The sequence below is a fragment of the Grus americana genome, chromosome 2 (genome assembly GCF_028858705.1).
Source record: "Grus americana isolate bGruAme1 chromosome 2, bGruAme1.mat, whole genome shotgun sequence".
Lineage (NCBI taxonomy): Eukaryota > Metazoa > Chordata > Aves > Gruiformes > Gruidae > Grus > Grus americana.
Window position 1 is genome coordinate 52,195,705 of NC_072853.1, and position 121,896 is coordinate 52,317,600.

Genomic DNA, 121,896 nt, shown 5'->3' on the forward strand with positions numbered 1-121,896 from the left:
ATACCATCCTACGAGGGACGAAGGCCTTTCAGGAACCAGATAGGATGAAGAAGCCGCATTATTTTCTCAGGAGATTTATGTTGCTTGTGGGATGTTGCCTAATAGGTCTTTCTGTCCCTCTTCCTCGGTCCTAAAACAATGCTTCTGACAGAACAGAAAGACGGAAAACTGCAATTGGTTTATGATTTGTTCTTTTATACATACAGATGTTTCACAAACATTTAAAATAACAATCCACCATGGGAATGTAGCGGGTGAGAGACGCAACACGGTCGAGGACTTCTGGGTCCTATTCCTGGACCATCAGTTGTCGGCTGTGTCATCTCACCCGAGTCACCGCAGAGTTACTTCATGCCTCTGCCTCCTGCCCCTTTTTCTGCTGCGTTTCTTTAGATGGTGAGCACGTCGCAGGGCAGGAACTGTTTCTTTTAAAATGTTTGCGCAGTGCCCAAAATAATGAGAACCCTGTGTGTGCCTGTCTTGCAAATGAGATGCACTGTATTTTACTATCGACGTAGTCTTTTAGGCAGCCCTAAAGCTGATACTGAATGGAAGCTGATGGACTCAGATGTACTTAAAGCAAAAACAAACAAACAAACAAACAAAGAGCTAAGCCATAGTGTAATATTAACCATATGCCCCATATGGGATTGACAGAGATTTTGCACTTATTCCTGAAGGTCTGTGCTGGGCTAAAGGTTACCATATGCTCTAGGAACTCTCTGCAAACACCAACGAGTGGCCATGAAAGTTGAAAACTTGAAGTTACTATACAGTCAAATGTGGTTAATTGCAGCTTCGACAACCTGTTTGCCCAGGTATCCAAAGCATTCAACTGCTTGATTACAAGGGATATTAGCTGTTATCCTCACACATGACTGACTAATTTTCTACATACCATTTGAAAGAAAACACAAATAAAAGTGGTTTTCAAACAGAACAGGATTTCTTCTCCAGCATGGCTTCTACAAACCTTTATGAGTCCAACAGCGACTGATCAGGAAGAAAAGATCAAGAGCCATAGCCAAGTGGCTTAGAAAGGAAATGGAATGGAGCTTTAAGCAGGAAAGGCAAACTCTGATATTGCCAGGAACTGTTTTCTGGTTATGCTGTAAGGTCTCCATCTATTTCGCAAGCAGTTAACTCCTTCCGCACACCTCATGCGTCAGGCAACTTCCCTTGGCCTCTGATGTGCACAAAGGCATGTGATAAAGATGGCATTTTCTGTTAAGTGCTCAACTCTTTAAAGTGCTATGGACATTTCATCCTAACTAAAGAGCAAGAATACAGATGGACATTAAGGAACATGGAACCACAGAGGCTACATTTATACTGACAAATGGTGACTGTTGTTCTTCAAGGACTGTGAAAGCAGGAACAAGAAAAGCAGGGCGGGTAAGCACATCAGAGGCATGAATGGGATTTGGTTTATATCACCATATTGTGGGACCCAACTATAATCAACAGAAATGGAAAGAAAATAGCTGTATTGGTCTGCCAATATCATCTGGATGGACCTGTGTTCGAAATGAGTGATAGGTGCCCTTCTCCCAGGCATGCCTCAAGCTGTGGGGAAAGACATTCCTCCATGGAAAAGTGCTGCCTCATTCACAGAAACTGAACGAAGGAACAGGCTGAGATGAGAAATATGAAGTTAAACTTAATAGGAAAGTGCTGTTAAGGCACATATGGGACTTCCTCTGCCACTGCAAAGTATGAACTCAAAACCCCACAAATTATAGAATAAACATAGATGCAAAAACCACTGGAAATCAATCTGATGTGGGGTTGGAAGGCAAAGTGGGAATCAGGACTTCTGACAGTATTATCCTGCCATTCTCCTATGGGCTTGGTTCAAATGTTCAAAAGAGGATGGTGATTTAGGTTCTTAATTGCACCAGAGTCCATTGAGACACCTCTGTCCCTACCATCTAAGCAGCTGAATAATCTGTCGCAAAATGCCTGCCCTGGCATCTCAGCAAAGAGCTTCATCAAATCACTGGCTTCTGTGGAAACATTTGTCCCCATCCACACTTTATTCCTTCTTCACAAACAAATAAAAAACAACAGGAAAAGAAAAAATGGCAAAACCATTCCCACCTGGTAGAAGATGTGAGAGACATCGCTAGTAAAGTGACTTGAGGAGGAAAATATGTCAAAAGTTATTTCATTAATCCAGACAGATAGGAGAAGACAAGGTGCAGGATTCTGATGCTAAGCTTTGCCCTAAAGGTATGAGAAGGATAGGCTGTAACGAGCAAAAGGGAAAACAGAAGAAACCCTAAATACTGAAGCCTGGAAGAAAAGCGTTGCTCACCGTGCTCAGTTGCAGACTAGACCCCTGCAGCTGGATTCCCACTTCCCACTTTCAGGAAAAATGCTCCAAAAAGACAAAACAGCAAGCTTAGTCCTTACTAGGAAGCAGGTCTGGTTAACATTATGAAAGGAACTAAATTTCCCTTCCCCCAGCCTCTTCAACGGCCAGAGATTTGCGTGCAAAATAGCTTGAGTTTTTCCCCGTGGTCAAAGACTGGTGTTTTATTTATTTGCGGTCAGTAACGTTGGACTTCTGTCATATTTTGCTGTGGTACTCTATTATTTAATAAAGTCCCATGGACACTGGCCAATGCCTCTGCTTGACAGGGACTACTTTCTGATATTGCACCTGGCCAACTGGATCATTTTTTTATTGAGAAAGTAGGGGAATTAAAGGTACAACAAGAAATTGGTTTATAGCTCGAAGAAAAGGGAGTTGTCAACCCTCGCAGCAGGTTTTTTTTTCCTTAACGCGTTAGATGAATACAGCTGCTTATACCACAGAGCACGTGTGTGTATATATCAAGCTGTATTTAAATCCTTCTGAATAGCGCACACCTCGGTGATTTCCCCTTGCAACCAAAGCAATAATGTGCCCGTCCACTGCTTAAGAAAACGCTGGGTTTATCCTTTCTAAAAGTCTGGAGCGAGATGCCTTGAACAGCTCCTTATTCCCCTGTCCCAGGGAGGTAACCCAGCTCTTGCAGTCTCCCGTAGTCAGATTTTATAACCTTCCCTCAAGGTGAGGACCCTTACTGCTGCTCACCGCCAGCCCGGAGCCTTTGTTCCCATCCTGCAGACCTGAATCTTGAACATTGTTGGACTTTTAGGATGGAGGTGTAACGCGGCGACACCGTAATACCAGTCCTGCTATTGCAAGGACAAAGAGAGTGAAAACAGGGACCTCTCTGCCTTTTTAGTGAGAACGTTTCAAGACGGCAGCTACTAGGCCTGGGAAAATAAACCAGGGGACTTAGACAAGAGAAAATTATAAACTGTTGAATTTCTGGAGTACTTCCAGGTATTCAAACAGGTAATAGATTTGTTTAAATAAGTGGAAATAGTTTCAAAATGTCAACTTTGCCACATTGTCTAGCTTCTCCTTTCTGGTCCAGCTCCAGTCCGGGAGGTTTCTTCAACACATGAGCTCAGAGAAAAGCACCTATTGCAGAAATATAGCAAAACCCCACAGCATTTCAGCGGGGAATATTCAGCTGGCACATGTCTAACACTTTCATGATTTCCTGTAGGGCAGATAGCTTTGGAGAAACACTTATATGACCTACTGCATCAAGGGAACTATCCAGAGAACTAAATAAGCAACTTGGATAAATGCAATGCTTGTTACCCTCCTTAAGGCTGTTGAGATCTTGATGACTCAAGCACAAATTTTGGCCAAAACTTTACAGCCAGTTTGAATTATTTAGGTGGCACAAAAGAGCAGTGGCCCTACTGACTCCCAAAGCCCACCAATAAAAATCAACAGGCACATCAGAAATAAAAACACATAATGGTATTTCATCTAGGATGCAGCACGTTAAGTATATTTGCTTCTCACAGGACTGACGGCATTTTGAATCTATGTGGATAACCCATTAAACTCCACACACAGTTTATTTTAACGTCTTTATACCTTCTCAATAGCCAGCATTAATTTGGGATATAGATCGCTATTTGAGTCTTTCAAAAACTGTCCTTTTTCTCTGCAGCCCTGGCTAGGACAATAATAATATACTCATGAAGTACAAATGTCAACCTAGAAATATTTTATAAATATGAATGCACTATAACTTTAGCACCTCTGAGGTTCTGTAGATATTGTCCTTGACCGGAGGTATGGGAAACCAAGGCAGATAGTGATTATTGGCTACTCACAAGAACTGTTGCTGGTTGGGAGATGACACATTTCTCCCATTTCTCATCAATGTTCACAGACTTCAAGACAATCCCCCTTATTTATGTTGATGATCACAAATCGGCTGCAAGATTTATACCATTTTGTATTTAGCTCAGCATCCTATGGAACTGAAACTTGGGCAAACCAAATTTGACAAGCTGAACTCAAAGTTAGCCAGTTCTACAAAGCTTGAGAAAAATATATAGCTGCATAAAAGGGAAGAGCAAGGGGGAGAGGAGGGTAGAGAGCAAAAGAGAGAGACCAGAGCGAGCCGTGTGCCTCACTCATGGAACAGCTGAAGCTCAGAGAATCCACTCTGGCGAAAGCTGATGAAAATCTGACTCAGTTCACTCCGTTGCTCAGCGAGTAACTTGTTCCTCCATATGCTCCATAACAAAAGCACTCCTGATGTCAGTAACATGTGGAGAGACCAAATATTTCTCAATTGCAAATGATTCATTGACTCAATAAGCATCTGGCCTAAACATCTGATATATATTTAAAATTCGATATATTTCCTAAAAAATATTCCTTATTTTTTGAGCGATCAAAACCAAATGACAACAGTAAAAAAGGTAACAAGACAGTCTTTTTTTGATGCCATTTGTGACCAGAGGCAGAAGCTGTTTACCACTGGTGTGGACCAGATTGGAAGCAATTCTTTGCTAAAGCCCTTTGGCTGCTCCGTTCTCAAGCAGAAGAAACTGAACACATGCACATAACTCCAGGCAGTTAGCCACCAGCCACGCTGCTACTGGGGTCTGCCGGGTAAGGGGAACAATTCCTCAGGGGAGGTGCTGATAACATTCCTGTGCAGAGGGCTATTCCCAAAGGCAATTAGTGACTCAGGCTGCCACGCACACACCCACCCCAGGAGGACGTGGCTCCGGCTCCAAGTCACACCCTTCACCACTGGTCTCTATCAGATGACTTTTGCCACACACGGGAACCGGCATAAGTAACAGATCAATTTATCACTTTGGAGCTGGATCAAACACCAGCCCTCCAGGTCACCACAGCTCCAGCCATACGTGAATCAACATTTAATATGGCATTAAAAGTCTCTTGCAATTCCTTTCAACTTCTGCACAGTGTGTGCTTAGGGTTGCAGAGTGGGGGTTTTCCTGTGCAGCCAAACGACCACATTTTGTAGGCCAGCTTCAGCTGTGCGTCCGGAGTTACATTCCTCCTCTCCTGGATGATCCAGAGCGAGACACTTCAGCTCCCTGCACCCATTTCCCCCCTCTTCTCTGTCTAGAAACAAAGCAGCCTGGTCACAGGCACTGCTGCACACAGCATCCCTCTGTGGCGTGCAGCACGGTTGGGACGTGAAGGAGCATGACACAAGAGCAAATTGTTATCATTCACTCCTCCAGCATTTTAACTTCTTTTCTTTTTCTTCCCCCATTTTTGCTGGATTAAACTTTTCTAACATAACAGGGCTCACTCTGGGTGTCAGGGCTAGATTTAAAGTTCAATGAGGTTCTTTATTTTCCAGGAAACACTCTTCCTTCCTCTCCTTCCGTGATTGTTCCCACAGGTTTTAGAGTTTCTCGTTGTTGTTTTTTTTTTTTCACCGTTTCTGGGTTTGATCTTTGATCAGTTGCTCTTTTAGCAAGAGTCTCGTGGGTCTCACAGAAGGTTTCAACACAGTTGTGCTCCCAGTCCTAAAGGGGACTTAGCTGGGCAGACTGCAAGTCCGAGAGCTTCAAGCTCAACCAGTGCTTGGTTCTCACCTTACTCCACGTGGAGATTTACACCTCCCAACAGACTGCACAAGGGCTGTTGCTCTCACCAACTCAAGAGTTCATTCCTGCCCCTGCCTACTGCAAGCAAGGATGGCTACAAGAAAGGCAAGGTGTTTTCCCTTTGCTTTGCAAAATTTAAGGCAGCATTTCTGGGAACTGAAGTCCCCTATTGAAGCAGGTATACCTTCCTTGTCTAGACATATCAAGGCTTTTCATGAAACCTGTGTGTGTGTGTGTAAAATAATATAGAAATAAAATCTGCCACCTTCTTCCATCACTTCCCACAAGTGTCCACTGCCAGGTAAGTACTTACCATCTAGCAAATGTGACTACATTTATTCTGAGCTGCCTAATACCACTCTCCTGGCAGAGAAGACAAGACCTCAGACAAGTGTTATCTGACCTAAAGTCTCCACATCTTTTCCATCCTTCCTTCCAGCGTAGTTCATTTGGCTCATGACTGCCCCTGCCCTTCTTTCCTAAGGATCCCTCAAACACAGGCCAGCGTTAAAATGAATATTGCCCTGACTGCTGCCAGCTTGATCACCTGCTGTATTTGCCAATCTGATAATACATGTACTAAACACTTAAACTGTTCATCAGGTTGCCTAGGTTGCTCATCTTGGAAGGCTCATCCAGAACTGACTGCTCAAATGTTAGGAATTTCCTCTTACGTCTGCAGCCTATACTCTTACATCTACAGCTCATGGTTCTCTATACTAGTTCATACTCATGTATAGTCACTTATACTAATTTTTCTTATACTCACTGTCCTTCAGTTCCAGTTGCTTTTCTTTGTACCTTTCCCCTTCTGTAGTTACTGAGTGTGAGTGAAGCTTGTTTAGCCTCCTACAAGACAGTTTTTCCAGCCTCCCGGTTATTCTGCTAGCCCTACGCTGCACCCACTTTCAGCACGGACTGTTTCTTTTATTTTAATTCTTCTTATGAAGGGAGCTGCCCAGAGCCGTACGCAGCATTTCACACGAAGTACCCCTCACCAGCCGCTGGCTCAGCAGTACGACTACACTGCACCCCTCTCCCCTGGAAAGGGTTGCACCCATACCGCATCCAACTCAAACTTCCTGTGACTCACTGCAGCACCCCAGCTTTCACCTCCTTTGAACCCTTCAGCTTCAGTTCATTGCCAAAATGTTTATTATTTCTCCCTAAATGCTGCAAGACCTTATCTTCTGCAGTATTACATTTCACGTCACTTCAGCTACTGCGATTACTTCGTTCTCCTTGTGGAAATCCAAATCCCGCTCTTTACAGATAATGTTTCCCAACTCCAGGTCATCAGCATACTCCTACAATGATGCTTGTTGAAAATATTAATGCAACTTGGTAGCCAGATTTATTTTTATGAAACTCTGCCAAGAAAACTCCCTCAAATCTATTGTTTCTTTTCCTCACATAAGTCACTGCTGTTGCCTTATTAGCCAGTTCCTTACCCATGTTAAATAATGATTTTAGCAGAATCCAAACATTATTAGAATAGAAATTAAAATATTAGAAATGCTTAATAAAGTTGTGAAAGATGAAAAAACTGTGTATTTTCTGTCTATAAAAAAGGAAACAACCCTTCTAGTCTGTCACAAGCAGGTTTTGCTCTTTTTTTTTTTTCTTGGCCATTTGCCTGCATGTGTTTGATAATTGTTTCCCTCAAAATCTGTCCTGAATTTTTTTTAGGGTTTGAGGCTGAATTGGCAAGGGGATAAGGTATTAAAATCCCATAACAGTGCCTTCTTGAATATAGGTACTTAGATTTGCTGTTGATTAACCACACATTGAATTCTCAAATTCAATAGTTTGATTCAAAGTTCTAATAAAAATCATGACTAATAATTTCATGTGTGAGTTTTTCTTAGTTTTGTGAAACAGAAATGGAGATGAAACAGTTTCTTTCTATATCTCTTCTATTGGTGTTACATATGCCAGCTCTGCCTTCATTTGCCAAAGCAAAAGGAATATGCGCTCTTAATTTGAGTTAGTTCAGGTAAAAATCTGTGTTTAAAAAATAATCAAACTTCTAGGTCTTTATGAGCTAGCAAGTTTTAAGTTCTAATAACCCATTTCTCTCAGTCTTTAATTCAATCTGCTAACAACAGATACAGAAACTATAATGTCCTCTACTTGGCTAGACTTTACTTTGAGCTGATGCTGCATTAACACCCCTCTCCTGGTAGCGAGGAGAAGATCTCAGACCAGCAATGTCTTCCCAAGACCCTCCAAGTCTTTCACACAGTCTTTCTGGCACGTTTGGCCCATGAATGCTCCTGCCTCCCTTTCCAAAGAATCCCTTAAATACAAGCTGTATGAATTTCTTTGCCAGATACCAGTTGCAGTTTCTCCTGGGAAACGCACAGGTTGATGTTAATCTCCCATGACATTGGGAGATTACAAATATAATCCCTCTAGGGGATGAAAAAAATAGAAAATATCCTGATTTTCCTCTTCTATCCTGATATAAAGCCGGTTACATGGAAGAGAGCACCCCATAGGTCTATTGAAAGAGATGCTTTCAATACTCCTTCTGCATCAAATTGCTCTAAATTTGTAACTCTACAGCTATGGATTCTCCATATTTCCGTCATTCCCAAACAGGCTCATGGGTTTGGAGATGTCTTACTGTGTTCAGCTTTGGGACCCCCAACATAAGAAGGACATGGAGCTGTTGGAGCAAGTCCAGAGGAGGGCCACAACGATGACCAGAGGGCTGGAGCACCTCTCCTATGAGGACAGGCTGAGAGAGGTGGGGTTGTTCAGCCTGGAGACGAGAAGGCTCCAGGAAGATCTAATTGCAGCCTTCCAGTACCTAAAGGGGGCCTACAGGAAAGCTGGAGAGGGACTGTTTACAAGGGCATGGAGTGAGAGGACAAGGGGTAATGGCTTTAAGCTGAGAGAGGGTAGATCTAGATTAGATATTAGGAAGAAATTCTTCACTGTGAGGGTGGTGAGACACTGGAACAGGTTGCTCAGAGAGGTTGTAGATGCCCCCTCCCTGGAAGTGTTGAAGGCCAGGTGGGATAGGGGTTTGGGCAACATGGTCTAGTGGAGGGTGTCCCTGCCCATGTCAAGGAAGTTGGAACTAGATAACCTTTGAGGTCCTTTCCAACCCAAACCATTCTATGATTCTATAGTTCTATGACCAAACACAGCAAGAAAAAAAATCTTATTTGCATCTCTGGATCGGATCTAATGCTGGAGACTGAATTAAAAGAAAAAAACCCAAAAAACCAAAACGCAGAAAAAAAAACCCCCAACAACCAGATAGGAAAGAAAGAGAAGCTGTAGCAGCTGAGGACGAAACTCCAAGCAAGACTTACCCAATATTACCACAAGCAATTCTGCTAAACTAATAAAACCTGCATGAATGCTAGGCAAGGCAAAGACTCGCACAAACTATCAATCAACTTATTGGCACCAATCCACCTTTCTGGTAACCCACCACACAGCCTCTGCTTCAAGCTCCCAGTCCCCTATTAGGGCAACATGGTGGACAAGGGTGGTCAGACCCTTCTCCATCCCTGCTGATTTTCAATGATATCTTCGTCACCCAGGACCAAGCTGTTAAAGACAGGCACACGCATTCTCTGCTGCTAACATTCATTAGCAAGGACTCAACACGCTGGCAAAGCAAGGAAAACCGGGGTTGCTGAAAGTCAGCAAGCTCAGCACCCTTTCTTGGGGGTGCCCAGTGCCTCTGAAGATCAGGCCCTCGGGTACTCGCTATGTGAAGACATGAATAGACCTTTCTCTCTGCTCTTACCGGAGACACTGGCAGCATTGTTAAAGCACAGCCGAGTCTAACGTGGCTGAAAATTTGGCAACGCCACGCTGGCCTTTTTGCTTCAGTGTGATCAAATGGCAGCATTGCTCACAGAGTGTGCAGGGCATGAAAGGATTAGCCGCCCCCTCCCCGCCCCAAGCAGGTGAGCCGAAACCCTTTCCAATTCACTACATGTCAGTTTACAAGTAAAACATAAGGTATAAATGCAGCTATTGTTAAGGTGAAGCAGCCATCCTGGCTGGGGAGTTAGATTAGCAATTTACCCTTTGTAAAAGGATTAGCAGAGCCCTATTGTTTCAGTGTTTATTTATCAATTTGCATTTTTAAAAGGGGGCATATATCTGACAAGGGCCCATGTTCTCCATGTACTCTGGGCCACACCGTTTTCTTCCAACTTCCCGTTGCCAGAACCTACCAGAGCATTTTATAGATCAGAAATCGAGGAGAAACCAAATCTTTAGCACCGCTACTGCTCACACAACAACATTTCATTGGGCTGGCTGGCATTCGGGAGTCTTTCGGCAATTGCTGGGTGGTTGCTAGCCATGTAGATCAAACACCAGAGCTGTTTTCCCACTTTTCCTCAGATAGCTGAGCTGAATGCACAGATATTTACAACCCATTCACTGCAGTTTCCAAGCACATGGGCTGCAGCTCCCAGCCTGTGGCAGGTCGCTCCCTTACAGGGATCACAGGCACCAAAGCAAAGAAACCTTAGGAAGAAGCATCTCCGTAATTAGCACCGATTCCACGCTTGTAGTCTTCAAAGCCCCTCAAATAATTCATACAGCTTTCACTGGGCTCACAAAAGCCTGTTTTTTTTCACTGAGGAGGGTGGTGGTGAAGAAATTACTTGGCCCATTAAGCAGAGGTTAGCACCAGCTCGGCAGTTCTTGGCATCCCAACTTCTCCAATGGGTCCTCACCTTAGGTTGTGTTGGGTGCTTACACGGTCTTTGGGTGTCTTGTAAACCAGTATTTATTGCTGTAAGGACTAGTTCGGTCTCCACCCGCCACAGGGACTCCTCACCAGAGTTCAAGTTGAGGGAAGAGGTTTCACACAGAGCTGTTCGCAGCCCGGGAGAGGGGGAGCTCCGCTCGCCCCGGCGAACTCCGCCAGGAGCGCAGGCTGGCCATTTGGCAGACAACAGCTGCTCGCTCAGATTAGGTAAAAATTCCTTCTTTAGAGGGAACGGGGATGTTTTGGAAGTTAAGTGGGAGAGCAGATTTTTTAATTAAAGTGACGCCAGTGCATTTGCACTCTGGTGCAGCCTCACACCCCGCTTTTTCATAAGACGGCGATTTAGGAAGCTATTCTTTTAAACCGTAAAAACAGTTTAGAAGACGAACAAGAATCCAGCTGTGCTAAATTACTTTCCTACTCCCCCAGGACCCAGCAGCAACCTAGAGCATGTATTTTACAGGCATATGATTTATTTACATGGAGTAACATACAAGTATTGGTTTTGACCCGTGAAACCCGTCTATGGCCAGGGGCCTCCATACCCAAAACCTTCTCCCAGTCCGGACTCCACCACCACAGCTGTGCCGGAGCAGGATCTCCATTCATGGGAGGGGGAGAAGCAACTGCAGGGTGTTCTCTGTCTTTTTGTAACTCCCTCCACCCACACCTTTCTTTTTCCCAAACAATTCTAGTTTGTTGATCATCAGGCATCTCGCACAGGCAATTCATTTTTCCTGGTCATGGGGGGAATGAGGAGAGCTCTGGTGGGACATGCTATGAAGATCTTAAAATATGTTCTGTGCTGCTGGCTTATTGCAGATCCTCTGATTCATGGCTGAAAAGGGAGGCCACAAGTGATCTCAATTAAGGACGTGAATTTAGGAATCATCATGGCAAGCGATAGGCATTCTGGTCTGAGGGTTCTGCGCAAACATTTAATAAAATAAACCCCACACAAAAAGGAAGGGAGAGTGGTGTTTCAAATGCAAGGGACAGACCCTGTCCCACAGAGCTTACAATTTACATTTAGATGAGCACAAGTAGCAGTAACATTGCAGGGAAGGTGGATAAGGGTTACAACAACAAAACTAATTAGAAAAAATGAAATGTTTCTAGTTCGTAAATCAGTGCTATTGACATTTCCATAAATTTGAAGGAGGTACACAAGTACTTGTGGGATAAACTCTGATTGGATTTAGCCAGTATACTCTCTAGAGTAATGGTTTTCAATCAACAGTCCTTGAGGTCTGCTTTAAAGATATGTGAAAGGTATCTTAAGAACAAGCAAGCCTATTCCCTAAACTTACATTCACTGTATATCCCTGAATATTTCTCGTGGGCAGGAAAGAACAAATCATGTAATATTGTAAGCAATTCCTCTAGAATGACAGATGGGGAGAAGATTTTTTTCCTCTTCTTTCTCAACTCAGAACGCTGATTACAAGGGCTGGCAAACTCCCAGTGCGCGGAACTACTAACCCCTCTATAGGAGCTGGACTAACCAGGCTGGCCGTTGGCAAGCCTTCAAGTGCCTGTAAACACCAACCTACGTATGGATGCCACAAACTTGCGAGCAAGTCTTCTCAACAGCTCTGCAGGGGCCTCAGTCATCTTTTAGACTGGACTAGCGTGGCTATTACCAATAAATATCTAATCATACCTCAACGTAGCAACAGCCCACACACATTCATCTATTGCCAGGTGCCATGGCTACAACAAAACACACCGCAGCAAAGCAACGGCACCACCACCACGCTTTTATCGGTGTGGTACGCACCTCCCTTCACGAGGCAGCAGCATGCTCTGGGAAGGCGGTGGTGTTGGCACACGCGATTATTCTCAGCTCTTCCCATAACAGGGCCCCTCTTCCTTCTCGTTTGTCAAGGTTCCTCTCTCGGTATGGAAGGGGAGAAGTGATTGCAACCCTCCGATACCTCTTGGCACTCCTCCAAAGGATGGCAATAGGAGCCTAAGATCCCTCTGTGAAGACAACTGCCAACGCCAAAAGCTGTAGTGAAGTGTAGTTTCAGTCCAGCTCAACGTTCAAGGTTTGATACTGTCGGTGGAACAGCTGTAAGGCACAGCTGAAATGAGAGCTCTGTGAACACCACTGAATATATTGCCTGATCCAAAGAAGAATAGAAGGAAAAAGTCAATTACTCAGCATTGAGAATGCCTTCCCATTCTGTTAGCTTGGAAACAGACCGGGCATCTCCTCACATTGTTAATATTTGAGCCAGTTTATTTTTCTATACTGGATTATCATCAGATTTTTCAGCCTAATCAATTCTCTGCTCTCATAAGCTTTCTGGATTTAAGTGAGGAAATAGAAATCAATACACATTATTCAAAGCCAGATGAGCTTTTAGATGGCAACCACATCCTGGCAATTTAGCAGAATTTGTGTAGGCACATGTTTCTGGGATGGGACTTCTGCACAGAAACTCGAAGCGGCTCCAAAGGTACCTTTCATTGCCATACTTCACATTCCCTTTCCACACCCTGCCAACATTGCTCACCAAGTGAATGAGTCTTCTTGAACTCAGCATTTGGCCGGAATCAAGGTACTTTCTATTTTAACTCCAAAAATATCAAAAGGCAAATCAATTATGGTTTTAGAATGCTCACAGTCCACTGCTTGAAGAAAAACAAGAGACTGAGAACCACTTCTTTTTGTTTAGTTTTAAGGCAAGCAGAGGGAAGAGACATTGTTAGAAGAAAAAACAAAACCACAACAAAAAATCACTGAAAAAAAGATAGAAAATCTTAAATATGAATAAAGGTTTCTTAGAGATATCCAAATCAGAAGATGGACATGTCCAGATATGTTTTCTTCAGAAAAGGCAGGTACTAATCAATTGAGATTAAGCATGTATGTGTAGGGTCTTTTGAAAAATGGGAAAAAACTGAAAGGCAGGTAAATGGCATTGCTGTGTACAGTCTTCAGCAAAACCCGTATTTTTGTTATTTGCCTGCACAATACCTTAGTAAAGTGGACTCAATCTCCTTCCGGAGCCCACAGATGTTCTGCAGCAATAATGAAGAAGAGAGCATAGAAAGCACAGTGCTGTGGTCGTGAAGCACTAAGGTGCAAGACCTAAGGGACATGCTGGACTCCACTCTGCTGTATTCCAGGGATCCTATCAACAGAAAATAGCAACTCTGCTTCAAAAACCACTGTACTACCGGATGACCAGAGAGTATTTCATGGTCAAGGCTAAATGGACACTGGTGCACCAGGTAAAATAGCTTCATCCCAGGCAAATATTCCGGAGAGTACCATGACTACTGTTTAAAGGCAGAGAGAGTGAATTGATAAGCCAGGGGTCAGCAATTGGTTCCGATATAAACTATTTCACAAAAAGCAGCCCAGATCGTGCTACAGCAGCTTTTATTGCAGAGATGGGTAGGCCAGCCCAGCTATTCGTAAGTATTATATATACAAGTGCCTCATGCTTAGGCCAGCCAGCCCAGAGCTAAAAGGGAAGCATATAACAAATTAGTGTTAATAAGCAAACAATCGTTAGAAGTGTTAACAAGTGACGGTGGAGAGCCTCTGTTTTTCATTTTATTACTGATCTCTAGTAAGTGTTATTATCCTCATAGAATAACATTTTATTATGAAATGCCCATGCACAGCATTAGAGCCTTTGATAGCCCAATGCTTGCCAGCAGCGGCAAAATTGTAAACAAAGTGAAAGAATCATTTCTGAAATGCTGACAGCCATTAGTATTCACAAATTTTATAGTATATGGAGAGGGCCAATATGCTGCAGTGTAAATAAGAGGAATTTACTATGACCTGGGGATCTAAGGAATCAATTGAGTATTCAGTTTTTTCCCATTTTTCAAAAGACCCTACACATACATGCTTAATCTCAATTGATTAGTACCTGAACTAGGATCTTGAGTCTGTTAGATATTTTCAATTCTTTTTAGCCAATAGATTCCTTCGACATTTCCCTCTTTTATAATACAGCAAACAGCTGCAACTCATCATTTTTCATTATGGTTTTGTGTATCTATTTTGTTTTACAACAGATCTAACTTAAACAACAAAAATGCAACTGAGCAACTTCTGCTCACTCTAGAAATAAGATTTTTCTGAAGATTGGTGAAATCGGACACAGTATCAGATACAACTAGGACAACATGTTTATTTTAAACTATAGCTAGGAAAAGGACATGGGTTGAGAAAAAACCAACAACTTTGAAACGAAGGAGCTTACAGGACAAGACAAAGAAAAGCCTAGTCTTTGCCTAGTTTCTGTTCAACAGAACCAGATAACCTGAATTTTTTTGATGCATTTTATATGACTACCTATTTATTTATTGCAATAATTTCCTCACCTTTGACATACAACCAAACCAAGAAATCAACAAAGCTTACACTTCTGCATTGCAAATATGCATTCTCCATCTCGCAGGACGAACGGCAGTGGGACCTCAATCTACAGCATCCTGCCTGGTGACCGAGTAGCACCAAGCCCCTCCTGAGCTGCCTTCAGCAGCAGCACAACACGGCAGATAAAGTGCACACAAGTCACTTTACTGCCATGTGTAAGCTAAACCTAGGAAAGTTTACTGAATTATTAAATAAGCAATTATGATAACATAAGATATTAAATACAGATAGGGTTGTGTCAACTCGGCTATTAATTTTGGTTGGGTTTTTAAAAAATTCTTATTTAGTAGAAATACTAAAGTAAGCATGACGCCTTCCCTTCCTACACGTACCCCTCTCTCCAGAAGATAACTAAAAATCAGCGAAGAAAGAAAAAAAAAAAACCCAGAACATAATACAGCAAAGTCCTACTGGGGAATAGGGTTTTAATGAACACACAAAGCAACTAGGTGACATCTTTATCAGCCCTCATAAACCTTGATTGAATACACAGCGATAAGGCCTGTTTAAACTGTCATCCTCACGATAACATAGGCAGAGACAACGCGGGCCTTAGCAACGACCTGTGTAAGAGAGGCTCTTCCAAAAGTGCAGGCACCGTTAGGTGACGTATATCACGTAAACGGTTCGAAGCTTGCGCGGCTGGTTTGTTTGTGCGCCGGTGGGAGGTGGAGGGCTGGCCAAGAGGGTATATGCACATCATCTCGCTGCACCGGCTGGAAAGGGCGCTTGCTTCAGAGGCAGTCTGGTTTTGGGGATGGCGAGCTGTCTGGGGAAGATGGGCGCTTCGAGTCAGAGTGACCTCTAGCACTTAGATCTGCAAACACCAAGAATTTCAATATAAGTGGTTTTAAAGGATTTAAGGAAAGCCTGCTCTGGGTTTTTTCTTTTATTTTTTTTAAAAACCAACGTCATCCATGAGGTGCATAACACTCAGCACTAGGGAGCAAGCAGGCATTTGGGGCCAGCGTGGCTATGGAAGTCAGCAGTGACATGACTTCTTATAGCAGAGGATCTGGTCCCCACCACCTGGGATACTTACTTTAAAAATTTTAAGCATTTCAAACTCTTTTTAAGCATCTCCAAGAAACATCTTGGAAACTTCACAGTTAGTAAGCAAAGATTTAATTTAGCTATTTTTATGTATTTATTTCCAGCTTAAAAAAACCCCCAAAACAACAACTTACACTTGAACTTTTATTCTTTCTCCCCGAATTTTTTTTCCCTCACTTCAATGCTTGCAGTGACACCCACTGGCTGCAGCAGGTCGAGTTTCAGAGTCATTACAAAAATGCTTCAGTGCACTGATAACATCCCGGAGAGACAAACTCAGAAAAACATCGCCACCAAAAAGCTGGCTTTTTGTCAGCTCGCTTAATAATCCAACTGAGTAACTCTATTCAGTACAGCTTTCTTCCATTAAAAGCTTTAACATGTAAAATGGTCAATGGTTAAGTATAATAAAAGACAGATTTGTATATCATTACTAGTTAATTAATAATTCCTACTGCTTGGGCAGTAGAAGTTAGTAGTTAATTTTATGCCTGTTTGGTCTTTGGCAAGGCTGTGAAGTAGCACTACTACTAGGTTTTAGGTTTTCATTAGGAAATTCACTAGGAAATTTAGGTACACCACCGCGTGCCTGGCCGGCAGGGGAGGCATTTTAACTTCTTAGAAACACACTTATGCTTTTATAGGCTTCTTTGCACACACCAGCAGATTTCTCCCAGTACCTTCAAGTAGTATTTTTCTCATTTCACACATAGGAAACAGGGGAAACACGGAACTAAGCGATTTGAGTAAAGAGTCACAGGAAACCCATGGAAGCCAAATCTAACAAATCCCAGTCTAATGGCCTCAATTAGAAGACGACTTGTTTCTTCAACTTTATTAAAGCACTTTCTTTGTAACACATGTAGGTTCTTAATGTTTGAACAAAATTATCCGAGTTTAAGCTGGAACGCAAGCAAATAGCTCCTGTTATACAAAGTGTTCACCAAAAGAAAAGGCTAAGTTTTAATTTAACTGCAGCCTGATGGCTTGGAAAGGTTCAAGGGAAACTTCAGAAATACTTGGAATAAAAAAATAGGAAAAAAAGAAAAAAAAGGAGGGGGAACTAATTTTTGCTTGCTCTATGGCATGAGCCAAGAGCAAATGGCTCCTGGCTGTGAGCATGCAAGGTGTTTGCTGACTTACTCAGATTAAAAGCATTTTAGTCAACTTTATGCTATTTCCCGCATCTACGGCCACTACCATTCTCTCCAGAAGAGGGTCAGAAGCAGAACTATTATATTCATGGAAAACACATTTATACAGGACTTCCTGCAGAGCTTTAAAAAAAAAAAAAAATGTTATCCGATGCCTTCCCAGCCAAACTTCCTCCTGAGGTGAAAAATCCTTCCCTTTGATAAGAAAGTTGTGTCAGACCACATTTCTGTCCCTGACAAAAAAACCGCTCTCCCTTGGCTTGCTCCAGTTTTGGCAGCTGTGCTCAGCAGAACCACGCTGCTCCTCCCAGATAGTCCCCACACTTCACAGAGCCACCAGCTTATCTTTGACCTGAGCAATGAAATAAATATTAACTATGCACAAGCAAGCAGTTACTGTGGGTAACACTACCCACCTCAGCTCCGAGGCAGGCAGTTCTCTTCTGGGTTAGGAATTCCATCAATAACCTAACATGTCATTAAAGATCTCTTTCTCCTCCCTCCTCTCCCTCTTTTTTTTGCCTGTCCAGACTCACAGATATCCACAGTGGTCTCCAATGCTGCATATACACACACTTCACAGCAAAATAAGCTAGGCTTGTTAGCTTCCCTTCTTCCCTCAGATGTTCTTTCTGTATCAGGAGGAAATAAAAGCGTGGGGAGGGACACTTTCACTCAAACACTGAAAGTCGGTGCCTGTTAGATACCCTTGTTTCTAATCCGCTGATGACTCCAAGGATACACACAGCTGCTCAGCAACCTTATTCGAGAGTTTTGGGGCAAATCTACCAAGCCTTCAGGTTCCCCGTGTTTACACTGACAACCTCCTCGGAAAGAAAAAGATCAGACCAAATCAACATAAGAGAATAAAATCCTTTCCTTGTCCTGGATAGTTACAGAGGATAACACTACGTCTCCTATAACCCCACAAGCGCACTCTCACACCCTGTGGAAGGACGTTCTTGGGAGAGGTAGGGGGGTGGTGGTGGGGAACAGATGGGACAGGCATGTGCAGTATATGTTTGATTTCAGTCAATCCAGAGACTAAGCAGCAATTACCACAGCATTTTTGGCTAAATGAAAATTGGCAAAAGAAATTAAAACTAGGCAGAGTTTCCATCTAGAAGAGGGGGAAAAAAACGACCAAAAACCACCCAAAAAAACCCTACTTCCCTTGCTAAATCCTCCTGTCTAGATGCTTTTTTTCTGAAGACTATTTGACTACCTCCTCAAAGTTGAGAAACTCCTGCAAAAACAAAACTATGAAATCAGCCAGTGAATAACTTTTCCTGGAGTGCTCAACAACAGCTTGCCAAATCTCGGTGTCACCATTTGATTCAGCATAGCAGATAAAGCCTAAAATTAAATGTCTGGTATCCCAACCTTGCCAATGAAGATATGCTTTTCATATCTAATTCATTTCCATGCTACTTGTCCTAAGCTGACATTGCTTCATGGGTAAATAGATGCCCAGAGGGCTTGGCCCACTCAACCCTACTTGGCTGCAACGCTTTAAAGGTGTAAGTGGCCTCCAACTAGTGCCTGCTGCAGGGCCAGCACCTCACACAGCTAACTACTGACCAGTTGATCTGCAGTAGCTTTTTACACCGCTGCCTGTCTGCAGGCACACACAGTAAATCCAAGTCAAGATCACTTACCCCTTTAACACCTTTTTGTGTGTGTCATGGGAAGAGAGTTGTATTAGGCCAGAAGAGCAGATCCGTAACGTCTGCATCAGGGACTGGCTTGTAACTCCCACACCTTCCTTCTCCACATGTGGAATAGTTCCAGTTTAACTCCAGGACATTACTCCAGGGAGATGTGGTGTGGAGGGAACTACCCGCAGGGGTGGGACATGCAAGGCAAAGGAGATGGCAGGGTTGCAGCAGGACTCCACATATCCATGACACGAGTTCTCAGGAGAGGGAAAAGAAGAATTTAAAACTCTCTTCAAGAAACCACTCTGCTCACAGTCCAGTTTGCCATCTGAGTCTGTCACCTCACAAAATTCCCAAGAATCAGGCCTATGCCTGCAGTTTAGTTTTAGTTTTCCCTGTGCCCTTATTCTAATACTTTTCTATCCCAACAAGAAGGTGTGAAGTGCCTCCAGCCTGTACATGAACTGGTGGGAGAATACAGTTTCTGAGGACAACAGCTACATGAAGACTCCCTCAGCCTTAAATGTAATCAGAATGACGTGACTGAAACGCAAGAATAATATGAATTAAGTGCTTTAAGTGTCCTATCCTATAGATCAGACAAACACAGTCAAAAAGCTTGGGCTTGATGCTTTGAATTGTAAGGCTATCCTAGAAACACCTTAACTAAGCCCTTTGTGTTAGGAAAAGCAGCCTTGCCTACATAGATCTGAAGCAGTCTTTATTTTACAGGTCTCATCACAAAGAAGGAAGAAGAGAGGAAGAATGACAGCATTGTGTTTCAAAGCTGACAAACCATATAACATGCCCACTGGAAAATAAATGCTGTATAATTGCTATTTATTTTATACAGCTTTCATACAGAATATCACAAGACACCGTATGATCATATAAACAGTACGGATTACGAAATCTTAGTAGGGACAGTATTATTTGGAACGTGGTTTCAGATTTACTTTATTCAAAGAGGCAGAACTTTTTCATACTTCTCTATGGAGGCAGCAAGAAGCCCAACAACAGAAACTTTCTCTTTGCAAACAACCCATGCTCTTGCAAGCAATCCTACTGAACTGAACAGACTTCCTCCGGGCAACTTAAGTCGGCAAGATTCACACAACTAGGAGACAGTAACTGCCATTCAGAGTGAGTTTCTCCAGGAAATACCTTTTCACCAAAAATGGAATCCGGGATATGGTAACAACAGAAATTTCAGGCAGCCTATAAGGAAAAAAAAAAAAACAAACCAACCACCAAAACCCAAAAACCAACAAAACCAAACCCACCCCAAAAACATTCGTTCCCAGTTTTCCTCACATGGTCGAGAACAGTTGCAACTAGACCAAAAGCAGCACCCCTACCCTACCACTACCCACCTAGGTGGTAACCACAAACTTTCTTATACTGCCAATATAGAGAAATAAGTGTTGTTCATAAATTAATGTGAAATTTTGCTAAGACTGACTTCAGGACTTCCTCCTGTCAGTATACGCAATCAAGAGTGGAGTCAGACACAAGGACAGGGCCCCACTCTGCCCATGCAAAGGCACTGTGCCAACTGTGTGTAATGGAGATTAATTTTAATGAGTGAAGGAAAGCACTACGTTGAGAAAGGACAGAGTTTTATCAAAAAAAGATAGAATTGAAATGGAGGACTTAAGTAGTGAGGGACAGAAGCACTGAAAACATGAAACACGAAAACTCTAACAAATGCAAAAGGGAATGACAAGAGTTGCAAACATGAAGGTAAGGAAGGCCTCTTGTTAATTCAGCAAGCGTAAGTCTGTGCCAACCTGAATGAGATTGACCATACTTAAATTCGTACTTGTGAAATATGACTTTGGTACAAGGGTTGGAAATTTTTGTGTAGGGAATAGCTGTCTGGTCTGTTCAGTCTCTTGGTAGAAAGATAATGAGTTACTTCAAACTTCTGTCTCCAAGTAACTTGCATACTCGGGGAAGCCTTGAGAAGCTGGACATTCCTTCCACTGAGCAGACTGATAGGGTTCAAAGCATATTTCACTACAAGCTGTGTTACTATAGGGTGGAAAATATTAATCAGCTCTAGCCATCTAGGGAGACTGTGGTTATCATTAAGAAGATGTGGGACACTCATACAAGAATTCTTTTCCCCCGCCCACTGGACAAGCTCTCTCATATAGTTTTATCTGCTCCAACTGCATGCTTTTGAAAAAAAAAAAAGCTAGACTAAATGAATACTTTCAACTAGAGCTAAAGGTAAACACTCCACTGGAACTTTGCCCTAATCAATAGTAGCAATGTTCATGTCACATGAGAGTCAGAGGATAGAATATGGTGCTTACTGAAGTCAGCAAATAAGCTAATTATACTTAGCCTGCTTGAAGAAGGGGACAAGTGAGGTCTGGTCCACCCACGTATTAATGCAATCATCATTATCCTTATCCCTTGTTTGCTTTGTGCTTATGGTACAAAAAAACTTGTCACAAACGGAGGGCGCTACTGACCCCTTGTGGAAAATTTACTCATACGTTTTGGGATGCACAAGTGTCACTGGGGAAATCAGCTCAGATTTAAGTTTGTCTACTTACCTCCCTCAGATTTATTTTTAAAGAAAATTCAGTGAAATGGTGTTGCGAGGCATCAGTATATTCTCACAAGTGTATTCTCCTGATTTTAGGCAATTTTGCAGAAATTAAGTTTTTCATTATCTTCTTTAGGGCAGTCAAGTCCCAACAAATCCTAACTATAGTAGATTTTACACTTCTTACAACTTAAAGTTTTGCACTGTAACAGAATAAAACTTTTACATTATCAGCTTGCATAATTCTTGATTTCTAATGTAATTTGAACTAATTTCAATCCATCATACCATTACACTCTAAAAACTGCTTTTTTAAAATAAAAAAAAAAGTATCTTCTAATAGCATGGACATATTACTCTCATCACTGCAAAGGGAACAAAGTATTTAAATCCCTAAAGTAACTTTCATCCAAAATCTTATTCGTAAGTATCAAGAACAGCATTGATAGGCTTCATTCTTAAAGTAAAAGCTTTCCTAAACATGCTACTTTGTTGACTTGAATCTGGCTGCACAAAGCCCAAGAACAGGATCTTCGATGATATTGTTTCTAACTGAAATTGCCTTCCATATTGTGGAAAATCAAGTCTGAAAAAGGAAGGCTATTGCTTTTTTATTCAAATACTACTGCTATTTTTTTCTTCCCTAAACAAAACAGAGTACATCCATGAAGAACCATCCTCTGCATATGATTAAATGTCAAATCCAAAGGAAATCTCCATGGAGTTTCATCATTCCTGTCATAAACTTATGGCTGCATACTGGATACAGCTGGAATTAGTTAGAACACAAAGTACATTATACAGAGATTAATTATATTATACAGTATTTATATTATAAAGTATATTAATTATATTGTACAGTATGAAGCTGCCTTCTCAAAACCTAAAAACATCAGCAAAAGCAGCAGCTTCCATTGTGACCAACATTTGGGGGCGAAACCCTGGAGACCACAGAGACTGAGTCTTAAGCCTATGCCAACGCTGTTCCCACCACTTCCAGTGAACAGCTATGAAGTATGCGAATGGCTTGTAAGTCCCAAAGCAAAGAACAAGTGGCTATTTGAAATGTATTTTGACAATTTGCATCAATTGTTTTCAAGCAAAAAGTTTAAAAAAGGTATCTGAAAATATTATGTTTTCATATAGACCTGTCGTATAAACTGAAGTTGAAGAAATCTTGAACAATGAAAAGAAACTGAGAAAGAGAGCGACAAACTTTATTCTGTCAATTCATTTTTCACCTGTACACTATGATAAATTAAAACACTAAGCCATTAAAGTCTGGTTGGTTTTGTTGCCCTTCATTACATACATACATATTTTTGAATGCATCCATTAAATTGAATCCTAAAAGTATAAACGATGATGCAGCAACTGTTGTCTCAGAATACGGGAGTTACCTTATCTGGCTGGAGATTTTTAAATGATCACATTCACGTAGCCAGATCTGTAAAGGCTATTCAATTATAAGTAAACCCAGAGCCTAACATAAACTTAACAGCAGCTCTAATCAGTATTATGAACTGCACATTTACAGAAAAATTTGCACATATGTGATAGATAAAAATTTCAAATCAACCTTTTTGTTGTTACAACATAATCCACTGTTTGTACTTCTACTGTGCTGCTCAAACTGTATTTCAGTATCTGGGAGATTCAAAGGCACATAACATTTCTGATGTTACTAATAAACTCACTCTTCAGGGATACATTATAGAGACCCAGAATTTTTTGAAGTTTGGATTGCAAACTTTCTCAATAAATAAAGTCTGGTGCACTTTTAAACATTGTATGTCAACAACTAACAGAGTTACCAAACATTCATTCAGGTATACCATTTTCTAATTCCGTGGTGACATCTAACATCATTACAATTAAGGAGGAGGAAGTCAAATGAGCCACCACTCCTTTCCCAGTGATGTGTGTGCACGTATCAGTACTACTTCAGTCCAATTACACTTTTAAATCAAAGCTTCTGAAAAAGTCAGTATACATCTTATATAATGTTTTATTAACCATACAGTACATAGCATTTCCTTTGAAAAGCTTAGACCTTGCTAAGCAGTTTTAATGAAAACAATTATATAATGCTATCCGCATACAGAAATCCACTACGTTCACACAGACAACCTTAAATTTCTCCAATAAACAGTCATGTTAAAATCTACAATTTACTGAAATTACAAAGTTGGTTTTAACAAAAACTAAAATGTTCCTGTGGTTCAGTAAAACCTGTTTTCCAATACGAACAGTTTACATTCATAAAGACACTAAGCTTGGGACAAAGAAAATATTTCCTAGAAGCTCAAGATGAGACTTAAATTTTTGTAACTATAAAATGGCATGCAAACATACAGATTTGTTGCTGATTATTTTTCTCTCTCTTACAAAAGACTTAGCGGGCCAGAGCGAAGCAGTTATTTTTACACGTTTGTTTATACAATGACCTCTCCCCCTCACACTAAAAATGTCACATACAGAACATTTTATCAGCTGTCTTTGCCACAAATGCTGCTTCTGTAAATTTGAATGCTATGCCCTTCAGACCCCCATGACTGATGCAACAATCAAACAGCTTTTGGAAAGTTTAACAATACCTAAATTTGCTGATTTTCCTTTACAGAAAGTCTATACAAGTTTATAAATCCATGGCAGGGGTATTACAATTATATTAAAATCAACTCATAACTAGATTCAAAAGATACCTGCATTCTGTAAGGACTCTATGGCTGCTGCCCATTCAATAGTTCTATCAAGGCACTGTACTGTCATTAAATCTCTATTATTCTCCAAGATGTGCTGAAGAATATTGTGAATGTGTTTAAGCTGTTAAAAAGCCCTGAGTCAGAACTTTCTTATTCACCACAGGCTTAGCTATAAAAATGGCACGTACTAAAACTTCTGTGGCTAACAGTTTTGCTTTGTCAACACAAACAAGTTATGAAATGCATCAAAAGACAATAGTACGAATTCCAGCAACTTACGCAAGAATAATATCCAATGCACATTATGGCAAATCACACACTTTTATTGTGCCAATAAAAGAAACCAACCTTCGCAATGCATTCAGACATCAAAGCTGATGAAGCAAACCAAAACTGCTATGTTCCCCATCCCTTCCCAAAGACAAAGAACAACTAGAGAAGCATTCAATACTTTGACAGAAAGGAGGTAGCACTGCTAAAAGTTAGGCTGTAGTGTTGTTGGGGTTTTTTAAAGTGAAAACTTGACCCATGCAGCACAAAGACCAGGACAGTTTCTTCGGTTCACCAGTTGCTATTGGATGAGTAAAATTAAGTTTCTGACATTTAATTTTGTAGAGGAAGCTTAGATCAGTAGCTCAAAGAAGCTTCTTCAAACAATTTAGTGTTTATACAAACTGCAATTTTGCAATTAATACTGCTAAAAATAATTAGGCATACATAAAACTTCATCTCTAGAAAATATCTACACAATAAGGACTTAAATCAGATTATTTTTAAAGACCATTTCATGTCTTTAAAGAAGCTAAAACACCGATTGTAAGACTATGCTAACAAGGCACAAGTACTTGTGCAAAGCTGCTATATCCTCACCCAGTCCAAGTTAAGAACACCACCTCCTAATCAAACTTTCACATTTACAAAGTAACTTGTTTATTCTCTTGCCAGACTAATTTTCAGTATCAACTTCAGCAAAAAAGGATTTCTCCAAACCCCAATGTAGAAGTGCACAGTATTTCAACAAATGGAAAGTAGGTAATAACCACCCAAATTTTGAGAAGTGCCATATGAGCTTGGGGTATAGTTACAGTAAGCAATAGTGGGCTTGGGGAAAAAAAAGTCATAGTTATACAAAAGTTAACAAGCTACAACTATTTAGCATATTCTGTTAGCCTCTTAGGTTGTCTTCGTACTTTAAATCACTGTGTACTGATGTGACCATTTGTGTATTTTACTAAATTGAAAAAATGAAAAGTGTTTAACTTAAACATCTGAGCATACCTCACATCTGAACAACATATATTAGTAGGTGTCATCTTGATTGTTCCAAGAAACAAACTGAGGTATTTCATCCAATTTAATTTCAAAACTGCTATTAAATACTGGGGGCTAATCATACTAAACAAAGTTTGCAAATCTTACATTTTACGATATTACAGTATATTAAACACCTTACTGATTTTTCTTTCGTTTTCACTTTGCTCCCTAATAATAGTGATGATAATGAGATTTACACTTTCATCTTTTGCTGAAGACAGAGGCACAATGACATATCCTCAACTCTCCTACTTGTTATGATCCTCTCTGGCTTCCAACTGAGCTTCTGGTTTTCATCCTTTGATTATTTAAGTGTTATCCAAAGAAACATTTGCACTCTGCGAACGCTGCACAGATGATACCAGGCTAAATTGAGTGAATGAACTCACTAGCTTCCTCAGCAACACTAGTTCACCTTCTACATCAGAACCCATCAGAATTATACTGGATTTGCAACCATTTTTCCTCAAGTTTTTTGAAAGGCAAGCACTGTGTAGCCTTCCCAGTAAGACACAGCTCTTTCCCCTGTTAATAAGAGGCCTGGATTAATATTTTAAGTATGTCAGCTTGCCTAGTTTCTCTAATTCAGCTGTTTCTCGTGGCACCACGATAGCATCAAGTTGAATCCCCAACATTGGCATACTTTAATTTCAACTGGCACACATTGCCCAATGAGTCCAATCACAAACTCGTATGCAGTCACATACATCTGGTGTGGCTACAGTATAGAAGACTACAGCTGCTCCTATAGCAATGCCTTCAAGTCATTATCTCTACTTCCACAGAACCATGATAGCATCCAAGTATTAAGAGTGTTATAAAGTAACTTACAGCTTCTCTGTTGACAAGTACAAGCCTAACAGAGCACTTACCTATCTATGCTACAATCTGTGCCTCCTGCACACAAGGACTATTTGATATTCAACTCCAGTTTCCCACCCAGGATGCTTTAGATCTGTTCTTACTCAGCTGAATTATTCAACTGATGCAGAGCTGAAATACTTTCAAGTAATTCTGGCTTGTTCCAGTGAAAAATAATTAGGAAAATGCCAACTGCTATATTGAGGTTTCAGTTTGGAGCTGCATTATCAAGGAGAAATCCACCCTGCCTTTGTGCTGACAACAGTTTATAGAGGTCCCCTTGAAGAAGAAATAGGACACAACATCCAAAATATGTCTACCAGAGCCAGAGGAAACTGAGGTACAGATCTGATGCACTGCAGGATAAAACTCAGAATGGATTTTATAAAATTATTTTTAGAGGAAGACTGACAGGAAACTGAAGCCTACTGAAGAAAGGTCAACTGTCAACCATGCTACACACACACACAAAAAAAAAATCAGACTTAGTGACATGCATATTGGCCAAATAAAAATTGCAGCAAACACTCAGGTGCACTCAGAGCTTAAGTGGAGACAGTAAAATGCTGAAGCAAAAAAAACCCAAACCCAGCCTTATATCAAAAACTTTCCAAAGCCTCTAGAAATCTTGCTATTTTAGAATACGGACCCAAGAAGTAAGAAAAGGGAGGGCTATTTCATTTGGCCAAAAAGACAGATACAGATTATCTGAGAACAGATGACTACTAGTATACAAAAGAAAACAGACTACTGTATTGACTCCAGATTGAGATTGTGTCCAGTGAAAAATTACTAAAAAGAATGATGAACATTTGCAATTTTGTATTAGGATTAAAGATGGCTCTAGAAGGGCTGTGTATTACATCCTTTTGCTATGTTGAAAGCCACTCTACGTATATTTTTCCAATATATCACTGTAAAACTTACTGGTTAAAAGTTCACCTATCTTTACAGTTTACTAACAACATTCTTCTGAGGCTTTTGCCAATGTTTGCACAATTCAGGCACGTCAACATAAGCTTCAAAAGACTAAGATTGATTTTCTGAAAGGATCACAATTTTATGTCTTTACCCTTACTTGGATCTTCCCCTCAACTATCCCTTTTGCCACATTTTGACATACACAATGATAATTAAATGAGAAATTAATCTTAGCTGCAAGTAAGGCACCTAAGCGACTCCAGCATGGATTTCATTATTGTTCTGCAAGAGCACAAATGAAGTCTTCAGAATGGCAAAGGGCTACATAAACTGCACTCAGAAAACTGTTGAATAACTTAGGAGTAAGCACACATTCCTTTTAGCTACAAGCGATATTTAAATCAGCATACTTTCTTCCATCGAAAAAGATGGAAGGATGTACTTGTTATCAAAACATTAAAAGTTTGCAGTTCCTGACAGTAGCGCTTTCAGGGTCAGGAACACCTCTTTATGTCACAAGTGACAGCTACCTCTCTTCAGCCAACTTCAACTCATCTAGGCATAGCTCACAGAATTCACTGCTATGTCAGCAATATCTTCATTTGCAGTATTACCTGTTAATGTTCATAGATAAGTTCTGGTGTTAACATCCAGCTTAGATGAATAAGTAATATTAAATCTTCTCATTTGCTGTTGACAATGTTTGCCTGGAGACAATAAAACTAATTTAAGAGAGGAAATCTTACAAAATCTCTATTTTTTTCAATTCATAGACCCAGAATTTTAAATGGCCCCATATGTGTGTGTATAAATATATGTTCCTCTACAACTGATCAAATTCTTTCATCTGAAATGGGTAACTGACCCACTGCACCAATGTCTTCCCTTCCAGTCAAGTTAAAAGCAATTGCATACAAAATCGTGTGGCTAGCAGAACTAAGAAGTTCACTATTTAAGTTAGCTTGAACCTGTTAGATTAAAGTGCAGTTTTGGGAACATAATATTTCTAAACCAGATTTGTCTTTTTACTGTTTCCTTCCCAACCCATCCTCAGCAACAAAGGGCACAATAAAGTTAGATTTACCTTAACATTGTATTTTGAGGCCTGATCTTGTAGGAACAGTATATTTATTTCTACTGTGCATACACTTCGTATTGATTTTGCATTATTGTATATTTCAAGACAGAAATTACTGTGAATCATAACTGTCACAGGAAATTTGACCATTCTCCAGAAAAGCATAAAACAAAAAAATCCTAAATATTTATATTTAATATTAACTGACATTATAAAAAAACCCCCTTACATCACTTGACACTTGATACATACATTAAAAAACATGAATGAAACCAAAATAAGATTGTCCCTTTACACTTTAAGGGGAAGAAGACAACAGAAAGAAAGTGAAAAAAGACTGCTTTAAATTAGCTTCAGGCTTAAATGTTTTTTAAGAGTAACACTAAAAGCTGACTGTTCAAATACTGTTCTCTTATTTGGTGTGTTCACAGTCTTTAAACAATTACCATATAATGAACCTGTGCTACAGTATTAGAAATGTTTTCATCAGAACCCTTTACTGCCTTTCAAACTTAGAGATTTAAATCATCAAAATGTCCTTACTATATCATAAGCTAATAAAAAGACACTGGTTCCACTACTTAATACAAAAGGATCCTTCGTTCAATTGCCTTGCGGCATATGGGGCATTCACTCATTCGGTCTCCACAAAGTTGACATGTTCCATGGCCACAGAGAAAGATCATGTTCTTCAGACGGTCCAAACAGACAGGACACATAGTCTGTAAAAGATTTTGACAGGTTACATAGTCAATGGCAGTAGTGATACAGTATTGAGTATGCAATACATAAGTTACTGAAATTCAACAATAAACAGGCCATCTTAAGCACAGCAGATTATTGCCATAGCATAACCCAGCCACTAAGCTGAAGACTATTTTTTTTTAAAAAAAATCACATTTTTATTTCCCGTTGACTTAAAATATTTGGGCTTTTCCCATCATGACACAAAAACAATGTAGCTTTTTTTCCAAATATGATCCCTTTAAAGTAAGGCTATCCAGTAAGAGGCTGATATCACATTTTCATTATCATTACCCAAGTTTGCAACATTAAGACATTCTTCAGCAACATTGCCCTTTATGTCATGTAGTCTTCCAAGGAACAAACACAACACTAACAGCTTCACACGTGCAATGCTCAAGTAATGATTTACCAATTTCTTCCCAGGCTACCTAGCCATTCATATACTTACTTTTAAACACCAAGCACAGAATACATGCAGAAGTAATAAATCAATGCATAATCAATATTATATGTAAAGATTCAATACTAGTAATTCCAGCTGTTGTTCATGGAAGTTACCTAGATTTTTCAACCACAAGAACATCTCGAGTTTCAAATGAAGAACAATTTAATAAATCTGTGACCTTCAGTCATAACAGTAGCACAGCAAACTTTTAAAATCAGTTTTAATTGCTGAACATTAAAGTGTCAGCCAATGCCCAAAAAAGATCTCCTAAAGCTCTTCAACAGCAAAGTTCATTTGTACCAAGCCACTAAGGAACAACGTCCTTCACATTTTGTCACATACAGAAATTGAAGTTTTGGTAAAGCATGTTCCTTCACCATAAACATATTGCAGCCATATTAGGATTTAATTTATAACAGTTTATCGAAGGTTAGTAAATGAATAGATGTTATAACAGATGATAATTAAGACCATTCTATAATCTAACAAATCAAATCTAAGATGTCCTCACATGTGAGACACACTACTCATATCCAACACTTGTAAATGTTGAGCTTATATATAATATGAAATACGGACAGGGCTCGTATTTCAAATGCAAATTCATTTTATCACCACCTTGCACCTGTGACTTGTTTCCATACTTATCATTGTGGTTTTACTTGAGTTTGTTCATCTCATGAGAGAGAAAATCCATAGCAGGAACCCTACTCAATATAACTTTAAAGCATACTTTCTATGGGATCAATAGGTATTACTTCCTAGGGTACACAGCTTAGTTGAAGACCAAAAAAATTCACCATCAGTCTGCTTATACAGAGTTTAAATTGGCATAGAATCTGGCCAAATGCCTATTTTAATCTCCAGGATACCAGTACAATGGGCTGGCAGGAATGCAAAACTTCCAGATAAAATCAATTTATGTTTAAAAAATCTCCCTTCACTCTTCCCAAAAATGCTGAGCTCCAGCTTTGTCAGAATTTTCACAATACTGTAACAAAACACACTCAAACTGAAAATTTGCAAAAGACCAACTATCTGTCAGTCAGTCCTGCTTATTTTTCCATTCACATCAAGTCATCACCTACACATGCCAATGGGGCAATTAAAGCGTTCTTCCTCCAGTAACCTACAGTCTTCAAATATCAACGAAAAAGCTATTACCAATGAATATAGACAAATATCTGTAACCTGACAGCACTGACACGATGTCGTTTGATAAAGGACTGACAAAGCAAATCTTAACTCTGGAGAAAAAATTTGTAGCTTTTATTCTACGTTTTTAGCTTAATTATTTGCTTTTGTGCCTACGTATGTCAGAATTACTGAAGTTAGAAGGGTCTGTTCTCTCCAAATGCCACACCATCATTTGAAAATGAAAACACCCATCAAGGGACTCAAAAACAATAAAAATTAAAATCTGTTCAAACACCATTACTTTTGATTATTTCATTCAGCGAAGCACAGAAATCCTAACATTTTCTTTTTAAAGATCTTTTCTGCAATTGCATGCAGTATTACCAAATTGCCCAATTTCTTCTGCTTAGTAGAAATGCAGAGTATTTAAAATGCATTAGCTGTTTAATTTCTTAATATGATACTATTTTAAGTTACTGCATACAGTAGGAGAATACAGCTGGCAGGAACCAAACCTCCTGTCTGCTAGGCAATTCTATTCTGACAAGGATTTTCTCAATTAGTTCAGCAGTTTCCCAGTGGGATACAAGCCGAAATAACCGAGTTATATCCAACTTTCAAGGAGCATTCATTACTTGATCACCAGCTTATATACACTTTTACAGTGGAAGAAAGTTCACTGCATGCCTTATACCCAATTTGTGCCACAACAGCAGGAGATAAGCATTATCTGTTTCTATTGTACTATTAGAACATTCTCTGCGTGAAACCACACTCTACTTTTATTTTTATCTGCGTGAATCATTTGACTCTCATCTTTCAAAGGAAAACAAATGGTATAAAAAGGCACTATACCTGTTCTATGTGAGAATTATCTTATCCAAAGAAAAAGTAAAAGTAGTCTGAAAATGTGCTCATTGTACCTTTAAGTATAACAGGGTTTGCAATTCAAATCAATTTTTACCACTAACAAGGTGTTTTAAACTGCTTGAAATATCAATTCCTCATTAACAAAAATAGTCTTTCCAACAATATACAGGTGCACAGTGACAAAATAAATTTATTTTTAAGGAGAAAAAAAAGTGATGTAAGTATGGTGAAGGAACATACATAAGATATTAGACAGATGATGGTGATTATGTATGAAATGGAGTGAAGGTATTGCAATTACAGTCAAAAGGGTTCACATTCAGGGAATCCCTGAAGAATGGTGTGGTCATCAGATGTGGGAGATTCTGTTGACATCAGCATCACTTCTGCTTGGCACCAGAAATGGTTTTAAAAGCTTGCTGCACTAACATATTAGATTATCATTGAAGGTATGAGTTGAAACATAGGATTATACCTGCTGAAAGAGAACAAATTAATTTTAAGTACAAAAATATCAATGCAATATGAAGACTGAACTGTTAAAGCACAAATAAAAAAAATACACAATTACAGTGGAATGCTGTGCGTCATTTCAAGCACAAATTTAAAAGATTAGATGACTAATTTTAATCAAATCCAACTTGCTACTGCCAAGTGTGATACACAACTTGCCTTGTCACAAGACAAAGTAGAAAAATACACTAAGGAAAACATGAAAGACTCTCAAGCCAAGATGCATGCAAGAATGACCAGAACCACCTCTTTCTAGTCAGAGGCATTGAACAATCTTCAGTTTTATACTGATTTAAAATAAATTATTGGACAAAAGGGCATTTCAAAGCAAGAGAGTGCACTTAAATTTCTCAAAGCATTCCAGTAGTAGACCTTTCTTACTACTGCAAACATGAAAAGCAGAAAATACAAGTAGAAAATGGCATGTATGAAGTAATTATTCTCTCTTCCCTAAGACAGCATAACTTTCTGATATTAGAAAGCTTCTGGCTAGGAAATCCCAAAGGTAAGGCAAAATTGTTAAGAATAAAAGAGCACCTTAGGAAAACTGAAAAAAACCCCTGAGATCACATCTAATAAAGAAGAAAAACTGTAACAAAGTAGTTTTCCTTTCACGTTCCTATATATGAGTATTAGTATATCCAAATAGAACTCCAATCTTTTATAAACTCCTAAAATAAAGTAACCAGAAAAGAAAAAAAATACGTCTGAAGAAAATAGATTACTTGTATTTAAGCATTCATCTGCATGTTTTGCATATATCATTTTAAATGCCAAAGCAGTAACCTTATTCTTTTCATTCAATATTAAAAAGTAAAACAGAAGCTAAACAGTAGATCTAAGACATCAGAGATACCTAGAAACTCCAGATGTTACCATCAAGACAGACATGCACTTTTCAAATGACAATTTTTAATCTGCATGTTCTTTTGCAGACAAAAACTACGAAGAATCTGTTTTGAATTGGATATTTGAATTTCTGTTACTGGGGTGTTGGCCAAGTCTCCATATGACAGAAACAGCTCTTCATAGACATGCCACTGAGGTTAAAACTCGACAGTATATCAGCCCCCAAATTTAAGGCATTTAGAGATATGGGGCCTACAACCAGCAACCGAAACACTTCAGCCTTAGCTTTCATGCACGTTAACAGCCGACAGCAACAACTACCAGGGCTAGATGTGATGCTGCCATCCCTGATGTATTACTGACTGCTCTAAGTCTACAAGAGGAAAAGGCAAGTAATACATTAAGAACATTTCTCTGTTTCCTGTATCCATGAAAAGTTTCTTTCAATTGTATTATACATAGGGAAGACAAAAATCACTTTATGAGTGTTCTAAGAGAGTAAGTTCATACAATAGACAGATACCCCAGGTCCTTTACTGCTGAAAGATCTCAAAATCAAGTTTTCCTTTGTTCAGGTGGAAAAGCAAGGAAACAATTTAGTAATTTAACCCAGGAAAGTTCTGCATGTGGACAACTACTTGAGCACTTCTAATGGAACTAGACTTAGAGATGTTACAAATTTAAATAGGTAACTCAGTTCTCTGAAACATTAATTTGTTTTCATTAGGTTTCCAAATTGCATGTAACTTAACCAATGAATAATCAATACAATCTACAGTCAATTTGTATAAATTTATACAAATATAAATTGTATAAATGCATCATTACAAAAGACAAACCTTGTAATTTGAATATTTGGAATGTAAGTTATATGTACAGTACTTTCAAAGGTTTTAATTTTACAACCACACAATTTTCTGAAGAGTACATAAACTACAGCCTTCATACGACAGGAAACTACCAGCCATTGTTCAAAGGCAATTCATGAACAGACAAGTAAAGATTCAGGTAGACAGAGAATAGTGAAGAAAATCTACGTATATTACTGTTCTGTGAAAACAGCTTCTGTTGTACCTATAGACTCAGGTTAGCTAAACAGGCAGAGAACATACTGACTGGGCAAGTCATCCTTTTTTACTCACATCAACACAGATGCTCTAATAGATGGATTATCAAACATAGCCACTGGATTTTTTAATTTTTTTTTTAAACCTGTACATAGAAGACATACAAGCCACATCACACCCCAAAAATATTGGTTATTTAACTAAAATTTAAGAACTGAAGCATTTCAACATGACATTTTGTTTTAAATAAAAGATGCCTTGGCTTTTTCAATTATTTTAGTGGTCCCTAAAATTTTTATCCAGCACTTTTACCTGTTCCTTGATGTCTTGTAACTGTTGCTGCAGCTTCTGTACATCCGCATTGACATTGGTGTTGTCTTTGTCTTTCTGCAAAACTGGAATGTTTCCACTTGCTGTAATTTAGAGAAAATAAATATATGTGATTATGCACCAATCTAATGAAACAGGAATAATTATTTCCAGTGTACTAACTACAATTTTTCAATTGTCTGAAATAATGTTAGTCAAACATATTTGATAATCTAATTAAAATTTACTACATCACTGCAGCTCAATTCATAAAGAACTTGTCTGAGTTCAGTGGCAACACTTCTTTGACAAATATTTCCTCAATAATGATGCTCAAAATGCCTGTGGCCCCTTAATGTTCTCAGAGTTCTTTGTCAGTGAGTTTCCTGAGTAAGTTTTTTTGCACATGTAAAAAATAAAGCCAAATCCTTTCACACTGAAAAGGCTTTTTATCTACACAGCCAATTCTATCTGGCACTCAAAACTTTACAAGTGTTTTCGAAGTAGTTTCCTCAAAATTTGAACAAACTCAGATTCATATTGCTGAATTTGACTGATACAGGAAGCAATGTTACTATAAGAAACAGAAAAATTGAGAAATATTGCAAAATGACAAATTTTAAATTTCCAATATGAGTATTAAAAACCTGATTATAAGGATTCTTCTTATATTTATCTGTTTAGGAACAGTATAACAAGAATGACCTAATATTATGATTCACATAAACTCAATTCGAACACTGCATACCACACATACACACACAGAGTAAATACAAATGATTCATAGAAATTATTCAGAGAAGTCACAAGAGGTTTAGAAAACTAGTCAAAGCAGGAGATGGAACAGGTTGCCCAGAGAGGTTGTGGGAGCCACATCCCTGGCAGTGTTCAAGGCCAGGTTGGATGAGGCTTTGGGCAATCTGGTCTAGTGGAGGGTGTCCCTGCCCATGGCAGGGGGGTTGGAACTAGATGGTCTTTGAGGTCCCTTCCAACCCAAACCATTCTGTGATTCTATGTAAAACTGAACTATCTGTCATGAAAGTTGCTTGTACCTAGATGCAAAATATTTACCATTGCTTGATCAGTCAGTTCCAGAAGTAAAAAAACAAAACAAAACAACAAACCACACACACACGTTTATTTGCTTATTTGCACAATTACAGACAATTTTCAGCTCTTGCTTCATAGGATATTAATAAGTGGCCAAGTAGTCATACATGTTTCAGCTTCTACTCAGGATGCTGGAAGCAATCCTTTAGTGTAATGACTGGTGTTACCACCACATCTGCTTCTACCAGTGTAGAAAGTAGTGCAAACAGCAAATGAAATCCTGGCTTAACACTGGTTGTATTAAACTTTTCTTTAAAAAGGAAAGATTTACTTTGTTTTAAAGAATGAGAATAAGAAGTTGATGGTGGAATGTGAAAGAGTATGGTTTTGGAGTCACTCACAAATATCATCAGTGGTATCTTCTGTACCTTTCCCTCCGCAGCACATTATGAAAGGCACTCTTCGCTCAACAACTGCCCGACACTGTACACATTTCTTCATCAAGCTTGCACAATCTGATAGGACAGAGAAATAAATCAACTCTGAATTGTGCCATTTCATTTTTATTCCTTCCTATCCATAAGTTTGTTTATTCACAGTAACTATATAGCAATGCCATAATAGATGCTTATAATACAAATAACTACTTGTGTTCATCTTCACATAATTTTCTGCAAATCACATCTATAAACATCTTGATTGGGATTCAAAGCAAACCTATTATTTTCTTTTAACATATTTCAAGCAAGCAGGTTCATCTTTCTCCAAATGGACGTCTATTCCACAAGAATTACAGAAGTTAAAAAAGTAAAAACCACATACATTTGAGATCAGAACTTCCAAGAATGTCTTGACTACCTGCTTCTTCCCTTAGGACAAAGGATGTCACTTACTGTCCTTATGCTCCAGGGGCAAACAGGTGTGGGTCCTTACCCTTAACAGAGTAAACCTGTATCTTTCAATGTAATCCTAGAAAGGAGGCTGCAATTCTTCTACAAAAGGCAAATGATTATGTCTCATAAATGCTGAAGGTTACCATGAATCAATAGAGTGCATCCTATAAACTACACAAATTTGAAGACTTGAGTAAGATGTCCAGAAAATAATCTGGAAAGAAATCATCTACATCTGTTAAACCTTTTGCTATCTGTGTTAAAGCTTAGACTTGATGTGCATTTCACTGCTCAAATCATTCACCACAGCAATCAATCTTTTTGCTGTCCTCTTCCTGGGAAACTAATAAAAAAAAAACTTCTCTCATCATCTTTCAACTGCAGACAATGAAAGAGGCCAGACCAGGATAACTATAAAGTCAGTGATTCAATGTCAGATCTCTCAGCCAGAACAGAGGAAGAAACCAGACTTCTTTAGTGAGACCAAGTAAGCAGTTACTTAGGGATATTATTACCTTCCCTCTTATGTAGATGCTCAGGAACAAACACTGCTCTTCTCTAGGCAAATGACCCTTCAACAAAGCCCTGAAATGTCTGGTGACAAGGTGATGGCTGCATTCTCATCCATGTATTCTCAAAACAAAAAAAAATTTCTGGAGATCTCCTATGTCTTTTTTAGCTACACAAGGTAAATCAGAGCGAAGAAGAACTGGCGCTCTTTGCAAAGATATATGATGGATCTTTTAGGGAAAAACACAGCCCTTGTGCAAATCTGTAGATCAGTAATGAAGCATATTAAATATTTATTTACAATATTCTTTTAAAGCACCACTTGCACATCTGAATGCCCCAAAAAAGCTGCAACAAAGCAATAAAATTAATTCTAATTACTTCAGAAGTTTTAACAATATATAGCAGGTTTCTATAATCCGAGCAAGCCTACTCACAATTAAATAATTCAGATGGAAGAGCACCTCCTTTCTAAATTTTTGAAAATTTCGTTTGTTCTCCAATTGTTTCATTACCAACATGCCAAATAATGCCAAAATTCTGACTATCACACCAGACTATCAAGTAAATTGGACTTGAAGTCAGATTACTAATGAGCTTTTAGCAATCTGATATAAAACGTTCCGTTTCAAGATTACTTCAGAAAGAACTTCCTGTCAAGTTTACTTACTCTCACAAGCACACATATGACCACAAGGCTGGAAAAGCACTGCTGCCTTTTTGTCTGAACATACGACGCATTCTTCAATCTGTAAAAAACAATAAACACACATATGAGAAAAGTTTATTTCCTGCTCTCTACATTAATTTGCTTTCACCCTCTCTTTTGCAAGGCATGTGGACTTTAAGAAGCACCATCTAGTGTTATTTTAGCTAATTCAGCACCTCAAAATGCAATTTAAATGAGTTATCACACTGACTTCTAAGAATAGATATTTGCTGGCAATATTTATATTCCCAGTACACTGACAGGCATAGAGAAGCAGCTAAGACAGCATATGTTTCTTTTTCTTTATTCTTTTCTCCTTCTTTGTTCCACCATATACACTTAAATTCACTTATAAGAGACTTTTACAGTAATCTGTTTTAATATTCTGGGTTAGGGTTTCTCAAGCCCTTTAATGTGATGAACTGTATGTATAGTGTGACCACAGACACCACAGACCACTCCATTCATACTGGCCTGGACTACCTCTTCCAGTTCACAGAACTGTTGTCCATGTTCATTCATTTCTTAGCCTTACAGATATTACCGTAAGTTTTTATCTAGAAGATTATAAGAGATGTATTGAACAGATATTTCACACTCTCAATCTAATTTAGCAAAAGAAATCAAAGGAAGGTTATCCACAAAGGTAACCTTTCACCTGGAAAAGCTGATTTCCATAGATCAGCTTCTTTAGATAGATGAGTGGAAGCAGAAGCCTTACTTTGCTGCTCTGAATCACCCAGTGGCAGAACCTTTTCACTGACTATAAAGAAATTCTAGAGAAAAGGAGCTCACACTTTAACATTTGGCCTTTGAAAATATGCACGGCAGAATAATGAATGGTATAAGTAATAAAAATAAGAGAGTGAACAGTAAAACCAGTACAAATTCATATTTACAATTCCTATATTCACTCTAAGGCAGAGAAAAAAGATACCACAGAAGCGGACTAGTCAAATCTGTTTGGAAAAATATATAAAGAATAGAGTGGGTTTTCTACAGATCAGAAAACCTGTGTGTGGATCATGAAATTTTTTGGGTTTTAAACAGCCAAAAAGCAACAGAAGGACAAAAATCAGTGATTATGGGGAATAAAAGAATAGTCAAAGAGAAAAGCAATAGGGATGCACCAGATAGTCACAAATACTTGGGAGCAACCATTTGAGAAACCTGAGGACCTTACTGGGATTAGGTCCCCAAAACAGGGCACAAAACATTGATACTCTGAAGGAGAAAGACAGCATAATGAAAGTCATGATTCCAAAGAAAGAGAAGGTGAAAGGTGAAAGCTGAAAGCAATTATTGACTTCAAAACCAAGTATGTACTAACTCAGTTTACAGAAAAATCATCTTTCCAAGCAGTCTTAAGGAATAAAAGAATTCAGAAGAAGTGAAGGAAATTATACTTCAGGAAAAGCAGTAATTTATCTTAACATGGAAAAAAAATACCATAGGCGGAAAAAATAAATCTATCTAAATAAAGCATCCTCAGGTGACTGTATTAGGAACTCTGAGGACCTGAACAATAAAGACATTGCAAGGTGGGGAAAGAATGAGGGGCAGGTAGGACATGAGTACAGGCAAACAGAAAAGAGTGACATACAATCTTGGGACAAGATATCATTATGATGCAAAATTAATTTCACCCAGTGAGACACCTGTAAGGCAAAATACTGTTTAAAATATACTACACTTTTCCTTGACCTCTTTTTTTTTTTTTACTTTTTCATTAAAACAAAGTGAACCAGTAAACTTTGAAAGTTTTTACCTTTGTCCTAGACTGAACTTGTTCTTTACAGATGAGGCATTTTTTCACCCGCGGTGAGCACAGAGAACACGTGGCAATGTGTCCACATGGCCCAAACAGAGTATCTCTCTTCATGTCTGAACACACCATACATTCTTCTAAGGTTTCAGAATCATTGTTGATCATAGATGGACTTCGGGAACCAACCTGACCACTACAAAGAAACCTTGCAGTCAAACTTATTTTTAAGAATTTTTAGAATTATTAATTTAAAATACACATCAATCAGCTGTTTATCTATATACTCCCATGCATTCAGGCATCAGCGTACCATCATAAAGCAATCTGAACCGCATTTTCCCAAATGTACAGCTGACATCAGAGTGCAAGGTCTCACACTCTGATAAGACATTGCACAGAAACAGGCCACACAAGTTAGAATAGCATCTTGCAAACATAAAAAATCCTTCCCTCCCCTCCTAAGAGTTTACTTTATTAATAGAAATATCCCCTGTAGATTCAGAACTGCACATCTTAACACCTTCATCTGGAATATACTTCCGATACTTAGCAAATGGCAGGCTTGTACAAGAAGCCCCAACTCTCATAGAGAATTCACCTCGGATCTTTGTCCTATGCTGCTGCTGACCCAGCAGAGGGAGCGCAGGTTGAACATAACCAGCTCCTTCCTCCAGCCCTCACCAGCCCATAAAAGGGGGTGAGAAAGAACAGCCACAGGGATAAGGCAGAGACAGACACAGATAGAAAGACTCTGAAGAAAATAAGCACCTTACACACCAGGACAGCATCAACAAAAACAGTCTCTCTTATTGACATTTTGAAAGTACATTTTTGATTTCCACACAGGAATTAAGGATGAGAATCATGTAAGCCAATGGTGGGAACACAACTAAGACAAGTAGCAAGCTGAAACGTCTCATACTGCATGCACTTGATAACATGACATTTCACTGAAATGACAATTCCTAGAGAAGTACTTCTGGGACATCAGACCTACTCCCTCCTCCTTCATATTCAGGTTGACATGTACTCAGGGGGTCACCCACTTAAAGCAGAGTCAACACCGAATTCACACCAGGTTATACTGGCCTTTGCCCATGGACGGACAGAGATTTCACAGCCTCCCTGGATAACCTATCCCAATGCTTAGTTATTCTTTCAGTGATCCTGCCCCACTTCTGGGATGGTCTGAAGTTCTACCAGCCTCCACTGCACATTGCCACCTTCCCATTCTCCTCTCTCCCACATTAACATGTATGAAAGTCCTGTAGACTTGTGTTAAGTTTCAACTAATGTCTTTGTAAATAGCATTCAATGTACCATAGAACGTAAGGAATTAATCGGAAGTAAAGAAAAATCTTGTAAGTTTTAACACTATTGCTAATAAAGGCACAATGTTTTAAATACACCAGTTAATCTATGGAAAGCAGAGATTTGGAAACTGCATATTTTATGAATATACAAACCTGACTTTTTCTTTGTGACATTTGGCCAACGCTTTGCAGAGACTAGGATCAGGGCAGAGGTCAAGAGGAGACTGACCCTTCTTATTACGAATGCTGAGGTCAGCTCCGTTGGCTGCCAGGAAGCAGGCAATAGATGCTGCACTCTTCTTCTCTGCTCCCTGAGTGCCGAGTCCCATTATTAACTGAAAGAAAACAAATACATAAACAACTTAAGACTCTCTAAACAGTTAGGAATAGTCCGGCTAAAGGAAAACTACTTGACATGTACACATGCACATACACACACACAGAGATGTATAAATCTGGAAGCCCAAGGAAGCATCTCTAGAACTAAAATCAAAACAATTGTATGTTTGCTTAATTTTCAGTCAGCTATACTCAACTTTAAGGAACAAAAATTCAGCAAGGAATAGTTCAGCTATTGAAGCATTCAATCTTCGGCACATCTATACTCACTTGTGAAATGGCTGTCATCCTATGTAAGCACTGTAAAGGGCCAAGTCCCGGTAGGTATATTCAGAATACACTCGAAGTATACTAAAATTGCTGAGTTCAGACAAAATACTACCACCACCATACCTGGACTGAAAACATAGTTGGGCAGTGTGGTGAATGCACATTTACTTTTAGTCTAGTGCATAAAGCACCTGCCCAAGACAGACTTGATTTTAGTTGCTGCCTCAGCCTGGAGGGATTTAAACTCACATACCTTTCATGCTGTCCTAATCATGTAATACTCCTTCACCCTTTTATAACTATTACTGTATTTCTGGATTAGTGTATCTATTAGGCACAATTCACAGGGCCAGCTAGAAAAATAGAGAAGACTAACTACCACAGCCCAGCAAGGAAAGGATTCATCTACTCTGGAGCATTCTGGGCCTGCTCCAACATAATTTTGTATTAAAGCTTGATCAGACAAAATGCATAAGTATAATGCAGACTACATACAACACAAAACTGCTGGCACCACTAAGAATCCCTCAGCAAACTACACTAGACTATATTCAAAGGAATAGCTTTGGCACAGCTGGGACAGCTCCAATTCAAGGAGTTTTAAGTGCTGAATTCCAGAATTATAAAGGCTTCAACACTAGGATGGAGGCAGGACTTTGTATGGACCTCTTTCCCATTAACTGGTTTAAACGCCCAACTTGACTGATGTACATCTTTCTACGTCACTTTCAGTTTGTACAGTGTATTCCTGCAGCTGGTCTTCTAAAAGCTGAGTGTCAAGTATCACCACCCAAAATTAAGTAATTTTGGTGGAATTAACAACCATTTCCTATTTAAAGAACTAGATGTGCTATTTTAGACACAACAGAATACAGGAATAAATTTAAAATACCAGATACGTGTCACTGTAGCCCTAAAGGTTGCGTATCTTGAAGTCTGAACAACGAAGAAAAGAGTTTTCAAAACCCCTCTAGTTATTTCCCCCAGCCCTCAAAGGTGACTTGTGAAGAAAAAGGCTTGGTTTGGGTCCATGTCATGCAGCACGTGAAGTATGTATTAAAAGACTTTACCTTGCCTTGATAACTGCAAGATTATCCTTCTCATCATACAGTCACCCAGTTTCCTAGGAAAGCCTTTTTTTTTAAACCCCAGTCTATATGTTTTTTCCTAGTTAGGAGTTCTTATATCAATAAGTATTACTGAGGTGTTATGAGACTCTTGAAGGTCACTTCATGAATTCACAGCTACTCATGGTCCTGCATTCTTCCCTATAATCAGGTAAAAATAGCACAGCTTGAAAGATCTCATACCAGGAAAACCAGTAAGTTATGGGGAGAAATTGTTTTGTGGTGTTCAGATCACAGAACATTTTTGTTTATGAATTCTGACCATTTTTCTGCATCTCGATTAAAGCATTGGCTGAAACAAAGCAGAGATTTTATCTAGCTTCAGTCCTAGTACCTTGGACCATGTCAGTAATCCAGCCAAGGTAGCACAACGCCCAGCGAGAGCTGATTTGCTCCGAGGTTGGCAGAGTAGACATTTAAGGCATGCCTACACCAAACAATTTGCTGTAGGCCTTTCTTACTTGCTGGGACAAGAGTTCTCTTACCATCCACACTTGCACCACATGGGCTCTGAGCTGTTCCTGAATGAAACAGCTATTGTGTCTCCAAGAGGAAAAATCAAACACAGCTAACAGGATAGTTTGCTTCACTTGCTGTGAATATACACTATGCCAAGACTGGCTCTTCCACCTGGAACAGTCATCAACATTATTGAGTTCTAAAACGCTTCTGTGTGCTATGTGCTTTAAAAACACCAATATTGCATCCCATGAGACTTCTCTGGTAGTCTGCAACATTTCAGGCACGCAGAATGAAAAAACTCCACAAAAATCCGTGCACAAAAATAAACATTATGTCCTAGTGCCTAGCACAGCTGCAACAAGCTTCCTCTGGAGTGTGCTAGCCTTAAGATGCATCAACACAAGCCAGTCCCAGCCAATTCACCTGTGAGGGAGAACACTGTGTAATCCACACAAATGGTATAAATATCATCTAAATAACTGTAATTACTGAGCTATCTTTGAAGCTGCAAACACCTAACTGACTTCCATTTAGAGTTTCTTTAGCTTAAGTTAGGATTTAGGTGGTAGCATCATTTGAATCTTAAAAGCATTTTAAGGGTATGAAAGATACCTATATTAAAATAAATTACACTAAATTAGCCTGGGGAATAATATAGTTATTTAGAATAAAAAGTACCCTAGACCAAGGAACACTGCATCTGTAATACAGCAATTGAAATTACTTTTTTTTTGGGGGGGGGGGGGGGCTGTACTATCAGAAAATTTCTCCTCCTCCCAGCTGTACAATCATCGCAATGTGCTGGATGAAAAACCTCAAAATTATTTAAAGAAATGAGGTTCACCGCTTATAGCACTTGAACACAGTAATGTTTTTCAGATTGATACCTAAAATGTGTAGGGCTTTGTGTACTATCAAGATTGTTCACTACATGCATTTTCAATAGTCTATCAAGAAACAGCTAAAGAAAACTGACAAAAATTGTTTTAGTTATTACAACAGCTTAACGTTGGCGTTCAGAATTTCACCATATCAGTAAAAAGTTTGTTTCATGTTTTAAACCATTCTCAAAGCATAAAGTAACAAATGGTAAAATTTCAATGAAGTTGCTGTCCAACCAACTTTATCAAATATGAAAAACATCTAAAATCCTGCAAGTGAAATTTTTGTTCTTTTCAGTTTATACAACTGGAAAAAAAAAAATCATTATTTGTTGAAGTACTATACTACAAAGACATACCCTACGGGCCTTAGTAGGTTGGTATCTTCAGGACAGCAGTCCAAAGTTAATTAAAATGTAGCGAAGCAAAAATGAGCACTAAAATACCGAAGATTTATGCATCACCTTTACTTTCACAGACTAAAGGAATGTGATGTTTTCCCAGTCTTTAAAGGAATTAATATAAATTAATCAAAAAAAATACAGATTCCATCAATTTAACTCAAGTCGTCATATTCACAAAAACAAAGCCTTACGGTTTCCCAGACTAAGTTATTAACCCTATGTATCCTCTATTATCCATCACTTGTAATTGCAATTCTACCCAAGACAAATTACAAATGTGTCCTTGGATAGTTTTAAAGGTCCAGATGCCTGCGCATATTTTAGCAGCCTAGATCCTGTCCTTTTTTGCAATACGATTTTGGGCCAAAGGTGGCTTACTTCTCAAGCTGTTTACTGATAAAATCTAGTTTATAGGATTTTTACATTACCATTATTTAAATAAAGGTAGGTAGGTACAAGTATTGTTCTCATTATTTTCCACAAAATAACATTTTCAAGATAGTTTGATCTGCTGATCATTTTAAAGAGTTTTCAGGTATATTTTAACCAGGCTTGACTCCATCTTTTACATTTCAGCCACATCTTATGTTGCTGCCACATAAAATTAAAATAAGCAAGTTTTCACCTCTTCTCTGAGGGTACATATATTTTCCACACCACTTAAGCCTCCTAAATCTGTTAGTTAGGCAACAATTTTCTCTGCAGCTAAACAAAGTGTAAAAAAATGACCAATAATTTGATGAAACTAAAATAGGAGGTACTGGTTGATCATGGTATTTTTTAAACATTAGAACATTTTTAGGTGATCAGAGATACAATCATGCAGGGATTTATTTTTTATTGCTTGTTTGTTATGGTGTCTTCCCCCTCCCCATTTATTTTTTTTAAATTATTATTATTAATAGAAATGAAGCAGAAGTGTATTTTTTTTTAAACCAAGGATACAGCTCAAACGAACTAGAAGAAAAACTTACTCTTAAAACATAAAATCCCTCAAAACTAAAATTTAAAAAGGGGGTAGGAAAAAACCTCCCACACTTCTTGTGTTAAAAACCTCAAAACACAACAACTCTAGTTTCATTGCGGATGCCACTAATAAGATGGCCAGAGAAACCTATTTATGAAACGCTGAATTGGAGAAAAAGTATTTATCTCCCCTTCATTCATTTCACAACTAAATATATGCACACCAAGTATTTTGGCTGTCTCTCACAGAGTTCATTTCAGATCATGGAAACAACTGCGCTGTAATTGCTTTCTTCCTCTCACTTAAAAGGACGCAAGCATTTTCTTACATATGCCAGTCATATTTTAAATCTGTTTTCAAAGCTTATTCCAGTGTATTTCAGTGAGATTAAGTAACCAGTTTGACAAACATTTGTTGTACAGTGGTATTACTGTTTTGAACAAAAGCTTTTTAATAAAGTTGGTGGGGCTTTTTTGAATGAAATGCAAAACTTATCACCCACAGTTAAAATTAGAAAAAATATGATGACACTGGTAAGTAATGATTCAGCAAATCTGATCCACTATTGTGTGTCTTTAATATTTAAAGAAAAAAATTGTTGCTTGCATATCTCAATACCAATCACTCCAGAATTTTATTTCTCCTTTGCCTATCAGCAAAACTAGAAACTTTATCTTTACATATGGTGTTCACACGGCTTTTTAGGCGTGAGCATTTCTTTTTTCAATAAAACATTCTGACCTTTATTACCTGGAGTTTCTTCGACTATTTCCTTACTACAGCACAATTTCTGAAAATAAGTCTGTTAGAAAGGTACATAACAACAAACATGCAAAGATTAATAATGCCTTGTTCTAAGAGAATAAACTTTCAGAAGGTTACAGAAGCAGCTAAACAATTAAAGCTACAAAGACACACAAGATGTTGAATCACAAAAAGCAATTTTAGTCTTATTCTGTACTGTAATACTGTTTATTTCTCTTCTCTGAAAAGTTACTTTTGATTTTTTGGAAGCCATATATGTTCACTATGGAAGACAGACTTGTAGAAATAGTTTGAACTAAATAATCCATATTTCATTTTAACAAAGACAATGACATGTGAAAAGCCACAAATAACAATATGATTTCTGCCTACATTGCAGCCTAATGCAGAATGTTTATGCAAACTATGCTAAAAAGCAGTTCAACAGTACAGAACTAGACGAACTAGACAAATAAAGAGACAAACATACAGGAAAAAAAAAGGAATAAATAAATGCATTTTATTTACTGTGTTCTTTGATGGCTCCCAAGCAGTATCTACCTTGCCCACATCTTGCATGTCTTGAAGTTGGCGAAGCTGTGACAGGGTGTGGTGTCTCAGGGCTTCATGCAGGGGAGTATCCCCATCTTTATCCTGAATATCCAGCTTAGCACCTGCACGAACTAAGAGCTGAAAAGAGAAAGAATTAAATTTATAACTCAAAAATAGCTATTTATTCTTTTTAAAACTACTATCAGCAAAACTATGGGTTAGGAATGTCTAGGGGGTCCAAAAGGGTAGCAATAGCCTTTAAATTGCTACAATTCAGAGTTAAGTTTGTTTAAATTTATTTTCCATACTTGGAGCTCAGTCCTCTTCTCTTTCAAATATCAAGCTTATTTCAGCAGAAGCCTAATGCTTGCCTGTGCTCTGAGGGAGCACTACAAGAGATGCGATTTTAGAGTTCTTTCTACTGTCCAAAACCTTTAATTCTTACAAGACAGCCTACAAACAATGTAACATATTATAGCAATATATCAGAAACAGAACAAGTGAGCAATACTTTAGATATGAATATATTCTTTACTATTCTGTTTCAATAACCTAAACCTCCACCACTTTCACACCATGCCAAACTTTACAACTTAATTTACAGTATCCTCCCATTAGCAAAGTAGTTAAGCATGTACTTAGGTTTATTCTTACTCAGCAGAAGACATAAAAACCACTGACCCTATTAAATACTATCTCAGAACACTTTGGAAAGTAATGAACTGTAAGACTCATCTTTAAGGCTAATTTTAGACACACGTTCCAGCTCACACGACATGAAAGCAAGCATAAGACTGCACAGGCCCTCCAGTTCATCCTGCCTTTGCATATGGCCATAATTTGATGCACCAGAACTTTTTTAAATATGCTGTTAAACAAAAAAAAAAAATCAACATATGCTGACCAATAATGATTGCCCCTAAAAATTAGACCCTGTCATTGTTGCTATTCAGAACTGTGCAAATAACAGCTGAGGTTTTAACTTTAGTTTTGAGCCTTTGCTACTCTGCAAAATCCGGATTAGCAGCAGAGATAAAAGGCAGAACCTAGAAACAGGAATACACAAAGGGAGATCTCCCTCTTGCAGAAAGCCAACCGTGTCCTGGGCTGCATCAAGAGAGGCGTGACCAGCAGGTTGAGGGAGGTGATCCTGCCCCTCTACTCCGCTCTTGTGAGACCCCACCTGGAGTACTGCATCCAGCTCTGGGGGCCCCAGTACAGGAGAGACATCGAGCTGTTGGAGCAAGTCCAGAGGAGGGCCACAAAGATGATGAGAGGGCTGGAGCACCTCTCCTGTGAGGACAGGCTGAGAGAGTTGGGATTGTTCAGCCTGGAGAAAAGGCGGCTCTGGGGAGATCTAATTGTGGCTTTCGAGTACCTGAAGGGGCCTACAGGAAAGATGGTGAGGGACTGTTTATCAGGGAGTGTAGTGACAGGACAAGGGGTAATGGGTTTAAGCTGAAGGAGGGTCGATTTAGATTAGATGTTAGAAAGAAATTCTTTACTGTTAGAGTGGTGAGGCACTGGAAGAGGTTGCCCAGAGAGGTTGTGGATGCCCCCTCCCTGGAAGTGTTTAAGACCAGGTTGGATGGGGCTTTGGGCAACGTGGTCTAGTGGAGGATGTCCCTGCCCATAGCAGGGGGGTTGGAACTAGATGATCTTTAAGGTCCCTTCCAACTCAAACCATTCTGTGATTCTACGATTCTATGATTCTTCAGAACCCACATGCCTGCAAGGAATCAAAGAATCTCAAACTCTAGAAAAAGACTAAAAAGAAAAATTCCTTAAAAGGAATTCAGAACTTAATTTTCAAGGAAATACCTGCCTGTAATTGACTGCATCTTACCACGTTCCCCAATCTTTTCTTCCACAAATGAAACCAAGAAAACCAGCTAATAGTTGCAACAGTCTTCTCCCAACTTCTTACACTCTCTAAATGGACTTACCCTGGCCCAATTTTTCTCTCTCATATTTATATCTTGTGCCTGCCACTAGCTATTTACTGCTTAAGAGTTTCTCCTGGAAGAAAATCTCTAAGAGAACTCTTTTCAGAGCAACCTGGAATCCTTGGCTACCATGGAAATTCAAAGCCTTTGTAGAAGTTCAAAAAAAAGAAAAGTTAAAAAAAAAAAAAAGGCAAACCACCAGCCTTTGTCATGGCAGCAGGATTTTTAAAAGAACCCTGTTACCTTTGACCACTATTCCACAGATGCCTGAGGGTACAACCCAGCCCTGGAAGGTACCCAATAGGAATTAATTTTGAAATACAGAGCCAACATGTTCTTTGCATGGCTGCATGAGTTATTTTAGGCCTTCTCAAAGTTAATCCAACTCTGAAGTATGGATACTCTACAGGGTCATTCACTTAAACATTCTCAGATATAAGCACGTCAGTCCAATACACATACTAGTCCTTCTACATGCCTACCTTCCTGCTCATCTGCTACATAAGTATTGTATTCTCAGGTACTGTGTCAGTTCCAGAAGGCCACAAGAGCTCACCAAATATAGCTGCCGAATAGCTTGCAGGATGCAAGTGACACTGACTCTAGGAAACCATTCTTTTGGTAGCAAGCAGTTCCAGATATAGGGTCATATCACATGTTTCACTGTAACGGGATCACATCCATCAACCCTTGCAGACAGAGAAACCTTACGGTAAAAATAATGCTAAAAAGAACCGCAGATATAGGGCTGCATAGGAGGGACAATTCTCTGTAGGTCTGAACAAGAGACAGTTTTTAATATAAGATGACTCTCACTCTACAAAGAGAAATTTAAAAAATGTACACGTAGGGCTAAGGCCAGGTTGATGTATTCACTCATAGGAAACATCTCCTACAGCAGTGAGTGCTCCCTTGGAGCCTCAACAGCCCACACTAGCAATCCAAACACTAAGTCACAGAGGTCCCGTATGGACAGTGCACACAGGCCAGAATGGGCAAGCTATGCCAGACACTCGTTTCCTGTGCCAGTAACAAAGTTTTGTTAAATTGAAGTATTAACTTCTGCAACCGTGCGAACAAAAAACCAGAAATAGCATTACTTTCACCAGTAAGATACTTCTGTTACTGCTTATGGCTCTCGCAAGCTAAGAACAGGGAAAGTTATGCACTCAGAAGACTGAAAAGTAGTTAAACTTGTAAAAAGATGTTTCACTTAGGTACAATTTGCAAAACCTATGAGCAAGAATAATTACTCATACAGCAAGAGACATCAAAAATGCTATTTGAAGTTCCCATTACAGGACCACAAGACTCAGACAAATATCAGAGGAACACATTCTCCCTTACTCAACAAGGAAGGATGCTGGAATTGGCAACTGCATAGAGGAAACCATAATGTACATGTACAAAAATTCAGCATTCCTGAAATGTCCTTCATATTGCTGATTGACCTTCTATGCAAGTTGGCAGGTTTCTGAATTGATCAAAATTAATCATACAAACATTCAATGGCTACATGTTGTTAAATCATTTTTTAAATATTCATGAAGTACCCACTTCTTAACAGCTACAATCAGCTTGAGTCTAATACCATTAACCATATGGCTTACTGCAAATAAGATACTTACCCTAACAATTTGTGTATGCTGTCGTTCAACGGCAAGGTGCAGAGCAGTTTGCTGGTTAACATTCTGGATATCCAGGTTAGCATTGCCCTGAAAGATATTCAAAGCATTAGAGCATTATCATCCCAGCAATCCATCTAGAGGCAAGGCAGTCCATTAGGGCACTGAATATGACCCTGAATATCATTCCTAGCTTGGAGATTTGAGAGCAGAAGTGATTACATACTTTAATTATTCACTGTACAGATGCTCATCTGTTGAATCAAACTAGGTATCAATTTTTTCAGTCCCTCTGCACCGTTAGGCCACTGTAATGATCTCAAAGGCAAGTTTGACCTTTAGAGCTCACCACGTGTCCTCCCTGCTCCACTGCTTCTGCATTGCGATTGCAGGCGTAAAGCAGCAAACTATTTTCACATCAGATGGTTAACTGAAGTGTGACATTTAAATCCTCCTGAGAAAAGAGTCCTACCTGATGCACCAAAAGTTCAGCCACTTCCACATGATTATTGAGAGCTGCCAGATGCAAGGCAGTGTAACCATCATCTTTTTTCTCGTCAACAATCCACGGTCGTGGTAACTTAGACAACAATACACGCATTGCACTGAAATAAACATGCAGAGATGGTATAAATGCATGTATAATGTATTTGTTGAATGACAACAGGACAACAGTAAAACAATATTCATTCTCAGAACTACAAAGCAGTAGTAGCTAAAATAACATTAGTATTTTTTCCAAGCAGAGAAAGTGGGTGAAAAACTATATTGACTGTTCCAAAGCATAGTAATTTCCATGTTCAGTTCCTTCTAATTCAAGCATGCAAACAAACCACACAATATCCAAAACAGAGTGCAGGAATCAGATTTTTTCAGAAGAATGGTATCTAGCAGTAAAAATTACCTTAAAAAAAAGTATTCACACAAATTCTGAAACACAGATGACCGTATAGTTCTCCTTCAAAATCTTTATAGTATCCTTTACTTAATTATTTAATGAGCTAGTTCCACTACATTAGATTTCTTTAAAATCATCGCTTTGTAAACTGATGTCACAGAATAACAGTTAAGACTTTCAATTTCTGAGATAAAACTAGAGTAAGATCTCTTAGGCACAGATAAAATAAATGCTGAAACTGTAAAGTGAGTATTAGTGGAATATTTTTGTAACAGATAGTGGCTGAGTATAACATACCATGGCAGTGTCTAGTACTCCACCCCACTTCTGTATGTGCTTACCAAGATGCCTACTCAAGGAAGGGGGTTGTTATCTTACACCTCAAATTAAAGGGTAGGGAAAAGCAACTCGACTACTAGAGTGTTAAAGCAGACTAAAATCCATGAAGTCCAAAGACTGCAGTGTTAAGGGTATTAATAAGACAACGCTAGATAAACAAATTGCTCGATCTTGTATTCTCTCAGAAATACACTTTTCTTAAGTGAAGACACGCAAGCTTAGCTTTTGCAATAGGTAGGTAACCAAACAATTCCCTTTTTGTCTTATCTTTATAAACAGCACATGCAGCTCCCTTACGACAGTTCAGAGACAAACAGAAAACCAGAAACTGCTATAGACTTGTGCCAGGAAACCTCTTCTGTCATCCAATCTTTCCCTACCGCTGGAGCAACATGCTATTTAGAGGAGAAACAAAATTCAAACTTTAAAATCCAAGTAATAGCAGCTAATGCAAGTGGAATCACTCAGTCACAGAATGTCTTGCAAGGCAGATACTATAATTGAATCAAACAGTTCTTCATTAGCCACCTGATACTGAAAACGTGGGATCTCAACAAGCCTCAGAAATATTCTCATAAAATAAGCCTCTTGGCTTTTACTTAAAAATATTCTCAACAGATAGCAATAAGGTGGCTGCACTGTCAAGTCATAACTGAGCTCCTAATTAAATCAAATAATGTTACCTTGAACATCCACACTGCGTAAGTGCTACTCATTCCTAAGCTCTCTTTTAGAGTAAGCCAACAAGTTTCCCATAAAACAAAGAAAAAGCTACGGTTCTGGGGATAGCCCACTTCAGTGAGCCCTCCTGAAAAGCTGAAGTAAGAGTCCACGAGGTAGACTACCGTACCAGTAGGAAGTACGCTCCTTCCTACACACTGCTTGGACATGATCCTAACAGACCCTGACTTCTTAAGCATCTCCGTGTTATCCTGAGTACGCAACATAAATCCTGTTTCACACTCTGAGTACAGCATCCTGGCAGTTGCAGGGTAACAGTCACCTTCCCCCCCCCCCCCCCCGCCCCCGATTCAGAGTGTCTGAAGGAACCACAACTAAGTAGCTGCACCTTCAGGCTGCAGGATCACACAGGCCCACGGGAGACCCATGACCAATTGCTATGCAGAGCATTGACAGCCAGGCTGCTCTGGAGGTTCGTCCTCCACAGAGCGGACACAAGCGCTTGGCCAGGAACCAAATGCATTTCGCAGTCTGTAGGTTATCTCAGTCTTTTTAGATTCCATCATAATCACAGCTTTCTTGAGGTAAGCAAATAAAGCCGGTCTACTTTCTACACTGGCTTCTTACAGGGTATCATGTCATGTAAGCTCTTTATCTTCACCTGCCAGGCTCAGTGCTTCTAAAGACCCCATAAAGCTCTGAAGTATCTACTGTGGATCATCTAAAAAGCACAACAAAAATTACCTGAAACTTCCTTATGACTGACAGCAGTACGACCACTGTGAGTGACTAGTAAAAGGTGGGGCAACAATGACCTAAGAAAAACCCCCAGATCAAGACTTTTTTTTTGCAACTACAACTTGAGGAACACTATGGGAAGGTACCAACACTCAAATGTGCGTTTCTCTAAATATAGTCAGTTTGTCTCCAAAGTACCTCTAGTCACTAAACAAGGAGTCATCCTGACCAACTCAGATGATATTTTATATCCTTTTCTTCAGTAAGGAAATAAACTGCCAACTCCATAGATACATAAAATAAAATTTAAGGTACATTTACACACTTTAACAGATGCATCGAGAAGTGAATATACTTCACAAACGTTGTTGCCATCTCTTTAACCTCTCATCTTTGAAAGAAAAGAAATTAATTGAATTAATATTTTGTATGCTATGAAATAATTCACTCATCCTAATATTTGCTAGTGTGCTAGCCTTACCAGATCCTCTTTCAAATCTTCTCATGTTTAGTTTGTTGTCAAATACCAGGAAGATTTTAATCTGAGGTTCAAACGTAAAATATTTGGGTGCTAAGACCGCATCTTGCTTTCATATAAATGAGATGCCTGCTACATTTTTAGATGATTTTAAAATGCATTGGTCCTACTGAAAAAAACCAAACCAGAAGGACCAACAATACAAACAAATAGTTTCTATTTGTAATAGATTTTTATCTTAATTTTCACAGCAAAGTATCAGAGGGCCAGTAACTATTCCTCAGTTGCTTTTGGCTATGCAAGTTAGAGACCTTCTCTCTCTCTCTCCCAGACTGTGCTAAATTACTGGGCAGCACAATGGAAAGACAGTTTTGTGGACATGACACTTTAAAATTCTGGAAGATATTAATATGCTACAAATGGCAAATTCTTTTAAGACGCTCAGTGGCTGCATCCTCCTTCTCATTGGCTGAGAAGTAGTTTCTTTCAGTGCATAAGATCCTGTTCCTTCACACTGCAGCTTTCCTTCCTACAGCTATTCTGTTTTACAGGGTTTTCTAGAGCTGCTGCCAAAATTTTGACAACTCAGCTAAGTGGCTACCATTCAGAACAGTACTCACTGGAACAGTCATATTAGTGAGTTAATGTCACACACCAATTACACAGTAATTCTTGATTCACTTTTCCACACAAAGTATTAAAGAAGAAGCCGAGTTGTACTGCTCCATTTTCAGGACCACAATACAGATGCGGTGCTGAAAACTTGCTTTCGTCTTGTATACGTTAAAACCGACCACAGACTACTTTCTCTGCAACTGTATAGAAAAGAGTAAGAAATCAGCATATCTAACAGTAACCACGACCATGAAATCGGCTGAAGAAAACTCTTCAGACCATCATCTTCAGTGTATTCAACTGTACAGATTACAGGGCTAATTGAGTACCTTCAAATATTATTGATAAAATGCTTAAAAGCCTTATGAAAACACTGAAATTATGTCATCACTATGCTATTTAAAGATTATTACTAAAGCATTATTAATGAAAAAAATTTGTAACAAGTAAGCTTTGGGATTCGTTGGTCTGCAGTGTTTTCTGATTAGCAGGAAGCTGATAAAGATTTTTGGCCTTTTTCAGTTGGATGATCTTTTGCAAGTTCTTTAGCCTTACATTTTCTAGATGGGACAACAAAAGAAAAACTTCGGTGAAAATGTTTGAGGAAATTATCTGTAAAGCTTTGAGGGGGCGAGAAAACTAGGTTCATATTTCATAGGAACTAAACACCTGCTCAGTGAAAAAGGTAACAAGAAAACACATGTGCATACAGGGGGCTAAGATCAAGGTATCTGTTGCTTTCCCAGGCCCAGCTGTTGGGGCTACAGTGATTTATAAAGCCCACCATAATTCACATAATTCATCCCCATAAAACGACAGTCCAGGCTCTAAAAGTGATTTGGTAGAACACACATTTATACTGTGTTACATTTAATTTCATATCGAGAAGAATAACAGCAAATGCTACTGCTGAATGCACCTTTAATTTTACCTTGCCACACATGTTTTTTGGGGTTTTTTTAATTCAGGTTTTTAGAGAGTCTGGAACCATGGCTGAACACATATGATGTATTTAAATTATAAGTAATACCAGAATGCAAACTCAACAGCATGAATTTTATATTTGCAATAGAAAATGCATCACAGATCCGAACAATACATTATTTTGTTTTTAACTACATAGAGCAGTTGTTTCAACACCAGTTACCAACATCAGACAAAACACATAATCATTGTTATGACCAAAAATTTTAACATATGGTCTATTATTATCAACCTACATATAAAATCTCCTTCCTTATGCAGTATTTTACTCATAGAACTTTTACAGATGCTCATCAGCATTACCTAAGAATGCCGCATACAATAATGGATTGATTTGAAAAATCTACAAGTACTTGTAGCAAGATGAAACTAGCACCTCATTGTATAGAAAAGATTCCAGATTTAGTATTCTTAACTGCAAAGGCATCCTTCCACCCTATTTAAAAATATGTATCAAGAAAAACTAGAGAAGGTTCTCTGCTACCAACTGCAATTTGACTGCAGAATGATTTAAATGGGGAAGGTTGAGGGTTTGTGGGATGGTGGTTTTATTTGTTTGGCCTTTTGGAGTTTATTGGGATTTTTTTTAAAGAACAGATACTTAGGCATACCAAAAAAAAAACCAATAGAGAGGATTTTCACAATCAGCATAAGCACATTTAACTTCAATGGCTACTGAAATACACAATCCCACTTCTCCTGCATTATGTTGGCTCTACAGACATGTCATTGCCTAGTGAGTGAAGAAACCTGCCAGACTCTCGATTTGGCAAGTTTTGCTTTCAGAGAGATCAATGAGATTATTCAACTTACCCTGTGACTTCATGATCACTAGAAGCAATAGGAATAAGGGAATGATGAAGCTAGAGTTGCAGGGAGGGCAGACTGCCCTGTCTAGAAGCAAAGTCTTAGATCAGCATAAACTTATCAGGAATCATATCTCTAGGGGTTGAAATGATTCAGTGTACTTTGTACTACAAGTTTCTCTACTACTCTGCCACTCTCCTCCCTCAGGTCAGCTTTCCACTGTCTCAGTGTGACATGGTTTCATAATATAAGATATTTTACAGCAATCCTGGCTTAAAGTATTCCCCCAACACACACACAGCCTCTTCTCCACTTATTCCCACCCCTTGTTCAGCTAAACCTGTTCATCCCTTTCCTGTTACATCCTCCAACAGTTGAAGGAACAGATCAGATTTAAAGACAGTTCCCAGTGCAAAGTTTTCTTTTAAGGCTATGTAGTCTGACGTGCATTTTACAATCCATAGAAGCAAGACTACTTTTTACTAATCCCATTCTTGTCCTCTGACTACCACCTCTGCTCAAAAAAAAAAAAACCCCAAAAAAGTGCTCCCAACAGCGCATCTAAAAAGTCACCCCTTTTTGCAGGATTATTTCTCATCCAGAATAGTACTCTGAGCCTGTGAAGCCAAAGAAATATTTGTACCAACATAGTGCAAGAAGTAACACAGGAGCAGGACAGTGCTATTTTTGGCAACGATAGGATCTTAAGTGCACGTCAGCACACAACTTCAAGCCAAATCAGTTCCCTGATCTGGTTCACACCACACTCACTGTGCAGCACAGGGAGTTACACTGCAAGAACGAAGAAGGAAGCATCCCTCAGGAACAAGTAACAAAGAACAGATTAATACCTTAGACTGGTATTACGGAGCACTCTATATCATAAAATCAGTTTAATATTTCATAACTGATAGATGGCTCACCATAAGTTTAAGCAAGCAGGCTGTTTCCTTCTTTTTGCCTTTCTGTATTTTCAAGTATCTCTTGGTATATGAAAAGTTGATTTCACTATACATGAAACTAAACAAACAGCGAGGTATATAACTTTACAGAGAATTCACAAAAATGTATTCTGTATCAGCCTCGATCTTATAACAATTTTGTCTTCAGTATATGATTATAAAATTGAAGAGAAATGAAAAAATGTGACTTTTACCAGAAAACTACACTGCAACAGAAGTCAATGGGGTAAGCAGCTACCAAGCACAGGACAAAGTCAGCACAGAAAGAAAAAGCAAGGAAAGTATAAATCCAAGCTGGTTGTCCATTTAGGACTTTGCAATTCACTCTCTACCCTACAGTACTAACTTTAATATATTAGTAACTACTAATTACATCACTATTCATTGAGATATTTTCAATTAATAAGTTTGTTTAATTTTAGACTGAGAGATTTTCAGCTTTTTCACTCTTCTTGCTTCTAAGCAATATAAAGAATTTTGTCTGGAAAAGTATAGAGGAAGTCTTTAAGTATTTGGGTTCCTGACCGTTGCATTTAAATGGCTAAATTTCAGTTACTTTATTCTTTTCTGAAGAAAACATTGCATAGACTCCCTATGAAAATCCCTCTTTTCATATTTTGAATGTGTCATTATTGGTCTTGTTATAGGCCAATATTGTACACATGAAAGTCAGATTAATGGACTGAGCTGTTCACTTGGTTTTTTTTTATTCTTTTCTTCTACAACATTTGAGTTTTTTCAAAGAACAGTAGCACTTAATTTACACAGGCATTTATTTTTTAAAAGTAATTTTATACCTAAGCATTATAAGCAATACACTATGGAATTATTAAACATGCTAATATAGAATTATATGAATTTACTAATGAATCTGTTTTTCAAATAATTGAATGATTTGAATATGTAAATGTGGGGCCACAAATCAATACCAACTTCTTTTTTATAAAATAACAGTATGATTTGCAGTTGAAAACTTGAAAGTAGATGTACACAAGGCCGCTTAGACCTCAGGTTAAACAGCATGTTGTTACTCATGGCATTTTTCACTGACCAAGAAAACCAGGTTACACAATCTGCTGTGGCAGCACAGGATATTTATTGTTCTGTATCTGCATGAAGTCCTTGCCTTGCTACTAGCAGGGTTGCCTTTTCCTTTTTTCCCTTCTCTCTCCTTCCCCCCTCCCTCCCCTCCCAACGTTTCTAAGTATAGTGACAACCTCATCAGGGTTTACTAGTAGCGGCGCAAGCTCAGTGAAAACCTGGGAAATCTAACTGGAAACACAAGAGAGTGCTTTATTTGGCAGTGCTAAAAAAACCTGGGGACAAATGGCTCAGGGGCGGTGGAAGTGCAGGCTGCACAATCAATAGGCAGAGCACGGGATAGAAGCTCCCTTCGCTGCCGGATCGACAATCGACAGCTGAGAGACTATTTTTTGCAATGGTTGACTAAATATGGTCAGGGAAGAGAGAGGCACAAGAGAGCCTGTTTGCCTGGGAGTGCATGTTTCAAATGCTTAGCTGCCTATAAAGCCGTAACAGTTTTGCTCGTGCCCTCTGAGTGGGAAATACGGTTAGTGTCTTCTGTAGTGTGCGTGCGGGAGCCCTGACCTCGCTAGCAGACTTGACCTCTGAAGATGGAAAGTAGCTTCAACACAGACCTGCCTACAGTTAAGCCTGGAAACATAACCTCAAGCAAGAAAAGATGCAGTGCAATATCTAAGGAACTAGAAGAAACCAATATTTGCCGGGGGAGGGGGGAGATGATCGCGCTTTTTTTGTGTGCTTTTTTTTTTTGGGAAGCGACTCCAACTTTTGGGGGATCGGTTTGTTTTTTTGTTGGGTGTTTTTTTTTTTCTTTTTGCCTGTGATGATTTTCATCTGACAGTGGGCTAAGTTCACCTTCCCTTGGCTTCCTAGCATCTATCCTTGGAGTCTTAACTCTCAGTCCAGCAGACATAAGGTATAATTTCTATACAACATCATCCATATTTTAGCATTCCAAGAAAGGCAGCAGGTGCCAATTAGGCACTGGTCTTCATGCTTTTTTTTTTTTTCTTTTTAAGTTTTATCTATTTAAGGTGGTGAGGTACTGTATGCACCGACATTCGCCCCCCCTTGCCTCCCCCTCCCATGTAATGAAGAGCTGATTCAGCGAATAGAGTGAGAGCACTCAGGATGAGATGGCTGCTGCTGATGTGTCTCTAGGTCATTACCTCTCTTCCAACTGCAAATGCTGCATGATACTAAGCTTACAGGTAATAGAACATCAGGAGACCTGCATTATTCTGCACGTTTAAAGGATGCCTATGACTTTCTGCATGTGTAACTTATTTACTAGAATGTTTTTTTTTATTGTTGTATTTATCCCTCTACTCTGGGAACAGCTTAATTTTGAGTGTGTTAAAGTACCAAACATTTGTAGTGTAAAGAGCAGGTTGAAAGCAAACAACATTAGTCCAAATTTCATAGCAAAAAAAACCAAAAACCCAAGTTGCTTGGTAGGCAGAATTCTTTTTAAAGAAGATAAACTCAAAAATTGCAATGCCATTAACTGATTGTTCATTTCAGTGAAATATATTCTCATCTTCCTATGCATAACTAAAAAAAATTACCAACTTTAAAAAGAAAATCTAATAAACAGTGTGGTAGTGCAATGCTGAGTTCTCAAGTACGTCTAAGAAAAAATTTCAAGGTGCTTTATCTCAGATGTACATGAAAACAACCTACTTAAAAACTAGAATGTGACTGCTGTGATTCTAATGCTGCATTGCCGTTTCTCCTTGTAGTACTGTGCTAGCTAGTGCTACACTCTGATTTGCTCTCTATCAGCTGCACTAGGTTTTTGTCATGAGCTGCAGAAATTCTTACTTCCTCTACTCTCAGCTTTCCTTGCAACTATTATATTTACTAATTGTTAAGCTTATTTCAAATTTACCTTATAATACTGTAAAGATAAAGATTACTGTAACCTCAAATCAACTCCTGAAATGCAAATTAAGTGACCATAAGCTATATCTGTCAGCCCCTCAGAAGTCAAGCCCATACTGTACATCAAATATTTAACTACTATTCCAAACCAAGGTGCACAGAGTCTGAGGAAACAGGGTTAAACTTGGGATTTGTTTCTTTAAGGGTTTGTTGGGATTTTTTTAGTTGTCAAACGTTTCAGGTGTGGACAAGATTTTGACTGAAGCAGGTGAGTGTCAACTTTAAAAAATGAGAAAAGCTGCTTGCAGAAGTGTCAAATAGGTATTAGCTTTCACATGTGACCTTTGGCCTAACAATCCAAATCCTGTCACAGCAGTAAGAGGTTGTTTTCTTAATTCAATATAATCTTTACAATAAGCAGGATCGCCTGTGGCATGTGCTGTTTTTTAAATTTTTTTAAACCATTCTGATCTACAGCAGAAATAAGTATAATCCTGCAAAGAGTTTGCAGAATACTGCATGGGATACAAAAAGCATGGAAGTGGGACAGGGGAGGGTAGGAAAAAAAGTTTATAAGTGCTGTATTAGACAAGTCTATACTTCCCTTCAGGACACTAGATGCAAACTGTATACCAGCGTGGAAATCTGCTAGAAGACCTGGAGGAAGCTGAAGTTTTTACAGTGGAATACAACTACGAATTCCAGAAAACACATTGGAAAGTTACCAGCAATACAACTCTCCACTCAAATGTGGTCACTCAGAATGAACAGCAAGAGGCTGCAAAAGTCTGGAAAAGCACTTCTAATGTCCATGCCATTCCAGCACAATGAACTATAACCGGCTTTAAGCCACTGTGCAGGTAAATTGCATTGCAAAGTTCAGTTAGAATAATATGCTTATTTTCTACCATCAGTTAATCATAATACTGTTCTTCCAAGGAATTGTCAGCCTGAGTTTTACCTAATGACAGCAATGGAAAGCAGCAAAATACTTTGCAGGTTCATCTGACAGGTAGTCGGGCAACTCTATGTGTACCTGCTCAGAGTACATACTTCTTTATGTACCCATATGAACATACAATGCTATGGAATGTAAAGAAGTATGTATTTTTGGCAGGCACAGAACGACCAGTAAGAGGAAACTAAACAGCTGTTGGAAGAAACAGGTTTCCCTCTTGTTTGAATGACATTCATGTGACAAATTAACTTGCTAAGGGTCAGCTGGTATTGCCAAAATAACCCGTACTTGTTAGTAACAAATCACAAAACATTAAATTAAATGACTATAAAAGTGGGCAGAAAAAATTGTTCACAGCTGATAAGCAGAACATTAGTTGTAAATAAAGAATTCAAAACAAGGCTGGAAATGAACCCTTGAAATGCACTGATTAAGATTGCAGCGTAGCTGCAAAATTTATCATCACCAGTACCCCTCACTCAATAGATCCTAAACTAATCTTAAAAGCCCGATTATCAAAAGGTATCTCATTAAAAACAAGCCATCATTTTATTAATCACAGCCAGTTCCGTGTACTTCAGATGGCAGTATTTAAATTTACAGCTACCATAGAATTTAACCTACAGGTTGCAACTAGGACACAAGTAGAAACAGCTAAAAAATTAAGACTGATTTAGAGAAAAGGATAGCCAAATAATTGAGTATATAATTTCTGTAATTTAATATATGAGACTTAAATTAGAATTTTCTCCAAATCAGCACTTACTATGCTCACTGAGCTCTTCGATACAAAGTGCAGTGTCAGGTTTATGAGTAGAAAGTGACAATACAGAGATTTCTAGGCCACAGTCGCTAGTCAGCAGATTAAAGCTATTGACAGATTCCTAAATGAAAACACAAATGACCACTACAACCTAGAAGGTAAGTTATCTTAAATACTATTTTCAAATAAGCTGAATTTATTTTAAATCCAAATTTAAGAAAATTGGCCATGAAAATATGACTTTGTAGCATCCAGAAAAATTCTAAGAACTACACCAGAAATAGTCCTGCAATGGTTTTAAGTCTTAAAAGTGGTATTAATTAAAATATACCAGCGCATACCATCCTTCAGTAAAGATGCTTAACATCAAATTCAGGAATAAGGAAAAATATGAGGAAAGACCTCCTGGCTCATTAATCCAGCCATTCCTATTCATGACAGCAGCCTTCTAAAAGCAGTTATTAAACAGGATACATCCATGATAAGTAGGCACATTTCGTCCAGATTAAAGATTCTAACTCTACCCTTGTGACTTATTAAAATGTCTGGGAGAAAAAAAAAAAAAAAAAAAGGGGCAATGCACCATTTTCAGATGGAGAATCTTATTTTTAAATACTCACATAATTCTCAAATAGCTAATACTATACATAGCCTGCTATTTCTATTACCCGAAACTACAGAATAACATATATACAAGAAGAAACTTTATCTTATCAACATCATTTTCTTAAGTAAAATATTAGTATTTGTTTTAAAGCTATTTCTCTTACAAGCAGATATTTTGGCACAAAGACGGCAGTATCTTAACATCTAAATTAAACCCTGCTTTTTAGTGGGAAACAAATAAAATTGCAGTAGCTTTTCTAAATGGAGCAATGCTACTGAACTTCATCATGCTCACAAAAGCAATTCGGTATTACCAACAGCTTTGCAGAGGGCTTAATTGTGAAGCATTTAATTCTTTTCCCAAAGAGTTACTGTCCTCACCACCAATTGATTTGGCTTCCACTATATTATCAGACCAACTTTTTAACAGCTTAAATTTATTTTGAAAGGTTTTTGGTAACAATTCATCATGTTGTGTTATTTCTTCTCTTCTTTGTATAACATTGCAATGCTATTCCGAAACAAAATGACAGTGCAGAGTGATACAAAAGTTAAAATTACATGTTGACATTGCTTCCTGCTAGTTCATGTTAGCCTATCTCTAAGAATACATATCCAGTCACTCTAAAATGTCACATCCATCACTTAGATCAGCTGTTCAATTTTAACTGAGCACACGTTGAACTTTGGGCATCTGCTGACACAGTTGTAACTCAAACATTTCAACTGTGTGACTGACAGGGATAACAGATGCTGACATTATCAAATGCTACACGGCTTTTTTTCCACGGCCGTTTTTTGTCCCGATATGGCCACTACATGAAACTGTATTGCCATCCAAAAGCGTACTTGAGCAGCTGTATCTGTAAAACAGTTCCTGTATAACCGGTAAAAATAGAAACTAATTTTATAGCCATCTTTAATGCTTAAGTCCAAGTGACACACCTGCTATGTTTCTATCAGGATACATGGTGTTGGGAATATATTTACATAAATCTCACTAGTATCAGACTATGCAACAAACAGATGTAGACTATACTTGACATACTCATTACTAGTGTATGGCTTGAACCAAGGTTGCCCCCTATTTCCCACCACAGTCAAAGTTCAAAAAGAATTCAGTGTACAGCAGAAAAAAAGCTACATGAGCATGCACAAATGCATTAAGGACCTTAATTTAGAAGAAATCAGATGCAACCACAGATAATTCTTTAAAAGCTCTATGTTTCTGGCATTAACCGTTTTTACATATACGATCACGGTAAAAAAAAATAAATCTATCCTGCTATGTTATATAATCATTCCTAAAAAGTTAATACTAACCAGAGATATAGTACTGGAATTGAAAGCACTTGACATTTATATTTGTGCTAACCAACTACAGCATTAAAGCAGCTGCATAAGGGAACCTGCCAGAAAATGAATGGGGGGGGAGGGCAGGGAGGAAACCGAAACCTTCTTCCCCAGTAAAGTTTAACACAAAGAGCCAAGGGAGCTCTACATGAGCAGAAATTGTAAGACTACAGTTTCTGGTCACTACTTCAGAATTTCAATATTACAGACCAGAAAAAAAGTTAAAACTGTAACTATAATTTGATTTGAGACTCATCCAAAGAGCCTCTAGGAAATACTCAAGGAAGGAGCAAACCTGGATACTGTACAGGCTTTTTTGGTACACAGCTTGCCATTTTGCCATCTCCAAATTAGTAATTTACATTTGCATTGACTAGAAACAAAATCTGCAACACAGAAGCAAGCCACATGCTCTTTGTGAACCGTTCATGTACTTAAAAGCATGTTACTGAATTATAACCTCCCTGCACTCCAATGCTTTGCTAAAGCTGGTAAAATGGAACCAAATCACCTCTTCAATGGATTTGGTCCCCTTCAACCAGCTGTAGCTATGCATTGATCACTACAGGATTTCTCATATTTTAAAAACTGGACACTAAGACTGCTCAGAGTAACTACGCAGTTGAATTCAAATATTCTAGGCAGCTTGAAGATGGGAGGTAAGGAGTGTAGCAAACTCTGTATTCAAAAATTTCAAGGTTGTATTTGTAACTAAATAGCTACTCGTGTTTAATATTCTGTCCGTATTCAGTGAAAATTGATCTCTTACAACATTTATAAAGAAGATAGGAAAGCACTGAAATAAAGACATTTTCCAATGATTTATTGTGTTTTGTATTTTTCCTCAAGTCTGTTGCCCTTTGTAGCAGAAATGACCAAAAATGATCAAAAGGAAGCAATCGTGAACAGTATTAGTAATGTAGGGCAGGTCTACTTTCTGGCCACCCCTCTCTCCCTTACACCCCTCCTTTTTTTTTTTTTTTTTTTTTTTTTTTAATTGCACAAGGGAGGAAACTCCACAGGGTAGGAACTGTATTTGCCATCTTGTACATGCTGGGCATATTATTTACTATTTAAAGGTAATAAATTTGTCACTGACCTCAACAACTACAGGCTAATCTGCCATCTAATTATAGGTCTGCTCATGGCGATTATATTCTTTCTCCAAACCAACATGAACGAAAGTATTCTTTCAAAGCTTTTTATGACATAATACTTCAATAAGAGGTTTTTAGGAACACACTTTTTCTGCACCCAGCTTCAACCTGCACTTACTGTCAGAACTGCAAATACGAGAGCAAAAAATCACTTTTACTGGTTTAGGAAATAATTGCCCAACTCTTCAATTACCTCACAACTTGTCTCTTTGAGAACCTCCATGACAACACAGCACATAAGTCCCTGAGACACTACGTAGAGGTGAGAAAACTCACCTCTCAAATAAACAGCTAGTTAAAAATTCCACTGCCAATCAGTTCAAATCATGTAGGAGATGGTTCAAGGAGAGATCTACTAAATAAGAAGACAATCACGAGGAAAAATTACAATTCCGTTTTAAACCACAATCTCCTACTTACAAGCTTATGAACATAAAACCAACATACTCCTTGCTATTGGACAGCAGTACATGAAATCTACATCTTACTCCAAGATTTTAATCATAGATTCACAGAATGGGTTGGGTTGGAAGGGACCTCAAAAATCACCTAGTTCCAACCCCCCTGCCATGGGCAGGGACACCCTCCACTAGACCACGTTGCCCAAAGCCCCATCCAACCTGGCCTTAAACACTTCCAGGGAGAGGGCATCTGCAGCTTCTCTGGGCAACCTGTTCCTGTGCCTCACCATCCTCACAGTGACAAATTTTTTTCCTTACATCTAATCTAAATCTCCCCTCCTTCAGCTTAAAGCCATTACCTCTCGTCCTCTCACTCCACACCCCTGTAAACAGTCCCTCACCAGATTTCCTGTAGGAACCTTCAGGTACTGTAAGGCTGCTATAAGGTCTCCCCAGAGCCTTCTCTTCTCCAGGCTGAACAATCCCAACTCTCTCAGCCTGTCTTCATAGGAGAAGTGCTCCAGCCCTCTCATCATCTTTGTGGCCCTCCTCTGGACCCACTCCAACAGGGCCCTGTCTTGTACTGGGGCCCCCAGAGCTGGATGCAGTACTCCAGGTGGGGTCTCATGAGAGAGAGCAGATTAGAGGGGCAGGATCACCTCCCTCAACCTGCTGGTCATGCTGCTTTTGATGCAGCCCAGGATACGGTTGGCTTTCTGGGCTGTAAGCACACATTACCAGGTCATAATTTTTTGATTTAAAGTCCAACAGAATTTATTTCTCTGAAGAACTAGTCATACACATGTGCAAAGTCAGGTCAGCTCTAAAAGCAGCCTCTATTTCAGATGCTAGCTGCAGTGTGAATAAAGCTCTCTTCACAAGATACAATGCAAATCTAGAACTAACTGGGACAACGGATATAAAATACGCCTACACCTCACAGTCATGTCTTCAGCTCAAAAATCTGAAGTCACAGGTATCTGAGTAGATCAAAGACAACCAAGAGTTGATAACATTGCAAAAATAACCAATCTGTACAGTATTTTCAAATTCTACCCTCCTTTTTTCTGTCTGAAAAATCTCATTAACACTGAAGAGGCGAAGTCTGCCAAGCTTTGAGGTTCACAGTACTTTGAAAAAAAGTCCAAAATAAATGCACTTTTAATACGATTAATCAGTTAAAAATCATGAACAAGAAACTATGTATTAAATAAAATCTTAACTTCCCCACACTTCATTTAAAATTTCTTCTTAGCTCCATCTCCTATGCACAAGTCCAAAGCTACCTACTGCATAAACTGAGTAACATCCACTCTACATTTCTACATTATACATCAGCACAAAAACCAGAAGTTCTGTTTCTGTACCAATTCACAAGATACGAAGAGAAGCAAATTATTAAAAGTAGAAATATTCCACCAACAATAGTATGCTCTCCAAAACACACTATACCTTCACTTCTGGAAAACACTGCCAAACTGCCGTGGAAGATTAAGTGCTCAGAAAAATGTAAGCTATTTGACATCAATCACTGTCTTATAATATTTATCTAATATTCAAATGTTTGAAATAGAATATATTTATTTTCATATGAAAAATAAAACACTTTCAAGTGTTCTTCTCAGCACAGTTTGTGAGATTTTTTTCTTGGAGATCTAACTCCCTACTATTAGTAAAGGTCAGAACTCAAGCAAGAAGCAGAATAGTTTTTGCACTGAAAATGAAATTGGTTCCAAATACCTATTTGGAAAATAGGTTAAAAATTCTGTAAAAAATTCTATAGAAATCTAGTTCACTTTATTGTGGTATCCACACACTTAAAACATGTATTTATTTTATTATCATTAACAAGGAAGGTGGATGTGGACTTTATCAATACTTAAATACATAGTATTTTATTTTTATAAGTATAGATATGTATACACGCTTTTTTATATACATGTTTAACTCTTATAAAATAATAATTATAAAATGACATAGTATCTTTATGTATATGACATTTAGGGGAATTTTGTGCTCTGTATTCCATATAAGGCACCACAGCCCGAGGCCACAAAAATACCAGTTTAGGTGGAGCAGGAAAGCTTAGATTAGGAAAGATAGGTCCTTAAGTAAGGTTTCAAGGAGAATATATTATGTACTGCTTGTGACCCATATCAGCTACAAGCTGAAGTTCAGGAGGTTATTTTTAACAGTGTTTTAAATAGCTTGTGCTTAGTGCATTTAACAGATTAGTAATATCCATTGTTCTGTATCAGATTAGAAAAACAAAGTGGCAAATATAAAACCTTTAGTTTCATTCAGAAACAGGCCAGTAGTAGAACTACAGAATCAACAATGAAATAAATTATTATCACTGAAGTCTTAAAGAAAATAAAAAACTTAACTCCTAAATGAGTCAAACTATTATGATTTTCTTGGCTGGGGGGGGGGGAAGATTTTTAAATATAGTTTTATTTTGGTTTCATTTTCATGAGTTTCTTCCCAGGCTGATGTGTAAAATACTAATGCTGTGAACAAATGAACTACTACTACTGTGATGGAGACAACATTCTCTCTTTTTACATGCTTCAGAAGTGCTTAGATGCAAATGCAACCAAAAAAGTAGATACCCAACAGCTTCAGGTATCTGTTTTAGATGCAAGTGAAACCCCACGTATGGGGGAACCTACACAGGGTTCCAATCACTAATACTGGAAATATTTTCCTATTCTTCCAATAAAAGCTTCTGTAAAGGAAAGAGGATTCTGAGAAAAACTGCATTATGCCTCACATTCTACCAACCAAACTGACCCAGTCTGAACTACAATTTGGTGCTCTCCATCAAAGAAAAAGCCTGCCACTCCTAAAACATTCACTCACAGAAAAATCTTCAGCATCCCTATGAAGAGCTTTTCTCCCCCATGCACTTTCCCTGCGTCTCATACTGAGACCACAATCACACAAACCAACTATCACAAGAGCCTAAGGAAAGCATTGCAGAACAAAAAAAACTAACAAAAAACACCCCACCTAGGTAACTGGACACAGGAGACAGTACTCCTGACTCATGCTGTTATGTAAACATGGAGAATTCACATTAAGTGAAGTTACCATGTCAGACTCGAAAGAATTGTCTTCTGAATGCCAAAAATAAGCTCCCTTCACTAGGTTCTTGACATGTTCTTTTACAGACCTTTTATGAGCACTGCAGAAAATGGTAAACACATTTATCGTTCCTATCAACACTTCCAACCGCTACTTTCAATTTGTGAAGTGATTCCATTCCCTATACATATATAAATATTTATGTTTACTTTTTAACTATCAGTCTTGATAGCTATGTTCTAAGAGACTAACCCAGATTTTATTCCCATATATTAATATACAGCCTTATTTGCCCAACTTTACTACTAAATTCTACTTTTCAGTTGAGTGGAGTTGGACAAGTAAACATACACATTTCTTATTCTGTGTAAACTACACTGAATTCTCCACCATACACTAAAATATTATTGAAGTCTTGCTAGAATGACAGCTCTGAACAATACTGTTTATCCATAATGTAATGAACAACTAGCAACGCAGCATGTTTTCCATTAAGTTCTATTTATGCAATAGTTTTTGAAAGCTATCTTAACTGAAGTTCGAATGTGGATGTATAGTATGCAGCTTAGCATAAAATTATGCCTTAAAACTAACTTTTTCAGATGAGCTGCTATATAAAAGCTGAAATAAGAAATTCCTTCTATACATACTTCTAAGAAAACAACATTAAATATTTCTTATACTGACATATATAAATTAACACAACAATCCTAAGAACACTTCATAACTGCATGGTATATTTAATAATTATTCAGAAATAAGCATTCCTTAAAAACTCAAATCCCCTTCCCAATTCCAATATTCAAGAAGGGAAACATTTTTACAAATCCTATCTTAAGATCCCATCTTAAGAACTTAACTTACTTATCAAAACCTTTATCGGTGAAATTTTACAGCCACCACAGGAAATTTCCCAGGGATTTGGAGTTACCCAAATACAGCATTAAACTGAGCAGACTAGTAGCTTCATTCTAATAATGGCTTCCCAAGTATTAAAAAGATGCTTATCTAAGCAACATCAAGATTTAAGAAATATTACATGCAGGTTTAAGGATCTTTTGAAAGAATACCATAATTCTACCCTCCTATGCACTTGTTTTTTCTTTTACAAATGATAAAATAATCTTTAAAACAAATCTTTACCTAGGGTTTCCTCTTAGTGCAGCGTGGTGAAGAGCATTAAACCCATTGTTGTTGGTGATAGTAACATCTGCTCCAGCTTCTAACAATACAGCAAGGATGTCATCACGCTTTTTACTTATTGCATCATGGAGTGGAGTGTCACCTTCAGAATCCTAAAATGAGAAACAGTTCACATCAATTTTGGCATGCATCCACATTAAAGAAAAAAAGATGCTTAAATATCACTAGGAAAACTGACCACACAAATGCAAAACAGTTCTTCAGACCTAAAAGTGTTGCTATGCTGCAGAGTTCAGAGCACTGCTTCTGATCTTGCTCTGGCTTTGCAAATGGTTCAGTGGGTAATCCCACAGGGCTCCAGTACTCTACGATTACACTACTACCAGAACTCAAACCCAGAGCTCAAGTACCCCTTGCATCTGATAGTACTGAGGACACCGGTGTAGACATTAGCTTCTCCATGCCTCGTATCCGGATGGAGTTGATACCCAAGTTACAATTCATGAGTAACAGGACAGCAACAAAAACTAACACAACAGAGAGCAGACTAGTCAGGCAGAAGGAAGCAGAGAATTTGGAGTAATGAATGCTAAGATTGAGCCAATTAACCACGTAAAAGACAATACCAAAAAGACAGTGTGAAATAAAAGCATAAGCAAATCAAAATAAAATGCAGTCCAAGTAATGAACTTAGGTATATTCGGTGTTTTAACTGAAGCAGATCAACTTCCATGAAGCAAAGGCCAATGTCATAAGCAGTATCAAGCTTTTAAACTTGTTACAGCTAATACCAGATTACATTACATAAGGTACATAAAAATATCATAGAATCATAGAATACCCTGAATTGGAAGGGACCCATAAGGATCATCAACCAACTCCTGATTTCAGTGCATAATTGAAAAGGCAAAGAATTTATATTTTTAGCTTGACGCTTTATTTTTCAAATATCCCAAATAAGGGAAAAATACTTTTTATTCCTAGAAGCATTTTGTACATTACTTATTCAAGGACCCAAATGGTTGGACTGAAGAGGAATGCCCTAGACTAACAGTGAGAAAACACATCCATTTAAGCTTATTTGCTGCTGTATAGGCAAACTCTCTAGATTTATGCTTCCAGTAAAATTTTAACACCATATAAGTCAGGAAGTCTTTTGTCACTGACACTGACTCAACTGCACACTGACTAACACAGGAACTGAACATTTTAGCAATACACTAATACGAAAACAAATCTTAACAGTGAAAACCAAAAACTGCCAAACAAAAAGTGCCAGAGTATAGGAAACACCTGAACCAGTATGAAGCAGTTTGCCAAAACTAAACTATGTAGCTTCTATTTGGTTTAATTGATCATATTTCCCGAATTTACCGTTTACAGACCAAGACACATTTCTGTTCACACAGTGAATTGGCTTGAGTAGTGGAGTGCTGGCCAGTTAAATTGTAGTCATGCCTCAGTCTGACTCCCCTGTGCTCTCATCCACCAAATCAACTACCTACTGCACATCAGAGTTCCTCAGCACACATGCAGGATCTGAAAGTTCATTATTTTCAACGACAATTATATTTTCCAGATGGAGTTTCATAGCACCATTCTACTGAATTTTTCAATTGAAACAGACTTCTATAATTTAGTCAGGCACATCCACTTTGGCTACCCATATATCATACATCATTATATGATATACAGTCACCCTTTATTGAGCTCAACACAGTAGACTCCTCATTATATCTACTTTTCAACATACTAAATAGGGTCTGGATGGGCACTAGCTGGCCAACAGCTGAACCTCAGCAAGATCAAGACAGTACCTACAAAGCCAGGTGGAAGCAGATAAATAATCACTATATTCACTAATTTCAAGAAAGTTTGCTCATCTTTATGTGGATATACAGCATAAAAAAAAAATCATTGATTATTGACATGGGAAAACAAGGAGGTAAATGTGTTATTACTGTGTATCTTGATTTGCCCAGAACATTACAGCTTTTTATTTCTGTTGCAAATCTCTTCAAATTTACCCATTCTGATTTGTTTCACTAATGTCCTGCATGTTGCTGCATTCAGCTCATGCAGAATGTGGATGCCTGCTTATTTGACAGCAGGTTTCTACTCTACCTCCTCAACAGGACATTGCAGTCATATGTTACAGCTTCCGCCACATTCATCACAGATAAAACTGCCTGTGAAATGATGGTACTTGAGGCCCTATGCATGAGAGTTTTTTAGGTAAAAGGATGAACATTTAAAAGAGAGTCTGGCTAAATAGTTCTATCAATGACAGGTCAATTCTGAAAAAAATATTTAACAAAACATTCCACAGTATTATCAGCCAAAAAATGCAAAGCTGTCGCTTGCAGGAGCAAACAGCTGTGGATTCGACAGAGGAGGAATTAATCTGGAGGGAAAGCTAACAATTACAGATAACTACAGTCTGTGAAAATACCAATTAACATCAACTGGCTAGAATAAATCAGGTGCCTATCTAGCTGCCACAAAACCAAATAGATTTAATAGCATTTTTATTACAGCTGATCACATGCTGGGGTAGAGGCTGGAACAGATAACTTCACAGGATCCATTCGTTTCAATCCCATTTTCCACAATTATTCTATCACCTACACACAGCAAATCATAAAATTCAGTGGCTAAAAAGTGAATCTACATTGATATTTACTTTACCTGGAGACTAGGATGGCAGCCAAAGTCCAGTAAAGTCTTCACAACTTGCAGATGACCTTTGTTGACAGCAATATGAAGGGGAGTCTGCCTGCGTTTGTTACGAGCGTTCAAATCTGCACTGCCTCGGTGCAAGACTTCTATCACAGCACCCTCATCACCGAAGGCTGCATGATGGACAGCCCTGTCTCCATCTTTGTCCTAAAGTAGAAACATTAATTTGACCAAGTACATTCCACATTTCCTTTGCATTTAAACAAGAAGATTAATTTAAACTGAACAATTGTGCATATTTGATTTCTTTAAAGAAAAATTAGACAAGCCTGATACCATTTAAATACCTAATTAAAATAATTGCTCAAACCACAGCAGAGGATGAAGAGTCTGTTCGTATATAAACATACATATTCTATGACATACAATATTCTATACCATATACAACTATTGCCCTGTGTCTTTGAGTGATGTGTTCATTAGAAACATGAATGGATTTGTTTGGGTTTCTACTACAAAACAACCGCTATCAAAAAACCCACTAACAAAATCCAACCCCCCAAACCCAAAAAACATTACACTCAGTAACCCAGGATAACCCTTCCTGTAACCCAGGAAGAGTTACAGATTCCAAATCATGGGATAAGACAAAAGAATTGCCTTGTTCATACAATTAAGCTAATATTTATTAGGGTTTATTAGATGTGTCTTAGTTTTCAGTTAATAAACCTCTTCCAAAGGAAATTTGGGATTGATGCTGAAATTAATTATAAGGTCTGATTCTATGATGATTCACAATATTAAAGCTCCAATTAAATTCAGTTTGTTTCAGTTTCATCCAAACTGAGAATTAAAGTATTAAAGTCAAATTTGTCAGTTTGGGTTATTTTAACATCCGTAAGAGTGGACTGTACTACATGAAATATTTTGAAATATTAATCCAGTGACTTCAACATTAATGACAGTATGCAAAAGCTAAAAGTAAAATGGAAGGTAATAACAGGTTTCAATGAAATAATAACTTCCATAAGCTAGTTTCTAAATAAATTTTTGTGCACAGTGGAATATTGCACTGTATTTGTAGGATTTAATTTTGACGATGGAGAAATACCAAAAATTGTAAGGAAAAGATAAAATCATGACTGATCAAAGGCACATTGGATGCCTCTCTTGGGTAAGCTTAGTTTCTCTTATCAATTTGCTTCTCCTTCAACAAGGTCTTTCAAAAGTCATTTTTATTATGTGTAACGCATTTCTAATATATTTTGCATCAATGCAAAAATTAATCATTCTTAGCATAAACTGTATTTGCACAATTGCAAGGTAACAATGAGACTAGTTACAGCATTTAAAAAATTATATAAGGAGACTTATCTGCTAATTATCAAATATATCTTTTGGGAAAGATGAATACGGTTTTCAAGATTGTCAGGGCACTAAACAGCTGCTTTAATAGCTCTTGAAAGCAAGATATTTTTATGCCTTCCAAATCAACTCATGCTATGAAATTGTCTTCTAAGATAGCAGGATTTTTTCTCAGGGTAATTTAACAAACGAGCAGTCAAAAGAAGCCAAAGCTTGCCCATTTGGAAGGGGAAAAGATCAGAAAGAGGAACTTCTCCGCACTTCTCATCTGGTTACAAAGATCATCATGAGGTAAAACTTATCAAGAGCATGACAGTAGTGTTAAACTGTCATAACATTTATATTTACATAGCACTTTGTTTCACCGATATGTGGTAATTTGTCAGTGAAGTAAATGGACTAAATTTTTGCACTCTGCTTAATGGGATGGCTCTGCTGCATCTTTACATTGCTAATTTATAGACAACTGACATTTTTTTAAAGCTTGAAACATATAAACATTAATCTAATCATATTGTGTTATATAATTAAGTAGGAATATCATCACTTAATTAACTCAGTTACATGAAAAAGGCTTGAAAATTCAAATAAAAACCCTGAAAATACTTTTAGTGGTGGTGTTACAATACTTCTGAAGCCTGAGCAAACATGAACTCTGAACAATTCCAATGCTAGCTGATTACCAGGTGTATTATCTTGAAGCTGTGTAAGCAGTGCTTCTACTTCCCTCTCTAATGCTTCTAACCCTTCCCTATACTAGAGAAGAAAGTATCAGTCCACCACTTGATTAACACAGCAACTTTGATCCCACAGTACAGTAGTACTACATACTATAGTATATGCTATATACTATAGTGAAAGTACTACTTCTAAAATGAAGCTACTTCACAGAAATCAAGCCACAGCACGTATGTACTACATCAAATCTAAGCCATCTGTACCATTTAGCAGAAAACCTTTATAAAGTAATGGTGTATCTGTGAATATAAAAATAATTTTAGTTCCAAGGGTTACATTATTGCTTCATTAATGTATTAACATATTATAACTTCTGTATATCAAACAAAATATAAAGCTAAATGCACAAGTATATAAAGTTATCTGTTATGCAAACAATGACTGGGCATGCTATTAACTTCTAAGCATTCTATTAGGCTTTAATTTATATTCTTAAGAGAAATTTGAGAGATCCTTCTTGCGCTTCACAAAATGAGCAAAGGCTTCAATATCAGTGTGTTCTGTGTAAGTAACAAGGCAAAATCAACTCAAAATGCAAATATCACTGTATGCCGACAGATAATTTTCTCACAAAGAATAATTCTTAAAAACCCAAACTAAAGAAATACTTCCATTTTGGGTGAAGCTAAAAAAAACCCAACCAACCCTGAAAAACTGGAAGCAGAGTTGGCAGTTGCTACCCAAAGATACTGTTATTCCTTTCTGCTCAAACTTGCTTTAGTTAAGACTGGAAAACTTTCTCCTAAGTGAACACTGTATGTAAGAAGCACAGCAGGCATCTGAAGTTTGAGATGGCAGCTTCCGACACCTTTTTCCCTGAATGCCACAGGCAGTGTGCTAGCCTATTGCATTCTACTGCTGAAATTAGATAAAGGAAATAAAGAAGGGGCTTCATCCACTACAACCACATACTAGGTTACACAGCTCTAATATATTAGCCTTATATTGCACTTAATTAGAGGTGCTAAAGAACTGGATATTGACCCTTTGTAATATTGTGAGTAGGAGGCTAATTTGGGAACATAATCACAGTAAGAAAAGCAGTTTTTCACTCTCTCTGACATTTAAAGAGAAGGCAACTCCAGCAGAACCGTTATTTCTCTATGTAGCAAAGTTTAAAACTTAAGGAGACACAAAGCATATTTTGAAATATTTAGGTTACCTCTGCTTCTACATCCACATTCTGTTTCAGAAGCAACTTCAAAATGTCAACATGGCCATTCTGACTAGCAGCTTGCATAGCTGTGTGTCCAGCACATTGTCCATTCACCTAGAAGCATATCAGTACTTTGAGGTAAGTTGCAGGATACACACACACCCCTATGAGACACTTGTATACTGCTAAAGCAACAACAGGCATATCATAGAATCATAGAATGGTTTGGGTTGGAAGGGACCTCAAAGATCACCTAGTTCCAACCCCCCTGCTATGGGCAGGGACACCCTCCACTAGAACACGTTGCCCAAAGCCTCATCCAACCTGGTCTTGAACACTTCCATGGATGGGGCCTCCACAACCTCTCTAGGCAAAAGTATGATATGAAAGTATCAAATCTATCAAATGAACAGTTTTTTAGACAGCTGCATTCCTGGCACAGATAATCTCCTAGGTCTTCTCTACTTCATTTCTATAGCATTAGCTAGATTGAAGGAAAGAAGAAGAAATGGATTTATCTCAAACATTAAGACCTTAACTCTAGTTGGATTAAAAACTTTCATCTTCGGGCTACCGTAAAGGCAAGAGTTTGAGAACAGGTCTTGGAATAATACCAGTCCTCTGCTCTACAGTATATTTAACTTTATTGTCTAATTTATGGCAACAACAAGAGTCAGTATGAACAAAATACCATGTTTTGTATAATCTTGAGCTACAAATCAATCCTCAGAACTGATGGAGTTTAGTCTCTTATCTGCAAGAATTACTACTGCTATAATGAGAAAAACATCTGATTGTGATTTTAAAACATGTTCCCTGAATCAAGTCCTATAATTCTTAAGCATTTTATTTTAGACTTTTCACTACTAAGTGATTACACAAGTTGGTAAAAGGAATCTGACAGGGAGCAGATTAGATGATCTACCTTGAGAGTTAAAAAAACAAAACCAGAACACAACACACAACAGCAAAAAATCCCCCAAAATCTACCCTCCTTCCTTCTACTCCCTCAAAACAAAAGAACTTGAGGACCCTTCACTAATTGTGAGTGTTTGGTTCTCTGCCCTGACTCTGACAGAGGCTGGAAGGTATTTTAATTCATGGCAGACAATAGAACACAAAATCTGTCCAGTGAAAAAGGGTGTAAAGCACTATTCACACACACTCCAACACATTGCATAGGACAACAAATGGGAGAAGAGACACTGGAACCAGCTGTACTACTTCTATGCAGACACACTAGTGACTGGCAAGGAGCATGTAGGACAGCTTCACTTCCTTTAGTATTACAGGTCCCCAGAACAGCATACAGGTCCTCCCAAACCAGAACACTCACATCGACATCTGGTCTCTTTAGCAGGTCTTCCACTTTAGCAACATCTCCATTGGCAGCAGCTTTAACTAATTCTTCATTGAGATCTCCGGATTCTTGGGTTTCAAATAATTTCTTCAACAGCTGGGACAATCTCTCTATAATTATTAAACAAAGAACAATTGAAATTACAATTCTAATCACACGAGAACAGAAAAGTAACAGCTAAATTTGCCATGTTTCTGAAGGCATGTACATAGTAATAAACAAAACACCATAAAATGGCTGCTGTAAATTATTATTCAGTTCTAAGTGCTGCACCCTAATACCCTTTAGATACTTGAGACTGTCACATAAGGCACTTCAAAACAAAGTTGACTGAACCACAATAGCTTGTCTACCACAAAATACAGGTGGGTAGGGAGGAGGTAAAAACATGAATTTACATATTGATATAACAGGCTTTTTAGTCTTCTAGCTTAACTTAGGGTATACCCTGTCCCCTGTAATTTGAAACGCTAACTCATATTACTCTTCTAGCTAGTTTTATGCCCCCTGTGGCTTTATCTTTCCTGCAGAAAACTCACTGTATCTATGCCTCCCTAGGAAAAATTCTACAAAACTATGTAGAAAGGTTTCTTGGCATTAAAGCAAAGATGCGAAGAGGAAAAAACCAACTAGCTATGACCAAAAAGAGGAAAAACATTCTAGTTTAATTGATCTGTGAAACAGCTAACAGAACATAAAACACATTGGATAGTCTTTCTGCCTCATTATTAGATGAACGGGAGCAGGTTCAACAGAACTGAAATGTGCTTACATAGACACATACCAAAAAAATCCCACTGTAATTAGTCAAAGGATGTCTGAATAAATTTTAAGACAGAAATTTTAAGGAAATAATATTATCCTGAGTAACTGCTTGCAACACATCCCTCGCTTATGCTTGCTATCCCACACCACCTATTAAACAAGGAGTCTGCTTGCTACAGCCAGTGACACTCGTCGTGCCTTAGTCCCTGTCACAACCTAATGTTCCTTCCAATCATTCACATTTTAAAGTCCTTAGAGCAGACCTCCACAGACACATCTGCACTGTGGTCAAACAGAAAACGAAATTCTATTTGGAGTTTTTGTGCCTTATCAATACAATACAATAACAATAACCAACATCTCCATATTGACTATAAGCTTTTTCTTGTATCTTTTGCTAAGGTATAACATCAATTAGCCAAAACTCAAGTCTGAGTATTATTAACCTTGCATACAAACTATGTACCAGTACTTATTAATTTTTAATTAACATAAATACTCGCCATACATACATTACTGGTATTCTTCAAACTTACCACCAGATGCATTACTTATGGCAGATCCTGCTGATGCCACCTTCGAGACAGCTGCTGGATTATATGTCCAAGATGTCCCACAAACCTCTACCTTTAAGTCGCTGTCTGAATAGATCTGCTGGACCCGACCAACTTTACCTAAAGTCTGCATTAAAGAAAACATCAAATGCAAATAAATATAAAATATTTAGAAATCTGAATGTTATAAGAAGTCACAAATTTTATGAAGTCAGTTATTTAATAGTACAGTCACTATTACCTTTAGCTAAGTTTCATCAGGCTAAGCAGATTACCACATCTGAGCATGCATTACACCATGTTTAATGAAATGCACTTCCTCTAACTTAGAAGAAAAATCACTGACTCCCACAACCTCCAGGTATTATTATCAATCATAACTGGAAATATTATACAAGTTTTACCATTCCATGAATCCAAACATACAACTACTTACCGGAAGCATTGCTTCAGCCCACTCTCCATGACCTCTCTGAAGAAGCTTGATTCGCTCCAAGTCATAACATACTTGAACAAGGTCACCCACTTGAAATTGAGAGGTACCTCCTTCTGCACCTTGAGCAGCATCTCCACTTCGGACAACATTGGCTTTGGTGAGAACAGCTGGATTAAACGTCCACCTAAGAAATGAATCATTTATAGTAGATTTTAGACATGTGAAGTGAAATACATGTTTAAAAATTATCTGTTGGACAAGATTCTGATTGTATGTCATCAAACTTTCTGCAAGTGGATACTATGGCATATTTGTTGTTAACCAATTTTTGCCCATGAACTTGCCTGTAGCTCATTAGTTGAATATTTCCAGGGTAATCTTCAGAGTTGTACATTTGTAAAGCAATGAAGAAGCACCTGCCTAAGGGTAAGCAAGCCGACAACAATATAGTAGTTCTGAAAGTAGCTATACTGTTTGCTTATATTTCCAGTGAGAGGAGGAGATGACTCTGGTTGAAAAGGGGAAGATCCAAGCTCTCTCACAAGGGACTAGACTGTCAGGAAACAATATGGGAAGAACATAGGATTTTGCCCCCTCTCTCCAAAGTCAAAAGCTGCAAAATTCAGTTATAAAAATACTCTTCAATCAAATGGATGTCGTAGATACACCTCAATTTTAACCTAATTTGTACTATAAATCTTACTGGTTTAGAGGCATTTAGCTGTTTTTATGCTGAGTTATCTTCTAATACATAATATGGCTATCTCTCTTTTACATGCCCATTTGGTCTGGGGTTGACTTTTATTCAGCTACGTGATCTAGTTGAGAAGCATCAGATAATCTCTATAAAGGACAAAATCAGGGAGGAAACCACAAGATAGAGCAGCTGCACTCACTGGCTCTGCAGCCATGACTGTCAGAAGAAAAGCCACTTGCATCCCTTCTGCTGGCTAACACAAGCTGGAGAGCATTGTTTTGCATGACTTTACAATATTAACAAATATCTTGAGGGAATGCCTGAATGAATAATGCACTGTTAATCCTTTCTGGACAAAATGAACAGGTCAGTCTCCAGATACAACTGAAATTGTATTATAGTAATTAGCTGCTTTTTAAAGATAAGCCAAATACTTGAGAGCAAGCCAACACGAACCCATGTGGACTTATCAGCTCAGATCCAGCTGTAGAGCTGAGTTTAAATCCTGTTAGCACGGATGCAGCTCAAACTTCAAACCTAAACTGCTTGCAGGGAGTGGTTTTGGCGATAGTTTCCCCAACACTGCCCATTCTTCGTCCATATTTGCATAAACTAACATCTCTTTGAATAAGAAAATGCTAGATATAGATCAAGCCAAGGTCACTCTATATCAGACAAGATCCCCAACATACAAAGTTTGTCACCTGTCTTTTTAACCGATTTTCCCCAAAACCCACAATGCATTGCTATTACCATTCCCCTTGAAAACATGGGATATTTTGTAATTAAAAAAAAGAAATTAGTGCTTAAAACACTACATTTTGGAAATAACATAGTTCAGAACATCATTCATTATTCTGGACTCAAATTTTCACCATGAGAGGCAACAAACTTCCTCTGCCCGCTAAAGCATCTTTAAAGGTTAAGCCCTTATTACACATTGCAGAAGGAATACAAAATTCTCAAGGAAATCTTAATAGACACAAAAGGAGAACAGAAAGCTTCTGGCACCAAGTTATCACAAGTGCTGAAACCAAATGAAGTTTATGACAATCAATGATGAAGGCTTTATAACAAACCTGTTGCCACTTGGGTATTGTACTACAATGTCATGATCCTCATCAATACCACAAACTGTTCCAGTTGTTGTTAAGGTTTCAAACATGCCATCAGTCCATCCTCCGTGACCATGCTGCAAAGACTGTACAATTTCCAAATCAAGGTCAATGTTTACAAGGTCACCAATTTGCAGCCCACCAGGGTTTCTGTTACCATTTTGTTCACCTGAAATTGAATAAGAAGAAAATGTTCATGTGATCACATTAATTTTCGAAGTAATCTGAAGAACAGAAATTAATTTCTGAGACATAACTCTCGGTATGTCTGAAACTATAGGGGCCAATAACTAAAAGGGAGCGAACAGGTGAAAAAGAACTCTGAACCTCAGGCTATGGAATTGTGTGTTTCTTAATGGGTTTTCAAGGCAAATAACAATGACACTGGTAAATACTAACTACTTGTGACAGGCTCCACTATGGCCTCTAACTAGGATGGTAACAGCTATCGTATGGTGCTAGACATCTAGAAATATACAAAAGCTCTGATAATTGAGAGAGTCATACACAGAGTGCCATCTATCCACACACAGGCTGAAAGATAAGCAGAATGCCCACAGAAGGTAGTGTTGAATGGGGTCAGTCCCTGAATGTGGAGAAAGCACTGGCCAAAGACTATCTCCAAAATAAGTAATGATAAAAGTCTTTAACCTCGTACAAGGGGAGATGACTACAAAAAACCTGCCATTTTTTGTGCAAAAAACCTTCTCCCTTCCAAAAGACGTCTCATAGCAAAAAATCTTAAGCTATAGGGAAATGGCATACATCCACACACATCAAGGTGTGTTAAGAGATGAGAGAAGACATTTGTGGACCTGCTCACTGCCAGAAGCAGAGGATGGTATCTGGTGCTGCCCACAGAACAGTGAAGAGAGCAACAACTGCAGAACTCGTACACTTGAGTTCAACAGCAACATCAGTAGCAAAGGACAAGGTGAGCAGAGTTCCTTTAGTAACACTGCTGTCTCTAAGGGGGGGTAGGTGTGGGAGGTCTGGTGTTCTCTTCCAAAAAAGAGTCAATAATGGAGAAAGGGTCCTTGCATTGCAACAACAAGGAAGTACAAAAACACCCTGATAAATGGACACAAAAACATTACTTGGAGGGAGACTGATTGCAGAGCCTGAAATCCACACTGGATGTTGGCAGCACTAGTTGCAGCACTAAAAGTCTTCAGAAGACAGCATGGTGAAGAAGAGACTCTGGCACTACTGAAGAAGAAACATGTCCCGGAATGGATGCTCATGTTCAATGGACTTTGACTTCTATGACCATCGACTGACTTGTTTCTGTCCTAGTCTCAGTTTAAAGGACCTATAGATGGATCACTGTTTTCAGTCTGCACCCTTCGCCTCTGCCACAAAATACACATAACATGGAAAATTCTTCTCTATGGTGCCCAGTGACAGGACAAGGGGCAATGGGCACAAACTGGAACACAGGAAGTTCCATTTGAACATGAGGAAAAACTTCTTCACTGTGAGGGTGACCGAGCACTGGAACAGGCTGCCCAGAGCGGTTGTGGAGTCTCCTTCTCTGGAGATATTCAAAACCTGCCTGGATGCGATTCTGAGCAACCTGCTCTAGGTGATCCTGCTTTAGCAGGGGGGTTGGACTAGATGATCTCCAGAGGTCCCTTCCAACCCCTACCAATCTGTGATTCTGTGAAAATAGGCGCTTCTATGGAGGAGAAAAAAAGTAATTCATCAGGAAAGCTACTGATATGGAACTCACTAGATACAAAACTTATAGACAGCAAACATCCCAGAGACAGCCCTAGTGAGACAGGGAAGTCTAAGGAAGAGATATAAACCAGCAAAAAATTAGAGAAGCATTAGTTGGCGGAAAAGACCTCTGGAGGTCATCTGGTCTGATATCCCACACAAAGCTGAACTAACAAACAGCTAAGGTCAGCTGTGGCTTTGTCTGTCTGAGTCCTGAAAGCCCCCAAGGACTGAAGTTCCACAACCTCTCTAAGTAACTTTTTCCAGTGCTACAATATTGAGCTGTAGGTGTAAAGTTTCTTTAGTTTCTGATCCTAACCTCTCGAGTCACACCTTAAGGTCGCTAGCATTTGTTGTTATGCCATTTGTCACTACTGAAATTTTGGTGCTATCATTTTCAATTACCATTCAAGTGTTTGTAGGTGGCTAGCAGATCACCTCTTAACCTCCTTCTTGCCAGACTAAACAAGCCCACCTCCTCCTCCTTGCAAATCATGGCTCTTTACTTTAGCAGGCCACCATCAGATCACCATTGAGAAGAGTGGGACAATTTTTCCTATTCTGTTACCTACCATCCTCCTAATATAGCCAACTATGAAATCTGCCTTACTTGCAATGATGGCACACTGCTGTCTCATTCAATTTGGTATTCACTGCAACACTCCAGTCTTCCTCAGGAAGGCTCCTTACTCAGCCATTCACAATTCCCAGTCTGGGAATTCCTGGTACATGGGCTTACTCCAACCAGACTGCAAAATTCACCAAATTCTTCACTTCCTCAAGGCTCTTCTGAATAAAGCTTTACTTTCAACCACACCCCTCTGCCAACGTGCTATCACTGTCTGGGATTGTCTGGCTCATCATCAAGGTCACCGATGCAGTATTGAACAAAATGAGCCCCAGTATTTCAGCCCAACTACATACTACTATTAATTAGGCCCCTGCTGGAGTATTATTTGCACTCTACTTCAAATATTGCAAAGCTTCAAAATAACTTTCCAGTTTTTAATGCAAGCATACATTTAAATTCACAGCATGAACGTATCTGTGAACTACATTCAGAAGACAAATAAAAGGCACAGATGTTCTAACAAAGAGTAAGACTGAGAAGATAGAGGATAATGTTGTAAGAATGATGAACTGAGTTCATCCTCATCCATTAAGAGCAACTTAATATAGTGGAAAGGGAAGAATTTAACAAAGAATAGTCTCCTACTATCTTTAGTCATTAATATTCATGTATTCAAATATGGTATCACCCTAAAAGTAAACGACATGCAGAAAACAGACCTGTACTTTTAAAGCAAGAACCAAAACGAATAAAGGGCATCCAAAAGAACCTATGTTTACCTGTGTAATAAAGAACCAGTAAGATCCTATTACTACTTTTCTATTTTCATTCATGTTAGACTAAAATGACAAAATTAATTTTAAGTACAGAAGCAACACACAAAGATCAGAGTGCCTTGGCTTTTTACTTTCATTCAATTCATCTACTTGACAGTATATAAGTGACTTCTTGGACAACTGGTTGTTTTTTGTTGGTTTGTTTTTTTTAAAAAAAACCAAAACAGACCTTTACTGTTTTGACCTTTTCACCAATGCTGTCAATAAGAGAATTGTGCTTGCAGGTCATACTTCAACTACTTGTGCAAGGAATTAGATTAAGAGTAGTAAATAGAGAATTCTCATCACTTTAGGAAGGCCACTATTATCAGCTAAGTTTTTTGTGCATTGAAGTATAGTAAGAAACTCGAGAATAAGAGTAAAATTTTCTGTAGCATCCAGTTTTATGACCAGGTGTTTTGCCAAGGAAATATACATCAATTATTAAGAAATTTGTGTCCAATAACCTATAAAATTTATCCTAACTTGCCCATATTTCAAAAACCAAAACAACGAGCAATTATTTTGTATGATACACTCTGCACATCTACAACCCAGCCAAGACACTAGAGGAATAAGTCAGTGCAATAGCTGATATGGAAAACCTCAACCGAGGTTTCACAACATATACTAGTATTAGTATGAAATAACAGGTCAAGTTATATGTTTGAATGACTCCTGTTTATAGCCATGTACATGCTACTTCATTGAACATTTCTGAATATTTAAGATAGTCTTATACGAATGTATAACTATGTTTGGCTCTAGAAAAATAGTGCACAAGGCACATGACTCAATTTATTCCTTAGTCAACACTTAACAGCTCCCTTGACATCCCCTTGGCACACTGATACCAAATACAGTTAGAAAGGCATTACAATTTATTATTAATGCATAGAAATGCTACCACTTACATTTCACTAGTAAGGACAGTCCTTTTAGCTGACATTTAAAAAGGAAAGAGAAATCCAGACTACATATAATTAACACACATCAAGATAAATTTACTTTATCTTCAACTCACCTAACACAGGACAATGGTCCCTGTAGAAAGAGCCTCCTTTTGCATCTTGGACACATTTCAGGTCAGACTATGGAGAGAGATTGAGACAGCTTTAGTCCTCACTGACTGAGTCTCCAGGTTAACATAAGTCAGTGAAACTAGAACCAAAATACACTCAATTAAAAAAGAAAATCATGTGTACAAAAACATGCTCCATGAATTTGTTATTGATGCATATAACCTCAAATACTTTCCAATCTATCAGCCTTGACATTCTCAAGATTTTAATAACCTTCACCAATATAAAAGGCTATAAAGGATAAGACAGTTTTAATTTAAAGAAATGTATTAAAACAACACAAAGCTCCTTTGCATTGTTCTATAAAGTTATCCTCCCTTTTAAAAACACAAGCAAAGAAAAAGAAATATCTGCAAACAGTGTGTGAGGTCACAGTCTTTTCTGTACCAATCATTTAATGCCTGCCAGTGCTGCTCCCTCCTCCCAACTCTTTTTAACATATACATTTAACTTAGAGAAGAAAACCTGGCACCCAAATTCTACAAAATTAAGAATTTCCAATTAAGAATATACAAAACACAAGGATATTACTTTAAAACAAAAAAAACAAAACCAACAAAAAACCCAGTATGCTGAGCTAAACATGATCTTTTTAAAGAGAAAAGTTCTAAAGCCCATCCTCCAGAAAGACCTTGCTTAATATTATCTGAGAAACAGAGGTTTTAAGTATGATAACCAACTCCTATTCATAAAGTCAGTGGAGTTCCCACAATTCTCCCTTCCTCTAGTTCTTCCTCTGTGTGACCCTTAAAACGAAGTGGCTACCATCTGCCACTGCTCCTTATGGAACAATTCACACTAAACAAAGGGCATTTTGTGTGCACGATGAGTTGGGAAGGAGATAGGAAACTGTTTGCAAAATGTGCCAGAATATTGCATGGGATGGGGGAGGAAATAGAGGACAGGTGGTGATTATGATATAATTAACCAGAACTAAACAAATACTGTAACAATTATTTTTCCCACACCCAAGATTTATTGACAGACTGTGCTCCTGCAGAAGGATTAAAATGAAAACTCTCGAGTCTTCCAAATCATCAAGGTACTGACGAACACAATACTACCCTCAGTGACCTGTAACTGCTAAGTAGCCAGAAACAATATAAAATTCAGCGTCTATCCTGATCTACGAAGCACATGCCACCACTTTTTCAAAAAGTGATGAAAGCAGCCTGATGAAAATAATGAGATTTAGCCGCTCTTCAAATCCCACAAGAAACTGGAGAAAGCGAGTTGGTTTGGCCCAGCAGCAGCAGACCTGCGGCAAAATGCTGCACCCGTTGGGCAGGTGCTGGGTTTAACTAGGCCGAAGACAAAGGACTGTGCTGACCATCCCAGATGGCAAGTGGTTCATTCCCCCAGACCAACAGAGATTTAATGCGCCCAGGAGCACTTGGTCTCACCCACTGAATGCAAACTCTTCATGTCATGCAACAACCAGCTGTCTGCACAGGACACACAAGTGCTGTTTTCACGTTCTTCAAAGCTTTAAGAACAGAGCACGGGAGGGTCCTAAATGGTTCTCCTCCCAGCCAGGCAAAAGCTGGGTGAAAGATTGCTTGTGTTACAACAAGTGTTAACGTACAGAGCAAGCTGGTGGCTAAAAGCTAGCAGAAGAAATAAAATATTCAGTAAAAGGCTAATTACTCTCTTGCAGCAGGAACTGTTAGGAAGCACGGTAAGATACCTTAAATTTTACAGCGGAAAAAAAAAAGCTACCAGAAATCTACAAATCTGCTTTCTTTTTTTACCCTGCCTGTACTGTGTCCTATGCATAGTTTATTTCTGGAGTATAATGATATACTTGGTTGTAAAACTAAGTGGTAGCCTGATGTTGAACCTCAGCTTCACATCTGTCTTCCTTTCACTTACATGGTGAAGTCTATGTTAGATCACTAAGGAGTAAAACAAGAGTCTGATCTAAGTATCACAGAAAAGCAAGGTAACATGTTTGGGGTTTTTTTTACATAAGCCTTCACCAAAAAATCGAGGGCTCAACATGCACAGAAAGATGAGGCACTGACAGAAATTAACGCAGTACAAAACTAACTCATATATACTGTATATACAGCAAAGAGTTTCTTCAGAAACTTTGCAAACAGCACTACTAAGAAAAGTAACATGAACATGATAAAGGCCTGCAAATGTCTTAAAAAACACAGCCAAAACCAAAAAAGATCCTGGAGTTTTAAGACAGGAAACTGCACTTAGTTGTACTTCAGGACCACGAAAGGTGGGTATGCAACTATAATTCTACTTCTAGCACTCAGCTACTACTATTTATTAGAAAAGGAAAACAAGCTTTCTTCTGCCCAAGTAGTTTAAGTAAAAAAATCAGGGGTGGTGTTAAGCTCCTGGTCACCCTCCCCTGGGAACTGCATGGCAAGAGGCCCCCCCTAGTGAGGATGGAGCACAAACACGCCTAAAGCCCGGGCACACCAGCCTGCCAGCGCATCCCTGCTGCCAGCTCTGCTATACCGCATTTTGGAGAACCCCACCAGGATTTTTACAAGTTTTATGAGTCTCCCTGAGTCTTGTAAAGGGATTCAAACAGCAGATTGTTTGAAGATGAGACGTACAAGTGCAAAAGGGACTGTACCAAAATACAAGGGATGTTAAAACACAAGTTTTAGACTCAGTGACACTGCACACAGAAAAAGAAGTAACAACTGTGAGGCTGAGTGTAAATATGTGGTGGAGACAAACGTGCAAAGATGAAAACAAAACATAAGCTTTTATACACTAACTTAATAAAGAAATTATTCAACGAACCTTGAATAGGATTCCTTCAAGAAACAGAAAAACAAGCTATAGATTTTGTGGAATTTGTGTACAGTTAGAGAAGAGATGGAAGCCCAAGTTAAGCAGGAAATCATTATAACGAAATTCAAGGAACAGCACGAGCACAAAACATTGCACAGCACGACTTTCAGATCAGTAGTAACAGCCAATGCACATAAGCAGTGGGTAATAATGGTTTTTGCCTACAGCAGAGAACTTTGGTCTTCTGGCACCTACCTCCTGACTTGCTGAAAAACTCATTGTATTCCATCTGTATGTGACTGGATTACATAAAAATCACAATTGCTCAGCCAAATGGGAAATACAGAGTTTACTTTGACTTACTATCCAATTATACCATTGAAAAAACCAGCAGCAATTTCATCATCAGAACTTCAGAGAATGAAAAACCGCACACTACAGCAATGTAAGCAGTGTTGGCAAATACTGTAAAAACATCATCATTCCTGACCTCACAGAGCAAAACAACACTGAAGGAGCAGCTGCGTACTGGACTAACTATTAAGTTATTCCAATCAATATGGAACGCCATCCGTCAAAACCAGGGAGGGGAGTCTACAGACTTGATAAGAAAACTAGGTGTGCTGCTAAGAAAAAGAAGAATGTTTGATCCAGATGCAGTGAAACAGCATCCTACATGAGCAGCAAACACCGGAAGAGAAATTAATACTGATCTTACAGATATACCAGCAGGAATGGTACCACAGCTGCAGGTGTTTGAGGTAGCAATGAATACACCCCTTAAAGGTCATTTTAAGTCTTTAAACTCATAACAGTTTTCAGTAAGGAAATAAGCCCTTACAGAGCAAACGGAGAAAGCCCACTGCATGCTGCTTTGTCATCTGATTAAGACAACAAGGGACTGGATAAATCCCTAAGTTTTAGCTAAAGGTTTATAAGAAATGCTGTATTTCAAATTTAATGAACTCAAATTATTTTCAGTTTCAAGAAGCTGAGGAAAGTGAAAGCAATAAAAGGAGAAAGTAGAAGATGGTAGAGAAAGTGACTGGAATGACAAAGATGTGTGAGGTATAAAAACAATAGCAACAGCTTCTTAGAGACCTCAGGCAAATCCTGAGTGAACGGTTTATAACCTTACTGTCTATTGATTACAGGAACTTATAAAAACTTTCCATGTGTAATTCTTTTTAAGGAGGATCATTTTAAAGTCTTCCTTGTGGGTTAATACTGTAAATAACAAAATTGGAAAAGAATCAGTTAGTACATTCCTGCTTAACAGAAGTATGTTTCTAGAGCAACTCAGTCACAGAGAAATTAAAAACTTGGCTTGGTTGAAACTACAGGCAAAACCTAGAGAAAAAAGACTACGTAAACAATAAGTGAAACAAAGTCTGCTAACAAATGTCAATAAATGCACAATTTATACATAAATCTCTCCTTCCTCTCTGGATTCCAAAACAACTAACCACCTAACTTTGGCTACACTGTAAGTAACGTGATAAAAAACCACCTGCTGCATGTGCAAAGATGGCCAAAATTCATGTTTCTTTGCTTTAAATCAGTTTTGATCAGCACCTGGAAGCAACAGAAGGACACTAAACTAACAAAATAATGAAAGTTCCTGTTGCTCCTTCCTAAAGCCTTTATTTTGAATGTACTGAGGACAAGATGAAGGACTAGAGAGCTGAAGATCTGACTTACATGACAGATCTGGAAGTTGGAACTGCAGCAGAAAGCACGTTTCTATATATTTTATAACACTCACCTGCAATGCCTAGTATGCCAAGACATTTACCTTGTTCTTATTTAGAAAAAAAAAAAAGTGTTTATAAGTCATTCTTAAAATCCTCTAGAGTAATTTCAAGGATTATCTTTAAGGGTAACCCAAATAAATGTTGATGAACAGACATTAGGTATCAATCAGGGTAAGAAAGTTTAAAGTAAAAAACACGAGGGCGAAGAATCTTCTCAATTTCCCTTATGCACTCAACTATTCAGAATTTGTGGAAAAAAGTACACAAACACAGATGGCTTACAGATGACTGTGACAATGATGGATGATAACCACAGCTATTCTTTCAGAGGCTACACAGATGAAAGCAAGAGCCTCCATAATGAAAAACAAGAAAAGAAGGTTAATCACAGCAAAAAAGGCAAGTGGTACAGAGAAAAGAAATTTGGTGGCACAAAATCGATTCCAAAATAATGAAATAGATTTAGGGTACTGCTGCTGATGGAACTATTTTCTTAAGTTTTTATAGCAAAATCATTCCATTAATAAGTAGTAGTACATAATGCTTATTGAAAATCAACGGAAGCTACCAGCTTTACATCCTCAGCTGTATGATATGAAGAAATAAAAACTAGAAACAAGTCCAAAAAGCTAAATTACAATCTTCTCATTAACTCTCTAATTCCATGTAGTGTATCCTTCTATTGCAAAAGGCTACGTTAACCACATTACCTGCTTTAGAAATGTGCAAACAGCTTGGTCTGGCTCTAGAATCCGAATACATATTGATATGAAATGCAAGCAGTGTCAATAACTGCATTACCCCAAAAATATGTTATTCCTACTATGGATGTAGCAAGCATGTTATTCAACCTAACAGCATCATAAAAACAGATTTCAGCTTGGGAATTTGTGGCCTATGGCAGCAGAAACTCACAGATTTAAATGCCAGGCTTCACAAAGAAAGGCAAGATGCACCTCTCTCAACCACTTCATATGTAAACACAGCAACAGCAAACTCAAATAAAAACTCTAAGGATCTGGACAGAAATAAATGCAAGTTTTCAGCCAGCACCTGCTGCCCCACCAGCCAATCCTCATCTCTCCCAAGGAAAAGCTGGCAGGCCAGATAGATTAATTTTGAGGACCAGATGCAGCCTGTCAGCTATCAGACAAGCAACCCTGACTTACAACAATAAGCTGTGTTTCTTTAATCACTCCATTTGCATCCGAGTCAAGTGTTACTCATTTGCAAGTAGGGGTCTCTTCCCAGCTGTATTTACATGGGCACACACGCTGAGTATTGTCGATTCCACATTCTCTGAACATTCTTAACCAATTTCTAAGTCCCAAGACAAGTTTGCCTTGACTTCATATGAACTTTCTGGCAGTCTATTTAGTCAGCTTTATATTACGGTACATAAATAGTGGCAAATAATCATAGTGAATTGTACACTTAGCAATTCATCAGTTATAAAATTTAGCATTCCATTCACATGGTATTTGTCACATATCCAAGAATCCATTCTGTCTGAAATGAAAATTGCATTTGATAAAAGTATCTGACAAAGATAAAATTATTGTAGGAATGGATTACAATCAGTAAGCACTACAAATACAGCCTCAAATTATCCTTTTTATACATATATTATTTATATATTATCCTATATACAAAACATATGTAGCTTCACATACGTTTTAACAGTTTTTTGTTCTTAATTTAATGACTAACTAAATATTTCTATTTGTACAAATCTTGTGGGAAGGGTCACCCTTATCCATTAAAATTTACAGTTGCAGTAGTTAATCAAGTATTCTAGAAACATATAGCACTTCCTTATGTGGCAATAGTTTGGCAACAGAAAATAGTTGATTTAATAATAAAAATATATTTATTTTTTGTAAGGGAATAACTATTTCAGAGCAGAATGTAACTTATCTTAAATGGATTTTTTCTGAGGCCAGAACTCCTACTACGCAGTCCACAAATTCTAACATAACTGAAATTGCAATAACAAAAAATAATCTGTTGATCTGTATCTCATTGTATCTAGATTCTGTAACTGTGTTCCTTTTCCTCAAACATAAGGGGGAAGATAACAACCATTGGTTTAATAATAGTATATCACAAAATACTACATATAACTAACTTTCCCTTTTGCCAGTATATAAGGAATTTTCTTTAGAACTGGGGGGGACCATAAAGCACATAATTCAACACTGACTTATATTTTATCTTTAGCATCTTCATGCACCAGAAAAACTGACCTGCATTAAAGATGTTTACTCTTTTTAAACATGACACTAAAATATATACTTACTGCAAAAGTGGTATTTAGTATTTATTTTTTATTATAAAAATAAACTTTATTTAAGTGAGGCTATAAGACAAAATTATTACTTTCAAAAAAAGTAGTCATTGTTTAACATTTTGTACTGATACACATCTGACAAAATGACATTTCAATGTTAACAAGGTTTTCCTCCGCAGTATCAAATGAAAATCATGCAAAGAAAATGCTAATTAAGATATCATAAGCAGCTGATAATCAAAGTAACCTCTCCCTGACCCACATTAGGATAAGAAAATCCAGCAACAGAAGGCACTTAGACTACAGTCTGACCCATTTTCTCTCTAAAGCTGTAGAAGTAGCAGTAGAAGCTGGGAAGTGAAAAAGAAAAATTTAGTGCTAAAGCAAATTAAGGTTGTAACTTAATTCAACACCCTTCCATTGACAAAAAACCCACCAATTGCTCTCAAAAGGATTCTGAGTGTTGCCAGTAATTTAGGAACTGCAAATCTTGCAGTACTCACACCAAAATTTAAAGTGAACTGAGGAGTTCAGGAGTTAAAGAAATACAGGTTTTAAAGAGTTCCTAACTAAGCTTCTTTTTCTTTTCTGAATCTTAATTAAGTACAATAGTAGCACAGTAAGATAATCATGTATGCGATGTAAACGCTTCCTATAGTCTGGCAGAAACCAGCCCTTAGCTTTAAGTTATTCACATGTTTTAGAAATTCCCAGATCAGACTTTCTTCCTAATGCATATGCATGATCCATACAGCTGTATTCACAATGACCTGACTAAGAGCATGCAAACTGACAGAGGATATTACAAAAGCAGGATAATAAAGCACAACAAGTTATTCTTACTACCCTTCCCCCACCATGCATTTTACTCTTTGTGTTCTTTTATACTTACCATGCCCTCAAAGCCAACTCTGTAAAGGTTTTTAGCACCATTGTCCCAAAGAACATATGCTGCGCTATGGGGACTTGACGCACTCCAATCTTGGATTTCAGTTACCTATTCGGTTTTAAAAATAAGAAAAATGTTTCTCCAACAAAGACTTTAGAAGCACAGTTTGAACTCAAAACCTTATTCGTCTCTTCAGAATAATTAAGGATACAGCAGTTTTACTGAATTTAATAAAATTTATTCTGACACTGTTTTCTGTTTGATACAAATGTTCCCTAGGTGCCTCAATAAGATGGCAGCCTGAATAAATACTTTATAGGCCTCTTTTTCTTTTGTCTGTTCAGTAGGTAATCTAGCTACATAAAGTAGAGAACAAAATCTGAACAAATTTATTTTATGATGCTTTGACATGTTCTTACTAGAAACAGCATTTAACTAAGAAAAACAGGATGAAAGTTATTTTAATTGCTTCAATTTGTCTGGTTCAACCTGCATTAGCCTGGTGGCAGTGCAGTATGTTAGGAGACAATGTTTTATTTCCAGAGCTGATCTGTTTAACAACAGTACAACAGCAGAGTGAAAAGGACTTTCCCTGACATTTTTGAAATCATGAGGCCATGGACCAAATTCTGAACACACTTCCATTATTCAAAAAAATAAATTTCCAGAATTTGTCTTCATTCTTATTTGTATATATTTAAAAGCTGTTTCTGCTATCTACCATCTGTGTTTCCTCATTAAAAACATTTATATGCATTTATACATATTTTCAGCTTGCAAATAATCCCACTAATTCAAGTTTAGTACATAAAGCAGACAATGCAGGATGAGACTTATTTTGCTGAGTTTCAGAGATTTCAAAATATCTTGCCAAATTCACAGCAAGGGGTAAATAATTAAAATGAAAAAGCTACATCTGAATATCCCTTGCTTTAAGAGATTTAAATTTATTCTTTCCTCTCAGTAAAATTCAAAATGAAATCCCCTAAAGCTTCCATTTATTCAGGAACTTTTCACTTTTTTTTAAATGCTGCTTAAATGTACTAAAAATAAATCCAACAAAACCCACCAGTTCACCAAGACATAAGGGCATCCAATTCTCCTAGAACATGTCATATTTGGTGATAAAAGTCATAGTTTATTTTACACTCCCTACTGTATGTTCACACTTACAACAAATCTTCATTAGTTCTCAAGGTAAATGTAAGTTTTAAACAGAAAATTTGCAAAAGTTATCATTAGCAACATACCATTCCATTCAATTGTCAATAAATCCAAATATTTTTATTATGTAACTATATCAAAAACACTCTCATAATGTCCTAAATCAGTAATATAATAGCCATATTCAAACACCTGTAAAGTTTTTAATTTTAAACTGGAAAAGTCCCTATAATTATTAGATGAAAAACAAAAATCCAGGGTGCAAGCACTGAAAACCAAGAGCAAGAGATAAACATATTTGCTGACCCACAATTAATAAGACAACAGAATGCAGTGAGGACCAGAAAGGGCTAATCCTGAGAGGTCTGTTTTTACATCAGCTATCTAGTAATGCTGAAATATGCCTGAGATCTTAATGTTGTTACAAGCCAGTTTTAAACAGAAGAACCAAGACAAAAATTTAGTACCTTTAAAAATTTTGTGCTGGTATTGTAAAAATGTAAATTTAAATTAAAAAAACAAAACAAACAAAAAAACCCCACAAAAATGGTCATAGTATACATGCCCTCCTCCTTCTAAATACTTGAGCATTACCGAATAAGATTCAGAAATGTCCAGCAGATTAAAATAGTAACTTCTATGATTATATTTTTACTCTACGATTAGAAAGGTCACTGAAGCCATTACATGAGTACGCAGAGATGCATCTTCTTATTTAAACCAGTTTTATTTTTACCTTTCCTCTACGCCCATTGCCACCATCTTGATCTTCCCATTGCCAGTCAACTCCCCGCACCACCCTGGCACCTGCAAAGATTCCTCTTGCTGTAATTTTCTTTGATTTACGGCGAGACTCCAACAATACCCTGAAGTTATTAAAAAAAGAACCCACACATGTCAAGATAATAAAGAAAGTCCAAAACAAATCTTTGGGGATAGGAAGGAAGGAGAGCATCTTGAAACAAAAATAACCCCACAAATGCAGATTTCGGTGCATAAACAACATCCATTCAATTCTCAACTCTAACAGCAGCCCACAAGATAAAAAACCCATGATCTTCCTATATCTGTTTTATTGTATATTTATAATTAGTTTTTAATTCTAATGATAATTTCTTCTCCAAACTTCCTACTACCAGCAATAATCTTATAACCACTTACATATAGATCTGTATTCATTATTAAAATCATTAAAGAAACATAGAGAGTCCTACAAACAACACATTTCTGTTACTCTTCGATGCACCCTAGGCCGATATTAGTCCTGCCATTTTTATTCAGAATTATGCTATTAAGAGCTATATCTCCTTCCCCTCCATGTGTCAGTTTACTTTCTACATACTTTTTATAGCATATCTTGGCAAATTTAATTCAATATATCGGCATTCATTTTTTCAGACACAGTATGTTATTTTTCTAAAGCAAACCTCTTCCTTCCCTCTGACTTCAACAGAATTGAAGTAGATAAGTCCAAACAGAACAGTTCCTGAGTACTAAACTTACAAATAGACACAGAGAAACAAACATTTTCCTGTCTTTTCAGTCATCTCAAAAGCTACCAGTTTGCATGCAACCAGATTTCTTACTTCATGCCAAGAAAATTTTGCCAGACAAAAGTATTTTTCAGCTGAAATGCTGAATGTTTCCTGACCTCTTCAGGAAGTGTATCACCCTGCTGCTAAACTTTTAACATCCAGCAGATGGCAGACAAGGAAAAAGTTAAACTGTTAGAATCAAGGCACAGAGCACATGAAAACATTAGCCATTTTTATCTAAGTAATATAAGAAAGTGATAGAAAACAAAGATATGTTGTTTATAGCAGCATTTTAGAAAGTTCTGAACACCTACAAAACTGAAACAAAGTCCAGCATACATTACTTCGGTATGCTGCCCATATATCCTGGAGTCAAGAATAGGTACAGCTTATGCTTTCCTTCATCCAAACGTCCTTAGATGCCTCTTACCATTTTTCCTATGAGATATCCCTCAAATTCAATAGCACTGCTTTGCTTTTTCCTCCTTCAAACAGTTAACTTTAATCAATTTTTCTCAGCTATGCTTGATGTAATAGAAATAGCTCCCTTGGCAGATGGAGCTGCCTTCTAGGTAAGTCACAAAACAGAATTCAATGGGAGTAAACAAAGACAGGGAAAAAGGGACAAGATGCAAAAGACTTCCTGCAATACTATACATTGTGTACAATCTATCTCCAAAACTAAAACTTATGTTTTATACACCATAACAGACCACTTAAAACTACAAAGGAAGCTTCAGCTGAAAAAAAATATATATAGGAGAAAAAATGGCAAGCATTTGCAAAAACAACGAGATTTTAAAAAAAGAAATAGAAAATAGAAAATTTCTCTATTAATTACACTAATGTCTATTAATCACACTAAGCCAGCTCTTTCTACTCTTGGACCCAACTTCTAAGTCTTGCTCTGCATTAGACATTATAATTGAGACAGTACACTTATAATATCTGTTTCGTACCTAGATCTGCTGGCATGAATCTCAAAAAAACAGAAGTTACTTTTTTGATTAAGCCACTGAGCTGGCCATCTGAGACATAGTTAAATGTCAAGACAAACAGTTGAAAAAATAAACACAGTCCCTAGAAGACATGATACGAGAACTCAGTTTGTATGCTCCAACTGCTTCCCTTAACTGTAAAAGCACTGATAAAAGCACATCACTGAATTACAACATATTAAACCTTACTTCTCCAAGAAGAGGAAACAAATATTGTCTTACACATGTCTCATTTAACTGAATATCATATCTAACAAAAAAGCTTCCAATGATTTAATGAAAGGACATTCTGGAGAGTTATCACAGAGGTGATACTAGAGCACGTAGCCTTTACACAATGCTTTACCATAGCTCTCCAAGTATTTAGTAACAGGCAAGTATCACTGTTCTCACTTAACTGATAGATAAATCATGAGAGAGGGGCTTTGGATTCAGAGAAGTTATTTAAAGTCAAGAACACAAGAACAGCGATGCATGAACACACTAAATGTCAATTTTGTTCAGAGTTCTTCGCTGGGAGACAATAATAGATGCTTAAGAAAAGAACATGAAAACCAAGGCAAGGGTAGAACAACCCTTCACAGCATCTTTTCTCTGCTTTCTGTAGTGAGCAGTTTAAGCAGTTCAAGTCAAAGGTTTTGTCTCCATTCTGTTTTTCATAGCACACAAGGAGGGTATTTTCCCCTCAATCTTTCTACACCATTTTTGAGCCTAATTAAACTTTCATGTTCAGGAATTCATTGACAAATCATTTTGTGATTATACATTGTGTAAAGATAATTGCCTTTGTTTAAAAGCTGCTATGTGATAACACAAGAACTAGGAAGACTGCAATGAGGTTAAAAGAAACTGAATAATCATATCCTAGCTTTTTTCTCTACTCCATACTTTCTAAAATTTCCATGTTTTCCAACCTCCAAAGGTCCTAGCTACCCTCCCTCAGAAAAAGGCAGAACCAGTAACAGAATCTTGATCCAAGTTTCAGCAACCAAATCTGCAGTTTAACAGTTAACTACAATTAACTGTTCCTATTTAATTTAATAGGGAAAAAATTACATTTTACCTTTCACTTCCTGGTGTGGTAATTCTGTAAAAACGATGCCTCAGGTGATGTTTGTCTCCATGATAGCAAACTGTGCACAAGTCATAATTTGTGCATTCAGCACATTTCCATCGGATGCCAATAATGGGTTGCTGTCGACATGTATCACACATAGTTCCATCATGCTTGATACCTGTGGGGAGAAAAAAAGAGAACACTAACAACTGTGCTACATCACTACACAGATTTCTGTTGCGCACCATTATAATTTGAAGCCATATACTAAAAAGTTAACAATAAAGAAAGGCTGCTAGTGATACCCTATCAGCCTATATGATTGAGGGGAAAAGATCACGGACTTTGCCTCATCTCACCAGTTGTCAGTCTGTTCATGAAACATTTTATCTTTTCTCAGCTCAAAAAGCTGAGAAAGCTATGTTTGGTTTTTTCCACCTATACAAATCAGAGAAAGAAAATGAGAAATCCTTTAAGTACAAGTTAAAGGGTTAGAAATGCATATATCAAAATATACGGGCAATCTGGAATTTTATCTCTGGATTAAGACTATCAACATATAACACAAAGGCTACCATGTTCAACTGTGTGTGACAGTTTGAAAATCACTGGTTTAGTTTACACGTTTTATACAGTGGAAAAGATAAGTGCTTATGTCTATTTTTTTCTTTTTTAATATGGGAAAAAAATTAAGCTCTCTTGGATAGATACCATTAGCTTCATGAAAATCTGTTACCATTTTTGAAGTGGTTTACTGCTTTACATGTCAGTTTTCTTGAGAAGAATGTGCCAAAGACAGACCAAATGTAACCCACCAGCACGTAGTCTGCCCAGTCTTCCACAAAAACTGAGTTTTCATGACTATTTACTCCTACAGCTTTGCCAAGCTACAGCAGAGTAAAAGTGATCAGTCACAGTTTCCATCCATGCGTTCTGAATACAGTGAACAGCCACAAGTTTATTTAAAAATAAAAAATAAAATAAAATTCTGCTGCTGTTTGGAAAATATTGAGCAATAGTAGAGAGCAGCACTGGAAATCAGTCTGTAGCACAAGATAAAAATGAGCACTAAAAGGCTGGAGTAACACAGAATTTTCCCAGTCACTCACCCTTAAAAAAAAAAACCAGCCAAAAAACTAGATCACTCTGAAATAAGTGAGGAAAAAGGAATATTTTTTTTGTCCCCTTCAGAAGGGATGCTTTTGGAAATGACTGCCAAATTCACTATAAACCTATTAGTCACTTGTGTCCAACAGCTGAGCCACCTGCAATGAAGAAAAAATCAACAGCTGGAGAGGCAAAACTGAAGGAAATGCCTTCTTGTCTGATCATTTCACACAATCACGTAATAGCTGAGGTTAGAAGTAACCTCTGGAAATCGTCTACTCCAACCACCACTGCTCAAAGCACAGTAAACTAAAGCCAGCCACCCAGGACTGTATCCAGTCAGGTTTTGAGCACCTCCGAGAACGCAGACTCCACAACGCAGCCTGTTCAGTCACCCCTACAGCAAAAATGTTTCTTCTTATGCTTCAGTGGAAATTCCTGTATTTCAATTTGTGCCCACTGCCTCTCGTCCTGTCACTTGACACCACGGAAAAGAGCCTGGCTCCATCCTCTTTAAAACCTCCATCAGGTATTTATATACACTCTTGAGATCCCCGAGCATTCTCTTCTTCAAGCTAAACATCATCAGATACCTCAGCCTCACCTCATACCAGATGGTTTAAGATCCCCCACGTTTGCAGCCCTTTGGTTGACACATTCAGTACGGCCATGTCTCTCTCATACTGGGGAGCCCAGAACTGGATCCAGCACTCTAGGTGTGGCCTCACCAGTTCTGAGTAGAGGGGAAGGATCACCTCCCTTGACCTGCTGGCAACACTCCTCCTAATGTAGCCCAGGATACCACTGGCCTTTATTGCCACAAGGGCACATTGCTGGCTCACGTTCACTTGGTTGTCCACCGAGACTCCCAGGTCTTTTCCTGCAAAACTGCTTTCCAGCCAGTTGTCCCCAGCTTGTACTGGTGCAGGGGTTACTCCTCCCCAGGTGCAGTACTCAGCCTTTCCCTTTGTTGAATTACACGAGATCCCTGCTGGCCCATTTCTCCAGCCTGTCAAGGTCCTTCTGAATGACAGTGAAATCATCTTGTGTATCATTTCTCCTAACCAAGACAGGTTCTCACTCCACCCTCTTCCAGCCTTGATTATAAACATATTTAGGAAGATTTCTGGCCTCATGATTAAAAATTTTCCTGATGCATGAACACCAGAATAAATATTTAGTTAAGGCTGGAAAAGGAAACACATTTGGAGCAAAGACTGCACATAGCACTGCAGAGATCTGAGGAGCTCTTCAAGGCAAAGATAGCTTTCAGAGACAACAAAAACTCAAACTGCTGACGTTATACTAAATGATCACTGTAATTCCTGGAGCAGTTCATGGCTAAGCCAGCATCCATATCTTGGCCAAAGTCTGTGCTGAAATTGTGAAGGTCTGGCGCAGACAAGTCCTATAACCCATAACATAATTTGCCAACTCCAACTGCCAGACAATGCACGTCATATACCATAATCATTCTTTTTAACTAACCTTCTACATTTAAAAAGTATTTGCTGCCTGGTGGCAACAACTAAAAATGCTATTTTTCTACAAAACAAGAACTTGGAAGTCACCCATATATTTTCCACTCCCCCACAACTCCATCAATGACTTTGTTCCCACCGTGGAAGGATAACATCAAGGAAAAAGCTATCTTTCTTCTTATGTACACCAGGACTTTCATGTCTAGTGTCTGTTGACTATCTGTAACACTCAAAGAGATAGTATTGACTATGACCTCATGGTGGCTGCCTCACTGCTACGAATTGTATTGAAACATTTTACTACTTTTTTGGTAGTCTTCAAGAGCAGGTACATTAAAAGGACTCAGATAACCTGTTACTGTTTTGTTGCCTTACTTAAAAAGTCTAACTAGTTATGGTGCTGGGGATTGAGGGGTGATATTTGGTTTTGGGTTTTTATAAATTGATTGCTAAATTAGTATTTCACATAGAAACAAAGAAGTTATGCATTTTGGGATTTTTTTTTTTAACAGTTGCTGAACTTCGGGGAAGACAGTTTGCCAAGGATCACATTTATTCTGGATATAAAAGGACCAAGGAATTGAGTGCTACAGGATTTTTCAACTTGTCCAAGCAGCAGGAAAGAGGGCAAAAGAGAGGGATAATCAGGAGTCATGGAATACAAAACTAGGTCATCTCACAGTAAACTTAAATAAAAGCTAAACATTTCTAGCCAGTAAAGCAAAAGCTACTGTGGAAAAACTCAGAAAAACTTCCTTAGGAAAGATCAAGAGAAAAAACCAAAACAACAAAACAAAGACGTTTGACTCAAAAGTAATTTTACTGACTGGGCTTAAAAGAGAACAGTGCATGTCCGTATTTGGAGTCTCCAATCAAGAGAGTCGCATCTCTATCTCACAGATCCCTAAACATCACCCTGATAGACAACGTAGCCCTTCTTCATCCATTCCCTGACACAATTCCAGCAGCAACACCCATTTCCATGCATGCCTCACCTGACCATGCTGCTCCATTCTTTCCATTATGCCCGCAAAAGGTTTTTGCAGAGTTGAGCTATAAACTGGATCAAGAAACATACCCAGCTGAAAAACAGCCAGGAGGAAAAATATTCAGCTGAATTGGTTTCCCAATCCTGCTCTTTGCGGTGCTGCAAAACACTGCTGGCATGACAAACAAAGCATTGCAGGGCAGGAGCAGGCAAGTAATCCTGTTACAGAATGTTTAACCACTGCACTAGAGATCTGGAGAGAAAAGTAGATTTGTATGTCTCTGGTGACAGCGGACTAAGAGTTTTAACTTCATCTGCTAAAAAAACATGCTAAAACAAGGCGCTACTACTGGATCACAAAATGTGACCGCTAAACTCTTATTCATGTTCATAATACAAACAAAATGAACTATTTAAATCAATAGTATGTTTTAAAGAAGGTTGAAAGAATAATTTATTTTTTTTTAAGTTGAACTAGATATTCTAGGTACACAAGTGTGGTGGGCTGACCTTGGCCAGCTGCCAGCTGCCCGGCCAGCCACTCTCTAGCTCCCCCTCCTCAACAGGACGGGGAGTGAAAATAAACTTAAAAAGCTTGTAGGTTGAGATAAAAGTGAGATCATTTACCAATTAACATCACAGACAAAGCAGACTTCACTTGGGCAAAATTATATTTAATGCCAATTAAAAAAAAAAAAAAAGAGAGGATTGGAGAAAGACAAAAACTAAAACACCTTCCCCCTACACTTCCCCTTCTTTCCATACTCAACTTTGTTCCTTCATTCCCATCTCCTCTATCTCCCTGCTTCTCCCTAGGGGAGATATAATCATAGAATTATTTCAGTTGGAGAAGACCATTATGATCATCAGGTCCAACCATTAACCTAACACTACCAAGTCCACCACTAAACCATGTCCCTAAGCACTATGTCTATGTGTCTTTTACAATACCTGCAGGAATGGGGACTCAGCCACTTCCCTGGGCAACTTGTTCCAATTCCTGACAATCCTTTTGGTGAAGAAATTTCAGTGAAGATGGGGAAAGGGGGTTATGGTCAGTCCCTAACAGCTCCTCACACTCTTCCCCTGCCCCAGCATGGGTCCTTTCCATGGGCTGCAGTTCTCCAGGAAAACACTGCTCAAGTGTGGGCTCTCCATGGGCTGCAGCTTCTTTCAGGGCATGTCCACCTGTTCCAGCATGAGGTCCCCCATGAGCTGCAGTGTGGATACCTGCTCCACTATGGCCCTCCATGGGCGGCAAAGGGACAACCTGCATCACCGTAGTCTCCATCTGCTCATCACCATCTGCTCACCAAAATTCAGTACTAGGGACTTGATGTTGGCACTACACACGTTTGGGGGGAAGGGAAGGAGACATTACTTCTAATGTTTCAGACTAGCTCTGCTCTAGGCCAGTAGACTGAATGCTCATCAGCACTGAGATATCTTTCAATTTATTTTCACCAAAAAGTAAACCAGTTTGTGTGCTCCAAAACCACCCCATGATGTAAATCGAAGCACAGTATACAGGAACAACCACGAGACTAGGTTAAGTGTAGGCTCTGGAGCCAAACTGAAATCCTGACCCGAATGCAACCTGTATCTGTCACATAAACCGCTTCCGCTCTTTGAAAGGAACACTGTTTAAGAAAGGTCAAACTTTACGAAGTTTGTATTAGGAAAGAAAGCCTTAAACAAACTACTGGAATACACTAAAGTGCCGTGAAAACTTCAGAATTTAAACATCAGCCCTGCAGCTGGTGAGATGTGAACCAGACGAGCACTTTAGCTCTCCAAAATTAGATAATGCTGTCCTGTTTTTTGGCTGGGATAGAGTTAATTTTCACAAGAAGCTCGGAGAGGACACAGCCAGGACAGTTGACCCAAACTAGCCAATGGGATATTCCATACTGTATGACATCATGCTCAGTATATAAGGGGGGAGAGCTACCTGGGAAGGGGGAATCACTGCTCAGGGATGGGCTGGGAATCAGGTTCCGGGCGGTGAGCAAATTGCATTGTGTATCACACACTTTGTATATTCTTTTATTAGCATTGTTGTTATTTTCCCCTTCTTTTACTGTCCTAGTAAGCTGTGCTTATCCCAATCCATGAGTTTTAACTTTTTCTTCTGATTCTCCTCCCTGTCCCACCAGGGATAATGAGGAGTGAGTGAGCAGCCATGTGGTGCTCAGCTGCTGGCAGTCCTGTTTGGCACCCAATGTGGGGCAAAATGGGTTGAGATAATGACAGCTCTGACCAGAGCATGTTAAAAAAAAATTGTTATACACATTTATTGTATTAGTCAAATAGTCACTGGTCACAATGTGTTTAGTTTGGTCACATGGTTGTGCCATGTAAATCCTTACTTGCTGCATGTATTCCCCATGGCACTGCTTATCACCTCTGGGAGAGGGGTCAGGATTCTCATTTTGCTGTACTGTGTAATATCAACTTAGGACATGATATCATCACTGGTGTTGACATTAGGCTGGTATTTGTATGTGGCATTGCTGTCATGACCGTACCTCAGACAACATTTTTTGGAATTTTTAACAATTGCACCCAATCTATGGGAAAGATGGGGGGGGGGGGGGGTACTTTCTCCCACTCTTTCACCTCCCCTTTTTCCTTCAGGCTGGTTACAACAGCTTTTGAGAATTTTGAGTACCCCTGGGATGTCCAAGCCAGCATGCTCCTATTGCTATGTCTCCTGAATGTGTTTCAGATCTAGTTTAGGGTTATAAAAATTTGTTTTAAGAATACTACCCAGAGATCTGCCCCAAGGCTGGATAGTCATCAATGGCATGGCATGTGGGAGAATATGGGCAGGCGTCTAGAGAACTTCTCACCTCCAGTGGTTTGGAACTTCACTCCCGAACAACTACAGGACCCTGATGCAGTGATACAATATGTGAAAAGTAAATGCTGTGGCTATTGTAAAGAGGCACAACTTACTGCACTGTGTTGGGCCCTGGCCAGTATCTACCAAACACTGCTCAATACTAGGCAGTGCCCTCAGGAGGAAGAGAAGGCAAACAGAGCAACAGGCATGGCGGCTACTCAAACCCTGGCAACAGGCCCTGTGGCTGAACTTAAACCAACACAAACCAGACTGCTATCAGTCACCTCTATGCACAAGAAGAAATACATTTAAAAAAAATCAGTTCACTTAGTAAGGGATGATGATGATGAACCAGGACCATCATGAGAACAGAAGGAAGTGGCAGAACCAGAGGTAATCATCCAATCCCTGTCCCTGAGCGAGCTGCGACATATGTGAAAAGATTTCAGCTGCCTTCCAGGTGAGCACATTGTCACCTGGCTGCTCCGATGCTGGGGAGCTATGGGGCCCATAGCTTGGGATTACAGGGTAGGGAAGTCAGGCAGCTAGGATCCCTGTCTAAGGAAGGGCTATTGACAAAGCGACTGGAAAAAAGAAACAAGCCCTCAGCCTCTGGAAGCGACTTCTGTCAGGCATGAGGGAAAGGTATCCCTTCAATGAAGATGTATGTCATTCAGGCAATTGGACCACCATGGAGCGAGATGTCCAGTACCTGAGAGAATTAGCCATGTGGGAGATGGTTTATTATGACTCAGACAACACGCAGTTACCCACAGACCCTGATGAAGTTCAGTGCACACGATCCATGTGGTGGAAGTTTGTATGGAGCACGCCAACTCATTGGCAGTAATGGACTGGAAAGGCAAAGAGGCACCAACAGTGGATGAAGTGGCTGGCTGACTCTGGCAATACAAAGAAAGTCTCTCTTCCTCCCTCATCTCGGCTATGGAGAAACCGTCCAGGAAGGTCCAGCAACTCAGAGTATGCCCTGTTCCCCACCTGTATGGGCCACTATCTCAGCTATTAGGAGTAAGCATTCCTCTGCTCAAGAGAGAGGATATAGAGGGAACACACCACAAGGCACCCTGTGGTCTTACCTGCGTGAGCACAGAGAGGACATGAGAAAGTGGGATGGAAAACCTACCTCAACCCTAGAGGCCCAAGTACATCAGTTGCAAGAAAAAACAATTACGAAAGGGGATTCTTCCAGGAAAAATGCTGCTCCAGTTTCCAGCGGGCAGTTCCCCAGAGCAAGTGGAAGGCCTGATCATACTTATGATCCTTTTGAAGGAACTTCTAAGTCATTTTTGCAAGAAGTGAGTAGTGAACATGATGAGCAGGATTAGAGGCACCCTGCCTCCAGCCAGATGGAGGAAAGGGACAATCGGGTTTATCAGACTGCGTAGATCTGATGGCCTGGCACGTCAGACCCACAGGAGTATAAGGCTCTAGTGGACACCGGTGCACAGTGTACCCTAATGCCATCAAGCCATGAAGGGACAGAATCCATCTGTATTTCTGGAGTGACAGGTGGATCCCAACAGCTAACTGTACTGGAGGCTGAAGTGAGTCTAACTGGGAATGAGTGGCACAAGCACCTCATTGTGACTGGTCCAGAGGCTCCGTGTATTCTTGGCAGTGGCTACCTCCAGAGAGGGTATTTCAAGGACCCAAAACGGTACTGGTGGGCTTTTGGCATAGTGGCCTTGGAGATGGATGAAACTGAACAGCTGTCTACTTTGCCCAGTCTCTTGGAGGACCCTTCTGTTGTGGGGCTGGTGAGGACTGAAGAACAACATATGCCAATCACTACCACAACAGTGCACCGGCGGCAACATTGCACCAACCGAGACTCCCTGACTCCTATCCATAAGCTAATTTGTCAACTGGAGAGCTAAGGAGTGACCAGCAGAACTCGCTCACCCTTTAACAGTCCCATATGGCCAGTGCGAAAGTCTAATGGAGAGTGGAGACTTGACAACAGACGATCATGTCCTGAATGAAGTCACGCTGCCACTGAGTGTTGCCTCACTGGACACGCTGAAACTTCAATATGAACTGGAGTCAAAGGCAGCCAAGTGGTATGCCACAACTGATACCACAAATGCAGTTTTTTTCAATCCCTTTTGCAGCAGACTACAGGCCACAGTTTGCTTTCACTTGGAGGGGCGTCCAGTACACCTGGAATCAACTGCCCCAGGGGTGAAAACACAGCCCCACCATTTGCCATGGGCTGATCCAGACTGCACTGGAACAGGGTGAGGCTCCAGAGCATCTGCAATACATTGATGACATCATTGTATGGGGCAACACAGCAGAAGTTTCCGAGAAAGGGAAGAAAATAGTTCAAATCCTTATAAAAGCTAGTTTCACCATAAAACAAAGGTCAAGGGACCTGCACAGGAGATCCAGATTTTAAGAATAAAATGGCAAGATGGACGTCATCAGATCCCAATGGATGCGATCAACAACACAGCTATGTCTCCACCAACTAATGAAAAGGAAATACAAGCTTTCTTAGGCACCGTGGGTTTTTGAAGAATACATATTCCAAATTACAGTCTGATTGTAAGCCCTCTTTACCAGGCAACCCGGAAGAACAACAATTTCAAAAGGGGCCCTGAGCCTTTGAACAAATTAAACAGGAAATAGTTCATGCAGTAGCCCTTGGGCCAGTCCAGGCAGGACAAGATGTAACAGACTTGGTCTACACCACAGCCAGGGAGAATGGCCCTACCTGGAGTCTCTGGCAGAAAGCACCAGGGGAGACTTGAGGTCAACCCCCAGGATTTTGGAGTTGGGGATACAGAGGATCCAAGGCCCACTACACTCCAATTGAACAAGAGATACTGGCAGCATATGAAGAAGTTTGAACTGCTTCAGAGGTGGCTGGTACTGAAGCACAGCTCCTCCTGGCACCCCGACTGCCAGTGCTGGGCTGGATGTTCAGAGGGTCCCCTCTACACACCACGCAACTCATGCTATGTGGAGTAAGTGGGTCGCACTGATCACACAGTGGGCTCAAATAGGAAACCCCAATCACCCAGCAATTCTGGAAGTGATTACGGACTGGCCAGAAGGCAAAGATTTCTGAGTATTGCCAGAGGTGACGTGCTGAAGAGGTCCCACTGTATAATAAACTGTCAGAAAATGAGAAGTAATATGCCCCATCGCATTGTGGGAAAGCATCAAAGGTAGAAGGCTGCTATATGGAGCCCTATACGACAAGTCGCAGGAACTGCTGAAGGAGATGAATCAAGTCAGCTTGTAGAGATGAAAGCCATCCAGCTGGCTTTAGGCGTTGCTGAATGAGAAAAGTGGCTGATACTCTACCTCCATACTGACTCATGGATGGTGGCAAATGCCCTGTGGGGGTGGTTACAGCAATGGAAGCAGACCAACTGGCAGCGCAGAGGCAAACCCATCTGGGCTGCCCCACCGTGACAAGATATTGCTGCCCGGCTAGAGAAGCTGGTTGTAAAAGTACATCATGTAGATGCCCACGTACCCAAGAGTCGGGCCACTGAAGAACATCAGAACAACCAGCAGGTGGATCAGGCTGCTAAGATTGAAGTAGCTCATGTGGATTTGAACTGGCAATGTAAAGGTGAATTATTTATAGCTCGGTGGGCTCATGACACCTCAGGCCATCAAGGAAGAGATGTACCACATAGATGGGCTTGTGATTGAGGGGTGGACTTGACCACGGACACTATCGCACAGGTCATCCACGAATGTGAAACATGCACTGCATTCAAACAAGCCAAGCGGTTAAAGCCTCTGTGTTATGGAGGACGATGGCTGAAATATAAATATGGGGAGGCCTGGCAGATTGATCATATCACACTCCCACAAACCCACCAAGGCAAGTACTATGTACTTACAACGGTGGAAGCAACCACCGGATGGCTGGAAACATATCCCGTGCTCCGTGCCACTGCCCGGAACACTATCCTGGGCCCTGAAAAGCAAGTCTTGTGGTGACATAGTAACCCCAAAAGAACTGAGTCAGACAACGGGACTCATTTCCAAAACAACCTTATAGACAGCTGGGCCAAACAGCATGGCATTGAGTGGGTGTATCACATCCCCTATCGTGCACCAGCCTCTGGGAAAAACGAACAATACAATGGACTGCTAAAGACTACACTGAGAGCAATGGGTGGTGGGGCCTTCTAACACTAGGATACACATTTAGCAAAAGCCAACTGGTTAGTCAACACTAGGGAGTCTACCAATCAGGCTGGCCCTGCCCAATCAATCAAAACTTCCACGTACTGTAGAAGGGGATAAAGTCCCCATAGTGAATATGAAGAATACGCTGGGGAGCACAGTCTGGGTTAGCCCTGCTTCAGGCAAAGGCAAACCCATCCATGGGATTGCTTTTACTCAAGGACCTGGGTGCACGTGGTGGGTGATGCACAAGGATGGGGAAGCCCAATGTGTACCTCAAGGGGATTTGATTTTGGGTGAGAATAGCCAATAACTAAATTGTATGATGCTAACTGCTAACATTGTATGTCATCACTACTACAATTGGTATCACAGTAAGAATCACCCAAATTAATGAAGGATGAACTTTCATGAAACCGAGCAAAGTGCAGAGGCGATAAAACCAGAACTGGCTTCAGCACCAAGCACCCAGCAACTTCCTCAGTATTGACATCTTCAACCCGCAGATCATGAGCACGGACCACACCAGATACACCAGCTGTGAGCTCTGGATGCAGCACGCCACAATCCAACAGCACACACCATCTCTCCTGCCCTGGAACACTGTTATGACAGATGGAGCCCAAAGTCATGGATTAAATTAACGGACATTTTAAAGGGATGGCCTATTGACTAATGGAACGGTATCTGCACATGTATATATACACATATATGTATAGTCTTTTATAAGTATTTTTGTTGTTATTTTCCTCTTCCTTTGCTGTCATAGTAAATTGTCCTTATCCTAACCCATGAGTTTTACCTTTTTCTTCCAATTCTCCTCTCCATCGCACTGGGGGTAGAGAGGAGCGAGTGAGCGGCCACATGGTGCTTAGCTGCCAGCTGGGGCTATACCACAACAAATACAAAAACTAAACCTCTAAATATTCTTCAAAATTTCCTAGGAGCAGGCTATTTCAAAATGAAACAGGTTTTGAATCATCCTCCATACTGCACTAAAAAAAACCAAAAGAAACCAGGTAATGAGAAGGGTACTTTCACCATGCTTAATTACTTTTAAATAGCTGCCATTTCTTAATGTCCCTCCAACCTTAGTACACCATAAAAATTCAGTATTCCCGAGCTCCACTTGTCATTAATGTTTTTACTATTTGCATTTCATATTTGTTTCCTACCTTTCTGTCCCTGCCACAGTTATTTTCACTTTTGTAATCTTTTCCCAAATCTTCCCTGGATTACTGAGCCCATCATTCCTCTGTCATCATTCATTTATATTCAATTTTACAGCTTTTGCCTACAAGTTTTTAAAACTCACGCTCACTCTTAAAGCTGTGAAAGGAAATAGAAATAGTTTTGCTCAAATTACTATTTGAATTTGTTACTAATATCTCTTTTGTATTAAAGATAATTTTCAAAGGTGGGAATATACAACTGTCCAATAAAAGCACATTTTAACAGTAAAATAAGACGTATAAGGGGCATTCATACCACTCCCTGTTAAGCACTGAAGTCAACAGTGATTTCAATTACTTCTCAGAACCAACAAAAACTGGTTTCCAATGGACTCGCTATTCTCTACAAATAAGCCAAAATCCTTCCATATCATAATGACAATACTACCATCAGGGAAGGGATATCAAACTACTTAGAAAACAGATTCATTTACACTCCAATTTAAAAAGCAATAGCAATGTTTTGTTCATCCCACTCTTCTACTCCAGATAATTTACACTATGGCCAGACTCCAGGCAAGCTGAAAACAAAGAATTCTTAGAGATTAACCAGATTCCAACAAATTGTGTGAAAACTCAAATCAATGTCCCCACAAACATAACTCATTTGTTAATTACCCTTTTTGGCAGCAGCCAGATGACCAATTATTATACACAAGAGATGCCGGACTTGCCAAAGCATGTGTCTTATCTGGTAAGGGTATCACAAGATACATGAGAGGATTATTGTGTAAGAGACATGGGGGAAGGGTAGGAAGAACAAATGATGCATTTATTAAAAAAAACCAAAACCACAAGCACCACTGCTCATGAAGCCATTAGATTTTTTTACTTGTGAGGGATTCTGTAAGTATTTACAAATAGCCACTAAAAAATCTTGACTAAGACAATTTGCCTTAAATTACACTGGATGTACTAAAAGCAACAACAAATAAACAAATACATAGGATAAATCATCTGCGATGGTCTACCCTTTAAAATGTTCTGACATGTATGACTTCATGATGACTCTTCAGGTTACAGGAAAATATCAGTACAAGTACAAAAAGCCACTCAGGTCTTCAACAGGTAATACCTCAATTTTCAATATTAGCAGAATACAGCACATAGAGCTTTCCATGCCACACAGATGCTCACTCTAGCTGTGGGATAACTGCACAGCAAGATTCCGCTTCCTGGCCCCAGCCCCTCCACCACCTTCCCTTATTCGAACACAATTGGGTAAATATTTTAAGGAGGGAAATAACATTGTTACTTTGAACCAACCATATAAAAGAGGAAACAGATGACAAAATTTTTTTGCCTAAGCTTTGTAGAAAGCAAATCTTCAGAAAGAGAATAAACACAGAAAGTTTCTGTAATGATCCTGAGCATCACGTGAACATAGTCAGGAGCGCTCCCTACAAACATGCTACTGTACTACTTTTTCCTTTGGCAAAAGGCTGCCTTCCATTCTAAATACGAACTTGGGTTTATACGCTTTTAGCTTCTGTTCAGCAACTCAGAAACCTATTCCTGTTTCTTTTCCACAACAGCACCAGAAAAAAAAGGGGATTCTCAAGACTCCTAGATCCTCGCAAAAGGTTATTTTACAGAAGGACCAGGATTTATTTGCAAGTAATGGGGCAACCACACTGGACTGCTAATGTACCGCATCCCACCACCTACTCCATTTAGGAGCCCACTATACAGGACTTAACTGAAGTTTCCTTTCTTCTCACTGAAATTTCATTTCTTTTCAGATTCTTAGTTTACTAATCCCTCTCATTTTCTCTGTTTTGCTTAAAGAAATGCTGCCCAATGTAAATATGATCACCAAGGGGCAGCTAATACAGCTGGCTTGGTAGACATAACTGAAAAACAAAACAAAACTTCATATCACATATCATTCATTACCCAGTTGACTACATCTGGAGCAAAGAGCTTACAAGAAATATGTCATGTAAATCATCAATGAGCTTTTATTTTAAAGAAGATCATCCTAAAATCTTAGTACTAAGGCTTTTTAAGTTTTATAAAAAGATAACATAGTCTCGCAATACTGGTAATAGACTACAACCATTAAAATATAAGAACAGTACATCATTAAGTCTATGAAACATTATTCTGGCATCAAAGGCATATACATATATAGGCACATACATGTATCAAACTTGGGGGTTTGGGTGGGTTTTTTGTTTGTTTGGTTTGGTTTTTTTAATAGAATGAGCTTCAAACATTACTTCTATAACACAATGGGTCCCTGATGCATCACTACTGTTTCTGGTTGCACAGGTCTCAAACTCATCAAAGCAGCAACTCTGACTGCAAGCACCACTTTTAAGAACTTATAATCAAGTCTGGTTTTGAATGCCTAATGAAAAGAACTTCCAGCAATAAATAATTTAATTTTGCTTTCTATTGCTGTATTTTTACATTTATTCTCACTATCAACTTACAATCATGTTGTGACTGCAAATTTATGAACCATTTTAAACTATAAAAGCCATGATTTAACACTGCGCTAAGTATCATCAAACCAAAACCCACCTCATATTTTATAACATTTCCTTGCTCAGCAGCATCATTATTAATACCACAGTTAGAAATTCCTGCCACCTAATCCCACTTTTCCTGTAACTATATCAAAATTATCTAAATGCCCCTAGAGGTAGTATCAAACTATCATCCAAACTCATAGTCCCTTATTTTAAACAATGGATAGTCACCACCGTGGAGAAAAACAAATAATTACAAAAGGGTGGAAAACTGAAAGGAAGTGATTTGCCCAAGAATACAAAGCAAATCAATATTAAAATCAGGATTTCAGTCCAAACAGACAGCATCCTAATTCCATTAACTTTGCCCATTTGCTGCTACTACTATACAGATTTTTACTCTTCCTATCTCCAGGGAGTCATGACCTTAAAAGTAACTCCCTCTAGCAAAAAGCAATCCTAGGTAGCTTCACGCAGCAGTTCCATGAGGATGATGCACACGTTGGCCAAAAACCTCAGGAAGATAAATACCATTTTGCAAAGCCTGAAAACAGCAACATTACTAAGTTTTTTCCCATAGCAATGAACATAGTCCTAGCTGAAGCAGAAATTAAAATTCTAATACAAAAGTATAAACATAACTGAAAATTAGAAGGAATAAAGCAGCAAAAAAAAAATCAATGAAAACAAATACCAGGGACTTATATTAAGTGTAGGCTTTTGCGTGCAGTTAACAGGATACTGCCAGCTTGCAAATACATTAAGAAGAGCTAGAATAATGAGCATTCAAGGTTCATATTCAACATTTATGCATACACTTCAGTTTTAAGCAGAAGTAGTCCCACTGGTTTCTACATGACATCAAATGCAGGTAAAGTTTCAAAGCATAAACATCTGCAAGACAAGGATCGACAACCTGAAAGACTACTCTCAACTTCTTGTTCCAAGGTCCATTTCAAAAAGATTGTCAATTCATTTTAATAGCATCTACCCTCCAAAACACCAAAAGCCAACCACGAAGCCAGGGGAGTGGAAGGTATCCAGACATAGAAAAATTAAATCCATCTCAAAGGCTCACCAAGCAATGTGTGGTGTGGGCTTTGTTTTTTTTCTGAGCAACATTTTTGTAATTAATTAGAATGAATTCCATGATGCTGTCTCTTCAAAAGTCTGTTAGCTTCAACCCACTGCTATTTTTCCTTTCTGTAACACTACACATAGCTGGCTTAAAGATGGTCTCTCTTCTCCATCATATTCAAAATGAAAGACACATTACAAAAACAGCCCATCTAAGTACCCCAACAAATCAGTCCAACTGCCTCATTATTGAGGCAATCTTGTCCAGCCGAAAATTCACCTCACTATATTTCTGATGAAACTGAACAATATCTTTTCCTTTGTGGGTTTTCACTGTAAAAACAGGTGCTAAAACAAACATTTCCCTGCAGCGTGTGCAACACTAACACTGCCGCATAATGTCAGTGCAGATCTAAATCCATTGTCCAAACTGACTGAATTTAAAGCATAAATATCAAGCAGCCAAATAATTAAAAGAATGAACGAATGCATTTTTTTTCCAGCACTTTAGCTGTTTTACAACAGGTCTGGCAATACAGATGAAAAGCCACATGCAAGATTACAAGACAAAACAGTATTTCAAACACTTGATGTAATCTTTAGCAAAAAGGTGCTACACCTCTTTTCTGCAATCCTCCCTACACTGGGCTCAGAATGACTGTCACCATTTTATGAGACAGCTCTATATTACAAATTCAAAGGGACAGGGTGTAAAAAACAAAACCAAACCCCGAAGTACCATCCTCTCGGTTCCCTCCCTCCACTGCCCTCCCCCCCGGCCCCAGCCTGCTCTCTTACGGCAGATCACTTTTGCTTTGTCTACCTCAATTTAAAAGTCCCAGGACAACTTCTCCTCTCCCCACAGCCACACACTACATATTTACTTTAACTTAGCCTGAACATGTACATATGCATACACACACAGATACGCGCAGCCACGCAAAGGGAAGGGGGAGGGCAGCCGACTTTCCCCCCACGAAACCGAGAGGAAAAGGCGCATCTCGAAGGGGAAAGAAGGGGAGCAACCCGCCCCCAGGATCGGGCCCCGACCCTCACTCCGCTACGGGGACCCGCGGGTGCTGCCCTCCCCGTACCCCCACAGCCGCGAGGGGGCCGTAAGCGCTCGCCCCTTCCCTCCCACCCTGGCCCCGGCCGCCGCTCACCGGTGGGCGCGCTGTCGAGGATGCGGAGGTCGTAGGCCCCGGAGCAGCGGTAGTTGGCGGCGGTGCCGTTGTCCCACACCACGACCACCTCCTCCGGGCTCTCGAAGCTGCGGACGGTGCCCACATGGCCCTCGCCGCCATCCTGCTTCCCCCACTTCCAGTCCGGTCCCCGGACCACCCGGGCCCCGACTCCCTCCACCATCACCCGGTTGTTCCGCGAGCTGCTCATCCCGGCGACGCCCCGCGGGGCCGGGCCCCGCGGCGGCAGGAGGGGGCGCGCAGCCTGCAGGCGGTGAAGGGGGACCCCGATGGGGACGGCTGCCTCAGGCTCGGGGACGGCTGCCTCAGGCTCCGGGACGGCTGCCTCAGGCTCCGGGACGGTGATCAGGGGCCGCGACTGCCGGTACGGCGAGAGAGGTAAGAGGATGGGGGGGAGAGGGGCAATCTTGACGCGACGGTGAGTGGGGGAGGGAAGGGGAGGGACCCTTCCGACGGGCCGGGGGACGCGACCGGAGACTTTCTCCTCGCTTGTTTGCTTGCTTGCTTGCTTGCTTGCTTCCTACCTACCTACCTACGCACCCATCCCCAGCGCCGCAGCGGTCAGTGTGTTTCCCCCCCTCGGCCTGGCCTGGCCTGGCCTGGCCCGGCCCGGCCCGCAGCGCCCGCCGGCACCCCACAGCGGGAAGCCACCTCCACCCCGCGCGCCCGCCGCTACATCCGGGAACTGCGGCCGCGACGGCACCAGCACCAGGGAGACCGGCGGCGGCCGTCAGCGCCCGCCTCCCTGCGCTGCGCATGCGCTCACCCCAGCGTCTCTGCGCAGCCGCAGCGCGGCGGGGCCCGGACGAGGCGGGGCCTGGACGAGGTGGGGCGGTGCGGTGCTAGAGCACCACCTGCGGAGCTCGGGTGGGCACTGAGAGAGGCGGCCGGTGCTCCAGCCCCACCCACCCCTCCCCTCCTCGAACCGGTCGCGAAGCTGTGCCAGTGGAAATGGGAGAAAGCAGAGGAGGGAACAGGGATTTCTTTATCGCTGCCCGGAGCTCCCCCAAGTCGCCAGCCTGGCCGTTCCTTCTAGGGGCGCGGGCACCATTGCATCCCCCAGGGCTGCGGCCCCGCCCCGCCCGGCGCTGAGGTGATTTTGGCGGCAGGGAGGGCGCTGCTGCGGCCAGGCTTCCCAAATTGCCTTCTTCCTTCTCCAGGCAGGAGAAGGTGCTCGTATCGCCACTCCTTTAGTGACAGAGGGATTATCAATTAAATTCTATCAACTAAGTCTTGCGCGGTCTAGCTTAGGTAAATGTGTATTGCATTTTCCTTGTTTTGCAGTTACTTACGTGTCCTGAAATCCCATGTTCTTTTCCAACTGTGGACGTGAGTCCTGCGTGCTATTGAGGTGAGTCTGGCGGGGCTGTACTTCTGTAGTCCAGGAGCTTTTTTAGCTGGTATTCAGGTGCTCCGGTCAGCAAAAGGGGGGAATCCGTACTTCCACCGGCCCTTCCCACCTCGGGGCATCCCTCACGGAGGATGTACCTACTCAAACTTTGAGCACATACCTACAATGCAATTCTTTATGAACTACCCTCTTTGTTAGCACTCTCGCGACACTCAATTCCTTTAACTCCACATATTCTGGCTAATCTTCTATAGAATATGATTCTTCATTTAAAAAAATGGTCCTCTGATTGTTTTTTATCTCTCTCTAGTGGTGCTCTGTGTCAACATTTTAAAAGCATCCATCTTAAAGGACAGAAAAGTCTTAACCAGACAAAAGAATAGCATTTCTTAGTCAACAGGGAAATGGCTGATGAAAGGCAGCCCAGCTACCCTCGTGGTGTCCTGGGTATTTTTACCATTTCTGTGCTTCCTTCCACCTTTGTGGTTATTAATATGGCTAGAAGAGTCTATGAGATCATTTCCTGACTACTTTTGTGTAGTTTTCTCATAATACATATATCAGAGCAGAATAATATGAACATGTAACCACCAGACTACCACCACATTCCTCACATAATTCATTCCTTCCTAACCCATGCTAAGCTTGAAGAATGTGCCTTAAACATGAAATTGTGTCCTGACAATAGGCACTCCCAAGCACTGTCTGATTCCTACTTCTGCAGTGGAAACCTTAAAATGCTAACAGATACCACCCTAGGAAAGCGTGCAACTGCCAGGCAGTTTGGGTTTTCTTCAGATGCTTCTCCCCATACAAAAGCTACCCACAGCTTGTACTACCTTATTACATTTGGGACATGTAATTGAAACTAAATGTATAACACATGGCAGAATTTCCCAGAAATTCTGGAGTGTTCTTGGTCTAGCTAGGCTCTATCTGTGGTCATAATGTTCCCATCTGCCTCATTCTGCTTGTTCGTGCTTTGATAGTTATGGGCAAGTAGAAGGTTCATGCATATCTAAGGATAACCCAGAGCACATTTTTCTATTACTCTTTGACAGAGTTGGATAAAAAAGGCTTTTTGCAACCAGGAGATATGCGCCAGGAAAACCAGCAAAGTCTGAGATCAGAATTAGTTTTCCCGGAGTGAATCAGAAGAGTTCATCCCTTACATTTATTTTTCCAAGAAATTCTAAATTTCATTCAGAGAGTGTGCTGCTGCAGTTCAGCAGCAGTGCATGTGGGCAGATACTATCCTGGAGCTTCTCTCCTGACCACTCCTGCTATGTCTATCCCAATAGCCCCAATAGCCCCTGCCTCTCCTACTCACCTCCTACTCACCTGCTTTTTCTACCAGACTATTTACCTATAAACCCCAGAATCTCTAAAGATGCCTGGATTATTTTAGAGGTGGCTTAGACACACAAGAATACAGGTAATAACTGGAACCCAGCATCTATTAGGCTGAACGTGAATGTTCCCCTAACAACTAAGAGAGAGTTCTCCATAGCTCAAAATACAGAGGCTTGTACCATTTTATTGGTATAAAATAAAGAGTGGATTGGCATGGTAGGAAAAAAAAGAGTGGATAGACTGACCTGATCTATTTGCTTGCCAGTGACAACATGATTGATTTCTGAACTCTGATCTCCTGTCACTTCCAGTCCTACGTGGCCACCAAGTTGTGGAAGTCACAAAATTGTCATAGCCTATATGACTGGGGTTTTCAGAATCGCAAATATTTTATGCTGTTATCTTTTTGAATTGTACCTTATATTATTTATTCTGTGCACCTGCTTGGTGTTTAACCAATCAGTAAGGAAAAAAGGTCTTCAGCTCCTGAACCTTTTATCTGAATTAGTCTTCAGAATAACCAGTAAACACCGGTTTCAGATGCAGATTTAAAAGGACACAACAGAGAATGGGGAAGGATATAGCTTTGAGGAAAGATTTATTTTTCAAGATGTATTGGACATTAGTGGTCCTATCCAATATTTTTCTGGTATCAGCCACAGAAGTATATAACAGCATGAAAATTAGTACTAGAATTATAAGCAAAATAATCTAATTCTGAGCAAGCACCAAAGCCTCACAGAAGGATGGAGATAAAAGAATCAGAATGTGAGCAGCAAAAGGAAGAAGAGAGCTTTGAGTTTTGAAAATAAGCTGAAGTAAATTTGAAAATAAATGAAACATACAAAATCTAAACAAGATGGAGATTCCATAGGACGTTGAATCCAATTAACGTACTGTGACAAGAAAAGAGACAGACAGAACATTTTCAGGTATGTATCAGCATTTTGGTTGCAGTGGGAAACTGGACACAGTTATACCTGAAGGAAAGAACTCATATTTACTTTCCAACTAGAAAAACTCCTGTTGGCTCAGGGCCTCTTGCAGGCAGAGGGTGTTAGTTTATTAGCTGTTTGGTTTTAGACAGAATAAATGCATGTGGCGTTTGCAGTTGTCTCTAACAAGACTTTGGTCCCTTGATGGGACTGTTCACTTCAGATGATTGCTGAGTGTTTATCAAATCTCCTTATCTCACATTTGCCCCTCATTGCACAGAACGGCTATTTTACAGCCTTAGAGCTAAAATGTGTTCACACTCTGGGTAATTTAATCTATCAGGCCTCAAATTGTGGAGAAAAAATGCCATCTAAAACGTCCCTACTGAACTTAGCAGAAGGTTTATTTCTTTGCTTTTTGGGTCTACAATCAAGAAATCATACTTAGTTGTAAGCCTCCTCAAACTTAGCAGCAGCAGATGCATGGGACTGATGTTCTTTTCTGCCATCCCTGTTACAGAGGGAGACCACCAGGGCAGACTGGCAGAGCAGCGCTGCCCTAAACTGCTGCAGCAGAAGCAACCGAAGCTTATCTGCCAAAGGCCTTATTTACCTGAACAGTGCTGCTGTAATTAACCACTGCTGCCTACCTGGTGCGGCAGTGCTGGCTTTGAATACCTCAGGTAGTCATGACAGAGCAGTTAAATCACAGGCTGGAGGAAAGGAATCCACAGTGCTTCAGGCATATTCATATGTAATTGCTAAGATTCCTTAATATGCATTCAGTGCAGGAATCTGGGTGCACAAAAAGAACTACGGAACGAGTTCCCTTCTGGCTACCCAAAATTATGTACATTGCTGAGTCACACCATCCTCCAGCTGGTGATTATGATCTTCCTCGCTACTTCCTGACATATTAGAGCAATCCAGAGAGGGGCCATGAGAGATCTCTGGGTTATGCAGAATTCGGTGTTGTTCATAACCTAATGACATCCCTTTAAACTCCTTGTTATGGTTGGAGAGCATATTGGCTTTTTGTAAGAGCAGCTGCTACCTTCCTAGAGGGTATGACAACCCTGAAGACAACTCTCATAGAGTCACAGGAAATAGGATTTGGAGGTCATCCAGCCTATGCCCCTGTTCATCTAAGCCATTCCAGAGAGCTGCTTGCCCGAATTCTGCCTGGTTGCCTTTCAGTTCTGCAAAACGTCGTGCTCCAGCAGGGAATCCTGATATAAGTATTTGCATGGATGGAATAGAGACTTTGATAGAAGTTTTTCTGGACTGTCTTGTTTGATTAAAGCTGAACTTGCAATGTAGGATCTGGAACACACAATGCAGAAAGGGGACTGTGACTATCGCAGGAGAGAATCCCATGCGAAAAGCTTGCTTTTTTATGGTTTAGAAGAAAAAAAACCCCAACAACTTGGAAAGACAATTATTAACTTGTAGAGTTTTGAGGTTTTGTTTTCTGTCTTGCACAAATTCTGAGTTCTCAGAGTTTGTCATATGAAGGATATATATATAAATAGCTTCCTAGGAGTTGAAAAAGAGCATCTAGCTTACATATAATGAGCAAATTGTAGTTTTCTTTTTAAAATACAAAGGTAGAGCTTATTAATTTATACCAATCGGAGTAAAAAAATTCTGCCTCCTCAGTTCAAGACTCTTTATTAGAACAAGTAGTTTTCTCAGTCCTCCTCTTAAAAATTGAAGGCATCCTAGATTTTAATTTTCTCATTTTCCCCAAAAGGGGTTTTATAATGCAGGTATTTTCCTTTTAACAAAAGTATTATGAAAAGGAATTAGGAAAAACCAAGCAACTGCCTTGGTTTTACCAAAATATGCTTACTCTTCTGGGTGGAACTCACTCAGCTAACTGAGGAAGAAAGATGGAAATATTGACAAATGAGATGAAAACTACTGTTTTACTGAAAAAAAATTTGCACTATATGTATTTAAAAAAAATAAAAGCATGTAATCACTCTCTACAGAAAATTCTGGTCTGATGAACATGCTGCATCTTTTTCAATGAAAATATACATAATGTATATTTTCTAGAACCTGAAGAACCAGGTAGGAACTTTGGACCATATCCTGTTTATCCGTAGTTTAATGTAGAAAAAAAAACCCTAATTCCTCAGCCTCTGCTGCCATCACGTGGCCATGTGCCATCCCTCATGAATGCAAAAACACACCTATCCTGTTAACTTGTCGCACTGTATTTCCACTGCTTTGCCAGTTTCATTATCCATAACACAATCCAATTTCTTCCTCAATTTTCAGAAATGTCATGAATAATTTGCATTGCTTTTTCCTTTTTCTGCAGATTAAAATATTTTTAATGCCAGATAGTGAGCAAGCTGTCACGCAACACAGCAAATTGCTTTGGTGGGTTTGTTTTTTACTATGCTCCTGGCATCCTCTGTGAAACTGTTAATTAGAACACATCTATCAACCCACAGTGTCCATGCAGCTGTTTCTTTCCCTAAGGAGTTCTATCTGCTACTTCTTACCTAGGAAGGAAAAACAGCTGAGCAGAGAACAGAGTATAAATATGTCACTTTATTTTCCTGCTGTGAAACAAAACTAATCCCATGGAGATCTACTAAAAAGAAGGAATTTTCTTCTGTATCTGGCTAAAAATCTCAACATGTTGAAAAAAGCATTTTAGGATAAAGATAGATTATCTTTCCCTAGCAGGAGCATCCTGAAATCTTCTCCCTTGGTTAAGGTTTTAAGTTTTACTAGGCTGAACTATTTTGAGTGGAGAAAAAACAACATACCTGTGAAGTTATGTTTGAGGTTTTAAATATTCAAAGACAAAATAAAATAAGAAAAAATTCTGTAGCAATCTAGGGCTTACATACTACAATGCCATGTACTCGTATTTGCACATGTATACAAATTCTCCTACTTCAGCATACCTCAGAGGATTAAAGAATGTATGCTTATCTGATATTTCCAAATGTTTAACCACATATTGATGTTTTATTCATAGATGATTTTTAAATTATATGATGCATTGGAAGGAGGGATAAATTTCTTGCTGGTATTAAATTTCCTGATTGTAAAGATTGTAAAGAAAGTACTTGAAATTTGCTGTTGTAGTCAGAACCAGCTAGGTCATATTTTTAGACTGATAGGGAAATAAACTGCATGGCTCATCAAGATATTTTAAGAATGTTCCTAATTTATGTGCATGATAATTTTTGTTGCAATCAATGGGACTAAACATGTGCTTAACAGTCAAGTACAGGTCTGTCTTGTATTACAAAGACGCTTAATATGCACTAAGTAATGCCTGAAAGATGACTTAAGCACTGAATAATACCTATGTTTAATTTTAATAATCTGCTAAAATAGTAACAAACATTGAACAACTCAAGCAGAATCTACACATTGTCTGTTTTGTCATAAGAAAATAGTCCCAGTCACAACATTATGTAATCCTCAATTCTAAGAAGTAAGATTTCCAGTACAGTCTGCTAGACTGGTTGAAATCTGTATTTATTCAAAACACAGCTAGAAATTTTCAAAAATAGCAAAAAAAACCCAAAAAACTGTTGCTAAACTAGGATATATGTTTTTCATAAAGTAAAGATTTTTAATTTACATCTCATTTAAGATTGTCTAATGCTTATAAATATTTTTCACTATTAAAAAATCTAAGAAATTGCATAAATGAAAAAGATTCATTGGACATATTTCTGACCCTACTGAATTCAGCTGGAGCCACAGTGTTGATGTAGGTAAAACAAGAGTTTACCGAATGTATATGGAAGTTGTTGGGTTTGGGGATTTTACATTATTATGAAGTATTCTAAAATGCTTTGGGTTTGTGTTTGAAATACACGATGCAATCTTTTCTCCACTTTGAAGTGTTTATAAGGAATGAAAATAGGTAGATAAAAATGAAAATGTTTCACTTTAAGCTACAGTAAAGATTCCTTGGAGCTAGGAGGAAATTTAACCTAGATTCAACATCCAGCTCTACTGTACTGTTAAGAAAATTCTTCAAGTTCTGTAGCAGCTTCTGATAACACTTTTAATGGAAAAATTGATTTAAGAGAAGTGTCTTCAATATACTTGCTTGCTTTCAATTTATTTTGTCCTGTACTGTCTCATGTTCTCAGTTTTCAGCATACCATGGATTGTCATCTTTGGTTCCTGAACAAACCAATCAATTTTAAGTTATACTCAGCTATGTATCACAGAATTTGAACCTTTATTTTTAACTCTTCTGTGAACATTTTAAATGACACAAACCAAAGTTTCATCACCATTATTTAACATGATGATGAGTCAAATTGGTCTGATCCCCTACTAACCACAATTTTGTATTTAGCAGTTTGCCAGCTGCATTCAAATGCAGGGAGCTGGTTTCGTGTAGACTAGATCCTGCAAGAGTCATTCCAAGGGAGACGAATATCGGGCAGTCTTCATGCCACAGCAGCTGTTGAAGGCATCTTCAACCACTTAAACAGAGAGTGAAACAATACTAGAGTACGTGGTTGCATTTGTAATCAGGGTACCTGCTGAACTGAAGTACTCATGTTTTAATTGAAGGAAACATAGTTAAAGAAAGATAAATGATACAAAACATTCCTTTTTGAATCCTATGTTCCTTCCAACTTTATCACTGGAAAGGGCTGAGAAATACTTCATGAGGGAGTGAAGAGAAGCAGCATGGAAGAAAAAGATATGGATGCATGGGAATATGGAGATAATAGTAAGAGCAGCAGTGCTCAAGAAGAGGACAAGCAGAAGCAGCTATTCCTAATGCCACAATAATTGATTTTTTCATGAGCACCAAGAGTACAAACATAAACATAGCCTGGCTTTTTCCTCTGAAATTTGAAGAGCCTCCAACGTAGAACATTGACGTTGACTTCATTAATTCCCTACTTCATTCACACTTTAATACAAGAAAAATCTATAATATGCATGAGGAAAGCTTGAGAAATGCTGACTTGAATTTTTCAAATGCACTTTTTTTCTCCCATTCTCCTGCTGATAATAAATATCAGGAAGAGTGAGTGCCCTCTTTCCTGCATTGATGGAATTTTTTTCTGATGTTTCACACAGGAACTTGGAGCTTTTTAAGTATTCCAAAGATAGGTCAGGCTGACACAAAGGTATTTTTCCCATTTTGTTACATGAATGCTAAAGTTAAGCAAATGTTAAAAGAATATAAACAAACAGAACCTCAAATTTAAAACTCTGAGGTTAAAAGTCACTATGCCCCTCCTCAGAGGTGCTGCAGCACGTATTGAAATAAATTCTGGGACCAGCTTGCAATTGTCCACTGGGACGTCAGTACCTCCCAAACCCAAACAATCACAAAACCAC

At 39.0% G+C, this 121,896-nt stretch overlaps 1 protein-coding gene and 1 long non-coding RNA gene across 5 annotated transcripts; one reads left to right on the plus strand and one right to left on the minus strand.

Moving 5' to 3' along the window:
* Nucleotides 1-22,745: 22,745 nt before the first annotated feature.
* On the minus strand, nt 22,746-113,664 carry MIB1 (MIB E3 ubiquitin protein ligase 1). 4 transcript variants are annotated; one of them, XM_054815297.1, is made up of 21 exons: nt 112,867-113,664; nt 96,330-96,501; nt 93,470-93,599; nt 91,573-91,677; nt 83,816-83,882; nt 79,648-79,852; nt 77,872-78,055; nt 77,418-77,562; nt 76,093-76,226; nt 74,763-74,870; nt 71,507-71,704; nt 68,819-68,970; nt 50,393-50,525; nt 49,924-50,010; nt 46,359-46,487; nt 40,757-40,938; nt 39,291-39,483; nt 37,484-37,562; nt 35,812-35,925; nt 34,364-34,464; nt 22,746-29,145 (listed from the first exon to the last, which is right to left on the minus strand). In XM_054815297.1, the coding sequence occupies exons 1-21, from the start codon at nt 113,093-113,095 to the stop codon at nt 29,005-29,007; spliced, it is 2,988 nt and encodes a 995-aa protein (XP_054671272.1). In that variant the 5' UTR covers nt 113,096-113,664; the 3' UTR covers nt 22,746-29,004. The 4 variants fall into 4 exon arrangements, with proteins under 4 accessions (XP_054671272.1, XP_054671271.1, XP_054671275.1 ...); XM_054815296.1 differs by having other exon boundaries at nt 46,326-46,487; nt 112,867-113,663; XM_054815300.1 differs by lacking the exon at nt 22,746-29,145 and adding an exon at nt 29,182-32,097 and having other exon boundaries at nt 46,326-46,487.
* A 173-nt stretch (nt 113,665-113,837) lies between these two features.
* LOC129202844 (uncharacterized) lies at nt 113,838-121,262 on the plus strand. Its single transcript, XR_008575847.1, has 3 exons — nt 113,838-113,998; nt 114,190-114,256; nt 120,896-121,262. It is a non-coding gene; the product is annotated as an uncharacterized LOC129202844 (long non-coding RNA).
* Nucleotides 121,263-121,896: the final 634 nt, after the last annotated feature.

Bases quoted from the DNA above. Each gene is read 5' to 3' on its own strand.
- MIB1 (XM_054815296.1), bottom strand. From the start codon at position 113,095: ATGAGCAGCTCGCGGAACAACCGGGTGATGGTGGAGGGAGTCGGGGCC. The intron at 46,488-49,923 runs GTAAGTATCTTA...TTCTCTTTTCAG, and splicing joins AGCATACACAAATTGTTAGG to CTCTTAGTTCGTGCAGGTGC. The intron at 29,146-34,363 runs GTAAAAGTGCTG...AATCTTTTACAG, and splicing joins TACAAGACATCAAGGAACAG to ACTATGTGTCCTGTCTGTTT.